The 117,456-nt window shown below is 38.3% G+C and overlaps 1 protein-coding gene and 1 non-coding gene across 6 annotated transcripts; one reads left to right on the top strand and one right to left on the bottom strand.

Annotated features, from left to right (window-relative positions):
* The first annotated feature begins 617 nt into the window (after positions 1-617).
* Positions 618-114,412, top strand: PPA2 (inorganic pyrophosphatase 2). Of its 5 annotated transcripts, none has more exons than XM_054484613.2 (12): positions 618-913; positions 18,112-18,176; positions 21,183-21,227; positions 25,374-25,427; positions 27,935-28,054; positions 41,794-41,880; positions 55,437-55,563; positions 80,769-80,896; positions 83,610-83,695; positions 93,256-93,325; positions 96,855-96,974; positions 113,092-113,110. In XM_054484613.2, the coding sequence occupies exons 1-11, from the start codon at positions 757-759 to the stop codon at positions 96,924-96,926; spliced, it is 1,011 nt and encodes a 336-aa protein (XP_054340588.1). In that variant the 5' UTR covers positions 618-756; the 3' UTR covers positions 96,927-96,974; positions 113,092-113,110. The 5 variants fall into 5 exon arrangements, with proteins under 5 accessions (XP_054340588.1, XP_054340589.1, XP_054340591.1 ...); XM_054484614.2 differs by lacking the exon at positions 96,855-96,974 and adding an exon at positions 114,205-114,412 and having other exon boundaries at positions 676-913; positions 113,092-113,128; XM_054484616.2 differs by lacking the exon at positions 41,794-41,880 and having other exon boundaries at positions 703-913; positions 113,092-113,119.
* Positions 72,796-72,903, bottom strand: LOC129035870 (U6 spliceosomal RNA). The gene has a single exon (XR_008502365.1). It is a non-coding gene; the product is annotated as a U6 spliceosomal RNA (small nuclear RNA).
* Positions 114,413-117,456: the final 3,044 nt, after the last annotated feature.

Below are 117,456 nucleotides of genomic sequence, written 5' to 3'. Positions count from 1 at the left end.
ACCCCGTCTCTACTAAAAATACAAAAATTAGCTGGGCGTCGTAACGCATGCCTGTAATCCCAATTACTCAGGAGGCTAAGGCAGGAGAATCGCTTGAACCCAGGAGGCGGAGGTTGCAGTGAGCCGAGATTGTGCCATTGCATTCCAGCCCAGGCAACCACTGTGAGACTCCGTCTCAAAAACAAAACAACAACAACAAAAAATAAAATAAAAGAAAGAATAAATAATCTCTACTGGGTTAGGAAATGGCCTCATGGAGAAGATTGCATTTGAGTAAGCTACTTAGGGTTTTTTGCTCTATAAGTCGGTGTCAACGTCACGTTTTCACCTGGTGGCCTGATCATTTTGTCTTATAGTGATGTCTTTGCGTGCATGTGCGCTCATCTCCTATATTGGACAGGGTCTAGAGCAGTTCCTGGCACAGAGTAATCACTCAATATTACATCACTATAATAAAAAATCATGATAGTAAATCTTGACGGGATAAACGAAGGCATGAATAAATGTATGAATTAACGAGTAGCAGTGAGCTCTTCAGGGGTGGTGGGTCTTGTCTCACTCGTCTTTGAGCTGCGGCCTCCCTGAGGGCATAGTGCGCACAACTGGCTGGTGGCCCAGATTCCACTGGCAGGGACCAGGATCGCAGCCCAAGCGTCGGGGCGGGAGGGATGACTCCGGACGGTAGGGGGCACCGGCGTGCGGCCCGGCCGAGCCCCCAGGTAGCTCCGCGCGCACAGCCGGACCGTCATTGACGCCATGAGCGCGCTGCTGCGGCTACTGCGCACGGGTGCCCCAGCTGCTGCGTGCCTGCGGTTGGGGACCAGTGCAGGGACCGGGTCGCGCCGTGCTATGGCCCTGTACCACACTGAGGAGCGCGGCCAGCCCTGCTCGCAGAATTACCGCCTCTTCTTTAGTAAGTAGCTCCCGGAGGTTCGCCGAGCGGCGCACCGGAGAAACCTGGGTGGGGGATGGAATGGGGGACACTTGGGACGCCCCGCGCGGTCTCCCCTCTCTCTTTTTGGGGCCCTCAGCGGTAGCCGCGCTGTCCAGGCCACCTTCCTTCCCGCGGGAGCGCGCACCGAGTCACGAGAACTGCCAGCGAGGAGGCGGCGGATCAAGACCCCAAAGCGGAGCGCAGAGGCGCAGGGCTGCCGGCTGGGGGGTAGATAGCGCCCTGTGCCCTGCCAGCCGCCCTCCCCCAGGGGTAGGCAGAGTGCAAGCGGCCACCCCGCGGCGGCCCGCAGCCATTAGCCGGCCCGGCCGCAGTTTCCGGTTCACACAACTCAGTGAGGAAGGGAAGGCAGAGCCCGCCCACACGCCGGCCTTCCTAGAGGCGTAAGAAACCTCCTACTGCGGGAGCTCCATGACGTCGGAGAGGCACGCGGAACTTTGCGGATGCTTAATCCAGCGCGTCTTCTTTTTTTGGAGGGACTCTGATGAAGGTTCTTTCCCAGAAGCTTGACTTGGCTACGCACAAGTTTACCCCCTGAGTGTGATCCACCATCCAAACCCTCGTTGGCTCCGGAGCAGCCCCTTTTCCTCCGCAAGCTGAACAAGCCCAGAGGGCTAAGCGACTTCGGGGGGGTCCCTGAGTTGCCCAGCTCAGAGAAAGGACCCAGGTCTTCGTGACTCATTGTTCCGTGTACCCCATTGTTTCACTGTGCACGTTAACCGTAACTGAAAATAGCGATCTTGGTCGCTTGCCTTCACGCCCCACTGACTGCAGAGCCTTGGAGTGGTGGTATCAAAGTGGGCCTTGCATTATCGCTCCCCTTTTCGGAGCACTGGCTCGGAGGCTTTCAGTTCTAAGCAGGCCCTCGAGTTCTTCACGTCTTAACTCTGTGACCCCCGAACGAGTTTAAGTTGCTAAGCCTTGTTTTTTCTCATCCGTAAAATAGGGCTGCAAGAATTACTTGACATTATATATGTAAAGTGATTAGTCACAGGGCTTAAAATATAAATTACCATTATTAATACCTATAATCATTATAGATGTTTGTAATTTATGAGAGATTTGCAGTTATGCTACATGAATTTAGGGTCGAGGATTATTTTGTGGGAAAGAAGAGTTTGCCTAAAGTCGTCTGATTATAATGCAACTAGTACTAGAATTTTTATTTTCTTCAAAATTGGTTGCAGTTTTCACCCTATGCCACATATATTCTTCTATCTTTGGTTAAGACTAATCAGGTGAACAGGAAGTCTCAAATTTCTGAATGGATTGTGTTCTAAAAGGTTACCATATGATGATTAATGGGAATAGTCATAGAAAAAATTATAAAGTGGCAATTCGCTTTTTAAGCCGATTAAAAAAAAGGCCTGTCTACTGCAAGTATTCTAGATTTGCAATAAGTACAGTAATTAATAGATACCCAAATAATCAATAAATATTTATGAAGTGTGCTAGACACTGTTAGGCATAGTACAGAGATTCACAATATTACTATAATTAATTATGGAAAAAGTAAATACGCTGGTTGAGCAAAAACAGGCTTGAGAAACCTGGAGCAAACAGAGTAGTTGACTCAGTACCGGATTTGGAATGGGGAGTCCTAGGCCATAATCTTGGCTCTGCCATTAACTCGCTGTGTGCTGTTGGGTGGGTGGTTACTTCAGTTCTTTCTCACAGAGCCAGTTTCTTCAGCTGTAAAATGAAGCATTTGACCTTGAAGTGATGATCCTCAAGGTCCTCAGCACTGGTATTCCCTGAAGGCATTGGATGAATAAGGGAGATTCTAACAGTCTCTATTAAGACAGGATGTCAAATGGGGGCATTTTTGGGAGTATGTTGGCCTCTTATTGTTGGTTTGTTTCTTTAGCTGCAAATGTACTTAGGACTCATGATTTTTCTGTAACTAGAGTGCCACAAATAAAATATATTTTTCATTCAGTTGGATAAACAGGGCAAGAAAGAAGAAAAACCGATTTTACTAAGGTAAATGGGCAAAACTTGGAAGAAAGGGGAGTGTGGTTTTGGAGAGGGTCCCGATGGTAAGATCCTGATTGGAAGGTGTGTTGGTTAAACAATTTCTGAACTAACCGCCAGATGGCATCACTGGCCAGGACTGTTTACTACGTGCTCGAAGGGGTAGGGCAAAGTGAAAGGAAGCCACTCTAGGGCGAATGGGGTAAGGGGAAAGCAACGGATAAATTGCCCTTTATAAAGGTGATCACAGATTGGATATTTTTTACTCAGTGTGTCTGTATGCAGTACTAGGGTGGACTAATGTCTCACTTCAAAGAAAAATATGAGTGTAGTACTACTTGGTCTAAAATTGTTACCAGTGTTACTAAAGTGTAATCATTTTCCACATTTCCAAATATATTCCAAGTCTCTGAAATACTAGTGCATTGGGAGGTAGAACATTTTCGAGCTTCATGTCTGTAAATGGTTTCTCTTTACTGTCATTCAGTAAAATCAGAATTAATGATTGATGTAATACTTAAAGAAAAAATTGGTGTTAAACTTTGTAGAAAGAGTGAGACAGGATGATTAGGGGAAAGAGTATCCTGGTGGGAATCATCAGGTCTCCTTGGTGCCAGCCCTGACCCTGTTAGTATCTTGCTGTCACTTCACCTCCCTGTATCTCATTTTTTCAAACCATGGAATGAGGAGATTGGACCAGATGATCATTTTCTGGACTGCTTAGTTGAACACAAGCATCCCATGGTGTATTATTAGGTTTTCTTTAAAACAGAGGGTTTCATGGTTTAATAAATTAGAACACTTCCCATTTTATTGCTTTTTTGAAGAGTAATTTGCCTATTTAAGTTCTGGAAAATTTGGATATAACTTCTCCGAAACCTGAACCACAGAGTATTTATTTCTCAGAACATTTGTTAACATCTTAGTGACATCAGGGTTATGATTTCTGCAACTTACAGAAGAAACTGTGCTATAACAGTTCTAAACTAATAGTCAAACCACTTAAGTTGTAGTCTTGACTTTACCATCTTGGACAAGTCACTCGACTGAATTAACCAGAGGCATCCCTTACCTTCAGATGACATCCGGTAGCTCAGTTTCAGTTTCTCCATAAATAAAATGGGGATAGCACTAGTAATTTTATAGATTTGCTGTGGCAGTTAATGAGACTATGTGTGTAATTATCAGTGTCTCACACATGATAGGTATTTAATACATGTTATTTATTTTTCCCTTTTGACTTTAAGACACTAGACTAAAATCATTATTACATTCTGTGAAGGGAGAAAATAAGGTGATGTGGATACAGTTGATTATTTTGAAGTGTTCCTGCTAATTTATAGGTTTCAGAAGGTTTTTTGTTGTTGTTGTTTATTCTTTTTATTTTATTTTTTTGGTTTGTTTGTTTAGAGATGGGGTCTCACGCTTTTGCCCAAGCTGGAGCACAGTGTGCAGTCACGACTCACAGCAGCCTTGACCTCCCCAGCTCAAGCGATCCTCTCACCTCTGTCTCCTGGGTACCTGGGACTATAGGCATGCACCACTGTGCCCGGCTTCCTATGTCTTAAAGTTTTAGTGGGTACTTGCAGTCTTTTAAATTAGCTGTGAAATCATAATGAAGTTAGACTCAATTATATTGAGCCAAAGACCTAATGCTGCATGCCAGTATTCCTTTGATATCTTGCATGTTTTTGTTTGTTTTGTTAATAACTTGAAATTTTATTTTAGATTTCATACTTTTCTCAAAGGATAGGGAAAAGCTATGCTTTCCATAATTAGGAATTTTGTTATTATGGGATAGGCAACTGGTTACTTAGAGAAAGAGTGCTGTGGATAATTCAAGTTGCTTTTATTTAGTCTGGAAATGAACCAAGCAGTTCTTTAAAATTAATTTGCTTTGTCACTTATAGTAAGCATGTGCTTGTGTTGAAATTGCTGTAGGTTTTCTTTACGTCATTTGAGTAGTAGGGGTAATCTGCCATTGAAAGTGCTGTATCTTTGGACTTAAAAGAGAACTTCCCGTGAATAATCCACAAAATATGTTTGAGTCTTAAATATGAGTTTCTGTAACTTTTTAAAGTTGGCCTATATCATAGAACTTCAGCTGATATAATGGAACACAATGGGTTTTGTGTGAATATAGAAAAAGTATTTTATTTGATTTTTCAGTCCTTAAAACCTTAAACGTTTTCTGTATCAATGCTGTGAAATAGGAATTGTGTGATCTATATGGAACAGAGGAAGCGTTTTTATTGAAGTTTTTAGGCTTCTTTACATTTCTTAATCTTTTTATCAGAAAATAAAGCTAGCTTTAGTCATTGCTGAAGCTTCCAGTAAGAATCTCTATAAGTGGTTTTGTAGTAGTGTGTAATCATATGTTGGTATATGGCATACATTTAGCTGTCTGGTATAGATACATAAAATTAGGTATGGTTTTCACATTCCATTCAATTTTCTCACTTGCTCTAGTGTAAGTAATAAACTTTCATCCTGATACAACTTGCTCTTGTGAGAGAAAGAATCACATAGATAACTTAGAAAATGCTAGAATAAAATCTAATTTCAGACCAGTTGAAGGGAAAATTTTGACCACTGTTTGGCAATATCATGTAGGTTGATGGGCCTGATAGAGGTTAGCAATTAATGCCTAAGGACACAATCTGATTTTTGATGACAGTGAAATACCAAGGCAAAAATGACACAGTGACTACGATCATTTATCTCTTTCCCCCTATAATAAATATCCTATTAAAGTGATAGTAAGTGAGGGTAAGAAAGGGTAACCCTAAAACAACAGATAAGAAGGAGCCACCAAAGCTTGAGATTTTGAAATATATATAAAAGATTAAAAAACCAATGGAGATATGGTTATCAATGAAGCAGTGTGGAAGAAGTCCCAGCTTAAGTATATGTGTTCAGGGGAGGTAGTTTAGGGAAAAGCCGAGCTGCTGCAGAACCTCAGAGAGGTTGTGGGTGTGTTGATATAAGATAGGATAGAGAGTTAGATGGATGTAGAACTTAACACGGGGGGATTAGTTTAAGTTGTATTACAAATAATACACAAATGTTTCCCATGCAGGTCTAATGCATGAGGGTTGTGCTAGTTCCAACTGTAAAAGTTGAATGAAGAGCTGAGAGGGAAGTAGGACCCCTGATGGTGTTGGTGCCCCAGCAGTACTCTGCATGCTGGTATTTGGGGACCCCAGCATAACAGCCAGCCTCCTACCCATTCATCTCTGTGGGAACACAGAGTTCCCAGTCATTTTTTTCTAGTCTTTTTAATATAAACCAAATAGCCAAGGATCACCTAACTTTGGCTTTCATCACTACTATTCTACCAAACTGCTTTTTGTCAGGGCTACCTGTCACCTCCATGCTGCGACCTTAATGGTCAGTTTGAAGTCCTCATGTGACCGATCAGCAGTACTTTTTACAGTTGATCACTTTCTCTTTGAAACACTTTTTTTTTTTGTCTTTCGCAGAGGAAACTGCATTCCTCTGGGAAGGCACTTTGTCTTAGTTTTGATGCTTCTCCTTCACATTCTCCCTTGCTGAACTTTTGTCATATTTCTGAACTCTAGCCTTTGAAATGCCCAGGGCTCAATCCTCAGCCCACTTCTCTATCTATACTGCCTCTCTAGGGCAGGGGTTGGCAAAGTTTTCTGTAAAGGGCCGGATAAGGAATACTTTAGGTTTTGCAAACCATCCAGTCTCTGTCACAACTACTCAGCTCTGCCATTGTAACATACAGCTATGGACAGTAAAAGTATGGCTGTGGTTATGTTCCAATAAAACTGTATTTACAAAAATAAAACCAGGCCATGTGACAGATTTGGCCCATAAGCCAGAGTTTGCTGACCATTGCTGTTGCTCTGGGCGATCCCATCAGGTCCCATAGTGTTAGACGCTTTTTAGGATTCCCCGATTTATAACATTAGCACTAGTCTCTTCTTGAACTCAGAATTTACACATCCAGCTTTCTACTCTGTATTTCTACCTAAATGTTTAAGATACAACTCAAGATTAACAGTACAAAACCGAACTCCTGACCCCCCACCCCCCCCAAACTTGTTTCTTTCTCTCTTTAGTTGCTAACCCATAACCTGGGAATCATTCTTCTCACCTTTTACTCTTATCCCACAGCTAACTCATTAGCATAATTTTTTGAAATGTACCAAAAGACAATTCCTTCTCTCCACTTCCACCCTTCTCACTTTCTCTGTTTCACCATCATCTTTCCCTTGATAAGTTGTAGTAACCTCCTGATTCTTCACCCTGCTTCTACCCTTAGCCCCATATAGTCTACTTTCCATACAGCAATCACCTTCATCCTTTTAAAATGTAAGTCAGATAATGTCCAAGCTCTGCTGAAAATGCCAGTGGCTTTCCATTTCACTCAAAAAATTTTTTGAAATATGTACCATAGCATGTAAGGTCCTACTGGATCTAATACTGGGCTCCTCTCTGAATTCATTGCTTGCCACTTTTCCTTTTGATCAGTGTCCTCCTGCCATCCTGGCCTCCTTGCTGTTTCTCAGACATGCCATGTATGTTCTTTCCTCTGCACACCTGTGCTTTTTATGCCTTCAGTGCTCCTCCCTAGAGGTCCACTTGATCTCTTCCCTCACTTCATTCAGATTTGTGCTGAACTGTTACCCACCAGAGAGATCTTCCCTGACCATTCAATGTCAAATATTACTCCTTCTGTTACAGTAGGTAGCTAGTCAGGCATGAGCAGGGCAGAGGAAGGCTCCCCTCCCTCAACACACACCAGGAATGACAGGCAAACATCAGGTGATGGTCAGGCAGTTGTTAACTGTTTCTCTAAAATATTAATTGGTTGCAGCCTGCACCAGGGAAAGGCAATCTCCAAATAAACAGAAGCACCCGAAGCTGGTGATCAGCAGCTTCCCATGAGATCTCAGGAACTGGGTGAGTGGGCTCAAGCATTTGCACTAAGAGGCAAAATGGCAGAGTTTGGTATGTGACCTCTTAGGGACATTCGACTGGTAAGGGAAGAACACCTCAAGTGAACATGTGTACAACTCCAGTAAACACGTTGCACATGGTCCCCTTCCCAAGTGCTAGGAGGCTACTGTGTGTGCAGACAGCCTGCCCCAGGGGAAGAATCAGGGGAGATGGGACACAAGATCCTGAAAGTATGCCAACATATAAAACCCCAAGTTGAAAGGTCAAACCGTGCATTTGTCTTTTCAAGTTGCTCACTTTGCCCTCTTCCAAGTGTACCTTCCTTCCCTTTGTTCCTGCTCTAAAGCCTTTTATTATAATAAACTCATTCCATCTCTAAAATTGCCTTGGCCTCTCCTTCTGCCTTCTGCCCCTCAGTTGAATTCTTTCTTCTGAGGAGGCAAGAATTGAGATTGTTGCAGAGCCATAGGGATTTGCCATTGGTAATGCTTCCATTATTCATTCTTCACTTTCCCTAATTTGTTTATCTTTATAGTGCTTATGATATGTGATAGAATAAACACATAATCATTGCTTCTGCACCCCAACTAGAATGTGATTTCCATAAGAACGGGGAATTGGGGTTTGTATCTAGTATCTAGAACCATGCTTAGTACAGTGCATATGTTCAAGAAATATTTACTGAATGAATTTAAGGAAAACTTAAAAATTAAATGGGAAAAACAAGAAACTTGAATTTTAGAAGGTCAAATGGGTGTTCTCTATTACATCTGTTATAAAAGAAAGGAAGAGTGGGCTGTGAAGAAATGGCAATCAAAACCAAGACCTCTTTAACAAATAAGTTGTTAAAACAAGTAACTCAGTAGAAGGTGTAGTGGGTTGAATGATGTTCTGTTTTAAGACACGAAGTTTGTGGTAGTTTGTTACAGCAGTCCTAAAAAAATGAATATAGATGAATTAGAAGATAAGGTAAAGAAATCTATCAGAAAGTAGAACAAAATGTCAGAGATAGAAAAAGGAGGCAAGAAGAAGTGACACAGAGATTGAATCCAGAAAGACCAACATTTGACTCATATGGGTTTCAGAAAGAAAGAACAGACAAAATGGAGAAGAAATTGTAAAAGGGATAATAGAAAAAAATCTAAGAATTGAAGGACCCAAGTATTCTGACCCCCCCAGTCACATTATTATACAGCTATTGAGAGGATCCCACATGTCTTGCTGGGGGCGGGGGCTGGGGGGTGGTCAGATAACAGGCCTTCAACACTGAATGCTCAAAGACTGGAGTAATGCCTTTGAAATTCTGAGAGAAAAGAGTTTTCCTCCTAGAATTCTCTACCCAGCCAGCTGTCAATCTGGAGTGAGAACTGAGTAAAGACATTTTAGACATTTAACAACTTGAAAAATTGGCCTCACATGCAATCCTTCTTACAGAACACTTATTAGGGATATGCTTCTGCAAGACGAGTAAACCAAAAAACATGAATGCATGGGATCCAGAAAATGATAGATCTACACTGGAGAGCAAAGAAGCAGTCTTAGGATGCCCAGAAAGCATCCAGTTCATATTGCAGCCTGAGGATAGAGGGTTCCTGAAGGAGCTGTTTGGGTAAAGAGAGGATTCCATAATTTTGATGATATCCATGAGGCATTGGAATAATTTATAGATGTGATTATGACAATGTAAGAAAGATAATTAGAAGCATGAAGAAAAATAGAAGCTGAACCAAAAAAGGAAATTTAATTATAGCATCCTCCTCACCAAAAATAAACACATAGACAGCGCTTCTCACACACCTGAGTGTAAGAATTATTTGGGATGTTTGCTAAAAATACAGATATTCATTTCTTCCTCCTTGAGATTTTGATTCACTAGATGTAGGATGGTGGTTCAGGGATCTGCATTTTAATGAGCATTCCAGGTTTTTCTTGTCTAAGAGAAATTTTTGATATATATAATAGGAAATGCATAGAAAATTCAGTATGATTACAGAACATTCTATGAGCCTTGATATGGAAAAATAAATATGCAGAAGACAAAAATTAGAAGAATGAGGAAAGGGAGGTAAAAGGCAGGTTATTGATGTTAAGAAATATTATATATTTGTATTAGTTTGTTTTCACGCAGCTGATAAAGACATACCTGAGACTGGGCGATTTACAAAAGAAAGAGGTTTATTGGACTTACAGTTCCACATGGCTGGGGAGGCCTTACAGTCATGGCAGAAGGTGAAAGGCATGTATCATGTGGTGGCAGACAAGAGATCTAGTGCAGGGAAACTCCCCTTTATATAATCATCAGATCTCGTGAGATTTACTCACTGTCACAAGAACAAGACTTGCCCCCATGATTCAATTATCTCCCACCAGGATCCCTCCCACAACATGTGGGAATTCAAGATGAGATTTGAGTGGGGACACAGCCAAACCATATCATTCTGCCCCTGGGCCCTCTCAAATCTCATGTCCTCACATTCAAAACCAACATGCCTTCCCAACAGTCCCCCAAAGTCTTAACTCATTTCAACATTAACTCAGAAGTCTGCAGTCCACAGTCTCATCTGAGACAAGGCAAGTCCCTTCTACCTATGAGCCTGTAAAATCAAAAGCAATTTAGTTACTTCCTAGATACAATGGGGGCACAGGTATTGGGTAAATAAAACATTCCAAATGGGAGAAATTGGCCAAAACAAAGGGGCTACAGGCCCCATACAAGTCCAAAATCCAGCAGAGCAGTCCAATATTAAAGCTCCAAATGATCTCCTTTGATTCCATGTCTCACATCCAGGTCATGCCGATGCAAGAGGTGGGTTCCTGTGGTCTTGGGCAGCTCCGTCCCTGTGGCTTTGCAGGGTATAGTCCCCCTCCTTGCTGCTTTCATGGGCTGGATTGAATGTCTGCGGCTTTTCTGGGTGCATGGTAGAAGCTATTGGTGGACCTACCATTTTGGGGTCTGGAGGACAGTGGCCCTCTTCTCACAGCTCCACTAGGCAGTGCCCCAGTAGGGACTCTGTATGGGGGCTCCAACCTCATATTTCCCTTCCACAGTGCTCTAGCAGAGGTTCTCCATGAGGGCCTTGCCACTGCAGCAAACTTTTGCCTGGGCATCCAGGCGTTTTCATACACCTTCTGAAATCTAGGCAGAGGTCCCAAACCTCGGTTCTTGACTTCCGTGCACCCGCAGGCTCAACACCACTTGGAAGCTGCCAAGGCTTGGGGCTTCCACCCCCTGAAGCAAAAACCTGAGCTGTACCTTGGCCTCTTTTAGCCATGGCTGGACCACCTGGGACGCAAGGCACCAACTCCCTAGGCTGCACACAGCAGAGGGACCCTGAGCCTGGCGAAACCACCTTTTCCTCCTAGGCCTCAGGGCCTGTGGTGGGAAGGGCTGCTGTGAAGACCTCTGACATGCGCTGGAGACATTTTCATCATTGTCTTGGGGATGAACATTTGGCTCCTTGTTACTTACGCAAATTTCTGCAGCTGGCTTGAATTTCTTCTCAAAAAATGGGATTTTCTTTTCTATCACATTGTCAGGCCACAAATTTTCCAAACTTTTATGCTCTGGATGCTTTTAACAGCACCCAAGTCACCTATTGAATGCTTTGCTTCTTAGAAATTTCTTCCTCCACTAGATACCCTAAATCATCTCTCTCAAGTTCAAAGTTCCACAGATCTCTAGGGCAGGGGCATAATGCCACCAGTCTCTTTGCTAAAACTGTCAAGAATCACCTTTGCTCCAGTTTCCAACAATTTCCTCATCTCCATCTGAGACCACCTCAGCCTGGATTTCATTGTCAATATCATTATCAACATTTGGGTCAAAGCCACTTATCAAGTCTCTTGGGAGTTCCAGACTTTCCCACATTTTTCTGTCTTCTTCAGAGCCCTTCAGACTGTTCCAAACTCTGCCTGTTACCCAGTTCCAAAGTTGCTTCCACGTTTTCAATTATCTTTTCAGCAGCACTGCACCCTACTGGTACCAATTTACTGTATTAGTTTATTTTCATTCTGCTGATAAAGGCAAACCCAAGACTGCGGAATTTACAAATGAAACAGATTTATTGGACTTACAGTTTTACATGGCTGGGGAGGCCTCACAATCATGGCAGAAGGTGAAAGGCACGTCTCATATGGTGGCAGACAAGAGAAGAGAGCTTGTGCAGGAACACTGCCACTTCTGTAGTCATCAGATCTTGTGAGATTTACTATCATGAGAACAGCACAGGAAAGACTTACCCCTATGATTCAGTTACCTCCCACTGAGTCCCACCCACAACATGTGGGAATTCAAGATGAGATTTGGGTGGGGACCCAGCCAAACCATATCAATATATTTGGTGGAATAAAAAGGTGTAAAGTATTAACATTAGCCAATTAAGAACTTACGTGGAATAGATTGAACTAAACTATCTCTCAGAATTGGAATCAGTAGGTAATTTCTACAATTGATAAACAAAAACTACTAAATATACTATTTAGAAAGATGAAGGTAACCACTAGGCCTAATTCAAAGAGTTGAAAATGGGTTGCTCCCAGGAGTGGAACTAGACTGGGGAGAGGTAGAAACTATTATTTTTTCAGTCATGGACCTGCATTGCTCTGGCTTAACAACAGCAAAATAGGTGTTTTAAAAAGCAAATTGGCAATAGCTTGTTTTCAATTGTTAAGAAACAAGCAGCCTGAGCTTCAGATAAGAAAGTTCTAACCTAAGATGTATCACTAATGTATTCTGTGGTTCTGAGGAAGGGCTGTCTGATGTGTGCTTCAGTTCTACCACCTTTTTTTTTTTTTTAACCTAGTGCTAGATAAGTTCTACTATCTTTTTAAAAATAACGGCATGTGTTGCCACAGTGCTTGTTCCATATACCATATCCCTCTGTCTGTAGCGCATATGTACCATATAGATTATCTCATTCATTTTGTAGAGGATCAGGATAGATACTACATATCTTTAAGTCCACCTTTAGAGAATTTTAATACCCTTTAAATGGAACATAATAGCATACCAACATGATTGGCCCTGGAAAACTTTTAATGAGTTCTTATCCTTTTGCACGTTAGGAAAATGTTTAGTTTTCTAATAGTGCTGAGAGGATGCCTTTGTGTTTAAACTTACTAGGTGATGATGATGATGACAGTGATGTAACGTGTCTTGTCTTAGCTATGGGCATGGATCACTGTCTAGCACTTGTGTATTCCAAAATCTAGTACATGTCCTTTTCATATGAAACACTCTGTAAATACATATTGCTTAATGCAAATCAAGCTTCAGAGAAATTGAGTGACTGTTGAGAAATAAACTAAAATTCTGAGCCCCTCAGTTGACTGAATGGGTCTCCTTTTGGCCAAGAGGACCCTAGAGAAACCTTGAAAACTGAGTTCTTGGCCACGACTGGAATGGGGAGGTCAACTATGCCTGCTTATACCCTTTCCCTCACTAACTGCTAATAAGTTTTCTTCCCTAAGGGCTAAATAGAAACCAGCCCTTTCGAAAGACTCCACAGATGGTGATACCAACCAAAAGTCTGACTGCTGCCCCTCCCTTTTGTGGTTTCCACAAAACAACTCACCAGCATTCCCTCCTGATAAAAGTGGTTCTGGCAAATCTATGGAGAATGTGCAGTGAGGGTTTTCATGTTTTCCACTTCACCTTTTGACATCAGAGAGCTGAAAACTCCACCCTCAGATCATGCTAACACCACCGTTTTTTGAACATGGGTCTTGTGGAGAAGCATGAAGCTCAATTGAGCATGCTTGCAGGTTGCAGCCCTTTATGAGAAATAAAGCTCTGCTTTCCAAATTTATGAACCTCATCATTCTTCAATTGCCACTTTTATGAAGCTGAGTAACTAGAAGTCAGGTTTTTGGCCTTTCTAGTCGTTGCTCCTGTGCAAATTTATAGATATATTGCCCATTAAAGCATTATCATTACCTGAGATCTAAGGCCATATTTGTTTTCTAGAAATAGTTATATTTTTACTCTTTTTCTTCATTATTACATTTTTATTTATTAATACTATTTCATGAAATAGCTTCTAGTAGGTATGGTTATGTAAGTCAGTAAATACAGACCATTCACTCATTTGTAATCTTTTTACCTTCCAAATGACAATTAGAAAACTATACATATATATATGATCTTACATCTTAATAAGTATTGGGCTTGTCCACAGTTAACAAGAGCATTGGATCTTTAGGGAAATTTAACACCAAATCAGTGTCCTAGACTTATTTACTCTTAATTACAAAGGCAGCCTAGCTTTTCTGTCAAGTTTCTTTTACCCCCATGATAACAAACTTCCCTTGTTTGTGTAACTTCCTGGATTCTTAGAGCTGAAATTATTGTTCATTTCTATCACAATGATAGGTCCCAAATGAACAATTGAAGTAATCTGTTAAAGGATTGTATTTTTTTCTTTTCAGAATTCTACCTTTTTTACTTTAGTGACTTGAAGAGAGGACAATCACAGATTGATGATTGTTCTTGGAATAAGAGCTTCCATTTATACATTACAGTTGTCCCTCTGTATTTGCAGGGGATTGGTTCCAGAACCCCTTGGATACCAAAATTTGCAGATGTTCCAGTCCCTGATGTAAAATGGCGTAGTATTTACATATGACCTATGCACTCCTCCTATTTTTTCTTTCCTTATGGGTGGGGGAGGATGGAAAGAAACCAAGAGAAAGGAACCCTCTTGTCTACTTTTAATCCTCTTTGAATTACTTACAATATCTGATGCCTTGTAATGCTATGTAAATAGTCGTTATATTGTATTGTTTTATTTGTATTGTTTATTGTTGTATTTTTATTTTTTAAAAATTTGCAGAATATTTTCGATCTGCGATTGTTTGAATCTGCAGATGCAGAGGGCTTACTGTGTATGTCTTAACCTCCTAGTTGTCTTTCAGCTCCATATTTACTTATTTTTAAAATTACGTACAGTAAAATTTACTTTTTTTGTGGACACTTCTGAGTTTTAACAGAACATAGATTTGTGTAAACAGCATCACAAAGTACAGAACAGGTCTGTCCCTCCCCAAAAAATTTTTTGTGGCCCCCTTTAGAGTCAACCCTACTCTCTTACCATCAGCCCCTGGCAACCAACCAATGATCTGCACTTTATCCTATAGTTTTGCCTTTTCCAAAATGTTATGTAAATGGAATTGAGTTGAGCTTCTTTCACTTGATACAATGTATTTAGATGCATCCATTTTATTGTGTGTATCAATAGTGCATTCCTTTTTATTGTGGAATAATTAATAAACCATTGATTAAAAGACCACTATATGAGTGTAACATAGTTTTTCTTCATTTACCAGTTGTACATTTGCGTTGTTTACAGTTTTTGGTGATTCCAAATAAAGCTGCTATAAACATATAGAGATTTTTTGGGTGAACATGTTTTTATTTCTCAGTTAAATACTTAGTGGGATTTCTGGGTCACATGCTAATTGTATGTTTAACTTTACAAGAAACAGCCAAACTGTTTTCCAGAGCAAGTGCACCATTTTCAGTTCCCATCACCATATTTTATTTTAATTGAAAACATGTAAATGTGGCCCACTTTAGTATCTATTACATTTAGAAAAGTAAGTAATCATGTAGAAAATTGGTAATTTTGTTTTTTGTGTTCTTGTGTTACTCATAGATAACTTTGAAAATCAGGCAGAGAATTTGAAATCTGATGTAATATATGAAAGAGAAGTTTTTTTTAAGTACGTCCCTTTACTGATGAAAAGAGCTTTATAGACCATAGCCAAAGTTTTATGTACTTGCCATTTGTATGCTCTTTCTCATTTTTACCCCTACCTTGTGCACACATCCTTCAGGAATTACCTTGTTGCTAAGGTAGGGAAATAAATATTATGTTAACAGTTTAAAGGGAAAAATAAAATAGTAATAGAGACATTTATCTAACAGATATTTGCTCAGCAAGTATATATTGGATGCCTATTAAGTGCTAGAGTACTTTCCCAAATGCTAGAGATCCAGTAGAAAGCGTAACAGAACAAACAAAAATGAACAACTACAAAAACTCCAGAACTTAATTCTAGTGATAAGTGCTAAGGTAAAGCACAAAGCATGGTAGGGGGAAATAAAATATTGGTGGGAATTAACTGCATTGGTAAGTTATATGACTTTTTTTTTTTTTTTTTTTTTTTTTTTGAGAGGGAGTCTTGCTCTGTCGCCAGGCTGGAGTGCAGTGGTGCGATCTCGGCTCACTGCAACCTCCGCCTCCTGGGTTGAAGCGATTCTCCTGCCTCAACTTCCTGAGTAGCCGAGATAACAGGCATGCACCACCACGCCCAGCTAATTTTTGTATTTTTAGTACAGACGGGGTTTCGCCATGTTGGTCAGGCTGATCTCAAACTCCTGACCTCAGGTGATCCTTCTGCCTCAGCCTCCCAAAGTGCTGGAATTAGCGTGAGCCACCGTGCCTGGCCATGCCTCTGTTTTTATTGGGCAGAATCCAGGGCTTATTTGTTGTTGTTGTTGTTTAATAAGCTTCATTTTGGAATAATTTTAGATTGGGTTAAGCTGCAAGGTTAGTACAGGATTCCAGCATACCCCGCACCCCAGTTTTTCCCTAATATTATCATCTTAACATCATTTACCATTGTCATTGTACATTTTTCAAAACGAAGAAACTAACATTGGCACATGCCGTTAACTAAACTCCAGATTTTATTTGGATTTCACTAGTTTTTCCACTAATGTCATTCTTCTGTTCCAGGATCTAGTTCAGCATACCAGACTGCATTTAGTCATTGTATTTCGTTACTGTCTAACAATCTGTTACAGTTTCTCAGTCTTGGATTTGTTTCTTCTCATTTATCATTTGTTTGTATTAGTGTGGATTCATGTATATTTGTTTTATATTTTGTTGCTCAAATTGTTCCAGCTTTGGCCTTTGGGAACTCTTTCAGATTGGTTCACATTTCCCTTTACCATACCTCTAGTCTTTTGATTTTTGAGCACTTGGTTGACTTCTGACCCTACAAGATGCTCCAAGCTCATCTTGGGTATTCTTTGCTCCAGCATTAGAATCAAGCCTTTCTCCAAGGAGGCCTAGTTCCTTTTATTGGAGAATGGCATTTCAAAACCAAAATCTGGGCCAGGTGCAGTGGCTCACACCTGTAATCCCTATACTTCGGGAGGCCCAAAGTAGGTGGATTGCTTGAGCTCAGGAGTTCAAGACAAGCCTGGGCAACATAGCAAGACCCTGTCTGTACAAAAAACTTTAAACTTAGCTGGGTGTGGTGGTGCATGCCTGTAGTCCCAGCTGCTCTGGAGGCTTGAGGTGAGAGGCTGGTTTGAGACCAGGAGTTTGAGGCTGCAGTGAGCCGTGATCATGCCACTGCATTCCAGACCGTGTCTCAAAAACAAAGAAGAAAGAAACCAAGATGTAGTTGCTGGTGTGCTCGTTGCTATTGAGATTTAGCCAGTCTTTGTTTTATTTTGTTAAATATTATTGAAATCTAAATTTGAAAATTATGCCAAACAGGTAGCAGGTCAGAAGTAAAACAGCCTGATTTTGGAAATTACAAAGTGAAAATTTTGTAGGGCTCTATTAAGCTTAGCTTTTGGAGACAGATGTATTCCAGTAAAAGTGCATTGTATTTATTTAAAAGGCATTGTGTTTATTTAAATAATACATACTTTTGAAAGTATTTAAAATACACATTTTAGTATACAACTTTTAAGGTAAGATAGTTTCTGTTATTGAAGTTTGTTTTTGTTCTGAGCTTACCTTAGTATTAGCATCCTTACCACATTGAATGGAAACAATATTTCTTTTCTTTTAATTGAATAGGAACTTTGGACTTTTTTTCCTATGGATAGTAGGTAGAAATTGGGAATACTATTGTTAGGTTTCCCCAAGGGAAATTGACATCAGTTTTAATAGAATTCACTGGTAATGAGTCTCTTTTTCAAAAGTGATGTTTTTTTTTTGAATATATATTTTGGGTTTTAGTCTATTGTAGATATTTTCTGCTTTGGATATTTTAAGCCACAGGGATAAGTAAATTATTTCAGCAACCCAAATATGGTTTAGCTGGTATATATTTCTTTTCGGTCCTTAGATTGTGGCAAGTTTTAAAAGTTGAATTAACTTTAAGTTGGGAGTTAAAGTTAGCTTTGAAAAAAATGGGTAAGTTTAAAAGTGGATAAGGATATTTATTATTGCTGTATAGAACAATGTGTCTGTTGCTTTAATTCTGTTTTGTTTTGTTTGTTTGTTTCTTTGCAGAGAATGTAACTGGTCACTACATTTCCCCCTTTCATGATATTCCTCTGAAGGTGAACTCTAAAGAGGTATTGTTTTGACTTGTTTTGGGAATGAAAACGTGTACTGCCAGTATCACCATAAGATGCTTTTTGGAAGCACCTTGAAAGGAAAAAGTGTTGTTGGAAGTCAGGAGGACAAACAGGAGTTACTATAACCGGGTCATAAGCCTCCTATATGAATTAAAATTTGTATGAGAATAGGATTCTTCCATGAGGAATTGGGAGAAAGGGGTGTTACTGGTCCATAAAACTTAGAATTCGGTAGGAAATAAAGATTTAAGGATAGTAATTTAGGAAATTAACAAGAGGTTTATTTACAATGATCAGCTAACGTTTGTGGATTATTTTTTATTTGCTGGCCATTATGTGAACATAATGTTATTTAATTGTTATGAGTTGCTATTGTTCTTTCCAAGGACACTGAGGCTCAAGGCATTTTTATTGACTTGTCTAAGATCTGGTAAGTGCCAGAGCTAGTTTTGGAATTAGCATTTCTGACCACAAAGCTCATGCTCTTTAACCACTCTATGAAACAGGTGCTAGAGAAATAAAGCAGGGGTAAAATTGATGGTGTTTGAATAGCTGTTCTCTTAGAACTGAAAATCACTTGACAGTTGTCAGGGTGTGAAAGATGCCAGGAGAACTGATGCTATCAAATAAAAATTGTTGGGGTATTTTGAGATCTCTCATGATTAGTTGGTAATATGGCATATTTGGTAATATTCATGATCATCATTAAGTTGTAAGTTATTTCCTTAAAATCCAAGTAGTGAATTACCAAATTTTTTAAGGGGGTACAACTATTAAGTAAATAACCAGGACCACATTCCAGGTTGAAATTATATGGAACCGGTTAATTTGGGGTTGGGTTTTCTAGGATGTGGGGTGATCAATATAGGGGCAGAGGCCAGTGAAGAAGTGAGGAGGCTGCTTCAGATGCAAGGGTTGTTTGACCCCGGTGTTACCTCAGAGGCTGAATATTATACATCATAGTGAGGTTATGGGATGTGAAGTAGGATTTGTGCTGCTTCCCAGCTCTTCAGAATAAGGAACTGGCAGTAGAATAATATCAATAATTTATCAAGTGCTTGTGGTACTTAGCCAGCACTGTGTTCCCTGCTTGACATGGATTATCTCAATCCTTCTGGCTCTACATTTATTACCCTTATTTTGTTAACGAGGCTAAGTACCTTGTCCATCATCACAAATCTCGTGTGTTTTGGAGGTGGGATTGGATTTAGGTGCTCTAACTCCAGAGTTTATACTCCTCACTTCTCTTGTGTAATGCCTTCAGCTCATTACTTTTAAGTGTGCAGCTCCAGGACAATAGAAGGAAACCAGAGGCAAAAGGAACTCTATGTTACTGTGTGTGTCCATGCGAGTGTGTGAGAGTGTGTGTGTATATGTGTTCCTGTGTTTTGTTTTGGCCACTGAACTTTCAAACCTAAATATCTCATGTCTCCCAACACCTTTCTTTGCTTTTGGCCAAAAGTGCATGCATTCACTTATTCATTAATTTATTCATTCAATCAGTAGTCATTGAATGCTTATTATGAGCCAGGCACTGTTCTAGGCACTGTGGGTGTAGTAGTGAATAAGATAGGTATAATTTCCACTCAGTTGGAGGAGTCAAACATAAAACAAGTCAGTCAGATAATGTTAAGTGCTATAAAAATACAACAAGGAAATTAAAGATAAAATGTGACTGGTGGGTAGTGTTGTCAGGGGTATGCTATAGCAAAATCTGTATACCTCATAACAACAATAATAATAAAGCTGTATTTTTGAGAATCGTATAGTAGATAGAGGTGGAGGTAGAAAAGAGAGTAAGCTAGAAACATGTCAGTGAGAATAACGTTTTATCTAAGGAGGATGGGTTTTGGGAAATATGAAATTAGGGATTAGGCAAAATTGATAATAGGGCCAGCAAATACAACAGGATATGCCAATGAATTCTGGAGATACGGAAATGGCTATGCACAGTGGTTGTATAAATAGGTTTCCCTAGATCTCAGCCAGTAATGATTAAAACTCTTGCTTTGTACTTTGGGATGTGGTATATTAAGAACAAAAATAATGGCTGGGTGCAGTGGCTCTCGTCTGTAATCCCAGCACTTTGGGAGGCCAAGGCGGGTGGATCACGAGGTCAGGAGATCAAGACCATCCTGGCTAACACGGTGAAACCCTGTCTCTACTAAAAATACAAAAAAAATTAGCCAGGCCTGGTGGCGGGCGCCTGTAGTCCCAGCTACTCGGGAGGCTGAGGCAGGAGAATGGCGTGAACCCAGGAGGCGGAGCTTGCAGTGAGCCAAGATTGCGCCACTGCACTCCACCAGCCTGGGCAACAGAGCGAGACTCCGTCTCACAACAACAACAGCAAAAACAAAAATAATGTTTCAGAGCTGATTTGGAAAAATGATTTTCTGTTTGTTTTGTTTTCTTCATTAGTAGTCATTTTGGTGTATAAACGTTACATATGCTGGTTGAGCATTTGTGAATGGCATAATTTTTCTTCCCAACCCACCACGAAGTCAGTTTTAATTTAAAAGTGCTTGGTTTAATGGGAAAAGAAAAAAGAAAAAAAGTGCTTGGTGGAGGCGTAGTATTCACACCTTGGTAGAATTCACAGGCAGGAGGTGCAGCTGAGTGCTTTCACGGCTTGTTAGTCATGCTCCCTGGAGCTTCATTTCAATAATGAAATGACTGTTTTAAGCATAATCACTGGAAACTCCAGTCTTTTCTTAAAGACTGAACAGAGCCTTTGCTTATTTTATAAAAACTGGGAAAATATACTTGAAAGAGATTTGGCTTTTCTGATCATTTCTTTTATGAAACACTTCGATGCTCTGTTCTGGAGATACAAATGCTCAGGGGACAACGAAGTAGGCATTTGGTAGGTTCTCTGTTGACTCAGATTTCTGGACAGTCTTTTTGTAGAATGTCTATACAATAGTCATATTTTTATTGCTATGCAGTGCCACTGTATACTTTCATGAAATATTGCAGTCATAAACACCGTCTTTTCTTTTATAGGAAAATGGCATTCCTATGAAGAAAGCACGAAATGATGAATATGAGGTATATCCAAAGGTTTTTATTTTTGTGAATCACTTTTATATTGTCTGTTAAATACCTTGATGATAGTTTGCATTTGTAAAATGATTCTAAGGTTTTTACCCCTGCAAGACTTTCATGTGCATTCTGATGTTTTTCTTTAAGGCAGCTAGGGCAACTATTGCCATTTAACTTTTTTTATTGTGGTAAAATATTAATAACATAAGGTTTACCATTTTAACTTTTTTAAAGTACAATTTAGTGGCATTAAGTTATTTCACATTGTTGTGGAATCCTCATCACCATCCATCTCCAGAGCTTTTTCATCATCCCAAGCTGAAACTCTACATGTTGAGCAACTTCTCATTTCCTCCCTCCCCCGAGGCCCTGGGAAGCACTATTCTACTTTCTGTCTTACGAATTTGACTGTTGTAGGTATTTCATTTCCACTTCATTTTACAACGGGAAAACCTGAGAGAATTAGCACAGGAACCCAGATTTTAATAGTAAGTTAATTATCCTGGTAGATGGTCTAAAGTAAATGTACTTCATTATAAATGAAATATTTCACTTTAAATTATAAGAGAGAAGATGGTTTGAGAGGCTGTTTTAGAACCCAGGAACAATAATCTTTTGGGAGTAGAGGAGAAGAAAAACACTTATACCAACTGTATGCTAATATAAATATATTCTAAGTATGTATATTCTAAATATATCTAAATAAATATATGTGGCTGTCAAACCTTTAATAGTTCCTGACTTAGGACCAGAACATTTGATTGATGTCTGTCATTCCATCTCCTGCTACAAGTGTCCTTTTATCCCTCTGATTCTGATGCCAGGCAGCTTTTCCTGCTGCCTTCCTGTCTTCTTTTACCTTTCCAGCTTTATTTCCATTTATTCTCTACCCCAACTGAAACTTACAGCTCCAGCATTTGAATATACTTCCAAACATACCTATGGGGGCCTTTAAATTCCTACAACCTTTGCCTGCTATCTATCTTCTATATTTCTAAACTGGTGTGGTTCTTGAACCATCTACACTGGAACCACTTAGAGTGCTTGTTAAAAATTCAGATTCCGTGCCCCATCTCCTATTTACTAAGTCAGATTCTCTGCTTGATAGGGCCTGGTTAATCTAGGTATTTCACAAGTGTTCTAGGTGCATCCTAAACATGAAGTTTGAGAACCACTGCCCTAGATGTTGAGTGAACAAGGGTTTCTAGATCCCTAGGGACTTAGTGTATTAACCTGAAACAGTTATTTCAGGTTAATGAAATACATTAGTGGGAAAAACATATTCTGAGCCCAGACGTTCAAATTAAAATTTAATTCTTAGAACACAGTTTTTATGTTAGAGACTGTCTGATTTGAGTTTATTTGAAATTTTCAGGATTAGAGAGGAAAGAAGAGTGATTTCTTCCTGTCTTTTCCCCATGTATATAAAATGTACTGACTGCTTTTTCATACATCTGATTAGTTTTTCTGTTTTGACTTCTGCAACAAAAATACAAGGAAAAAAATGGAGAGAAAGAAAAGGATCGAAGGAGTAGTTCACAGTCCTTGCCACATGCACAACTTTCTGATTTGACTTGTGCTCCTTTTATCTTTTTTATTTTCATATAAAATTTGGCAGACCATTGTTGGTTTATAATTAACATTAATCTTAGGAAAACCAGGCTAGCATTGGCTTTAAAAAATTAATTACAGGACAAATACATTTCAGCTGGAGAGAAGAAAGGCAGGTTGGAAATAAGCTCTTAGTGATTAGGAGCAAATGAAGAGGGAGAATGTGGTTTGCAGGCTTAAAATTCAAACCTCATTTATTGTTCATTTGGCCTAATTCAAGTATCTGTGAGTGGTTTTGGTAGGTGTCATTGTGTAAAACGATTGTCACCAGCTTGGTCTTCTTGGTCACCTCTGAGTATTCATCTGCAAGCATTTGTTCTCCTATAGCCAGGCTTTCAGGGATGAATAAATTATGTGAACATCTGCCATTTACTTTGGTTTTTCTTTTTAACAGCTACTTCAGACATATTTAAACAGGTGCAGGGGTACCTCATGAAAGAGCATAGAAAATGAAACGTAACAGCAGGACTGTATGTAAGGTTGCTAAGATAGGTATGAGACATACTTCTAAGGAGCAGTTATTGAGAATTTATTCTCAGCTCTGTTGTTTATCTCATTATGGGCTTGCAGCTTTGCCATTTGTAACCTTTAGTCTTATGTAGAAAAACTTAATATAAATCATCATTACTTTTATGGCTCAATATATATCTACATTTAATTGTGTAAATAGCATTCTTTGAAATAACAGCATTCCATGTTACACTAGAAAACCTCCGTGATACTGTTCAGCAATGCTTTAGTCCAGCTTTGGCTGCATATTAAAATTGCTTGGAGAGCCTATATAAATAAGCAGTGCCCTGGCTCCACCCAGAGCAATTTAATTCAGATAGATGAGAGACGGGGCTCTGGGAAACTTTTTTTTTTTTTTAATTGGTTGAAGCTGGTGAGGTGGTATTGATGTATGGCATGATCGAAAATAAGTATGTTAAATCACTTCTTCTCAAATGATTTGGGATGGAGGACTAGTTTTTTGGCTAGTTTATTTCTAATTGGTTGTAAATGGATACTTTAAAAAAATGCAATCAAAATGAATCGTTAGAAAAGTGTTGGCAGGGCACGGTGGCTCACGCCTGTAATCCCAGCACTTTGAGAGGCCGAGGCAGGTGGATCACGAGGTCAGCAGATCGAGACCATCCTGGCTAACACAGTGAAACCCCGTCTCTACTAAAAATACAAAAAATTAGCTGGGCATGGTGGCGGGTGCCTGTAGTCCCAGCTACTCGGGAGGCTGAGGCAGGAGAATGGCGTGAACCCGGAAGGTGGAGCTTGCAGTGAGCCGAGATTGCGCCACTGCACTCCAGCCTGGGCGACAAAGCGAGACTCTGTCTCAAAAAAAAAAAAAAAAAAAGAGTTCCAGACCAGCCTGGCCAGCATAGTGAAACCCTGTCTCTACTAAGAATACAAAAATTAGCAGGCATGCTGGTGGGCACCTGCAATCCCAGCTACTTGGGATGCTGAGGCAGGAGAATTGCTTGAACCCGGGAGGTGGAGGTTGCAGTGAGCCGAGATTGTGCTGCTGCACTTCAGCCTGGGTGACAGAGCAAGACTCCATCTTGGGAGAAAAAAAAAAAAGGAAAGTGTAATTCAGGTTCCAATTTTTTATTATTAGATTCAACAGCTATAAAAATTGCTCTTTTAAATTGCTACAAATGTTTGTAAATGAGCCAGTAACAATCAGTTTGCAGACTGGCCCTGGTACTTGGCTGTGCTTGGAGTACAGTGTTTTAAACCATCGTTGTTTCCCTGATAAATTGTTAGTTATTGATGTCAAAATGTGTGCAAATCAACTTTAACCTTAAGACTTTCTCTTTGTAAGGCAAACTGTAGGGAATTATTTTTACTCATCATTGACCTAGGGTCTCCTTTGGTTTATGCATTCTACAAAGTTCAGAAATTAAAAAAAGTGAAGCCATAGTCAGTTTGTAATTTTAGGGAGTCTGAACTCACTAGATAGGCAAGCTAAGTCTAGAATATTTAGTGTAGCTCTTGGTGAACTCTGTTTAATAGCTGTACTTTTGTCCTTAATTTTACACTGTGATTGTAACTTGGATTTAATTATTGTTTTATCATTTTAAAATATATTTGACTTCATAATTTTCTGTATATTGTCATTGATCTTCGTAACAACCTTGTGTGGTGAGTGGGACAGAGATTATCACACTTACTTTACAGATTGGAAAAGTGAGACTGAATCCTTACATGAGGGACTGGTTCTCTCACTTCTATTTTAGTTGGAAAATAAAAATTGAAACACATTTCTTGACTCCATTCTAGTTTTGTCACTACACATCAAAGATATTCTCAGACTTGTAACCTCTGACACTGTGTATAAGTGCTCAAGTGACATGGTGGCCTAAATTCGGCTGTGTTTTAGACAACTCTAATTTCTAGGAAAAATTTAAGGCATAGGTAGATGTATGATGGAGACTCTAAACATTTTTTTTGTGGGGGAAAACATCTAAACCATTTTTATAAGGGAGGTAACAAAAAATAAAAGGTAAAATTTTTAATGTTCTCTCTTTGTTTTGTTTTTAACTGCAGAATCTGTTTAATATGATTGTAGAAATACCTCGGTGGACAAATGCTAAAATGGAGGTACCGATATACTTTATTAATATAAAACCAAAATGATTGTAATGATATAAAACTTTGTTGCAAGTTGTTTGGCATAATATTTTGAATTTGGGATAGTTGAGAAAAATACTCAAAGCTAAGTATATACTTTATGGTTTTATAGAGTTTTTTTTTTCAATTTTGCCTCTCAGTTTGTTATATACATATTAATTTTCTTTTTTTCTCCTTTGAAAATGGCAAATCCTTTTAAAAGTTATTTAAGTAGATTCTGAGATATATTTGGTTCATAGATGGAACTGAAACTTTTATTTGGGGCTGATGGCAATTTTAATTTCTTAGGACTCAATTCTCCTTTAGATTTTATTCTACCAGGAAATAAATAATTTCCTGGTTAACTCAATTTATGGCTATCACAGAGCATCTGCTATTTTTCTGGTTAGTTTTTTTTTTTTTAAATTATTCCGGGAGATGAACCTATAAGAACTTCCCTTTTGCTTTTCAGAATTTTCTTGTTCTTTCTTCAGTTAGCTATAGAAGCTTATATATAAGCTTCCTTATAGTTCTAAGTGAAATTTAATTTATGTAACTTTGTTTAGTTATATAAACCTTCTATAACTTTAGGTGTGATAGCAAATATTATTTTAAGTATTTAAATTAGGCATTATTATGTAGGTGTATGTTTTTCAGAATTTATATTTGGAAGAGAATTGTCAGTACTATCACCAGGTCCTGGCAGTATTTTTTGTTAACACTTTACTAGGAAAAGGTAAAGATATTAGATTATTCTTTTGGTGTTGTTTCATGTATAATGTTTCATCATTCTTGCTGCTCTACCTCAGTTAGGTGTAGGATCCAAGGATCTGTGAGAATTTACCTAACTTAAGCAGTGTTTCTTCATTCAACATGGCTTATTTTTTTGTTTCCTATGTACATAGGTTTTAAAGATAGCAATGTGAATATACTTGATAGAAAACTAACTTTGAGGCCGAGTGCAGTGGCTCACACCTGTAATCCCAGCCCTTTGGGAAGCCGAGGCGGGCAGATCACTTGAGGCCAGGAGTTTGATTGAGACCAGCCTGGCCAACATGGCAAAACCCCATCTCTACTAAATATACAAAAATTAGCTGGGCACAAATTTTTGCATGGTGGTGCATGTCTGTAATCCCATCTACTCAGGAGACTGAGGCATGAGATTTGCTTGAACCCAGGAGGCAGAGGTTGCACTGAGCTGAGATCGCACCACTGCACTACAGCCTGGGTGACAGAATGAAACTCTGTCTCAAAAAAAAAAAAAAGAAAAAAGAAAACTAACTTTGAAATAAGATCAGTTTGTGAGAGTCTCTTTTTTGGTGATTTTTTAACTTTATTGTATATTGACAATTTTTAATCATATATATTTATAGGGTACAAAGTGACATTATGACTTATGAATACAGTACGGAATAACTAAATCAAGCTAAATAATATATCTGTCACATCAAATACTTACCATTTTTTGTGGTGAGAACATATGAAATTTATTCATAGCGATTTTGAAATGTACATTATTAACTATACTCATCAAGTTGTGTTGTTGTCTCAACAACAAAAAATCTCATTCTTCCTGTCTGAGATTTTGTATCCTTTGACTATCATTTCCGTATTCCCCCTACCCTTACCCTCTGTAACCATAATTCTACTCTCTGCTTTTATGAGTTCAATTTTTTAGATTCCACATATAGGTGAGAACATGAGATATTTGTCTTTCTGTGCCTGGGTTATTTCACTTGCCATAATGTTCTCCAGTTTCATCCATGTTGCCACAAATGACAGAATGTTCTGCTTTTTTTAAGGCCAAGTGCTATTTTATTATGTATATATACCACATTTTCTTTATCCATTCATCTGTTGATGGACACTTAGGTTGATTATATATTATTTCCAATGTTTTTTGATGGAGTCTCTAGAGTTGTCTTTATATAAGATCGTATCATCAGCAAACAGTGACAGTTTCACTTTCTTTCCTACTTTGGATGCCTTTTATTGTTTTGTCTTGCCTAATTGCTCTGGCTAGGATGTCCAATACTATGTTGAATAAAAGTGGCAAAAGTGGGCATCCTTTTCTTTTTCCAAATCTTAGAGGAAAGGCTTTCAGCATTTCACTATTGAATATAGGCTAGGAATCTTTGAGTTAGCTTTATTATCATAATATTGATGGTAATAAAGCCTGAGATTAGTAACAAAAGGCAAGTTGATTAATCTTTATCCTCTTGCCATCTCAATCATTTTATTATTTGTGTTAGAAATAATGGAGTACATAAATAATAGAGTGACTAAATATATAATCTGATGTTTCCTTTCCAGTTTTTCTCATATAGTGCTATAAATTAGTAATAAGAGCTGGCTTAATTTCTTTTAAAGCACCTTTGATCATTAAGTTGGAATATGAATGTTTAGTCTGAAAATAGCAGATTTTTAAAAGTACTATTTGGACATAGAATTAATTATTTCTTATCCCGTCCCTTTTTTTCCTTCTGTGATTTGCTTAGATTGCCACCAAGGAGCCAATGAATCCCATTAAACAATATGTAAAGGATGGAAAGCTACGCTATGTGGCAAATATCTTCCCTTACAAGGGTTATATATGGAATTATGGTACCCTCCCTCAGGTAACATTTTTGTTACAATGGTAAAACGTTTCTGTCTTCTGAAAAAATTGCCTTATAAATCCTGTGAACTACTTGAATTTACATTGGTTCTGAGGACATGTCATTTGGAGAGGTTTGTAAATTTGGAATTTATTAATGTGGATGGAGTTTTAGCATATCAATAAATTTTTGTTTTAAACCATATATATGTCTATACTCAAGTTCTTGGAGTCAGGCATATGGAATGTTCACATTTGACATTTTGAATACATTTTTTTTTCTGGCCTTGGCTATTAAGTGTCAGTGAAAAACTTTTAAGCGAGGCTTTATCTACAGTCATTCCTTTTAACATGACAAGTTATGCTTTTATACACATTCATATATGATAGCAAGAATTTTACATTTTAAACTTTAACAGATGAATGTGTTAAATTATTAACTTTTTTCCTGGAACTCATTGTAAATTGAATTGCACAACTTATATTATTTACTGTTATGAGTTAATAATTTTTAAGTAGAAAGCAGAGAAAACAAGAGCTAAATAATGACAAGGTAGCATTCCTGTTGGAGAATAACAACTATTTGCTTTTTTCCTTTCTTTACCTCTTTTGGTTTTCTCTCATGTTTCCTCATTCCCAGGAAGAGGTGTAACTCTTCCAGATTATTTAGTGAGTAAAACTCAGAATATGCTGAATCAAAATTCTAGGTTTTGGGGACACAGAGAACCATCTGCCTTTATGTTTATAAAAACCATAGACCATCTGTCTGGAAATTTAATTTTTATATTTTTATTTATTTTAATATTTTGCATGAAATTTCAAGATGGTATTGGGGAAATATCTGAGAAGAGAGTTCTTGTTTTATCCAACATGAAAAAGCAACTGCCTGTGTAGAATAAACATTCACAGGAAAAAAAAAAAATTGTTTTCTGAAGAGTCAGGCTGTCTCTGATTCAGTTAGACCACCCAAATGGATACATTCTTGGTTAAAATGGGCACTTCTAAAGTGATGTGCTAAGAATGAGAATGCCTGTGGAAACCATGAAAGCAGGTTTTCTAACTCTCCAGGTACCTAAATAGATATGCTGTTTGACCCAACAGCAAAAGGGTGAAAAAGTTCTATAAAGCTTAGGGGATGCAGCCTGTAGGAAATGTGTGGATGAGGGGAATGCTGAAGAAGCCAATGAATTAGAGACAGACAAAAACAGAGAAGTAAGTAGAGGAGCTAGAGAATAAACTAAAGTGCATGTATTTATTTCTTTAAACATTTATTAAGGATTTATGTGCTAGGCAGGATATTAGGTGTTGGGTATATAAAGACAGATGAAATTGAGATGTAACATCAAGGCCTTATAATAAGTGACTGGAAAATGTGGGTTTGGGAGTGAGATTGTCACTTTCTAGTAATGTGGCCTTGGAAAAGATACTTTTCCTCATTTTCTTCATCTGTAAAATGGAGAACATAAAATATCTACTTCTTATCTTTGTATTGAGATTAAATGAGTTACTGCATTTGAATAGTGTGTAACATGTAGTAATCAATTATTGTTATAATTAAGACTGGTACTTTTATTATCGTATGGTTCTTTCCCTAAAGTTATTTATAGTCTGATTGGGGCAATCCACAACTAAACCGCTGGTTATGATCTGGTATAATAGGCACTACTAATTCATCTACTAATTTAAAATTATGAAAAAAATTAAAAAGCAAACCTATTGACAGGAAGGAGAGAAGGGGAGGAATGGAGGTAAAAACAAAAGAAGCTTCTGTAGTTTTCTATTTAAAGTCCTGCCAAATTTCTGTGCTCCTCTGGATGTGTTTGGATTTCAAGATGTTCTGCAGTGGTATTAATCTGGCAGGTCGTTCTTCTACTAAGAAAACATAATTAGACTGTGGTAGTCCCTTAATTCATTATTCACCCTGCATTCACCATTGCCTACCTAAGTTTCATACTCCATCCAACATCCAAATTGATATTTTTAAAACACAAATTTGCAGATGCTTTTCTTGTACAAGAACGCTTTAATGGTCTCCTGTTGCTTAAAAGATAAAATACAAAATTCTTAACACTGCTACTCAACTCTGTGTGATCTGGCCTCCGCTTACTTCTCTATCCTCATTTTGCAGCATTCCTCCTTTCTCACGTCTATCCATCACAAAGTCTTCTTCAGTGTTTCTAACTTAACCTCAATGTATCCTCACCAGGCCTTCACCAAACTGTTCATTCATTCAATACATATTTATTAAAGGCCTGTATATTTGCAAGGTGTTCTTGTAAGTACTGCAGGTAAAGCAGTGATAAAAAGTGACAAATATTTCTCTGGAGCTTTTATTTTAGTCAGATAAACAGACAATAAACAAAATAAACCCCAAGTAAAATGTCAGGTGGTGGTAAGTATGTCATAGAAAAGTTAAGCAGGGAATGGGGCTAGGGGATGTTAGGATTGTTGCAATTTAGACAGGGAGATGATCTCAGTGAGAAGGTGTTATTTGAGTAAAGATCTAAAGGAAGTGAGGGAACAAGTAGTGTGGACATCTAGAGGAAGAGCAGTCCAACCAGAAACAGCAAGTATAAAGGTCCTGAGGTGGAAAGAGGCCTAGCATGTGTGAGTATCAAAAAGGAAGCCAGTGTGGCTAGAATGGAAGTGAAAGAAGAAATAGACCTGCATTCTCTCTGCCATTTTCAACTAGAGATCTGTACTACTTTTTTAAACCTGACTGATCTTAGAGAGAGAGAGAGAGAGAGAGAGTGTGTGTGTAGGTGTGTGTGTGTGTGAATACACCATAAATTTCATATAAGTTAGTTAGTTATCAAAGAAAATAACTAAATTGAATGATGTTTTTAAGAATGCTGAAATCATGCCAGTTGCTTATGGGATAGCTTATGGAATAGCTCTACCTGATTTTTTTTTTTTTTTTCCTGCTTGATTGTTGATGTTCAGACATGACCCTGTTAAAATGAGAGCCAGCCTGTGGTCCCATTTACCTTTTTAATCTCATCTCCAACTCTCCTTCTGCCTTTTGCTTCTTCACTTCCACACTGGCACTCTGGTGCTCAGAGCACACTCATGTCTCAAGCCCTCACCTTCACTGTGTCCTCTCCCTGGAACACTCCTTTCCAGGCATGCACATGGCTTCCTTAAATTGCCCTTAAGTCATCTTCTTCATAGTATCTGCCAACCATCCTTTAAAACTTCTAACCCTACTCCCATTCCCCCTCTCATACTTTATTTCCCTTTTCTATAACACCTGCCAAATTGTAACCTGCTGTATAATTCATTTATTATGTTTATTGTTAATTTCTCCCAGCTAGAATTCAGACTTCATGAGGGCAGGAATTCTGTCTCTTTTGTTCACTGATACATTCTGACTACCCAGCTTAGTGCCTGCCATGGAGTCAATAACTGTGAAATGAATAAATTAATGCATTGTGTATGTGTGTCACATTTGTCTCATAGGCGTGTGTGGGTACTTTTGCTGTTCTATGATTCGTCTTGTAACAGCAAGAAACTTGTTCAAAGCAGTTACCGAGCCAACTGTGTGCTTAGAAGAACGTTTAAGCAGCAGAATACTGTTTAAGTAGTAGTCTGTCCACTTAGCTTGTGATTCATCAGTATGCCATCGTTATTTAGACCTTCAGCTGTCTAGACCATTAGCCTGAATAGCATCTCCCACACTCCTAATAATGCCTTCCTCAAAGTTTGAGCTTCCCCGGGCAAAAATTCATCTTCGTCTTCCCACCAGTTTATTCATATTGCCCACATGTAATGGGTTATTTCAGTGTTATATCTCATTGAGTGAATATTTAGAATACCTGTCTGGAAAATATTAAAAGACTAGATTCAGTTTAAATTCAAAATTTCTTCAGTCTTAATGTAGTATTGATATGTTTATTTTGTGCTTAATTATAAATTTGGTTCATTGACCTCCCCAATCAAATATATAGTACTACTTATTAGCTTTATAACCTGAGACAAGTGACTAAATCTCTCTAGGCCTGTTTGTTTATCTGGATGATCATACTACCTACCCCACAAGGTTATTGTGAGTATTGAATGAGTTGATCAGAGATGTTTGGCCCCATAGTGAGTTCTTAATAATATTAACTCAATGATGATGATTAGCTACTAGTAGTAAAAACACTGGTAGAGGCTTTTGCTCCAAATTAAAGCTGGGAAAGCATAGGTAATGGCTCATCCCTGTAATTCCAGTTCTTTGGGAGGCCAAGACAAGAGGATCAGTTGAGGCCAGGAGTTTAAGGTTGCAGTGAGCCATGGTCATACCACTGTTCTTCAGCCTGGGTGGCAGAGTGAAACCCTCTCTTAAAAAAAAAAAAAAAAAAAAAAAGACGACGGTAGTGGGAAAGTCAAAGGTCTTCCTTCGACTTGTGATAGGAATGCTGGTTAATCAGGAAGATATTCTTAAGAACCACCTGTATATATGGCTTTGTATGATTCAGGGATTTTTTAAGAGACCTAAGGCCCCTCCCCCTCCCCCTCCCCTCCCCCTCCCATCCCCCTCCCCTCCCCCTCCCCTCCCCCTCCCCATCCCCTCCCCCTCCCCCTCCCCTCCCCTCCCCTCCCCCTCCCCTCCCCCTCCCCCTCCCCTCCCCCTCCTGCTCCCCCTCCCCCTCCCGCTCCCTCCTTCCATCTCCCTCTCCTTCTTTTTTCGGTCTCTCTCTGTTGCCGAAGCTGGACTGTACTGCGGTGATCTCGGCTCACTGCAACCTCCCTGCCTCGGGCTCCTGTGATTCTCCTGCCTCGGCCTGCCGAGTGCCTGGTATTGCAGGCGCACACCACCACGCCTGACTGGTTTTTGTGTTTTTGGTGGAGACAGGGTTTCGCCCTGTTGACCGCGCTGGTCTCCAGCTCCTGGCCTCGAGTGATCTGCCCGCCTCGGCCTCCTGAGGTGCTGGGATTGCAGATGGAGTCTCGCTCACTCAGTGCTCAATGTTGCTCAGGCTGGAGTGCAGTGGCGTGATCTCAGCTCGCTACAACCTCCACCTCCCAACCGCCTGCCTTGGCCTCCTAAAGTGCTAAGATTACAGCCTCTGCCCTGCCACCACCCCGTCTAGGAAGTGAGGAGCGTCTCTGCCTGGCCGTCCATCATCTGGGATGTGAGGAGCCCCTCTGCCCGGCTGCCCTGTCTGGGAAGTGAGGAGCGCCTCTGCCCGGCCGCCATCGCGTATAGGAAGTGAGGAGCGTCTCTGCCCGGCCGCCCATCGTCTGGGAAGTGAGGAGCGCCTCTGCCCAGTCGCCCCATCTGGGAGGTGAGGAGCACCTCTGCCCGGCCGCCACCCCGTCTGGGAGGAAGTGAGGAGCGCCTCTGCCCGGCCGCCCCGTCTGGGAAGTGAGGAGCGCCTCTACCTGGCCGCCCCGTCTGGAAAGTGAGGAGCGCCTCTGCCCAGCTGCCCAACGTCTGGGAAGTGAGGAGCGCTTCTGCCCGGCCACCCTGTCTGGGAGATGAGGAGCGCCTCTGCCCGGCCGCCCAACGTCTGGGAAGTGAGGAGCGCCTCTGCCCGGCCGCCCCATCTGGGAGGTGAGGAGTGCCTCTGCCCGGCCGCCACCCCGTCTGGGAGGAAGTGAGGAGCACCTCTGTCTGGCCGCTCCGTCTGGGAGATGAGGAGCACCTCTGCCCAGCCGCCCCGTCTGGGAGGTGAGGAGCGCCTCTGCCTGGCTGCCACCCCGTCTGAGAGGAAGTGAGGAGCGCCTCTGCCCGGCGCCCCATCTGGGAAGTGAGGAGCGCCTCTGCCCGGCCGCCAGCCCGTCTGGGAGGTGAGAAGCGCCTCTGCCCGGCCGCCACCCCGTCTGGGAAGCGAGGAGCACCTCTGCCTGGCCGCCCCATCTGGGAGGTGAGGAGCGCCTCTGCCTGGCCACCCATCGTCTGGGAGGTGAGGAGCGCCTCTGCCCGGCCGCCCCGTCTGGGAAGTGAGCGCCTCTGCCCAGCCGCCCGGTCTGGGAAGTGAGGAGCGCCTCTGCCCGGCCGCCCCCTCTGGGAAGTGAGGAGCGCCTCTGCCCGGCCGCCACCCCGTCTGGGAGGAAGTGAGGAGTGCCTCTGCCCGGCCGCCACCCCGTCTGGGAAGTGAGGAGCGCCTCTGCCCGGCCGCCACCCCGTCTGGGAAGTGAGGAGCGCCTCTGCCCGGCCGCCCCGTCTGGGAAGTGAGGAGCGCCTCTGCCCGGCCGCCCCGTCTGGGAGGTGAGGAGCGCCTCTGCCCGGCCGCTCCGTCTGGGAGGTGAGGAGCGCTTCTGCCCGGCCGCCACCCCATCTGGGAAGCGAGGAGCGCCTCTGCCCGGGCGCCCCGTCTGGGAAGTGAGGAGCGCCTCTGCCCGGCCGCCACCCCGTCTAGGAAGCGAGGAGCGCCTCTGCCCGGCCGCCCCATCTGGGAAGTGAGGAGCGCCTCTGCCCGGCCGCCACCCCGTCTGGGAAGTGAGGAGCGCCTCTGCCCGGCCACCCTGTCTGGGTGGTGAGGAGCGCCTCTGCCTGGCTGCCACCCCGTCTGGGAGGAAGTGAGGAGCGCCTCTGCCCGGCCGCCACCCCGTCTGGGAGGAAGTGAGGAGCACCTCTGTCTGGCCGCTCCGTCTGGGAGATGAGGAGCACCTCTGCCCAGCCGCCCCGTCTGGGAGGTGAGGAGCGCCTCTGCCTGGCTGCCACCCCGTCTGAGAGGAAGTGAGGAGCGCCTCTGCCCGGCGCCCCATCTGGGAAGTGAGGAGTGCCTCTGCCCGGCCGCCACCCCGTCTGGGAGGTGAGAAGCGCCTCTGCCCGGCCGCCACCCCGTCTGGGAAGCGAGGAGCACCTCTGCCTGGCCGCCCCATCTGGGAGGTGAGGAGCGCCTCTGCCTGGCCACCCATCGTCTGGGAGGTGAGGAGCGCCTCTGCCCGGCCGCCCCGTCTGGGAAGTGAGCGCCTCTGCCCAGCCGCCCGGTCTGGGAAGTGAGGAGCGCCTCTGCCCGGCTGCCCCCTCTGGGAAGTGAGGAGCGCCTCTGCCCGGCCGCCACCCCGTCTGGGAGGAAGTGAGGAGTGCCTCTGCCCGGCCGCCACCCCATCTGGGAAGTGAGGAGCGCCTCTGCCCGGCCGCCACCCCGTCTGGGAAGTGAGGAGCGCCTCTGCCCGGCCGCCCCGTCTGGGAAGTGAGGAGCGCCTCTGCCCGGCCGCCCCGTCTGGGAGGTGAGGAGCGCCTCTGCCCGGCCGCTCCGTCTGGGAGGTGAGGAGCGCCTCTGCCCGGCCGCCACCCCATCTGGGAAGCGAGGAGCGCCTCTGCCCGGGCGCCCCGTCTGGGAAGTGAGGAGCGCCTCTGCCCGGCCGCCACCCCGTCTAGGAAGCGAGGAGCGCCTCTGCCTGGCCGCCCCGTCTGGGAAGTGAGGAGCGCCTCTGCCCGGCCACCACCCCGTCTGGGAAGCGAGGAGCGCCTCTGCCCGGCTGCCCCGTCTGGGAAGTGAGGAGCGCCTCTGCCCGGCCGCCCCGTCTTGGAGGTGAGGAGCGCCTCTGCCCGGCTGCCACCCCGTCTGGGAGGAAGTGAGGAGCGCCTCTGCCCGGCCGCCCCGTCTGGGAGGTGAGGAGCGCCTCTGCCCGGCCGCCCCCTCTGGGAAGTGAGGAGCACCTTTGCCCGGCCGCCCATCGTCTGGGAGATGAGGAGCGCCTCTGCCCGGCCACCCCGTCTGGGAGGTGAGGAGGGCCTCTGCCCGGCTGCCCCGTCTGGGATGTGAGGAGCGCCTCTGCCTGGCCGCCCCATCTGGAAAGTGAGGAGCGCCTCTGCCCGGCCACCCTGTCTGAGAGGTGAGGAGCGCCTCTGCCTGGCTGCCACCCCGTCTGGGAGGAAGTGAGGAGCGCCTCTGCCTGGCTGCCCCATCTGGGAGGAAGTGAGGAGCACCTCTGTCTGGCTGCTCCATCTGGGAGATGAGGAGCACCTCTGCCCAGCCGCCCCGTCTGGGAGGTGAGGAGCGCCTCTGCCTGGCTGCCACCCCGTCTGGGAGGAAGTGAGGAGCGCCTCTGCCTGGCGCCCCATCTGGGAAGTGAGGAGTGCCTCTGCCCGGCCGCCACCCCGTCTGGGAGGTGAGAAGCGCCTCTGCCCGGCCGCCACCCCGTCTGGGAAGCGAGGAGCGCCTCTGCCTGGCCGCCCCATCTGGGAGGTGAGGAGCGCCTCTGCCTGGCCACCCATTGTCTGGGAGGTGAGGAGCGCCTCTGCCCGGCCGCCCCGTCTGGGAAGTGAGCGCCTCTGCCCAGCCGCCCGGTCTGGGAAGTGAGGAGCGCCTCTGCCCGGCCGCCCCCTCTGGGAAGTGAGGAGCGCCTCTGCCCGGCCGCCACCCCGTCTGGGAGGAAGTGAGGAGTGCCTCTGCCCGGCCGCCACCCCATCTGGGAAGCGAGGAGCGCCTCTGCCCGGCCGCCCCGTCTGGGAAGTGAGGAGCGCCTCTGCCCGGCCGCCACCCCATCTGGGAAGCGAGGAGTGCCTCTGCCCGGCCGCCCCGTCTGGGAAGTGAGGAGCGCCTCTGCCCGGCCGCCCTGTCTGGGAGGTGAGGAGCGCCTCTGCCCGGCTGCCACCCCGTCTGGGAGGAAGTGAGGAGCGCCTCTGCCCGGCCGCCCCGTCTGGGAGGTGAGGAGCGCCTCTGCCCGGCCGCCCCCTCTGGGAAGTGAGGAGCACCTTTGCCCGGCCGCCCATCGTCTGGGAGGTGAGGAGCGCCTCTGCCCGGCCACCCCGTCTGGGAGGTGAGGAGGGCCTCTGCCCGGCCGCCCCGTCTGGGATGTGAGGAGTGCCTCTGCCTGGCCGCCCCATCTGGGAAGTGAGGAGCGCCTCTGCCCGGCCACCCTGTCTGAGAGGTGAGGAGCGCCTCTGCCTGGCTGCCACCCCTTCTGGGAGGAAGTGAGGAGCCCCTCTGCCTGGCTGCCACCCCTTCTGGGAGGAAGTGAGGAGCCCCTCTGCCCGGCCGCCCCGTCTGGGAGGTGAGGAGCGCCTCTGCCCGGCCGCCCCGTCTGGGAGGTGAGGAGCGCCTCTGCCCGGCCGCCGCGTCTGGGAGGTGAGGAGCGCCTCTGCCCGGCCGCCCCGTCTGGGAGGTGAGGAGCGCCTCTGCCCGGCCGCCCCGTCTGGGAGGTGAGGAGCGCCTCTGCCCGGCCGCCCCGTCTGGGAGGTGAGGAGCGCCTCTGCCCGGCCGCCCCGTCTGGGAGGTGAGGAGCGCCTCTGCCCGGCCGCCCCGTCTGGGAGGTGAGGAGCGCCTCTGCCCGGCCGCCCCGTCTGGGAGGTGAGGAGCGCCTCTGCCCGGCCGCCCCGTCTGGGAGGTGAGGAGCGCCTCTGCCCGGCCGCCCCGTCTGGGAGGTGAGGAGCGCCTCTGCCCGGCCGCCCTGTCTGGGAGGTGAGGAGCGCCTCTGCCTGGCTGCCACCCCGTCTGGGAGGAAGTGAGGAGCGCCTCTGCCTGGCCGCCCTGTCTGGGAGGTGAGGAGCGCCTCTGCCCGGCCACCCTGTCTGGGAGGTGTACCCAACAGCTCTGAAGAGACAGCGATGATCGGGAGTGGGCCATGAGGACGATGGCGGTTTTGTTGAAAAGAAGCGGGGGAAGTGTGGGAAAAAGAAAGGAGAGATCAGATTGTTGCTGTGTCTGTGTAGAAAGAGGTGGGCATAGGAGACTCCATTTTGTTCGGACTAGGAGAAATTCTGCCTTGGGATGCTGTTGATCTATGGCCTTTCCCCCAGCCCCGTGCTCTCTAAAACATGTGCTGTGTCAACTCAGGGTTAAATGGATTAAGGGCGGTGCAAGATGTGCTTTGTTAAACAGATGCTTGAAGGCAGCATGCTCTTTAAGAGTCATCACCACTCCCTAATCTCAAGTACCCAGGGACACAAACACTGCAGAAAGCCGCAGGGACCTCTGCCTAGGAAAACCAGAGACCTTTGTTCATGTGTTTATCTCCTGACCTTCTCTCCACTATCATCCTATGACCCTGCCATATCCCCCTCTCCGAGAAACACCCAAGAATGATCAATAAATACTTCATAAAAAAAAAAAAAAAAGAAAACTAGTAAAGAGGAAAAGGTCCAATATTTGGAAAAACAGCAGGTTTAGAGGAAGTACATAGAATCTAAGAACAAATGATGTTTATTTTGTTAAACTCGCATGTAATTATTTTGTACTTCCCTGATTTTGCTTTATCTTTGTTAATGCTATAATTAAAAACACATTTGGGTAAAAAAAAAAAAAAAAAAAGTGAATTTTTTTCACTCAGAGATCCATACCAAAAAAAAAAAAAAAAAAAAAAAGAGACCTAAGGACCAGAATGTGGTGATTAGAAATGTATTGGCCAGTACTTACAGATTGTAAGGTAATAATCACAAACACCTGCATGAAAATGAGAAGGATTTGTTTTAGGGTATAACAATAATGTGTGTATTCTGATTTATTCATTTTTATAACTTTGTAATCATCTTTTCTATAATACTGTTTTCCTGTTGATAGGTTGTTTGTAGCTTTCTTGGGTCCATGCTGAAGTTTTCCTGTATAGATAGTATATATACTTATATACCTGTTAGTCAAATTTGAGTTGTATAACTATTCTATAGATAGTATATATACTTATATACCTGTTAGTCAAATTATGAGTTGTATAACTATTTTACTTTACTAAGTATTTCCAGATTGTTTATAAAAGAAGTTGTGACAATTTATACTCCTGCCAGCAGTATATAGGGTTCCAGTACCCTGCATCCTTACTAATATTTTAGATTATAAGATTTTTAGGTTTTTGAAATAGTATCTTATTGTGATTTTAACTAGTATTTCTCTGATCAGACTAGGTGTCTTTTCTTAATTTATAAGTCATTCATGTTTCCCCTTCTTTTAATTACCTGTTCATATCTTCAGCCCATTTTAGTTGGGTTGCCCTTTTTCTTATTTAGTTGCCAAAACTATTTCTAAAGTCTGGAAGCTAATCTTTTTTCATTTTTGTGAAACCAATATTAAGATTTTGAACTTCTGCTTCTTGATAGTTCTTCTCCAGTGTTTGTTCTTCTCTAGTTGTCTGTTAATAGTTAAACACATAAGACTCCACAAGAGGGCATACCCAAAGCTTAAATTTGTCAAGATTTCCTTTCTTGTTGAAGTTATACTGTATTTTCAAGTTAAATTAGAGGTGACATAGTGTGTATCTCTTTTTGTAGTAAAAACTAAGGCCTGTAGGTGCAGAGTATTAAAGGTTGGAAATAAAGAGAACCAGTCTGGTATTTTTGCTGGTAAGGAAAATCATGAAGAATTGGCCCTAAACATAACAATATTGTAGAGTTTAAGAATTTTCCACTTGGGTACTTAATTTCTCAACGTGTGGAACCATATTGCTAGGTAATGTTGAAATTGGAGTTCTGAGGACCAGCCAACCAACAGAAATATTCACCACAACCAAGTTAATGTCAAGACAGTCTTTGTCTCTGTGTGAGGAAGGACTTAAAAAAAAATTAATGCTCATCAAAATTGTGATAAGTAGGTCATAAGTATGTGGGCTTCCTGTTCACTGGTAGCATTCATGCAGATTGTAAATGAGCGCTAACAATCTCAGCATTTTAGGGCTAGGATGTGTCTAAAGATCCTCTTATTGGCTGGCACAGTGGCTCACGCCTGTAATCCCAGCACTGTGGGAGGCTGAGGCAGGTGGATCACAAGGTCAGGAGATCGAGACCATCCTGGTTAACACAGTGAAACCCCATCTACACTAAAAATACCAAAACATTAGCCAGGCGTGGTGGTGGGCGCCTGTAGCCTGTAGTTACAGCCACTTGGGAGGCTGAGGCAGGAGAATCGCTTGAACCCAGGAGGAGCTTGCAGTGAGCCCAGATCGTGCCAGTGCACTCCAGCCTGGGAGACAGAGGGAGGCTCTGTCTGCAAAAAAAAAAAAAAAAAAAAAAAAAGATCCTTTTATTTAAGCCTTTCTTAGTGGCTGAAGAAACAGATCTGGATGGTTTAGTCAAGATAGTTTGTGGTAGAATCTAGATGTTTTCCTTTAGGCCAATGGGACTTCTAGCTTGTCGCATTTGTTCTCTTGGGAGTGGGAGTAGGGATAAGCAGAATTATGAGACGGGATTTCTGCATTAGCAAGGAGGAACCTCTCAGGTATTTTCTGATTCTGCAGTAGGTTGTTTGATTCTGATTATACCTGGGTGTCCCATCCTGGTTTCCCAGCACTTTAAGATTACCTTTATTGCATTTGTCTCAAATGCCATACCATTTATTAACATGACACTCTCCACTGTATTGACTGTTTCCTATACATCTCTGTTACTGGCCCAAAGTAGGTACTCAATAAATATTTTACTGTATGAATGAATGCCTGTTAATAGAAAAAAAGAAGCAGTAACGGGAAGACTGGGAAAGAACAGAACCTCTATAGGAAAGTTACTTAGGAGATTCTCAGAGTAAGAGAAGGTATTTGAAAGAAGAGAACCGTGAAGTAGATGGAGTTATATTTGAAAATAAATGCCATTCAATTGTTATCATAATTTGCACATAAAAAATAATTGATTAGTAGCATGAGTTCTAAAACAATCTTTACCATATAGAAACCATGAGTTTGTGCAAGTTTAAACTCTGTGTTTCAATTTACTTATCTATAAAATGGAATTTGTTATGGTACATTATTCATGCGGTATGTATGTATATATGTATATGTTGTGTGTGTATATATTAGCTAGAAAGTGTTTGTCACCTATGACCAGTATGTAAGATTAACTATTGTGGTTATTCTTACATTTTCTTAGTAGTATTAGTATTTGGGGCAGTGAAATGTTGTTGGACTTCATTTATTGATTTTTTTTTTAAGATAAAGTTAGGCCAGGTTATTTCTGAATAAACTAATTAGTACTAGAAGGAAAATACTGGAATTTCTCTAATGCTTAGCTGTAAATAAGTTTATTTGTAATTATCTATATAAAATTAAAGGAAATAAGCTTAGATAACCTGAAATCTTAGATAATAATGACAATCTGATTCTTGGGATGACAGTCTCTATATCCCTTTTAGTTTAAATTTAAAGCAAATAATTTTAGGGAACTTCTACAGTTCCATTTAGAATCAGGCAATTCTGAGGCTTTTTGGGAGAGCTAGTGCCTAAGGGATCTTTAACCTTCTAGCAAATTTCTATTACGGTCTTCATTTATAAAAATTCCTATGTGTATATTTTGTAACCAACAGGGTATAATCTTGCCAGTAAACTAAAAAATTGATGTCTTTTCATGTTTTTATCAAGGTCCTTGAGATTTGACAGGTAGAGGATTTTTTAATGGAATGAATAAGACAAAATAGGTTTTTATTTTCTTTAGTAGTGTTTTGTCCTTTCATTTATAAAGGGAAAACTAGGTTCCTTTCAGTAATTTAGATCCGTGTGCTGTTACCATGTCAAAGGAAGCAGTGAATGACGGAAGCCACAGTTGAGGCAGTCAGTGGAAACACAGAAACAAGGGTGCAGACAGTGGGAACATCCCCTGAAACTCTAAAAGTGAATGTGAATTTATTCCCTGACTGAACTTGGAAGACGAGTATGTCCGGATATACCACCCACTTGCAGATGCAATTATACCAGCAATTGAGAGACAGAGGGAGGAAATACTATAAATCTCTTTTAAATATTATGATCCTTAGGGACATACTTGCCTGTTGACCTTGGGCCTATGTAATTTCTGATAATGTTTTCTTTGGATTATTGTTATCTATAAAAGTTTGTGATTATGTGGAAAGATTAAAGTACATTATAGTATTAACTTACATTTCTGCTTTTTTTTAAAAAAAATTTTAGACTTGGGAAGATCCCCATGAAAAAGATAAGAGCACGAACTGCTTTGGAGATAATGATCCTATTGATGTTTGCGAAATAGGCTCAAAGGTTTGTTTTATAGACTGTATTAATTCTAACATGAGTTTTGGTTTATTCATGCCATAAAATTTCATTTTAGCCTCTAGTTCTTCAGTTCTTCAGAGTTCAAGCCTGTTGATTTCTCTGTTATCAGCCCCTCCTTTTATCTTCACTTTCTTGTCTTAAACCAGGGGTTGGTAAATTTTAGCCCTGTAACAAGTCAAAGCCAGCCTAACACCTGTTTTTATAAATAACGCAGGTATGCCCATTCATGTACATACTGTCTATGACTGCTTTTACACTACGACGGTAGAGTTGAGGACTTGTAGCAGAGATAATGTAGTCTACAAAGCCTTTTGTTATTATTTTATTATTTTATATCTACCATCTGACCCTTTATGGAAAAATTTGCCAAGTCCTGTCTTCACCTTCCTTGCCTATTATTTAGATAAAAACTTCAATTCTCATGAAAGTCATCTGATACTTTTTCATTTTTTGTGTGCCTGCTTCCAGGTTGCCACATCCTACTGAATAAAAACAAAATCCACAATTTCAGAGATTGATGCTACCCATCAATTCTTCTATATGTCTTTGGTCAGTTCTTTCTTCTATTTTCTACTACGTTTATTGTTACTATTTCTTGTTCTCTGCAGACATTCAACTCTTCTCCCTTTTTTCTCACTCCTAGAAGAATGTCTTACCTTTAATTGTGTAGAGCTCAGAAACCAGCACATAAAAACTCTCAATGTGGTTTAAATTTGTATTTCTCTGATGATTAGTGATGTAGAGCATTTTTCATGTGTTTCTTGGCCACTTATATTTCTTTTTTTGAGAAATGTCGGTTCATGTCCTTTGCCCACTTTTTAATGTTTTTCTTGTTGAGTTGTTTGAGTTGTCTTAGTCCTTTGTTGGAGGCATAATTTGCAGATTTTTTTCTCCCATTCTGTAGGCTGTTTATTTTGTTGATTATTTCTTCTGCTATGCAGAAGCTTTTTAGTTTAATTAAGTCCCATTTGTCTATTTTTGTTTTCATTGCATTTGCTTTTGGGGTCTTCATCATAAATTCTTTGCCTAGGCGATATCCAGAGAGTTTTTCCTAGATTTTCTTTGGCAATTTTTATAGTTTCAGATCTTAACATTTAGGTCTTTAATCCATCTTGAGTTAATTTTTGTATGTGGTGAGAGATTGGGGTCCAGTTTCATTCTTCAGCCTATGGCTAGCCAGTTTTCCCAGTACCATTTATTGAATAGAGTCTCCTTTCCCCATTATTTTTTTGTTATTTGTTGAAGATCAGTTGGTTATAGGTATGTGACTTCGTTTGTTCTCTATTTTGTTCCATTGATCTATGTGTTTATTTTTGTACCAGTACCATGTTTATTTTTATACCAGTAGTACAGCTATGTGGTATAATTTGTTGCTGGGTAATGTGATGCCTCCAGATTTGTTCTTTTTTGCTTAGGATTGCTTTGACTATTTTGGCTTTTGTTTGGTTCCATATAAACATTAGGATTGTTTTTTCCTAATGCTGTGAAAAAATGACATTGGTAATTTGATAGGAATTACACTGAATCTCCAGATTGCTTTGAGCAATATTGGCATTTTAATTATTGATTCTTCCAATCCATGAGCATGGGATGTTTTTCTCTCTGATTGTGTCATCTGTGATTCCTTTCATCAGCGTTTTGTAGTTCTTGCAGAGATCTTTTACCCACTTGATTAAATGTATTCCTGCGGGGTGTGTGTGTGTGTGTGTGTGTGTGGCTGTTGCAAATGAGATTTTTTTATTTGGTTCTCAGCTTGAACATTATTGGTATGTAGAAATACTATTAATTTTTATACATAGATTTTGTATCCTTAAACTTTATTGAAGTTGTTTATCAAGTCTAGGAGTCTTTTGGAGGAGCCTTTAGGGTTTCCTAGGTACATTATCATGTCATTAGTGAACAGAGATAATTTGACTTCCTCTTTTCCAATTTAGATACCTTTTATTTTCTTCTCTTGTGTGATTGGTCTGGCTAGGACTTCCAGTACTATGTTGGATGGGAGTGGTGAGACTGGACATCCTTGTCTTATTCTGGTGCTTACAGGAAATGCTTTCAACTTTTTCACATTTGGTATGATGTTGGTTATGGGTTTGTCATAGATGGCTCTTATTATTTTGAGGTATGTTCCTTCAGTGCCTAGTTTGTCGAAGGTTTTTGTCGTGAAGGGATGTTGGATTTTATCATGTGCTTTTTCTGTATCTATTGAGAGGATCGTATGGTTTTTAGTCTTACTTTTCTTTATGTGGTGAATCCCATTTATTGATTTGTATATGTTCAACCATCCTTGCATTCCTGGAATAAACCCTACTTGATCATGATGAATTATCTTTTTAATGTGCTTTTAAAGGACACAAGAACACCAGTGGAATGTTGAAGCCTCCCACTATTGTATTGCTCAGGTTCTTAGGTTTAGTAGTAGTTGTTTTATGAATCTGGGTGCTCTGATGTTGCCTGCATGTATATTTAGGATAGAACTTGATGACTGTGCCTTGGTGATATTCATCTTGCATAGTATCTCTCAAGTGTTCTCTGAATTTCTTGTATCTGGGTGAAAAATATGGAACACTTCATGAATTTGCGTGTCATCCTTGCATCTTATAGCCAGAGCAGTTTATTCCTTTAGTTAATAAGACTTGAAATAATACTTACTAAATATGAAATAAATATATGATTACCATCTAAAAAATAGTTCTCGGTTAGGGGTGTGCTCCTTTCTTTCATGCTTGGCTATGAGATGAGTGGTTGAATCAGCTGTAAGAAACATAGTGGTACGAAGTCACTTTTAACACCACATTGTTAATAGGCAGAGGGAAAGAAGCAGAGTCCTAGAAGTTGGTAACAGACTTAGAACCACAGATATAGAAAACTTTAATGTTCTAAGTCCCTTGAGGGATTTTGTATTGTCATTCGGTGTCTAAGAAAACTAAATGTTATACTTTCAGCATAGATTTGTTGAATTGATTTAGATTGAATTGAAGTGTGGTGGTTTTGTAACAATTCTACCATTTATTCCTAAGCATCTAGTTTTTGGTTTGATTGAGTTTTCCTTTCCACTTTTTAACAGTGTTACAGCAAAACACTGCTTTGTTTGAAATAAAACTGTGCCTTTCTGTTACATGTGAAGTCAAAGGGTGTGTCTCATTCTGAGGCAACTTGGTAATCTGCTGGGCATGCTTCCTTGCTTGGTTTATAACCCATACATGTCTTATCTGTTCTTATGGTGTTTGAAATTTTAAAATAAATTTTGTGAATAAAAGTAGATAAAACAATTTAGAATGTGCTTTTTAAAAGCTATATATGATTTCCAGGAATTCTGATACCCTGCTGCCAAAGTCATCTACAGGATTTCTCAACTTTGACACTATTGATATTACAGATGGATAATTCTTTATGAGAGAGGACTGTCTTCTGCAGCATCCCTTGCCTTTTCCTACAAGATGCTAGTAATACCTCCTCCCCAGTTGTGACAACCCAAAATGTCTTAGGATATTGCCAAATATCCCCTAGAGGGCAAAATTGCCTTTGGTTGAGAAACTCTCATTTAGTGTATCTAGTGTGAGTTAACCAGTATAACCAACTTTAAACTGGCAATTATGTGATAACTTCAAATTTGAACATTTTTGTTTTATAAAGGATCTTACACATCTTTTGGTCCCATGTACCATACCCTCCTGAAGACTTCTGTTCTCAAGGCTTTTTATTCTAGTTGTTCCTTATCTGACAGAGTTTCTAGATTATTTTCCACTCTGGTTCCTTTTCACTAGATCATCTCTGTTAATGCCCTGTTAGAATGGAGCAGTCTGGGCGCAGTGGCTCATGCCTGTAATCCCAGCACTTTGGGAGGTGAGCTAAGAGGATCTCCTGAACCCAAGAGTTCAAGACCAGCCTGGGCAGCATGGTAAGACTGAGTCTCAAAAAAATAATAATAAATAAATAGAATGGCATACTACCACAGCTAAACACCCTTCTTTAAATATGATACAGCCTGTATAAGTTAGCAATTACATATGCAGTTGTATAATTTTTCTATGGAGTACTTAGTTTTGATGTATATTCAGAGCTGCAAATATCATCCATATCTTTATAATCACTTGTCATATGTTCCTTTTGGACTTGAGAATCTAGAATTTAAGCAACCAGGGTCCAAACTTGAGGACATGTATCAGAAATACTTTGTGATTGCGGTTGGTAAGAAGCATGCCAGAGGGCAGGGACTGGGAAAGGAACAGACAGTATTTCAGACAATTGAGACCTCAACTGTAGAGGGAAATTCTTTGTTTATAATGTCTCTTCCTGTGGAGAGTGTTGTCATTACATTTCCTTCATAGATGTAACTTTAGCTATTAACCCCTGGAGGCATGCAAAAAGAGCAGCTGAGCTAACCACACAGCGGCTTCTGTGAGTTGGTGCCAGTATCAGTTCAGAGGATCCCATATAAATCTGCACATCTCCCGTTTTCCATCTCCAGAGCCATCTTTCCGTAATTTTTCAAATGGGAGTCTAATTTTGGAGTGGAAGCAGCTTAGCTGTTTACCTGTAATTTGCAGACTAAGGAAGATGAAACTTCTTTTTCTATTAAGAAACAGAAAAGCAGGTTAAGAAATCAGAGGTTTGGTGTTTTTTTAAGAATGCTGTAAACAAAGGTTACATGCCCTTTTATAGAATTAGATCACTGTAGGAAATAACATATAAAGTGTCCCTCGGAAAATCTGATTCCTTGTCTTTGATCCTTTAGAATATACTTCATGAGGCATATACGTTTCAAAAAAAATTTCTCCTAGTCTTTTTGTTTACTGAGAATGGTAAGGGGAAAAATGAATGATTTCTTTTAGGTACCCAAACCTTAATACTGATGCTTAAAGTACTAGTCTATAAACCATTATTTGAGGTGCTCTATATGAATTATCTCATTTATTCTTAAAACTGCTACTCTGTGAAACAGGTACTGTTATTTTCAATTTTTACATAAAATCATATTCCAAGGAAGTTAAGTAATTTCCCCAAACTTACATTGCTAGTAAATTGGCAGAATTGGAATTGAATCCCAGGTGTCTTGTTCTGGAGCCTGTGTTCCTAGTCTTTACACTAGGGATGTCCAATCTTTTGGCTTCCCTGGGCCACATTGGAAAAATAATTGTCTTGGGCCACACATAAAATACACCAACACTAGCAATAATTGATGAGCTAAAAAATAAATAAATAAAATCTCATAATATTTTACAAAAGTTTATGAATCTGTGTTGGGCCACATTGAAAGCCATCCTGGGCTACATGCTGCCCGTAGGCCGCGTGGGTTGGACAAGCTTGCTCTATCCCCTTCTGCCTCTACTGCTAATACTTGTGAGAATTGATCCACATATTTATATCCATCCTATTTTTATTCTTTACAATTTGCAGGTTATAGCCATATGATTTCAACTTTTATTATTTAAAATGACAGAATTCTAATTTTTGAGATTTACTTTATTAAGATACATTTGATTGAAGTCTTGATTTAAATCAGCTGCATTGCAACAAGTTTTTCTGCAAAAAGTTTGTGTTCTTTTGCTTTAATTTGATAAATGTATTTTTTTGATTGACATTTTTAAGAAATTATCTGATCAATTTTGTAGTTAAACACAAAAAAGTAAGTATTTTTTTCATTATAGAATAAACTTGAAGGTAGGTATTGGAAAGAAGTGAACCACTCACTTAATGATAACAGAGTTTCCGGAGAGAAAACTTAAGGGATAGGAGCTGTTTTATTATGGTTCATTTTGACATGCATATAACAACCTCGACCATCATCAAAAATAATTTGTGATTAATTTTTTAAATTGAGGTACAATTCACATAAAATTAACCATTTAAAAATATACATTAAAATTAGTGGCAGTTAATACATTCACAGTGTTGTACAACCATCACCTATATCTATCTAGTCCCAAACATTTCATGACCTCAAAAGGAAACCCCATCCCCATTAGCAGTTACTCCCCATTTCATTCTCTAACTGGCCCCTGGCAACCACTAATTTACTGTCTCTATACTATAGGTTTACCTATTCTGGATATTTCATGTAAATGGTCTCACATAATATGTAACCTTTTGTGTTTGGCCCCTTTCATTTAGTGTGCTTTTGAGATTCATCCATGTTGTAGTATGTATCGGTACTTCATTCCTTTTTATGGCTGAATAATATTCCACTGATGGATAATATTACCTTTTACTTATCCATTCATTAGTTGATGGGCATTTGGCTTGTTTCTACCATTTGGCTATTATGAATAGTGCTGCTATGAACATTCATATACGAGTTTTTGTTTGAATACTCTTATCCATTTTTTTTCACCTAGGAGTGGAATTGCTGGGTCATATGGTCATTCTGAATTTAACTCTTTGAGGAACCACCAAACTGTTTTCCCCAGCATGTTAACTCCCACGAATAATATTCAAGGATTCCAGTTTCTCCAGATCCTCACCAAAACTCATTATTTTCCCTTTTTGTTTTTTAACAATCATCCTAGTGGTTGTGAAATGGTATTGTGATTTTTTTAATTAAAACAAACTTATGTCTGATTTCATCTTAAACAAATGTGGATAATTATTTTATCCAAGAAAGTAATGCATTTAAAAAAATAGTTTTAGCCATAAATGTGAAGTAGATTTTTTTCTAGCTTTATTGAGTTATAAGTGACATATAATAAACTGTACATATTTAAAGTGTACACAAATTGATGATTTTTGATATAATTACATGCAAATTATTATCAAAAATAAGAAAATGAACATATTTATCACCCCCAAATGTTTTCTTACACTTCTTTGTAATCTCTTCCTTTGACACTCCCAACCCTCTGTCCTCAGGCAAGGACTGATCTGCTTTCTTAGTACAGTTTGGCAAGAGAAGAAGCTTCGGCTCAGTTTGGGGTATGAATCCCAGGTCTTCCATTCACTAGTTCTGTGATCTCAGGCAAAAATTATTTAACTGTTGTGAATCCCAGTATCTTTATTTCCAAGACAGGGATAATATCTACACTATACACTAGTTTTTGTAAGTGAAGAATAAAATGAAACCCATAGAAGACATACTCTAGTGCCCATCACACAGTGTGTGTTTGGTAAATCATTTTCTTTTCTCCTTGTGCACTATTTGTTTTTCCTTTTAAATATTTCACTACCCTTCTCTAGACTATCCACTGTCATGTCCCTAATCTAGATCCAAATTACCTCATATCTATAGTGTTATAGTCTTCTGATTTGTTAGCCTCTATCTTGTCCTTTTATCATATTAGAGAACCTACCGTTACACTCTGTTGCCTAGATCAGGGCAGTGGCATTGGAAATGAAGAAGGCACAGCTATGAGAAATGATGCACATAGTGTTGATATTACATGTTTAAACTCACATGTGTTCGGTCTTATATGCTGTTCTGCCCTGGGGTGTCTAAGTCACCCAAATAAGATTGTAAATCCTTGAGAACAATTCATTCTTTCTTTTAATACACAGTGCCTAATATAGAGCCAAGTACTTAATAGAGGCTAAACATGTGAGTGTCTAATATAATTGTGTATATTTCTTTGGAATTCAGATTTCAGTTTAGTTTATACAATCACGTTAGTCAGTTGTGTTAACTAATTACAATTCCATGCAGATTTATGTTAAGATTTTAGAATCAACTTCCAAATATTCTGACAGGATTTATTTGACTTTATGACTTAAAATTCTGGTATTTTTTCCCTCAAAATAAATAATTTCAGGACACAGAAGTGACTTTTTTCTACATACCTTGTTTTCTAAATGTAAAACTGCATTTTGAATTATGAGAAATTTGTTCTGAAGCATGTGTTCAAATTCCAGTTTTACAGTGAAAATCTATAGCAAACTAAATCTTTAAAAATAAAAGGATATATAGAAAGAATGCATGCATATAAACTTGATGTTGGCAGCTTGAGAGAACCTCACTGAAATAACTTTCTTAAGCACATGGAACATCTGCTTAAGTCGCGCTATTTCTGGGTTTCTCTTAAAATATTTTTGAAATATTTTATGAAACCTGTTTTGTCAATATCATTTATTATTTTCTTAAGGCTTTACTCTCTATTAAGTTTTACTTTTCACTAGTAACCGATAAATGTGGTTTGTTAAAAAGGTACTATGAAGCAATGTAAAAGGATTCTCAGGTATCTTTTCCCCTCAAGCAGCAGGAATCAAGTTTATATTATGTAATGGTACATACAGGTTTATTTTCTATTTAGTGTGAGTGTCTAAGCCTAGTGGATATCTTAAATTTCAAGATATGTGAATAACTTCAGTTTCAGCACAAATTGCAATAGGTTGAAACTGTAAACAGGTCCACTTTCTTGGTGCCTAATTTTTTAAATATATGGATTGCTTTTACTTACATAATGTGATGAGATTTTGATTTGTTAATTAAAAAATTGTCCTTAGACCTTAAGATGACTTTTTTCTTAACTTTTTAATTTTGGAATATTGACCATTATGTGAAACTTTGCAGGTAGGCATAAGGGAATAAGTTATACTCGTACTGAAAATCTCAGACTCATTGATGATAGCTGCCAGTGACAGGAGTAGTATTGCCACTGTAAGATGCGCCAGCTTAGTTAGTTACTCTCATCTACTCATTTCTTGTATTCTGCCTCTTGGTCATCTTTGATTCTCATTTATCTGTAAATTTTCTTGGTAATAAAATAATGCACTACACTTGCCCATGCTCTCTTATGTCCATAATTTTGGGGCTTGTTTTGGCAGTAGAATGAAATTAAAGGTTTTGCTTCAACTTCTGATTCCTCCAGATAGAAGAAGAAAAATGATCCCCTTTGTAGATTTAGAGCAGCCAGAGAAATTCCCTCCAGAATAGAGAAAGGAAAATATAGAGGAGAAGGTCAAGATGACAGGCAACTACCTATTGTGTGAGAATTCTGCAAACACTAAGCAGGGATATTAATTTAAACCACAAGGTAGTTATATTATGAATGAGCTTGAACATCTTTTTATACCCCTGAAGGCTGTTTTCATTTCTTCTGTGAATTGCCTGTTCTTCATGGTTTCTTCCATTTCAATTGAGTTTTTTCAGTTTATTTATTTATTTATTATTATACTTTAAGTTCTGGGTTACATGTGCAGAATGTACAGTTTTGTTACATAGGTATATATGTGCCATGGTGGTTTGCTGCACTCATCAACCCGTCACCTACATTAGGTATTTCTCCTAATGCTATCCCTCCCCTAGCCCCCCAGCCCCAACAGGCCTTGGTGTATGATGTTCCCCTCCCTGTGTCCATGTGTTCTCATTGTTCAACAACCACTTATGAGGGAGAACGTGAGTTCTGGTTAAAGTCTGTTTTATCAGAAACCAGGATTGAAACCCCTGCTTTTTTTTTGCTTTCCATTTGCTTGGTAGATCTTCCTCCATCCCTTTATTTTAAGCCTATGTGTGTCTCTGCACGTGAGATGGGTCTTCTGAATACAGCACACTGATGGGTCTTGACTCTTGATCCAATTTGCCACTCTGTGTCTTTTAATTGGGGCATTTAGCCCATTTACATTTAAGATTAATATTGTTATGTATGAATTTGATCCTGTCATTAGGATGCTAGCTGGTTATTTTGCACATTAATTGATGCAGTTTCTTCATAGCGTTGATCATCTTTACAATTTGACGTGTTTTTGCAGTGGCTGGTACCGGTTGTTCCTTTCCATGTTTAGTGCTTCCTTCAGGAGCTCCTGTAAGGCTGGCCTGGTGGTGACAAAATCTCTCAGCATTTGCTTGTCTATAAAGAATTTTATCTCTCCTTCACTTATGAAACTTAGTTTGGCTGGATATGAAATTCTGGGTTGAAAATTCTTTTCTTTAAGAATGTTGAATATTGGCCCCCACTCTCTTCTGGCTTGTAGGGTTTCTGCCAAGAGATCTGCTGTTAGTCTAATGGGCTTCCCTTTGTGGGTAACCTGACCTTTCTCTCTGGCTGCCCTTAACATTTTTTCCTTCATTTCAACCTTGGTGAATCTGACAATTATGTGTGTTGGGGTTGCTCTTCTCGAGGAGTATCTTTGTGGTGTTCTCTGTATTTCCTGAATTTGAATGTTGGCCTGCCTTGCTAGGTTGGGGAAGTTCTCCTGGATAATTTCCTGAAGAGTGATTTCTAACTTGGTTCCATTCTCCCCATCACTTTCAGGTACACCAGTCAAACGTAGTTTTGGTCTTTTCACATAGTCCCATATTTCTTGGAAGCTTTGTTCCTCTCTTTTCACTCTTTTTTCTCTAATCTTTCATTAATTTGATCTTCAGTCACTGATATCCTGTATTCCGCTTGATTGAATTGGCTATTGAAGCTTGTGTATGCTTCATGGAGTTCTCGTGCTGGGTTTTTCAGCTCCATCAGGTCATTTAAGCTCTTCTCTACACTGTTGATTGTAGTTAGCCATTCATCTAACTTTTTTTCAAAGTTTTTAGCTTCCTTGTGAAGGGTTAGAACATGCTCCTTTAGCTTGGAGAAGTTTGTTATTATCGACCTTCTGAAGCCTACTTCTGTCAACTCATCAAAGTCATTCTTCTTGCAGTTTTGTTCTGTTGCTGGCGAGGAGCTGCAATCCTTTGAGGAGCAGAGGCATTGTGGTTTTTGGAATTTTCAGCCTTTCTGCTCTGGTTTCTCCCCATTTTGTGGTTTTATCTACCTTTGGTCTTTGATGTTGGTGACCTACGGATGGGGTTTTGGCATGGATGTCCTTTTTGTTGATGTTGGTGCTATTTCTTTCTGTTTGTTAGTTTTCCTTCTAACAGACAGGCCCCTCAGCTGCAGGTCTGTTGGAGTTTGCTGGAGGTCCACTCCAGACCCTGTTTGCCTGGGTATCACCAGCAGAGGCTGCAGAACAGCAAATATTGCTGCCTGAAGCTTCATCCCAGAGGGGCACCCACCTATATGAGGTGTCTGTCGGCCTCTACTGGGAGGTGTCTCGCAGTCAGGCTACACGGGAGTCAGGGATCCACTTGAGGAGGCAGTCTGTCTATTATCGGAGCTCAAATGCCGTGCTGGAAGAACTACTGCTCTCTTCAGAGCTGTCAGGCAGGGACATTTAAGTCTGGAGAAGCTGTCTGCTCCATTTTGTTCAGATATGCTCTGCCCCCAGAGGTGGAATCTAGAGAGGGAATAGGCCTGCTGAGCCGTGGTGGGCTCCGCCCAGTTCACGCTTCCCTGCGGCTTTGTTTACACTGTAAGCATAGAACCACCTACTCAAGTCTCAGTAATGGCGGACAACTCTCCCCCTACCAAGCTCCCACGTCCCAGGTCAATCTCAGACTGCTGCGCTAGCAGCGAGCAAGGCTCCGTGGGCATGGGACCCGCTGAGCCAGGCACGGGAGGGGATCTCCTGGTCTGTCGGTTGTGAAGACTGTGAGAAAAGCACAATATTTTGGGCAGGTGTGCACCATTCCTCCACGTACAGTCACTCATGGCTTCCCTTGGCTAGAAAAGGGAATTCCCCCGACCCCTGGCACTTCCCGGGTGAGGCAACATCCTGCCCTTCTTTGGCGTGCCCTCCTAGGGCTGCACCCACTGTCCAACCAGTCCCAATGAGATGAACCAGGTACCTCAGTTGGAAATACAGAAATCACCCGTCTTCTGCGTCGATCTTGCTGGGAACTGTAGATAGGAGCTCTTCCTATTCAGCCATCTTGAAGGCAAGCTGCTATTTTTTTAACTATTAAAATAAACTTTAAGTCATTATGTGTATATATAAAACATATATTACAATAGAATATACTCATTTTAAGTATATAGTGAGTTTTGACATACGTATACACACACATAACCTCCTTCAATTAAAATATGAAGCATTTCCATCATCCCAGAAAGTTCCCCCTTTCCCCTTTGCAAAGTATTTCTGACTCCCAGCATTCTAGGTTGGTAGTGTTTTTAAGAATTTTAAAGATTTCATTTCTTTGTCTTTTGGCTTACATTGCTTCTAAAGAGAAATCAGCTGTCATTCTTATCATCGTACCCTTATGTAATCTTTTTTTCCCCTCTATCTGCTTTTAAGATTTACTCTCTGTCACTATCACTGGTTTTCAGCACTTTATGATGTGCTTCACTTTGGATTTTGTTTGTTTATTCTGATGGGTGTGTGTGTGTGTGTGTGCACGTGTGCTTTCTCAATTGTGGGGTTTATACTTTTCATCAAATTTGGAAATTTTTTGGATGTTATTTATTCAAATATTTTTCTGCCTTCTCTTTCCCATTCTGGAATTCCATTTATACATGAGATAGAATGCTGGATGTTGTCCCAGAGGATACTGGGATTGTTAATTTTTTCTTATCCTTTTTGTTTCTGTGCTTCACTTTGGAAAGTTTCTGTTACAGTGTCTTCAGTTTCACTAATTTTCTCTTTGGCAATGTCTATTTTGTTGTTAAGCTCATTGAGAGAATTTTTCTTTTCAGATCATATATGTCTTAGCTCTTAAAGTTCTATTTGGTTCTCTTTATGTTTTCTATTTCTCTCTTCCATATTGTCATGTTTTTCTTTACATCTTTGAGCATATTTACAGTAGTTGTTTTGAGGTTCCTATCTGTTAATTCTATCATCTAACATTTCTGGAAATGTTTCTGTTGAATGATTTTTAATTTTTTTCCCCATTTAGGGCTTACATTTTCTTGCGTATTGACAGGATCTTGGATGTTGTGTTATGTTGAGTGCCTGGATGTTGTTGTCTTCCTTTAAAGAATATTTGTTTTTGCAGGTAGTCACTTGTGAGTCAGTTTGGTTGTATCCAGGCACTTTTAAAACTTTGTTAGGACAGGTCTAGAGTAACCTTTATTTGAGAGCCAGTTTAGTCCTACCATTAAGGCATGCCTATTATAGGCTCACTAATGAATGCCCCTTGTGGTAAATGAGGTTTTCTTTGGGTGGTTGGAACTCATTTTATAGGTCTCTGGCCGTTATTCTTTGCCTTGACTTATAGTCTCATCCCCTGCATGCACAGGTTAGTGTTTAATCCGTGTCTCAAAGGAACCCCTATGTATATTGCTGTAGTTATTTCTTATTTCTAGTACCATGCCCTACAAATTCCAGCTGCCTCATCCTCCATTTTTTTTTAACCTCAGTGAGATCCCTGTCCTCTTACTGGGTTCCTTTCTCTCTGCCATGGTTTGGAATGTGTATTGAGCAGAAAGGCAGGGCAATCACATGTCTCTTCTCATTTGTTTACTTCTCTCTGGGATCACAGTCCTGTACTGCCTGTTGTTTAATGTCTGAAACGAGTGATTTCATATATTTTGTCCAGTTTTTTAGTTGTTTGCAATGGGAGGGCAAGTTGTTTGTTTATCTGTAAAATAATTCAATCATTGGTGAAAGTGGAAATTTTGAGAAAGTTAACTCTAAAGGGACATTGCAAGGCAGACTTTGGCTATTTTCATATTATTTTTAATTATTGAGGCTTTATTACATTTCAGTCTGTAGTTCTTTTAATCTTTTATATGGATTTTGTGACATGTGAGTAAACTCTCCAAAGCCTTGCAAATAGTGAATTTCTTTTCTCTTTAAAGATTCTTTCTTGTGGCGAAGTTATTCATGTGAAGATCCTTGGAATTTTGGCTCTTATTGATGAAGGTGAAACAGATTGGAAATTAATTGCTATCAATGTGAATGATCCTGAAGCCTCAAAGTTTCATGGTAAGGCTGTTACTTTCCAGAAAGTGAAAGCAAATTAGTGTGTCATTGGAATTCTTAGAACTTAAAAGAAGTTCACATAGGGGAGTTAAATGTACTTTTTAAAAAAGAGAGAGGAAAAGATGTAGATAGACAAATTATATTTTAAGTGAAGAAAGTACATTCTACTGGTTTCCCTCTATTCCCTTTTTCTTCCCTCTCCTGTCACCTCTCTTTCACTCTCTTCCTCTCCCTTTCACTCCTTCCTTCCCTCCTTTCTTCTTTACTTACTTCCGTGATTTTCATGGCCCAACTGCTGTTGGGAATTGTTTTGAAAGCATCCTTTGACTAGGAATAAAAACATACGATACTGACGTTTTTACCCTGAAATCTCTTTTGTTCATATGACTAACAAGAAGAAACTAAGGAAGGAGTGTTCATTGATGACAAAAGCTATTTCTGCACCTAGTTTTTTCTCTTCTTGTACAAATGAAGGGAAAAGTAACTGCCCTCTAACGAAATTTTGATGTCCTAGAAATTTTAAGTTCTGGAAATAGCTTGGCATGATTTAATTTTGTTTGGAGTCAGACAGACTTCGGTTTAATTTCTGGCTGTGCTACTTCCTGGCTGAGTGACTTTGGGTAGATCATTCCTGAATTTCAGTTGCTCATCTCTAAAGGGAGATGATTATACCTACTTGTAAAGTTGTTGGCAATATAAGAAATGATTTATTTAAAGCATCTGACTTTCACATACCAGTGTTGAATATATGACAACTATTATTATTCTTTGGCCAATTTTTCCTCCATTTTTCTTTCCTGTTTTATTCTTGCTCAGGATCCTCTTTCCTTGTAAACCTCAATTCTAAACTGGAAGATATTACCATTTCTAAGATGACTGAACCTCATTAACAATATATTAATCTTAGGTTATGTACCTTTTCTTGCACTTGAAACCGGAAGAGATTTCTTTTTTGTCATTCTTGTATATAATTGAGAAAGGAAGAGGTCTGATAGGGTGAAGTGCATGTAACCTCAGGATCAAAAGTAAAATGTGAAAACTACAATTAAAATATGAGCCTCAAGTCTATAAATCATATATATTCCTTATCTCATTATTTTACCCGGATTTTTTCTATTTTTATACTTTTCATATACATATATATGAGAATAGTAAATAAATTTTATTTAGTTAAAAACATTTTTTAGCACCTTAACTGCTCCTCAAATGAGAATTGATAAGGTAATAGTGCCACAGGCAGCCGAAACAAATCGTACACCTAATTCATTTGTGATCTGCCACACTAAAGTCATGAAACTGTACTAAGGGATGCCCCTTTAAACTGAAAAAGCTGAGCACCTGAATGAAAATGAAAATATTATTTAGAGAGTAGTAGTTCAATACTGTTGGAGATGTGATTTAACATTTTAAACTGTCTACCATGTAACAAGCACTGGTGCCTGTTATAGTAGATACTATTGTTCTTAACTCAGAAGATGCTCAGAGAATGTAAGTGACTTGCCCACGTTTGCAAACATGTAAATAGTATACAGTTTGAACTCATTTCTGTCTGATTCTAAAGTGTGAATTGCTCAGTACTGTATTGAGCAATATATAGCCCATCTATAGTATTATACCAAGCAATTCATCCTTGATTCTAATAATTTATATATTTGTAACTAGAGGTATTGAAACTAGATCACATAAGCCTAGCATGACTCCTTGAGTTTCCTAAGTGTTAGAATAAAAAGTTTTAACTCTCTTCATTTTATTTCTGTTGTGTACTCAGAATGGAGATGACTTTGCACTTTGGACATCTTTCTAAATTCCTTTCATACTTGCTTTTATGAAGAGATATGCAGAAACACTAAAGCCAGTTGCTGATTTGGGTTGAGAAGAAATTATTGAACTTGAATAGTTAAAACAAGATGTTTTTGTTTTAGAAAACCAGTAAATTTATCATTGATTATATTAAAAGTGAACACATGTATTATTTTCATCATGAAAAATATAACAATTCTTATTCATAATATGTTTTTGAACTAAAAGAATGAGTAAAGTATATGGGGAAAATGAAAATTGTTTATTTTAAGGATATTTGTATATTGTTCACATTAGTTAGTACTTAAAGTACTCTTCTCCTATATCTAGATTTTATAAAATAAGTTTGGTAGTTTTTTTTTGAGACAGAGTCTCTCTCTGCCTTCCATGATGGAGTGCAGTGGCACTATCTCAGTTCACTGCAACCACCGCCTCCTAGATTCAAGTGATTCTTGTGCCTCAGCCTCCTGACTAGCTGGGAGTACAGACGTGTGCCACCACACTTGGCTAATTTTTTGTATTTTAGAAGAGATGAGGTTTCACCGTGTTGACCAGGCTGGTCTTGGACTCCTGGCCTAAAGGGACCTACCCGCCTCAGCCTCCCAAAGTGCTGGGATTACAGGTTTGAGCCACCATGCCCAGCAAGTTTGGTAGTTTTAAGAATTACACATTTTTTTCTCATTCCTTTTACCTTCACATTATCGTTAATATATTCTGCATACCTTTGTTGAATTTTCTTCTTTACTTTACAGAGACCCAGGAAAAAAATTGATGTAGGCACAAATTGAAAGGAAGAAGAGATTGTAGTATAAGTGTTTTTTATTTTTGAAAAATTATTTTTAGTCAACAGTATTTAATCCTAAATCAAGCAACTTTTAAAATGTTTTGGTATTTATGTCTTTCATATTTACCATCTAAAATCACAAACACAGGATTTTAGATGGCATTTTAAAAATTATAAAATTAATTTTATACATGGAAATAAAAACTCAGAAGTATAAAAAAAGTATATGAAATAAAAGTAAAGTTTTTCTTCCTACCTCCCACCTCATCTTCTCATATCTTATCACAGATGTTTTTTGTTCTTTTGAATGGTTGCTTCCTTCTGTAAATGATGTGCTTATATTTCTTAATTTATGCATTTTCCCTGTTGACTCAAATTATTACTTTGGAAGGCAAGGAACTTAAATTCTTAAACATTTATCAACTGTGTTACCATATTTCTACTATTATCCTAATAACTCTAAGTTGTATATTTGGAGCTGGATTTATTGCTTCATTGACTTTGAACAATAACTCTTAACTGCCCAGTGTAGAACTTAGAGCATTTGGTTTCTATATTTTTATCCTTTTCTGTCCCTTACAACCTAACTTCTCTCAGCTATACTATCAGTTCTACAGTGTCAAAATTTATAATGTTTAAATTATGTTAAGTATAATTGTTTTTCCTATTTTGCTTCATGGTTGAATCTGAAAATTAAAAACTAAGTAGCATTTACAGTATTATTATGTAAATATTATTCATTTAGTTTCTCATACTATTTATTAAGTGATCATCTTTGGACAGACTGTTCTCTGAACCTCCTGCATAGCTATCACCTGTGGGTTTCTTTTCAATGCTTGGTTAGTTCTACTTACTTAAATTTTACCATTCCCTCTTTAGTTTTCCCTTTTCATTGTTGGCTTGTGTCCATTTTCCAAAAATATCTAATGCAATAACTTTAAATATAAATTACTGTGTATAAATTGAAATTTCTATTACAAAGGAATAAGTGATTTTATATTTTATGACTGTTTAAACATTTGTCATCTATACTTCTTGCCATATTTGTCAGTCAGATAAACGAGAAAAATTTAAAAACACTTAGGGGTGGGCAGCTATCAAGAATTTTCTTTTTAATTGTGTAGTTTTCTGGGTATGTGTGTAATATAGGAGTATATAGAGATTTTTTTAATTTCCTATACGTTTTTATTGTTATTAGGCATTTAAAAAGTAAATCCTTGGCTGGCATGGGATCACACCAGTAATCCCAGCACTTTGGGAAGCTGAGACAGGAAGGTCACTTGAGTGCAGGAGGTGAGACCAGCCTGAGCAACATAGTGTGACTTCATTTCTCTAAATAAATAAATAATAAAAATTATATCCATCGTATTAGTTTCTACTATCTTTAGAAAAAGAGGCCAAGGCAGGCGGATCACCTGAAGTCAGAAGTTCGAGACCAGCCTGACCCACGTAGAGAAACCCCATCTCTTCTAAAAATACAAAATTAGCTGGGTGTGGTGGCACATGCCTGTAATCCCAGCTATATGGGAGGCTGAGGCAAGAGAATCCCTTGAACCCAGGAGGCGGAGGTTGTGGTGAGCCAAGAACATGCCATTGCACTCCAGCCTAGGCAACAAGAGCAAAACTCCATCTCAAAAAACAAAAAACAAACAAACAAAAAACAGGAAAGAAAAAGAAGCTGTTATTTGGCATGGTTTGTCAAAGTTTTTCTTTTTTGAAAATGAAGCTTGTTTTAGTTCATAGTGTGTCCTTATGTATGTGTATTTTCTTTTTACTCTATTCATATAGACACATTTAAGTTGTGATTCTTCAAAGACATTTTGGGGTTGTTTTAATTTGTGAACAAATACAGTAACTTTTTTTTGTGATATAAATGAAATGAAATAACTTTTTTGATCCTAATTAACATATGTACAGACTTTGGTAGACTATATATCCCTGTTTTAATACTTACAGTTTTTACCTATGATGACAACTTAAACCAGCCATTGCATCAGAGAACATTTTTCAATTAGTAAAAAAAGTTTTTCTTGTTATAGTTCTGTAATTTTAACATTACTGTTTTAAGTCTTCTAGTTTCACCTTCTAAAAATGGAGTAGCCACTGTAAAAGTCTAAAAAATGTCCAAATAACATTTGAAATGAAACTCCTTGTATTCCCTGATACAAAATTGGTCACTTCAGCAGGCTCATTAACAAAAAGCCAAACACCGCATGTTCTCACTCATAGGTGGGAGTTGAACAATGAGAACACATGGACACAGGATGAGGAACATCACACACCAGGGCCTGTTGTGGGGTGGAGGGAGTGGGGAGGGATAGCATTAGGAGATATACCTAATGTTAAATGACGAGTTAATGGGTGCAGCACACCATCATGGCACATGTATACATATGTAACAAACATGCACATTGTGCATATGTACCCTAAAACTTAAAGTATACATAAAAAAAAAAAAAAACAACAGAGTACTAAGACCATTTTATGCCCTGTAATTAGGTTTCAGGCCCTAATGCTCTTATTGGTATCCTAATGGCCTGAGAGAGTTAATAAGACTCCCAGGACACCTAAATTGTTACTAGAAAATACCTTGGCCAGTGCAAATAATAGCTTTGGTTATGAAATAACCAAGTTTAGAGCTTTTTAAGAAGATTGAAATGCTAGGGCATGTGTAATTTTTCTCGTGGTTAAATTAACCACCTTCTATAATGTACAGCTTCAGATACTCACCAAACAGATGTTTGTGCCTTTTCAGAACTGCCACTGATGCCTAAGGACCTTATGTCAGGAGAACTAATGTCACAAGGAGCTAATTTAGGCCTAGATGCTATTTCAACTTGCAGAGCAATGAAGATTTCTTTTGTTTGGTCTTTAAATAAATGAAAACTATTGTCTGTTATGCTGCAATAACTGTTTACCTGTGCAGTGATTTTATAGTTTTAAAAAATGAAAGATTTAAAACAATTGAAATCAGAATAGTTATATTGATATAGATACATTGTGGATGAATAAATTATATGAACAATTATTTAAAATGAGACAGTTCTGACATTTTCATAGGCCGGCATCACACTTGTCCTAAAATTATTAAGGTATGTCTTTTATATATGTAGAATTTCAGCTTATATTTAGAGAAATTTAAAAATAAAAACGACTACTCTCTTTCAAGGCAAAAATAAATATGTTGAGACACAATCTATTTGGCTTAAATGTTCATTTGCTAAGTAAACACTTCCAGTGCTTCTGTAATTATTATTTAAAAATAAGCAAATTAATGTAGTGTTTGATTTCCTTTCTTCCTAAAACACAACTTAATACTGTCATTTAGGGGAATAGAAAGAATAGCATAGTGATCTTAAGGGAAAATATTCATGTTTTGTAACCAGAAAGAATAGAGTTCAATTTGTGTGTGTTAGAAGATAGCAGAATGTACTGGCTTGGAAAGGGGCTTGCATATCAGCATCATCAACCTAAGAGCTCTAACATTTGTCAAACAATTGCAGTATGCCTAAGAAGAAACTATGCTAAGTGCTTTTTTTGGAATATGTTTAATCTTCACACAATTTCAATGAAGATAAGTTATTCTTTTTTTTTTAAGGATAGAGAAACTGAGGCACCGGGTAGAAGAGGCATGGGGCATGGTTAGTAACTAGCCTAAATCATATGGCCAGTCATTCCACTCCAGTCTGGCTCCAGAGTCCATGTTCTTCATTGCTGCATTACATCGCTCTTCTGAAAAATAGTGGGTTAGTCAGCTGTATTTGTGGCCTTGGATCTTGTTGCTTTCTAAGAGTGCTGACCATTTGCTCTTAAGTAATTTAGGCATCAGTGGGACAATGATAGAGATTCCAGTGAAAAGTTAGCTCTTTTGATCATATTCCTCTTATTTCATTAATAGGTGTAGATATGTAGGGATGGGTTGTAGGAGGAGGCAGTTGAGGAACAAGGACAAATCGAGTTAAAAAATTATAATTAAGGTGGAATTAAATTACCGAGAACCTGCTGTCTCTTTTTTGAACTTTGACCTCTTACAGTTTTTTTTTTTTTTAGGTTTCAGTCATTCCCATGATGTAGTGAAGTATGGGGGAGACCTAAATTCTAAAATCCTCTTTTTGTTTATTAATTATCTGTTTATTAATAATTTGTTTATTAATTATCTGACCTCGGAAAAGTCATAACCTCTCAAAGCCTTTGTTTCTTTATTTCTTAAAATTGTAGAGTGGATCTTCTGATCAGTAAAAGATCCCTAGGGTTTTTCCCATCTCTAAATTTTTGTTATAGGAAATATTTTTAATCTATTATTTTTAGCTTGTTGTCTTCTGTTAGTAGAAAGACCTAAATTATCTTCAAAGTTAGTGCTGTGGGAAACCTAGTTTAAATTAAAGGATTAGACGATTTCTTGGGGACATTGGCACATTTTTAAGTGCTTTAGGGTAACTGTTAAGTGATGAAGCTGGAAGTTCAATGGAGGTCAGTCTGACCCGAGACCTGTGCATTTAGCCACTTTGTTATATGCTTCAAATCAAAATTAGATTAGAAATATTTGAATTCCTTCCATATACAAGGCAGCTGTATGGTTTTCATTTTACTGGTTATGTGAAATTACTTGTAAATTGGTAATGAATGTTTATATTTTGAGAAAAATCTAAGTCTTTTCTGAGAGGTTTTTCTGCTACAGTGCATATAGTCTCCATGTAGAATTACCTTGTTTGGTAATACTCACTTTGACATGTGTTAATTCCATTATTTTTTCATGATGTTAATACACATTTTTAGTACAGGTTTTGTCTTGGTAAGAGTACAATTTATGAAAAGGAGAATGGAGAAGGAAAGGGCAAGAACAATGAAAGATACTCTTCATTAGCCCATGAATGTTAAACATAGATATGCAGAACAGTTTGGAAAACATGAAAATCTTTTAGAGATTCCGAGTAAGCATAAATTATTAAGAAAATCAGTTCTCTTTGCAGGGACCTCTATTTGTGATACAGAAACTACAATGAATGTTATTAAATGAAACTTGTTTCTTGTGAATGTTTATAAGTCATTAAAAGCACATGTTCTTGCTTCCCACAGAGTTTGTTTAGAGGGTGCTAGTTGTGCACATGTTTAGTTCTGTGGGAGCAACATTTATAGTACTGGGATGAGAATGTTGTGCAAATGAATCAACATCACTTCCTTTAGTAAAATAGAAACTCCTTTTTCATTTTTCTTTTTTCCTCCCCTTTGGACAAGATTTTAGCATAAGGCCATATCCTGGTGTCTTTTTTCCCTTTTATATAATAAGGGCAAAGAGAGAGGGTATTACTTTTATGTCACTGGTTTTTATCTAAAAATAAAAAATTCTCAGCTGATTGTATGCTTTCTTCACTTTGTATTATGGTTTGGTGGAGATAATCCAGGTAAAGCAGCATTTTAATGTTTTTTCCTCCTAATATTTGTGGAAGTATATGTAGCCCTCTATTTGTGAAAGCGGATAGAAAGGTTAGAAATGTGAATTTATATAGTTTGATAAAGCTCCCTGGGTGATTCTGATAGATTTCCTTCAAATTGAGAACCATTCCGTTAATCAATTCTTTTCTGCTGGTTGGACATTCTAGTCCTGGATATAGAATAATTGGTAACAATTTTGATATTTATTCAGTTAGAAGAAGGTCTTAAGATGTAATTACCTAATTAAATTTGATATTTGCCTCACACACACCTGTCACTCCATTTTTAAAGCTAATATATTGATTCCCTTTGAGATCTTGAGCAAATTACTTAACCTTTTAGAGTCCCAGTTTACTAATTTGCAATAAAGAGATAAATAATACCTCATTTACAAGTTGTGAAGTTTAAATGACATACTATTGTTGGCAGCGGCGGCCCGTCTGGAGCAGCTGCTGCAAAGACTCTGGCTGCAGCCGGGGAGGCACAGCCAGGGCTGCGTACTCCACTGAGCTACGGGAGCCAGGAATAGGTGGGAGCCCTACCCCCTTCCGAGTTGGCAGGGTGGGATCACCACCCTCCGGGACACAGCTGCAGCCACCCAGCCACAGCTGTGGACCTGGGCATCCCTGCACTCTCCGGGGCCTGAGAAGCCCCCACCCACCTCTGCAGGCTCGGAAGTGCCTGCTACTGCTGCCTTGCCTCTCCCCACTCTGATTTTGGAGTGAAGTCGAGGCCAAGGTGTGCCCTCACTCATAGTGGCGCTGACACACCAGCCCCCTGCCACCTCGGCCCCTTCTGGACTTTTGGCGCTGATGAGCATGGGAGGGAGGCCAGAGGGGTGCTGAGGGTGGCTTGGTGCAGGCCTGTAGGTGCCCCTTGGCACAAACAGCCTGGGTACAGTGGATGATGTATAGATAGCGGGAGGCAGACAGGCTCCTGGGCGGAAAGAGGTGGGTTCACAGTGAAGCCCCACCTTAAAGCCAGGGATGGCCTGAAGCCTGGGGACCAGGCTGTCTGTTCTGGGTGAAATCTGTGGCCTGGAGTGAGAACCTATGGTGCGTTTTCTGGGCCTAACCATGGCTGCCCATGGGCCAATCAGCACACACTTCCTCCCTCCTGAGTCCTTAAAAACCTTGGATTTAACCAGACTCAGGAAGACGGGACAACCTGCCTGCGATAGGAGCTACCCACTCTGGGTCTCCTCTCTGCTGAGGGCTGCAGTCTCAGTGGGCTTCAGGCTCAATGGGATGACCTACCAGTGGATAGGAGCTACCCACTTCTGATCTTCTGAGAGCTGTACTGTCAGTAAAGCACCTTGCCTTGCTCACCCTCCATTTGCCCAGGTACCTCATTCTTCCCCTGTACGGGAGAAGCACTCGGGAACTCCCAAATGGCGAAATTGAAAGAACCCTAAGGCAAACAAGGCTGAAACATGCCGCCTCCTGATCCTGCTCGCCACATTGCAGGCAACAAGGAGAAGAGAAGAGCTGGGCCCCTTCAGGGATCCCAGACCTAATGGCTCCCTGAGCCAGGGCTGTGACACCTCTTTGGGGCTCTGCACTTCTTGGTGCCTACAAGCTTCTAAGTGCCACCATGTTTCCCAGAGCCTCCAGTGGAAGCCACTTGCAGGGTTTGCCTGGTCCAGCTGCAGCCTCGCAGGGAGCCGGTGCCTGTGCTGGTGCCCGGAGTTGCCTGCCCTTTCCCACTGCGTGCCTGGCTTGCCCTTGGCATGCGTGGGATCCAGACTTAGCACGAGCGGAGCGCAGCCTGCCAGGCCAAGTGGGTGGAAGGAGCCCAGCGGGCCGAGCAAAACTCGGGAAAAGGCGCCACTGGCCACAGAGGTTTCCAGCTGGAAAAGCGACAGCTGAAGAATCCTGTGGCACTATTACTGAGCCATAGGTTTAAAGTATTTCAAAATTTTACTAGATATTATCAAATTGCCTTTTGCAGTGATTGTATCATCAGCGTATGAAAGTAAATGCTTCCTAAATAATAGTTTATTATTTTTTTGCCAATCTGATACATGAAAGATGATTATCTTGTTTTAATTCTTTATTTTTGCACTTACTACTGGGTTGGAGCATCTTTCTTGTATTTCTATTGGCTTATTTGTATCTTCCCTTCTGTGAATTGAGTATGTAAATTGTTTGCCCTTTTTCTATTGGGGTTGACATTCTTTTGGTATACCAGAGTTTTTGGATATCAATCCTTTATTATTTAGGTTGCAAATATTCTCTATTTGCAGAGACGCTATATTGACTTTTGGCTTACAGAGGTTTTAAATTTTGATGTATTCCATTTATCAGTCTTTTTTGTACATCACTTTAGTGTTTTGATTCTTGTTTAAAGATTTCTTACCTCTTGGTCAGAAAGATGTTTTTATTTTCTTTTCACTCTTTTGTATTTTATTATCTTTACAATCGAGCCTTGAATTTATGTGGAATTTATTTTGTCTACATATACAATTTTTCTAACACTGCTGAACAGAAAAAGTCATTTTCTTCCTCCTGTTTTGGAATGTCTTTCTTACACATTTCATTACACAGGAGTCTGTTTCTGGATTCTATATGGTGTCAGTGATAGAATCCTGTGCCAGAGTCATGTTATGTTAATTATGAAGCCTTGTAATAAGGCATATATGAGACTAATCTTCCACCTTTTGTTCTACTTTTTCAAGCTTGATGTTTCTTATGCCTTTATTCTTTTTTTTTTTTTTTATACTTTAAGTTCTAGGGTACATGTGCACAATGTGCAGGTTTGTTACATAGGTATACAAGTGCCATGTTGGTTTGCTGCACCCATCAACTCGTCATTTACATTAGGTATTTCTCCTAACACTATCCCTCCCCCAGCCCCCCACCCCCCCAACAGGCCCTGGTGTGTGATACTCCCCACCCTGTGTCCATGTGTTCTCATTGTTCAACTCCCACCTATGAGTGGTGTTTGGTTTTCTGTCCTTGTGATAGTTTGCTCAGAATGATGGTTTCCAGCTTCATCCATGACCTTGCAAAGGACATGAACTCACCCTTTTTTATGGCTGCATGGTATTCCATGGTGTATATGTGCCACATTTTCTTAATCCAGTCTATCATTGATGGACATTTGGGTTAGTTCCAAGTCTTTGCTATTGTGAATAGTACCACAATAAACATATGTGTGCATGTGTCTTTATAGTAGCATGATTTATAATCCTTTGGGTATATACCCAGTAATGGGATCACTGGGTCAAATGGTATTTCTGGTTCTAGATCCTTGAGGAATCGCCACACTGTCTTCTACAATGGTTGAACTAATTTACGCTCCCACCAACAGAGTAAAAGCGTTCCTGTTTCTCCACATCCTCTCCAGCATCTGTTGTTTCCTGACTTTTTAATGATTGCCATTCTAACTGGTGTGAGATGATATCTCATTGTGGTTTTGAATTGCATTTCTCTGATGACCATTGATGATGAGCATGTTTTTATGTGTCTGTTGGCTGCATATATGTCTTTTTTTGAGAAGTGTCTGTTCATATCCTTTGCCTACTTTTTGATTGGGTTGTTTTTTTCTAGTAAATTTATTTAAGTTCTTTGTAGATTCTGGATATTAGCCCTTTGTCAGATGAGTAGATTGCAAAAATTTTCTCCCATTCTGTAGGTTGCCTGTTCACTCTGATGATAGTTTCTTTTGCTGTGCAGAAGCTCTTTAGCTTAATTAGATCCCATTTGTCAATTTTGGCTTTTGTTGCCATTGCTTTTGGTGTTTTAGTCATGAAGTCTTTGCCCATGCCTGTGTCCTGAATGATATTGCCTAGGTTTTCTTCTAGGGTTTTTATGGCTTTAGGTCTTACATTTAAGTCTTTAATCCATCTTGAATTAATTTTTGTATAAGGTGTAAGGAAGGGTCCAGTTTCAGCTTTCTACATATGGCTAGCCAGTTTTCCCAGCACCATTTATTAAATAGGGGATCCTTTCCTCATTTCTTGTTTTTGTCAGGTTTGTCAAAGATCAGATGGTTGTAGATGTGTGGTGTTATTTCTGAGGCCTCTGTTCTGTTCCATTGGTCTATATCTCTGTTTTGGTACCAGTACCATGCTGTTTTGGTTACTGTAGCCTTGTAGTATAGTTTGAAGTCAGTTAGCATGATGCTTCCAGTTTTGTTCTTTTTGCTTAGGATTGTCTTGGCTATGCGGGCTCTTTTTTGGTTCCATATGAACTTTAAAGTAGTTTTTTTCCAATTCTGTGAAGGAAGTCATTCGTAGCTTGATCAGCATGTCACTCAATCTATAAATTACCTTGGGCAGTATGGCCATTTTCACAATACTCATTCTTCCTATCCATGAGCATGGAATGTTTTTCCATTTGTTTGTGGCTTCTTTTATTTTGTTGAGCAGTGGTTTATAGTTCTCCTTGAAGAGGTCCTTCACATCCCTTGTAAGTTGGATTCCTAGGTATTTTATTCTCTTTGTAGCAATTGTGAATGGGAGTTCACTCATGATTTGGCTCTCTGTTTGTCTGTTATTGGTGTATAGGAATGCTTATGATTTCTGCACATTGATTTTGTATCCTGAGGTTTTGCTTAAGTTGCTTATCAGCTTAAGGAGATTTTGGGCTGAGACGATGGGGTTTTCTAAATATACAATCATGTCATCTGCAAACAGGGACAATTTGACTTCCTTTTTTCCTTATCGAATACCCTTTATTTCATTCTCTTGCCTGATTATCCTGGCCGGAACTTCCAACACTATGTTGAATAGGAGTGGTGAGAGAGGACATCCTTGTCTTGTGCTGATTTTCAAGGGGAATGCTTCCAGTTTTTGCCCATTCAGTATGATATTGGCTGTGAGTTTGTCATAAATAGCTCTTATTATTTTGAGTCCTCTTTGTAGGTCTCTAAGTACTTGCTTTGTGAATCTGGGTGATCCTGTACTGGGTGCATATATATTTAGGATAGTTAGCTCTTCTTGTTGAATTGATTCCTTTACCGTTATGTAATGGCCTTCTTTGTCTCTTTTGATCTGTGTTGGTTTAAGGCCTGTTTTATCAGAGACTAGGATTGCAAACCTTGCTTTTTTTTGCTTTCTATTTGCTTGATAGATCTTCCCTCCATCCTTTATTTTGAGCAAAGTGTGTCTCTGCACATGAGATGTGTCTTCTGAATACAGCACACTGATGGGTCTTGACTCTTTATCCAATTTGCCAGTCTGTGTCTTTTAATTGGGGCATTTAACCCATTTACATTTAAGGTTAATATTGTTATGTGTGAATTTACTCCTGTCATTATGATGTTAGCTGGTTATTTTGCCCGTTAATTTATGCAGTTTCTTCATAGTGTTGATGGTCTTTACCATTTGGCATGGTTTTGCAATGGCTGGTACTGGTTGTTCCTTTCTATGTTTAGTGCTTCCTTCAGGAACTCTTGTAAGGCGGGCCTGGTGGTGTCAAAATCTCTCAGCATTTGCTTGTCTGTAAAAGATTTTGTTTCTCCTTCACTTATGAAGCTTAGTTTGGCTAGATATGAAATTCTGGGTTGAAAATTCTTTTCTTTAAGAATGTTGAATATTGGCCCCCACTCTCTTCTGGCTTGTAGGGTTTCTGCGGAGTGATCAGCTGTTAGTCTGATGGGCTTCCCTTTGTGGGTAACCTGACCTTTCTCTCTGGCTGCCCTTAACATTTTTTCCTTCATTTCAACCTTGGTGAATCTGACAATTATGTGTGTTGGGGTTACTCTTCTGAAGGAGCATCTTTGTGGTGTTCTCTGTATTTCCTGAATTTGAATATTGGCTTGCCTTGCTAGGTTGGGGAAGTTCTTCTGGATAATATCCTGTACAGTGTTTTCTAATTTGGTTCCATTCTCCCCATCACTTTCAGGTACACCTATCAAATGTAGATTTGGTCTTTTCACATAGTCCCATATTTCTTGGAGGCTTTGTTCATTTCTTTTCACCCTTTTTTCTCTAATCTTGTCTTCTCGCTTTATTTCATTAATTTGATCTTCAGTCACTGATATCCTTTCTTCCACCTCATCAAATCGGCTGTCGAAGCTTGTGCATGCGTCATGAAGTTCTTGTGCTGTGGTTTTCAGCTCCATCAGGTCATTTAAGGTGTTCTCTACACTGTTTATTCTAGTTAGCCATTTGTCTAACCTTTTTCAAGGTTTTTAGCTTCTTTGTGATGGGTTAGAACATGTTCCTTAAGCTCGGAGAAGTTTGTTATTACCGACCTTCCGAAGCCTACTTCTGTCCATTCATCAAACTCATTCTCCATCCAGCTTTGTTCCATTGCTGGCGAGGAGCTGCGATTCTTTGGAGGAGAAGAGGCGCTCAGGTTTTTTGATTTTTCAGCTTTTCTGTTCTGGTTTCTCCCCATCTTTGTGGTTTTATCTGCCTTTGGTCTTTGATGTTGGTGAGCTACAGATGCGGTTTTGGTGTGGATGTCCTTTTTTGTTGATGTTGATGCTATTCCTTTCTGTTAGTTTTCCTTCTAACAGGCCCCTCAGCTGCATGTTTTTTGGAATTTGCTGGAGGTCCACTCCAGACGCTGTTTGCCTGGGTATCACCAGCAGAGGCTGCAGAACAGCAAATATTGCAGAACAGCAAATATTGCTGCCTGATCCTTCCTCTGGAAGCTTTGTCCCAGAGGGGCACCTGCCTGTATGAGGTGTCTATCGGCCCCTATTGGGAGGTGTCTCCCAGTCCGGCTACATGGGGGTCAGGGACCCACTTGAGAAGGCAGTCTGTCTGTTCTCAGAGCTCGAACGCCATGCTGGGAGAACCACTGCCTTCTTCAGAGCTATCAGACAGGGACGTTTAAGTCTGCACAAGTTTCTGCTGCCTTTTGTTCAGCTGTGCCCTGCCCACAGAGGTGAAGTCTATAGAGGCTGTGGGCCTTGCAGAGCTGCACTGAGGTTCACCCAGTTCGAGCTTCCCAGCTGCTTTGTTTACCTACTCAAGCCTCAGCAATGGTGGATGCCCCTCCCTCCACCAGGCTGCAGTCTCGCAGGCCAATCTCAGACTGCTGCGCTAGCAGTGAACAAGGCTCTGTGGGCGTGGGACCCACTGAGCCAGACACAGGAGGGAATCCCCTGGTCTGCTGGTTGTGAAGACTGTGGGAAAAGCGCAGTATTTGGGCGGTAGTGTACAGTTCCTCCAGGTACAGTCTGTCACGGCTTCCCTTGCCTAGGAAAGGGAAATCCCCGACCCCTTCTGCTTCCCGGGTGAGGCGATGCCCCGCCCTGCTTCTACTCGCCCTCCATGGGCTGTACCCACTGTCCAACCAGTCCCAGTGAGATGAACCACGTACCTCAGTTTGAAATGCAGATATCATCACCTGTCTTCTGCATCAATCTCTCCGGGAGCTGCAGACCAGAGTTGTTCCTATTTGGCCATTTTGGAAGTGACTGCCTTTATTCTTGTGTACGGATTTTAGAATCCTAATTGTCAAGGATTTTTGGTATCTTTAAAACATTAATTTTTACATCAGTTGTTGATATGATATATGTTTCCCATTTATTCAGGTATTCTTGTTTATCTTTTATATCTTGTATATCTTTTAGCACAGTCTGAAAATATCTTAAATAGGTGTGTTTTAACTTATTTTAAAGGGAGAAAGCATTCATTTGTACTTGGAATTTTGCCATTTTTAACTATTGCAGTTGTGTTTTAGTCATATACACATTCTAAACTTTGTCATCTTGTTCTTCAGTGATCTTTCTTATTAAGTTGGTACCAGTTTGTCACCAGATTCCCTCAATTTGACCTCAAATATCTTTCAGTCCATTCCCTCCTTCTTCCTATTGTGTTAAACTGTCATATCTTATTTTTCCATTGAATCAGTGTTAACATTTCTCTAGTTAGCCTCCTGACACAAAAATTTATCTCCCACACTGTTTACCAGACTTACTTTATTTTAAAGAAAACATATTTTAAGAAAGGTTTTGACTCCTCAGAGCTTACAGAAAAATCCAGATTCTCTAACTTAGTAAAATGCTTTTTTTTCCTAGCCATTCACACTGTTTATCCAAAGTTCTTAACACACTGAGCTTTTCACCCTTTCTTATATATTCCAGGTAGTTTTGCACCTTAGTGGTTTTATCTTTTGAGAACCAGATTAAATATCATCTCTCAGTGAATTCTCTTTGACTCTGCAAGGCAAAGGCAGTTGGTTAATTGCCACTTTTTTCACTCCCACACTATTTTGTTTGATTCTGTGAAATGTCTTTGATTTCACAGATTCATAATTTGTTTGTTTCCTTATCTACCCGCCTATCTAGATTATGAAATCTTGCAGGGCTGGGACTCTCTCTCTCTTTTATATTTTTTAGCCCACTTTGAGGTATAAGTGACATCCAGTCAAATTCACCCCATTTTAAGTATCCAATTCAGTGAGTTTTGATAACTATATAGTCTTCTAGCAACTATCACATTCATAACACAAAACATTTCCATCACCCCCAAATTCCCGCATATCCCTGTGCAGTCAATCCCTTCCTCCTACCATAGGCCATTAGCAAACACTGATTTACTTTCTGTCACAATAGTTTGCCTTTTCTAGAAATACCTATCAATGGACTGTGGCATCAATTATTATTCACATGGCTGGATATATGACTTCTTTCTCTTGCCTAATGTTTTGGAGATTCATGCATATTGTTGCATGTATCAGGTTAGTTCTTCCTAATTTATTACTGAACGGTCTTCCATTTTTTAGATTATACCACAGTTTATCCATTCACATGCTGTTGGAAATTTGGGTTTCCAGTTTTGGGCTAATGTGAATAAAGTTGCTCTGAACAGTGAATTACAAGTCTTCATGTGAACATGTTTTAATTTCCAGTGGGGAACTCAGGAATAGTTTTGCTGAGTAAGATGGTAATTATATGTTTAACATTGTAAGAAACTGTCAAATTGTTTACCAGAGTGGCTCTACCATTTTGTATTTCTACTAGCAATGTATCCAGTTGCTGTCAGAACATGTATTCATTCTTTATACTTTGTTACAGATTGTCTTAAATAACAAAATGTTTTTTAAAGAAAGTAAGAGAAATACATTTGCCTGTGTACATGTGTCTTTTACTTTTGCCCATATATTTGCCATTTTCATACCCATGTATTTTGTTTCTTCCTGAAGATCTGTGTAGATCTCAGTTTCCACCTGGTGTCATTCTCTTTCAGTTCAAGGACTTTCACATATGCTTCTAGTGCAGTCCTGCTGGTGGCGAATTTTCTTTCTTTTTTTTTTTTAAATATGGAACACTTCACGAATTTGCGTGTCATCCTTGCGCAGGGGCCATGCTAATCTTCTCTGTATTGTTCCAATTTTAGTATATGTGCTATTTATCTAAAATAATCTTTTTTTGCCTTTGTTATAGAAATACAATTTTGCTTGATGTCAAATTTAAAGTTACAGGGTTTTTTAAGCTTTATATTGATGTTCCATTTTCTATCAGCCCCCATTGCTTCTAATGAAAGGTGAACAGCCATTTGTATTGTTACCTCACATACAGTTGACCCCTAAACAACATGGGTTTGAACTGTACAGGTCCACTTATACATGGATTTCTTTCAACCAAATGAGGATTGAAAATAACAATATTCTCAGGGTGCAACACCCAGTATAATGAGGGTCTACTTTTCATATAGCTGGTTTCTGCAGGACTACTGTGAGACTTTCGTATGCATGGATTTTGGGGGGAGCAGGTGGTGGTCCTGGAACTAATCCTTCATGTAAACCTTGTTACTAGTGTATAATGTGTTATTTTTTCTCAGACTGCTTTAAAGATTTTCTCCTTATCTTTGGATTTCAGAAACTTTTTTTTTCTTTGATGAGCTAAGGTTTTCTTTTGTTTGTATTTATTCTGCTTAGGATATACTGAGCTTTGTGGATCTGTAAGTTCATTTTTTTTCATCATAATTGGGAAATTGTTTGCCATAATTATTTCACTTTTGAGGGGGCTCTGTTTTCTCACCTGCATTCTGAGACTAAATACACATATTTTGGACTACTTTTTATTGTCTTACAAATCACTAATATGCTTCCTGTTTCATCTTTTTCTCCTTACTGTTATTTAGACTGGATAATTTCTGTTAATCTATCTTCCACTTCCCTTTTTTTTTGTTTTTTTTCCTGCCATATCCACGTTCTGCTGTTAAACCTACCTGACTTTTCTTTTCAGATCCTCCTTTTGCTCTTTTTTTTTTTTTTTAAGTTTTATAGTTTCTGTTCCTCATCTTGGATTTCCATATGTTCGTGCATTGTGACCATGTTTCCTGAAAGTCCTGAACATGTTCATAATAACTACTTTAAAATTCTTGTTTGCATAGGTCACATAAGGATTGATTGCTGTTAACTGCTTTTTCTCTTGATACAGGTCTCAGAAATATTACAGTATATACAATAAATCGCATAGTCATCCTGCCTTCACTTGACAGGAGCCAGGCTTCCAGCCTGTCCTACCTGCCTGCACATCAGGATTCCTATGTGCCCCTGGATGCAGCCCTACATGTTGTTTTGTATTTTTGTTCCCTTTTGGGTCTACAAAGTTACTTATCTTGTTTTTGAGTCTTTTTGATGTTAATCTTTTTATAAGGTATCTATTTTAGGTAGGTTAGCCTGAGGGAGTACATTGAAACACGAATTTAGTGCCCCTCCTGTCAAAAGGTCTCTGTTTTTTCCAAAGCAGAATGCTTTGGAAACTTGAGGAGTCTTTTTATTTGCTGATAATTTGGTTAATATACTTGAACTCAGTGAAAGCCTCATTTCAGAAATAAATATTTATAGGTACTTCACTCAAGTAATTCTATTTATATATTCCCTCTCCATTCCAAATGTTTAAAAAAGGGGTTAATTTAACTTCAACACAGTGGAAAAAAATAAATTTATAAGAACTAAATTGTAATAATATTAGAGATAAAAGTAAACGTGTCTGTTGTTAAATAAGAAATTAATTACAAATTCATTTAGGGTCTTTACTATAAGTGAAAAACTATATGTGTACAGCAAAAAGTTATTAATAAGTATGCATGTGTATGTGTATATATATATGCCTAGATACTTTTTATATATGTTATTTTTAGTCTTTGTGTTTGTTTATAACTATGCCTACCTACATTGATTTTTCAGGAGCATTATACAAATTAAAGTAACAGTCAATATTAATGAAAATCTGTTTAGTATTTTTCTAAAAAAATTAACTCATGTTTGTGTATTTATTTGTTTATTTATTCATTCATTTATTTTTGAGGCGGAGTCTCACTCTGTCACCCAGGCTGGAGTGCAGTGGCACGATCTCGGCTCACTGCAAGCTCCACCTCCCAGGTTCATGCCATTCTCCTGCCTCAGCCTCCCGAGTAGCTGGGACCACAGGTGCCCACCACCATGCCCAGCTAATTTTTTGTATTTCTTTAGTAGAGACGGGGTTTCAACATGTTAGTCAGGATGGTCTCGATCTCCTGACCTGGTGATCTGCCCACCTCGGCCTCCCAAAGTGCTGGGATTACAGGCGCGAGCCACCGCGGCTGGCCTGTGTATTTATTTTTGAAAGATAAAAGCTTGTAAAGCTATTAATTTGCCTGTAAGTATAACTTTGGCTGCATTCATGGACAAAGTTTTGAGGAATTGGAGAGATAATGATTGATATTTGTTAAGAATTATTCCCTTTTATTAGGTGATTTTCACCCATTATTTAATCCCCATGACAACCTTGATTTCTTCTTCCCTATTCCGGATTTGAAGAAACAAGGTAGTACATTTTTCCCAAGGTGATACAATATGTAAGTACCAGAAATGGAATTTAAACTTAGTGCTGTCTGATTCCAAACATGTTTTTCTTTAGTTCTTCTTAGAAACTTCCTGAGTGTTCTCATTGTCATTATTTTCTGAATATTTTTAGAGTTTTGATTTTCTTTTGGACCCAAAAGTTATTTATTTAGTAAGACTTTTTCTTCTTTGTTTATTTGCTTTTAATATTTATCTTTTAACTATATTTAAAAAATCAGGGGATTGGGGGTGGTTCTTTTTCAGTAGGCAAGAGTTTTTAAATGTATTTATTGTTGATCTTTAAATTTATTATATTGTACTTATAGAATGTGTTGTATTAATTTCCTTATGTTTAAAATTTCTTAACATTTTCTTTGTTTTTGGTATATAATTATTTTTAAAGGTTATTGTTTTAATATGTCTCTAGACTAAATAGGTCTCATACTTTCTCTAAATTCCTTTCTCATATATACTGTTCATGGTCTTTGTATATAAAATATACCTTATCAATTTGGCTTTTGAAGTCATATCATTACTATTAACTTACTTCCAAAGTATGTTTAATTCTGAAGTGTGGGTAATATTGAAGTCTTGGCAAAACGCATGTGATTAGAAACCCCCCTGGTGCAACAGAGTGTGTTTTTGGATTCAAAAAAAAAAAAAAGAGTAGAAAGAATTTTCTAACTAGATTTTAGAAACAAGTGAATTGGTTTATATGGAAAGGAAATTTGGTTATATGAAAGATATACAGTATCCCCAGTGAAGGAAAAAAATAAGTCATAAACGTTTCTCTTAGAAAGTATTGTGTTAGATTTATCTCATGTCTGCAGAGATAAAATGGTAGGTTTTTGTGAAGTTATTATAGGTTTTCTTTTATAGAAACATAAACCAAAGTTAGTTAAGAAAAACTAAATTAAAATGAGAGCTCTGGACTTGGAAAAACCCAATGGAACCTTAAGATTTGTCAGTTACATTGCTTCATTATTACCTGTTTTTCAACTGGAATTTTAGAGAGAAATTTATGATATTTTCAATGTATTTATATAGAACTGTGATTATTTATAAAACATATTTTTATAGTTTTAATATAAAAATTCCCTTAAGGAGATTCTATATAATCTTTGTTAATTAAACTTTCAAATTTGAAAGTAAATCATGGCTGCATACTATTTGTCAGAAGTTATGATACTCTTTATAAAGCCTTTTTTAAAAATCTGGGGTGATAGGCTGGGCACGGTGGCTCACACTTGTAATCCCAACACTTTGGGAGGCCAAGGCAGGAGGAACACTGGAGCCCAGGAGTTCAAGACCAGCCTGGGCAACAAAGCAACTAAAACAAAACAAAGCAACTCTACTGGGGGGGAAAAAAAAAAGATTAGCCAAGCATGGTGGTGCACACTTGTAGTCCTAGCTTCTTGGAAATCAAAAGTGGATGAATTGATTGAGCCCTGGAAGTCAAGGTTGCAGTGAGCCGTGATTGCACAGTGCACTCCAGCCTATGTGACAGAGCAAGACACTGTGTCAAAAAAGAAAGAGAGAGAGAGAGAGAGAAAGAGAGAGAAAGAAAGAAAGAGGAAAGAAAAAAAGAGAAAGAATTTTGAGGACTGCTTTCAGTTTTACTGTAATTTAGGTTATTAATGTTAACAGGCTTATCCTTTTCTGCTCTTTGAATCTCATGTAAGTCTCATCTTTATTGGTTTATTATTGTTAATTTTTTTTCCATTGGTAATTCCTCTCAGTTTTACTTTCTAAAAAATACCCAAAATCTTACCATTCATTACTACCTCCATACAACTACGTTTGTCTAGGCCCTCATCACAGTTCATCTAAGTAGACTCTCTTAGCAGCTCCTTATTGGACTTCCAGCTTCCATTTTTTCCTCTATGTAGTCTTTTCTTTACATAGAAGATAGAAAGATCTTAAAACATTTTCTCCTCTGCCCAAAACCATCCCAAAGTTAATGCTATAATCCTTAGTATGGCCCTTAGAGTCCTCTGTGACTGGCCTGTGACTGCTTCTCTAATCTTAATCTTATCTCCTAACACTTTCTGTTTTTTCACTGTGCTCTAGCCATAGGACTTTCTTACTCTCTCCCTGAAATGTTAAAAGCACACCCTTACTTCAGAATATTTGCATTTACTGTCTTCCTCCCAGATTGCACTCCTTTCAGATACCTGAATGAGTTGCTCCCACAGTTCATCCAAGACTCTACTAAAGTGATTTCACCAGAGGATATCCCTGACCTCTCATATCTAAAATTCTCTTCTTACCTTACTTGCAAAGCAGCCTATATGCATAACTGTAGATTTTTATGGTTTTTTTCCTCCTAATGTTTAACTGTTTTCTTAGCCAGGCCTAATTTTTTTGTTTTTCTTTTTTGTTTTTCTTTTTAGATGGGGTCTCACTATGTTGCCCAGAATGGTCTCAAACTCCTAGGCTCAAGCAATCCTGCCACCTCAGCTTCTCAAGTAGCTGGGGTTAGGGGCATGCCATGGCACCTAGCTCCAGGCTTAATTTGGCAACAGATATTTTAGCAATGTTTTATTGAATTCTTTCAGAACATTCAAATTAACTTCATAAAGACAAACACTTTTTTGTACTCATAAATTCACTGGTGTATGTAATATTTAATTACATCTCATAATTATAATAAAAGATACAGTTAGCATAAATGGTTTGGGAATAAACACACCTGATGCTTGGTAAAGCTAAAATTTAACAGATGGAAATAGAAGTGTGGGCTTCATTCTAGAGTACTCTGCCAGAGTCAGCATACATAATATGTGAACATTAATCAGAATGTTCTACAAAAGTAGAGTCTTTACTAATCAGTCCAGTAAGTTGATCAAGTAGAGTTCAATTAAAAGAGCTTAATTTCTAACCAAAATTAGAAACTGAAATAGATTTAGCTTAATTACATATATAGCTTTTCCAGATTATCCTAACTTTATTGGATTAGTTCATCTCTAAAATTCATATAAAATTAATTCCACAAGTGGGAATAAATGACTACTAGAGAACTGCCACTTTTCTTAAAATAACAGATTGTAAAAAATATATCTAATCAAAGATGTCCTACAAATGGATAGTGTTGATGGTTGCACAAAATTGTAGACATACTTCATGTCACTGAATTATACACTTAAAAATGCTTAACATGGCAAATTTTATATTATGGATATTTTATCACGATAAAATAAAACTGAAAAAATACATCTTTACTTACATTTTTTAAATGTAAATAAAACTTTTGGGCAATGTTACTATGCAATATGGAAGAAAAAGCAGAAGTCATGGAATTAGAAGTCTTGTATTTATATAATACAAGTTCTATCATGAGTGAGTTGGATAGATTTTGGCAAACCTTTTAAACTATCTTAGCTGTAGTTTTCTGATGTTGAATATAAACATACTTGTTCTTAACTCTTAGGAATTTCATGAGGAACAAGTTTAAGTTTTATATATATCTATATATGCTTTTCATAAACCACAAATAAGTTTATACACTTTAGCTGGAACTTTTTATAATTTCAGAGGGGTTATTGAACTGACTGTTGGCATTGGATATAAGAATTTGGCTTCAGGCATTTGCTTTTGAGGTTTTAAAAATGTTTAAATATCTTACTGTAATTTTTTTGTTTTGCTATTTGGGACAATGCAGCTGTTTTCTCCTAGGGTATAATTAGTTGAGAATGGAAAAGTTTAGCTTATATTTGGAGAGTTATACTTCCTATTTCCATTATAAAATTTTCAGTTTTTTTCCTAATTTGTGTCTTTGCTTATTGGGTCCTCTTTATGACCTTTGAAGAGAAAGCCTCCTAGACTGAGGCAGATATTAGATAATTAGCTTTCTCTTTCTCCTTGGAAGTCAGTGAGCTAAGTCACAAAAATCATATAAAAGTTATATGATTTGTATAAGATATACAGTGGAACAGAAAATGATAGTTTGAGAAAGGTACAATGATGAAGTCATAAATCAGATTTAAGCAATAGAAAATTATTTATTGCTTTGTTGCCCAGGCTGGAGTGCAGTGGCATGGTCTTGGCTGACTACAGCCTCCACCTCCTGGACTAAAGCATTTCTCCTGCCTCAGCCTCCTGAGTAGCTTGGACTATAGGCAATCACCACCATGCCCGGCTAATTTTTTTTGTATTTTTAGTAGATATGGGGTTTCACCATGTTGGCCAGACTGGTCTCGAACTCCTGACCTCAGGTGATCCCAAAGTGCTGGGATTACAGGCATGAGCCACCACACCTGGCCTAGAAAATTATTTATCTTGGGCATTGATTAAATTGCATTTCTAGATACTCACCGTCGGTAGAGTAAAAGATTTTTTTCCCCTCTGAATAAGAAAACCGTTCATTCAAGGAACTCAATATTAATTAATTTTTGCAAAACATCCCTGTTTTGTTAATAACAAAACAGTATAATTTTAATATGCTCTAATAAATATATTGTATACAATACAATATGCTGTGACAATATACTGTAATAAAATTACCAGCACCACTACTCTCATGCTTTGTGGCCATTCTGAAGCAAAATAAGGGTTAATTGAACACGAGCACTGCCATATCAAGACAGTGGATCTGCTAACTGAGAAGGCTGCTAAGTGACTAATGGTGGGTAGTATATAGAATGTGGCCACACTGGGCAAAGGGATGATTCATGTCTTGGACAGGATGGAGCAGGACAGTGCAGGATTTCATCAGGCTACTCAGAATGGTATGCAATTTAAAACTTATGAATTGTTTATTTCTGGAATTTTCCATTTAATATTTTTGGATTCAGTTGACTGTAGGTAACTGAAACTGCAGAAAACAAAACCGTGGACAAAGGGAGATTACTGTGTATATGATCCTCAGTGACTGGCTTTTCCTAGGTGTCTCCTCCCTCTCCCTGCCTCCTAACAGTGATGTTCTAGCCATGCAGAACCATCTTTGTATATTCTAAAATATAGTCCCTTGCTTTTATGTGTGCTGTTCCTTCTGCCTTTTCCCCTCTTGTCCAGTTAGTGATGTACTTCTCACTTTTATAATGCGTTCTTTTACTCCCTCTTCTATGACATTACCGTTGCTTGTGTTTATCTCTGTTAAAACCTCATTGCATTTTAATTGCAGTTTATCTCTTTGTCTCTTTCCCTGGGTTAAAAACTGAGTATCTTGATGAAAAGAACTTTGTTGTATCCATCCATTTATTCCCCATACATAGCACATTGTCTGAAGATGCTTTGTAAATGTTTGTAGAGTGCAGGAATAGTATTATACATATGAAAATACAAAAGTCTGAAGGTGATATACATATCAATGGTGATGCTGCTCTAGGTATCATAATCAATTGTGCTGCTTGTTAGACTGGGCCCCATGTTTCCTGGCTCCTTCGGTCCAATGCTCTGCCACTAAATGGAATTAATTTGGGTTCTTAACAAAACATCTTTTTGTTTTTTCTTTACAGATATTGATGATGTTAAGAAGTTCAAACCGGGTTACCTGGAAGCTACTCTTAATTGGTTTAGATTATATAAGGTACCAGATGGAAAACCAGAAAACCAGTTTGCTTTTAATGGAGAATTCAAAAACAAGGTGAAGATGAGAATCTTTATTTTAAAATGTACCTCCTGATACCTGTACAATATTCGTTTCACTTGGGAAGTTTCTTATGTGAATATGTATATATAGCATGGTAAAAAAAGTGCTTTTTACTAACTTACATATTTAAAAACATTATTTTATTATTTAAATTTTGTTTCAGAAGATCTCTCTAAGTGAATCAACAAGGCTGAAAAATATATATTTCCATCTATGTGTCTATAGCTCCTACATCTTGGAAAATGAAGGAATTTCATGATCAGACTAATTTTGCAAATTGTGTACATAGAAAAACTTTCTATTTACTGTTTTGTGGAGGAGAAAGTTACTCATCCTTAATGTAAATCCATAGGGGCCTCCCTCCTAAGTGTTCATTCTACCACAACGGAACTAAGCTGCTTAACAGTTGAAAGGACACCTGAATTATCTTACTGTCATAGGATTTTTCTATTAGAATACTCCAGAGTTACCACAAAGTAACTCTAATATGACACAAATGGAGAGAATAGGCCAAAGAGTTAAAGTCTAAAACATGGAATATTTTTTTAAAGTTATTACCACTAGGTAAATTGAATATTTGAAACCAACTTTTAAGTGGATACTAGTGTGTATGTTTTATAAGTGAAATAAGGCATGTTAATGAAAACTTAAAATTTATAATGGGTATTTTGCTGTAAAAGAATTGATTGCTGGACTTAGTGTTTTTCTGAAAGCACATTAAAAGAATCCTTCGAATCTTGAGGGCTTTGTGTGGGATTATTAAATGTAAATATAAAATTATTATTTTAGATTAAATTATCTTAAAGGATTGAAAATTTATACATTATTTTTCTTTTAAAAATTTGCATTTTATTATTGAGATAATTGAAATTTTAAACCTATATGGTATTTTTGCCTCAGGGTAAGTCTGCCAAGTCACAAATTTGTAAAGAATGAGGTAGTTTTTGGTTTTTGTTTGTTTTTGACAAATAGTAATTCTTTTCGATATAAAGATGAGGTCATTTATACAACTTCTCCAGAAAATAATTGTTTTATGCATTGCTTTTTACTACTGCTATTTAAAATAATAGAGCCTTAGTGCCCTTAGTATTGCTATGAAAGAACTGCTGAGGTTGGGTAATTTATAAAGAAAAGGTTTATTTAGCTCACAGTCCTACAGGCTATACCAGAAGCATGGTGCTGGCATCTGCTTCTGGTAAGGACCTCAGAAAGCTTCCAATCATGCCAAAAGACAAAGGGGGAGCAGGCATGCCACAGGGTGAGAGAGGAAGCAAGTGAGAGAGGTGGAAGGTGCCCAGGGTCTTTTTAACAATCAGTTCTTGTGGGAACTAACAGAGCAAGAACTCACTCATTACTCTGAGGAGGCACCAGGCCATTCATGAGGGATCCACCCCCATGATCCATACACCTCCCATTAGGCCTCACTTCCAACATTGGGGATCAAATTTGAACATGAGATTTGAGAGGACAAATCCCCTCAAACCATAGCAGGGCATAACTCAAGAATTGATTTGTGCCTCTTTAACATGGTTGGGAAGATGGCTCCTTTCTTTTATTCTGGGTTTTTCTTGCCACTCCTTTAAACAAGTATTGAAATTGGTTCTAAATAATCACACTTATCCAAATAATTTGATTAAAAATCTATCCTTACATAATCAGATAATGTATTAGATATCTTGTCCTGTATCTGAAGTGGGATTCCTGCCCAACACTATCTCATTAAGATATAAGTCATCCTCCATCGCAGGTAATAGTAGACCTGAGAGAAATTCTCTTTTCAGAGGATAAATTTCCCATTATTACTGTATCTCAGTTCCCAAGATTCTTTAGTTTCTTTATTATCATAATGAGTTTAGTTATCATTGAAGAAGAAAGGAACTAGTTTGAACTAACCAGTAAGGACTCTCCTTAAGGAAAGCAAACAACATTTTTTGGGAAAAAACTCTAAAGAACTTTCTGCTTTGGAATTATAAAGCAAGTTTTCCTTAGATGTTCTTACTGGATATATATCCAACAAGAGGTATAGCTATTGCTGCTTATGCATTTTTAGACAATGTCATAAATGTCAAGGAGATGTACTACTTTCAGACAGTAGATAGTCTAAAATTACTTCGATTGAAAAAACTACATTTAGACTTCTGCAGTTTTGATGATGCTGAAATTAATGGGTGCATGCTTACTGACAAGCCGGGTACTGGGTTAAGCACTTTACATATGTCATCTTACTTACTCTTTCAACAACTCTGTGACTTGGATCGGGGTTGGTAAACTTTTTTCTGTAATGGGTCATATAGAAAATATTTTAGGCTTTGCAGATCGTATGATTTCTGTCACAGCTGCTCAACTCTGCTATTATAGCACTAGAGCAGCCATAGGCCAAACACAAACAAATGTGACTGTTCAGTAAAACTTTACAGGAGGTAGGCTGGATTTTACCCATAGTTCCTAGTTTGCCAACCCCTGATATAGATTATCACTATTATATTCCACTTCATAGGTGAAGAAATTGAGGCTTAGCGAGCTTAAGTAACCTCCCCAAAGTCACACAGCTGACAAATAAGGAAGCCAGAATTTATACCAAGCTTTGCTTGACTCTGGAGCTCATGCTCTTAACAATTAGCTGTCATCACAAGATTAGTTTTGTGTTAGTGTAACAATGTGACTGATATTAAATACGTCTTTTTTTTATTTGTTTGTTTGGAGCTAGGCTTTTGCTCTTGAAGTTATTAAATCCACTCATCAATGTTGGAAAGCATTGCTTATGAAGAAGTGTAATGGAGGAGCTATAAATTGGTAAGAATTTGTCTTTTCTATGTAAGTAATGTTATTTTATTATTAATTGGTATTAAACAGCCACATAATAATCAGATTTCAGATTTTTGCATTTTTTTTAAATTTAAACAATACAGATTATCTACCTATTCATTGGGCATTACTAAGTGTTGGGCACTATTAAACTAGGAATTGACGTGATCTTTTTTCTCAAGGAATTTATAATTTAGTGGGAATACTGACAAATAAATGGACATTTAATTGAAATACATTGTGCAAAGATGAAAAACGCAATTTTTCAGCATGTAAATCTATGCGGTTTCTTTAAAATCTAATAACTACCATATAATTTCTTAGAAAGTAAAAGCCTTCTTACTCATCATGATCACTAGTTGATTGATTAAGAGGAATTAAGTAATAGTAACATATACATTTAATTTAAAACATTTAAATGTATATTCACCCCTTTTTGGATGTAGGGCTGAGCCCCTTTTAATATAGATTCCATATAGATTTTATATATATTCTAACATCACATAGGATAGAAAGCAAAGATTCTGTAATCCTTAAGCTCTTTATAACTTAAAATTCCTGACAGATTTTTAGGGTTCTTTTAAAAAAATCATTTAAATTATATTATCTACACCAAATTTGACACCAAATTTTTGTAGTGATTCACCTTTATTGAGGCTTTTTAGGGCCTCAGTATTGTTTAAAGCCTCGTTAGTTTTATAACCTACTAAATGTTCATAGAAACAGTTCTTCCACACTCTTTCACAGTTCATCTGTGAACATAATTAATACTTAAATTTTGAAATTATAGTAACAAGTACAATTGACAAACATTTAAGAACTAAAACAACTGACTCTTGGTAAGTCTTAAGTATAGGAGGCAAAAGCAGGCTTGTGGGGGTACTAATGATAACACTATGAATACGATAGAGTCCCTGTTCTCTCTGGGAATCAAGAGGGTCATTAAAGCAATTATTAGACTAAGGTAATCGGATGGAGTAAAGAATTATTTAATATCAAGGAATGTTTTACCTAAGTTATCAAGAAGGCCCATTTTGCCTACAACACAAATGCTTGGCATTGAAGATATTGACTTTGTTTCACTTGCTTACTAAAGAAACACTGTCAACTCCTTGGCCTTCTCCCTTTTTTCTTACCTCGTATGCAGAGCACTCTTGTTTTTAAGCATAATCTTAAAATGTAGGTAATTGTTTCTAATATAGATAATATAATTTATTAACAGCAAAGCTGGATATGATTGAATGTCCTCTAGTCTTGTCCATCCTAGTAAATGGTAGAGTGAGCTATTCTTTGTGGTCTAAAATTAAGACTCCAGTGTAATGAGTCCCTCCAGTATGAAGGGGGGTGTCTGTGATTGTCTGAGGAAATATTTGCTTGCTCTTTGCTGTCTTATCTCCTTCCTAATCACTTTCTAAAAAGCTTATGCAGTCTTTGATGAGACTTGAGTGTTTCCCCAGGTTTCCTCAGTTACACAGCCAGGGACCCTTTGTTTGGTTAGTATATCTATAGCTTGAATTCATTCCTTCTGTGCTGAGTCTAATTATCCTTACTGTGAAGGTAACTTTATTTCTAAGCTCTGGAATCATTTTGCTGTAGCCTCCGGAGTAATGAGAAGGATTACATTAACAGTAAGAGTAAACATTTATTAACTCTGTACTATGTTCCATGTTCTGAGATAATTATATATGTTATGTAATTAATACTCAAGAATCCTATAAAATATGTATTGTTATCTCCATTTTACACATGAAGAAATTGAGTCCACATAAAGATTTAGGTAACTTACCTAAGGTCACACAATGCATTGTGGAGCCAGGATTTAAACCTTACTCTCTTTTTCTTTCTTTTTTTTTTTTTTTTTTTCAGATGGAATCTTGCTCTATTGCCCAAGTTGGAGTGCAGTGGTGCGATCTCGGCCCACTGCAACCTCCACCTCCCAGGTTCAAGTAATTTGCAATTCTCCTGCCTCAGCCTCTCAAGTAGCTGGGATTACATAAGCCTGAAACCACGCCTGGCTAATTTTTGTATTTTAATAGAGACTGAGTTTCTCCTTGTTGGTCAGGGTGGTCTCGAATTCCTGGCCTCAAGTGATCCGCCCACCTTGGCCTCCCAAAGTGCTGGAATTACAGGCATGAGCCACCACACCTGGCCTAAACCTTACTCTGTTAATAGCTGTGTTCTTTTACCTCCTCTACATTTTTTATAACAAAATAACTTTTTTTAGTTTAAGAATTTTCAGAATATAAGTTTCAGTGTATGTATCATATGCATCTAGAAAATTTAAAGTCAAGATCTTCAGAATTTTAACTCATTTTAATCCACTTTTCTCTTTTTTTAATCATAACTTAATTTGGAAATATATTCAGAGTTGTTAGTTTTTATTTCTTTTGCCTTTCTGTAGTGAATTGCCTATCTTTCTTAATTCCTTAAACTGTACCATTATAGATTGGCAAGCTTCCTCTGCCTTCCCTTTTGAAACCCATTTTTCTCACTCAGTTCAGTTTAGGTCCATACTATCATAGACATTCTCTCAATGTGTATGTAATACACAGCATTAACTAGGGAAATTGTTAGAGAACTCAGATACATTGTCCCCTTCTTTAAACCTAGTGTATTAGTATCTTTAGGAAGTAAAGTCTAAACGTGTATGTTTTTAAAGCCCCCTATGTAATTCTGATGAGCCTCTCTGCGTAAGAACCATATTATTATTATTATTATCATTATTATTATTATTATTATTTTGAGACAGTGTCTTGCTCTGTTGCCCAGGCTGGAGTGCAGGGGCACGAACATGACTCATTGCAGGCTCCACCTCCCAGAGTTCAGTGATTCTCCCACCTCAGCCTCCCAAGTACAGGCATGCACCACCACACCTGGCTACTTTTTAAATTTTTTGTATGGACAGGGTCTCGCTATGTTGCTAGGGATAGTCATGAACTCCTGGGCTCAAGCAATCCACCCACCTCAGCCTCCCAAAGTGCTGGGATTACAGGTGCGAGCCACTGCGCTTGGCCTTAAGAATCATAAAATCCAAACTTGTTCTCGTGGAAAAACAAGGCCTTCCAAGATTTAGATAACCTTTCTTGCCTCATTTTCCATCACTTCTTGTCTCCTATTTCATGTTACAACAACTGAAAGCCACTTGTCACTGTGCTTGTAGTAATCTCTAGACCTTTACTCATTTTGTTTCCTTTGCCATGACTGTCTTCTCATTTCTTGAACTGGCCATGTTACTCATCTTTTAAGATTTAATTTTTACTTTGTCTTCTCTAGGAAACATTCCCTCATATGCTAGTTGAAATGCTAGTACTCTCTGTATTCCTTGTCTTCTGTGGATTTTTGTCATTACATCTGTCACAGTTATTAAATACTTGGTTCATGAATTTATCTTCTCTAGAATATAAGTTCCTCAAGAGCAGATGAATAAAGATGCCTTATTCATCTTTATATTCCTAATGCCTGGCATGTAGTAGCCACTCAATAAATATCTGTTGGAGTAAATTGTTGAATAATATTTTAAAGCCAACAATTTTTTTTTTTTTTTGAGACGAAGTCTCACTCTGTCACCCAGGCTGGAGTATAGTGGTGCAATCTCGGCTCACTGCAACCTCCGCCTCCCGGGCTCAAGCAATTCTCCTGCCTCAGCCTCCCAAGTAGCTGGGATTACAGGCACCCGCCACCATGCCTGGCCAATTTTTGTATTTTTAGTAGAGACGAGGTTTCACCATGTTGGCCAGGCTGGTCTCAAACTCCTGACCACAGGTGATCCACGTGCCTCAGCCTCCCAAAGTGCTGGGATTACAGGCGTAAGCCACCACTCCCAGCCTTGTTTTTGTTTTGTTTTTTTTAATCCAGTTAGTGACTCTTCTCTTTTCAGAAGCACTGCATTTATTAATTTATTTTCATTGATACCTTGAAAATTCTTTCTCCGAATAAGTTTTTTTGTTGTTGTTTATTCTTTTTTTCCACTGCTGGATGTTTACTCTGAAAGCTAAATATTATTTTAACAGAGAGAATTTTATTTCTAGTCTTACCTAAGAAAACTTTAAACTTGATTCTGGGAGAAATCATTTTTTGACATTTGAGTGTACTCTCCCACTTTCTCTTCAACCAGTTGATATACCTTATTAAGAAATCAGAAATGTACTATTCTGTTTACTACTTTATTTTATTAACCATTATTTATTTTGATTCATCTGTCTTATATATTTTTCAAGTTTTGATTGATTCTTGAGTGTCTTCTAGTTATAAAACTGCACTAATTCAGTTACCTAGCATTTCTTTACTCATAATGCTTTATTTCTTTACTCACACTCTTTTTTATTAACAATCATTCTCCTGTTTAATATATTCTATACAGTACTACCAGAATTATCTTTCAAAAGTATGAATATAACTCATTTTTATGCCTAAAAACGTCTTATGATTCCCTTCAAAAATGGGATTTCATCCAACCCTTCTATTCTTAAACAATGTGTCCAAACCTGCCTTTCCAGCCTCATGGGCTCTTCCTTCCTATCCCCTTGTCTTTCTTTGGTGGACATCTTCATTTTTTCAAGAAGCAGTTTAGATGTCACCTCTGCACAGTTTCATTTCTGTTGGGCTGTTGTATCCCTACTGTACATACCTCTGTGTAGAACTGGAGGTGGATTTTTTTTTAATACTTTGTATTGAGTTTTTACCTCAGCACTCAACAGCAGGACTTGACACAGTAGGTAGTCTAAATATGCTTACTGAATAAATAAATATATTCAATTCATCTAAATTCTTTAGGTCTTGAAGTTGTTTCTTTTTACATTCCTAGAGAAAGGTATGTTTAATCTGGTACTTCTTTTTTTTTTTACTTTAAGTTCTGGGATACATGTGCAGAACATGCAGGTTTGTTACATAGGTGTACATGTGCCATGGTGGTTTGCTGCACCCATCAACCCATCACCTAGGTATTAAGCCCCTCATGCATTAGCCATTTGTCCTGATAATCTCCCTCCCCTCCCCCCACCAACAGGCCCCAGTGTGTGTTGTTCCCTTCCCTGTGTCCATGTGTTCTGATTGTTCAGCCCCCACTTGTAAGTGAGAACATGTGGTGTTTGGTTTTCTGCTCCTGCATTAGTTTGCTGAGGATGATGGCTTCCAGCTTCATCCATGTCCCTGCAAAGGACATGATCTCATTCTTTTTTATGGCTGCATAGTATCCTTTGATGTATATGTACCATATCTTCTTTATCCAGTCCATCACTGATGGGCATTTGGGTTGGTTCTGTGTCTTTGCTATTGTGAATAGTGCTGCAATAAACGTACGTGTGCATGAGTCTTAATAGTAGAATGATTTATATTTCTTTGGGTATATACCCAGTAATGAGATTGCTGGGTCAAATGGTATTTCTGGTTCTAGGTCCTTGAGGAATCACCACACTGTCTTCCACAATGGTTGAACTAATTTACATTCCCACCAACAGTGTAAAAGCATTCCTATTTCTCCACAGCCTGAGCATCATCTATTGTTTCTTGACTTTTTATAATTGCCATTCTGATAATAACTGCCATTTTAATAATTGCCATTCATGGTGCAAGATGGTATCTCATTGTGGTTTTGATTTGCATTTCTCTAATGATCGTGATGATAAGCTTTTTTTCATGTTTGTTGGCTGCATAAATGTCTTTCAAGAAATGTCTGTTCATATCCTTTGCCCACTTTTTGATGGTTTTTTTTTTTCTTGTAAATTTGTTTAAGTTCTTTGTAGATTCTGGATACTAGACCTTTGTCAGGTGAGTAGATTGCAAAAATTTTCTCCCATTTTGTAGGTTGTCTGTTCACTCTGTTGCTAATTTCTTTTGCTGTGCAGAAGCTCTTTAGTTTGATTAGATCCCACTTGCCAATTTTGGCTTTTGTTACAATTGTTTTTGGTGTTTTAGTCATTAAGTCTTTGCCCATGCCTATGTCCTGAATGGTATTGTCTAGGTTTTCTTCTAGGGTTTGTATGGTTTGGGGTTTTACATTTAAGTCTTTAATCCATCGTGAGCTAGTTTTTTGTATAAGGTGTAAGGAAGGGGTCCAGTTTCACTTTTCTGCATATGGATAGCCAGTTTTCCCAGCACCATTTATAAAATAGAGAATCATTTCCCCATTGCTTGTTTTCATCAGGTTTGTTGAAGCTCAGATGGTTGTAGATGTGTGGTGTTATTTCTGGCATTCCATTGGTCTATGTGTCTGTTTTGGCACCAGTAATCTGGTACTTTTTTATGTATTGATAGCCTCAGCTGTTTTGGCTTTGTGTACATTTATTCCAAGGTCACTTCCTTCTATAAACTCTGGAGGTTATGGTCTAAAGTTATTGTCATTCTGATCTCTTTAAATTTTCTCTCTGCCTTTTTCTTGACTACTTTGCTTTAGAATGAAAAGCCTTGACAAATCTTTATCCTGGATACTGTCTTTGAGGATTCTCATAAGTGTGGGCCATTGTTTGATTTGAAATTTACTTGAAGAAAATGGTTTTCCCTTCACTAAAGCACTATTATCTGTCTACTAATATACTTTATTATTTTTATATGTAATTTGGGTTTGTTGTACACAGCATTTTTGGTTTTACTGATTTTTTGCTCAAATGTCATCTGCTTGTTTTGGTCAACAAGGTTGTATATAGGTCATGTAACATTTATACATTTAGAATATAATATTTAGTATCTTAGTATAAAAAGGAAAGCAGTGCATTCTTTTTAGTTTTAGTTTTTTTTTTTTTTTAAGTTTCATGTATAGTGGACACTAACAGCTTAGTCATCCCTCTTTTCAATGATTATACTGCTTTTCCCCTGGCAGGTCGTAGTCATAGTTTGAGAACTAAAAAGAATCTTAAAGATTAAAAGCTCCTTGGGGGCTCCATGATTCAATATTGTGTCTCCAGTATCTAGAAAAGTCCCTGACACATAGTGTGATTTTTTGATTTGGCAGATAAATATGAATCAATGTTAAACAACTATTTTTACATGAAGGCCAGTTCAGAAAAAATAAAAATATTTCTTGGTATCATGCCTTTTATTACACTTTGAAACATTCAAAGTACAAATATCTTTATTAAATCCAAGAGGGGATAAAGTACATTTAGGTGTGTACACACACATATTTACATACATATATGTTCTTACAACCTAGATTACATATATTATTGACTAAAAGGACATCAGTGAGGATGTTGGCACTGTTTTTAGCTGATAGAAGAGCCTATTTGATAAATAGAAGGAACTTTGTAATCTTTCATCCTATGTATCGGTTTATCTTACAAGAATCTCCTAAGTTCATTTGTATATGCTTGCCATTTCATTCTTAAAACGGCTAATTTTTTTTTTTTTTTTTTTTTTTTTTTTTTTTTGAGACTTTGCCTCGTTCTGTCACCCAAGCTGCAGTGCAGTGGTGCCATCTCGGCTCACTGCAACCTCCACCACCCAGGTTCAAGTGATTCCCCTGCCTTGGCCTCCCAAGGAGCTGGGATTACGAGTGTGTGCCACCATGCCCAGCTAATTTTTGTATTTATAATAGAGATGGGGTTTCACCATGCTAGCCAGGCTGGTCTCAAACTCCTGACCTCAGGTAATCCGCCGACCTTGGCCTCCCAAAGTGCTGGGATTACTGGCGTGAGCCACTGCACCCAACCACTCATACATTTTTTAAGGTGAAAAATAGCAGAGTCAGTTTACTTTCCCAAGATATCCACTACTGGTTACTTGTCAAGACATTTTATCAGAGATATTTTTTAAATTTTTTAATTTTTAAAATTAAAATAAAATTTTAAATATTTTTAAATTTTACCGTGCTGGCTTAAATGTTGTCATTCTTTTCTAATATTCCTATTCATAGTTTCATTTTGTTGTAAGAGTAGAGGATGACTTTAGAAGTAGGGTTATCAGATTTAACAGATTAGAAATACAAGACACCAGTTAAATCACTTTTTCTTCTATTTAAATATTTCAGAATAACAAATATTCCATGTAAGTGTGTGTGTCTCTTTCAATATTTGAGACATACTAACAGATAGTTTGTTGCTTATTTGAAATTCAAATGTAATTGGTTGTTCTATATTTTATATGGCAACTATATCTAGAAAAGACGTCCCCCCCCCTTGCCCTACTCTCTCACCATCATTTTCCCAGAATTTCCAAGGAATGTTTTACTTTGGTTTAGTTATAATGTTAAAAGCATTGTATGTATTGTAGTTAGTACTTTGTATATCATACTTTCTTCACAGGACCAGCACTTTTTTGCAGTGTCTAATTTTTTGCCTGGTTCTTTTTAAATTCATTTTTGACAGTCATCAAGGAAACATCTGACTTACAGGGCTCTGCCTTTTTCAATTTTCAGCTTGTTTAAACGTGAGCTGTAGAAAAGAGAACACAAAAAACTTTGTCTTTTTTTTCCCCCTCAAATTTTATTTTAAGTTCTGGGGTACATGTGCAGGATGTAGAGTTTTGTTACATAGGTAAACGTGTGCTATGGTGGCAAAAAAACCTAGTCTTAAAGATGTTACTGCTAACTTTCATCAAATTCTATTCATGCCAAGAATGAAAATGAATCCCACATTATGAGTCTGGATAGAAACCAAAATGACCACTTATTATAATCACTGTATATTCAGTGTCATCAATTACAGACAGATATAGACAGATGTTTTTATCACCGATATCTCGACATATTTCACAAAGCTGTTGTGAAAATTGATAATGTATATCCTTAGGTCCACTTGAGGGGGAATATGTTTTTGTGTGTTTTATCTATTATTTTATCTTTTAGGGATCTGCTAATCACTTTTTCTTCTATTTAAAAAAGTTAATTTGGCTTTAACTCCCTTCTCTACCACCTCTTTCTTTATCCATTTTAATCTGCCTGTTCCTTAGATGAAATTTTTAAAAATCAGCCTTAATATGTTTCAGAGGAATGATGCTTTTGCTTTCGTCTAGAGAGTGGCAATATGTAATGAGTAGCATGCTTTTAGAGGTATAGGAAAGGCTTTTGACTCTATGGAGCCTTCCCTAGTCAGGGAAGGAGCTGCTATTCCTATGCCTGGCCGAACTTCCCTACATATAAGAAAACAAACTTTACATTCGTATAGTTTCCTCTTTAATCTCCTTATCTGTGAAAGAGATTCCGCAAAAGCTTTCAGTAGCTAATTACAATGTTTGTCACCTCACTTAGAGGAAAATTTATGCTAGGTCCCATTCTGTGGGTCAAATTTGCTTCCTCTTTTCTTCAATAAAGGTGAAGTGCAATTGTGGTGTAGCTTTTTATATATACCTGGAAATTATTAGGATTTGTGTAATATAATTTTTAAAAATCTTTTATCATTCTGGAGAGTGCTTTGCTGTGGACTACTCTATACTTAGAACCTTGCCTGAAAGAATATACAATAATTTTCATTGTCTTAATTTTTATTCTTTCAGTTTCTATTCATTGGTTGAAAGTATACAACAGATGTGGAGTATTTGGAGTTAGTTTTTGGGGTTTTTTTGGTAATTGTTTCTTTTTATCCTGTTTAATAATAACATTTTCTTTTCCTCTCCAGCACAAACGTGCAGATATCTGATAGCCCTTTCCGTTGCACTCAAGAGGAAGCAAGATCATTAGTTGAATTGGTAAGGGGCAAACATCCAAGACATACTTTAATCTTATAAATGTCATAGGAAGTCTAGTAGAAATTCTGAAATCTCTAGCAATGAAATGTGTCAAGTCCTTTTGAGAAGCATAAAGTTTACAAATCACCTTGAAATCTATTTCTGTAATTCAAGGAGTTTAAATGAAAAATTTTAAAACCTTTTAGTTGAGTTTTTAAATTTTGTATTTGAAAGTACATTAACCATTTAGCTAACTTCATATGATGCTGTTTTTCTTATCATCAGTTTATTATTGTTTATATAAATATGCTCTCCTCTGTACTGTTGTATCTCCATGAATTATCCCCTGTCCAGTGTCTACATTGGAACTGGCTATTGGCACAGTTCAAGAAAAAAAAAATTGGCCCAGCATGGGAGCTCCTTCCCATAATTCCAGCACTTTGGGAGGCCAAGGCGAGTGGATTACTTAAGGCCAGGAGTTTCAGACCAGCCTGGCCAACATAAGGAAACCCCATCTCTAGTAAAAATACAAAAAATTAGCTGAGCCTGGTGGTGCATGCTTGTAATCCCAGCTACTCCACGGGCTGAGGCACAAGAATCACTTGAACCTGGGAGGCAAAGGTTGCAGTGAACTAAGATTATGCTACTGCACTCCAGCCTGGGCGACAGAGTGAGACTCTGTCTCAAAAAAAAAAAAAAAAAAATTGAAAATAAAATAAAATTATGTTTTTCAGCTTAAGAAAAATAAAATTGGTAAGACCCTTTGCTTTTTTATTTCCCTTTAGTTTGGCTGTCTCACATGCTTTCCTTCTGTAAGCTGAGATGATATCCTTGGATTTTTATATGTCTTAGTGATAATGCTGCATAGAGGCAACGGAATTTATTAGTAAATTAATGACTGATTTGGAGATCACTAAATTGGAAAATTTATATTCAGATAATCAAGTAATATTACTTGTATAAAGTGTATTTAGGAGTGATCTTAGGCTAGAAATCTCATTTATAAATTAAGGGTTTTTAAGAACGATGAGATTTAAAAGCTAGTGAATTTAGATCTTTACACTAAGAACAACTAAAATGTTCCTAAATGTTAGTTGATCACTGTGGCTGCTTTTAATTTATTGGGTTTTTTTTTCACTAATGTATTGGCTATCTAATTAATGCCTGTTATGTGGTAAGATATAGGTTCTGGGAATGCAGTATTAAAGAAAAGACACAAAAACCTCTGCCCTTGTGTAGCTCGCATTTTATCTGGAGAGATGGATAAGAAGGAAATATGCAAGTAAAATAACGTTTCAGAGAGCAATAAATGCCTTCTGAAAAAATGACAAAAATGAGCAAGGACAAGGGGATAAAATGCCAGAAGTGGGATGGGAGTTATAGTTATTAAAAAGGCAGTCAGCCACAGCCTCACTAGGAAGAGGGCTGACATATGTGCCAAGAATTGTAGAAGGTAAGGTCAAGTGAAGGAAGAGCATTCAAGGCCACACTCCCAAAGGCCCTGAGGCAAGAGGATGTCTGAGGTATTCAAGAAACACCCAAAGTGACCATAGTGACTAGTAGAGTAGAGAAGATATGGGGGAGAAAGGAGGAGATGAGATTGGAAATGTTTGGATCTGGGTTTGAAAATGGGGGTCAATTATGAAAGACTCTGTGCAGGCTATTTAAGGATTGCATTTTTTATTCTGAATGCGGTAGGGAACCATTAAAATATTTTCAGCAAAGGAGTGGTCTAATCTGACTTTGATTTTAACAAGATCATCTGGCTGCATTGGTGAGAATGGGCTGTAGGCCATAATTAGATTAGAGAAAATACAAGGAAGCTGCCACAATAATGCAGGCCACATTATTCTCCAAGTTATCAGTTTTGTATCTATGTAGATTATATTCAGAATTTGGTTTTCATTACTTCTTTAAGGATAAAAATGAAGGAAAACAAAAACTTTTCATCTTTGTACAAGCAATCTGTCTCACTAATCTCAGATTAAGTCTATTCCATGTATTTCAGTTTTAGATTCATAAATAATATAGTAGATACTTGTCTTAAAATTAGTCACAGGCTCAAAGTTTCTATATTAGATCCTGTTTTTTCATTGCTTTCTGTCACATTAGTGGCAAAACAAAAAAATAATTGTTAGGACATATATATGATCTAGTTAGATTAGAAGAATAAGATTAGAATTCAGAAAGGTTAACATACAGCTTTAATTACCTGGCTTGGTAACTTGGTTGAGCTTTATAATAATGAAGAAGATACTCTACTGAATAATTTTTCACCGAGAATACTGTATCAGAAATTCACAAATTAGAGAAACCAGTGCCTCTTCACTAGCTCAGTGGAACGTCATGTATGCCAGTTTTCATCATTCAATATTTGTAAGTCAAAGAATTACCCCATTAGCACCCTCATGAATGATTTGGGATTCTTAGAGCCCAGATTAGTTAACACACTTCTCATACAGAGTTTAATTTGTAATAACGAAATTCTTTGTCATAAAAGCATTTTGTCTCATTTCCTCTCTTCAGAATCAGAATTATTTAGGTGTATATTTCCATGTCTCTTCATTTTGCTGTATACTGTATATTGTACAGTCTTCAAAGTGCTGTCAGTTTTTTGTGTTTTTTTTTTGTCCTTTAATTGCTTAGAATAATTGAAGACACAGAAGTCATTCATCATACTTGATCAGATTCAGACCGTATCAAGTCCTGGGTTTGTATGAAACAAATTAGAAGACGCAAAATTTGTTAGTAGCTTAGAATGAGCGAATTAACAACTCTAATATGTACCTAAGTAATATTATCTTGAGACTTGTCTGTAGATGTTAAATGAGTCCAAAGTATGGTCATTACAAGGCCAGACAGTAATGGAAGTTTTCACTTTTGAGATGCATATTGCTAGAATACTCAGGGTGTGTTGATTGAGATTTTAGGATATGGTTAACTGCTTTGTGCTTTTAAAATAGACAAGGAAAAGAAAAGAAATGGACTAAACTTTTGAGTGGTTAATAGAACTATTGTAGGAAGTATATGCTGGTTGAACATTTATTGATCAAAACACAATTAAGTGTAACATAGAGACGAAACAAATTGTTAGTCATCCAACAATATGTACACATCAGTTAGGAAAAATATTGTCAGAATATCCAAGAAAAATAAAATATAAACTAACAAATTGATGACTATTATTAAGAACCATCTTAGAAACAAAATAGAAAATATCTACAGAAGTAATTTATCATACTTAGGTTAGAGATCTTTAGAAGGATAGATCTGAAAGATCTGAAAAGATTTCAGAAGGAGAATTTAAATGATCAAAATGATTATTGGGCTTTGTTTAGAAATAGAGATGTTTGAACTATACATGATCACAGAAAGCATGACTGTATCGTAAACAAGTTTTGTTCATTTGATCCCAACACACTAGGGAACCATAAAAGGCAGAGAGAGTGCTCTGAGTGGGCTACAGCATGTGGACCCTGGCAACAGGACCCTGTATGTAATAGTTCAACTTCAGGACCACTCAATTATTATTATTTTTTTTGAGACACAGGGTCTTGCTCTGCTGCCCAGGCTAGAGTGCAGTAGCATGATCATACAGTTCACAGCAGCCTTGACTTCCTGAGCTCAACTGATCCTCCCACCTCATCCTCCCAAGCTGCTGGGACTACAGGTGTGTGCCACCACACCTGGCGAAATTTTTCTGGTTTTTGGTAGAGTGGGGGTCTCGCTATATTGCCCAGGCTGGCCTCAGACTTCTGGCCTCAAGCAGTCCTCCCACCTCAGCCTCCCAAAGCACCGAGATTACAGGTGTAAGGCATCGCACCCAGCCTACATTTCTTCTTCTTGTTTCCGATTTTTTTAACCTTCACCTGATTTTATAGCTAAAAGATATGAGATTCTTCCCCAATACTTGAGAATTTTGTGACTAACAGTTGGATCTTTATTTCAGGGAGCAAGGCTTAGAGCATTTATAGAGAACAAAGAATGTGTGTTTGTGTATGCATGTGTGTATGTGTATGCAAAGACATGATTTGCCTTTCAGATAATATTAGTTGATAGTCTTTAAAGATTTGATTTGACTATTGGGGATTAAGATGCTACTTTTAGGACCATTTAGTTAAATATTATTTTGAGAATGTTGAGAAGATTCAAACAAAATGTACAAGATTAATCTAATGCACATACATAATTAGTGAATACATAATTTTTTCAAGTATATGTACACATTTCCAAAAATTGAGTAGATATTAGGCCACAAATAGAGTTGCAAAAGACTTGCTGTCATGCAGACCACATTCTCTGTCTACAATATAATCAATTATGAAAATATTAAAAGAAAAAAACACAAGTTCATGTGTTTGGAAATTTAAAAGTACTTATAAATAAATCAGGCCTCAAAAAATATAAATAATTTATATTTTAAACTAAAATATTTAAAATTGGAAGACAATTGAGTCAGTGTATGTTAAAACTTATGTAATGCAGCAAAAATAGTTCTTGAGAAATTAAATGTATACAATATAGCAGAAATGAAAGAAAATTATAGAAGTTCAACTTAACAATTACTTGTACATTTTGTTTGAATCTTCTCAACAACTTCACAAATTGTAACTTAACAATTACTTTGTTCGTTTTTCTGACTTTTTATATTAGAAGAAAATTATAAAGAGTAAATATTTAATGAAACAGAAAACAAATAATGACAGGATCAACTAAAACAAAAGCTGGGTTTTCTTTCTTTTAAGACTAATTATACAGACCTGTGGCAAGAAAGATGATGAAATAGAATAGGCACAAATAAAAATAGCAAGAATTAAAATGAAGACATAACTATAGGCATAAGACATATTTAAATAATCAGAAGAGAATACTGAGAAGCTTTTTGCAACAACTTTCTAAACACAGATGAATTGATAATTTTGTTTAAAATATAAATTGCCAATATTAAATCAAGAATAAATAGAAAACCCAAATAAACTTGTAAAACAATACTTAATCATGAAGATGGCAATTTTTCCCATGTTAATTAATGAAGTCAGTCTATTTTTTTCATCAGAATCCCAATGAGGTTTTTACTGAACCTCACAGGGTGATTCTAAAATGTATATGAAATAGTAAAGGACCAAGAATAACCTAGAAAGGATTAATAAATTTAAGTAAAGGGGAAAAAAAAACTAAACAACGGAAGAAACCTTAAAATAAGTTACAAGATAAGCCATTGACTGGAAGGAGATATTTTCATGTAAATGATAAAAGGACTGGCATCTAAAATAATAACTTATTCAAACTCACAAGAAAAAGATAACCCAGTAGAAAAAAATTGTGTAAACAACATGAATAGACAGCTCACAAATAGGAAACATACAATGACCACTAAACATCATAATTTGCTTTATCTTACTTGCAATCAGTGGGATCAAAATAAAACACAATACAATTTTACAGTTGTAGATTACCAAAAGTTTAAAAGTCTGTTAATACCAAGAGTTTTTAGGCAAGTGAAGAAAGGGAAGCTTTCATGCTTGATGATATGATAGGAGTATAGATGGCTACAACTACTTTGAAGAACATTAAGTAATTTCTAGTAAACTTGATGCCTATAATTCACTACTCAGAAATTACCCTTCTAGGTACACATCTTACAGAGACACTATACACGTGTTTATGATCAGAAATGGAAAAATTAGAAACTGAATTACATGTCTATTGATAAGAGACTGGGTGAAAAAAGCAGGACACATATAGTATGTACCATTTGTGTATTTTTTTAAAAGCAATAGCACTTTTTTTATTAATGCAAACATATATGGTATTACATTTTAGAAACATAAATAGGAAAAGTAAACATCAATTTCAGCACAGTGGCCAGAAGTTACCTCTGAGAAGGGAGGGGAGTAAATATGATTTTTATTTTTAATAAATAGGGGGAAAGACTTCAGTTATAAAGATCTGAAATAACAATATTAACTCTTCTAAATCTAGAGAGTAGGTATGTGTTATAATGGTCTCTGCATACAGAATATGTTTGAAGTATTTCGTGATTTAAAAAATTTATATGCCCAGAAAAACAATTTAAAAAAATTAATGAAGCCAAAAGCTGGTTCTTTGAGAAGATGGTGAAACTGATAAGCCTTTAGGCAGAGTGATCAGGAAAGAAAAGAAGACACATTTTCAAAGTAAGGCATGAAACAAGTAATATCACTGCTAATTCTACAGATGTTAAGAGAAAAATAAGACAATGTGAACATATTTTATATCAATAAATTTGACAGCTTGCATGAAATTGACAGATGCCTTGAAATATATAAACTACCAAAGCTCACTGAAGAAGAAATAGGCATAAACAAATTCAATTTGTACTTAAAAACCTTTCTATAAACACGACTCTAAGCCCATTTGGCTTCTACTACTATTGTTCAGCATTGTACTGAAGGTTCTAGCCAGTGCAATAAGGCAATAAAAAGAAGCAAAAGGCATTCAGATTGTGAGGGAAGGGGCTTGAATGTCTCCATAGCAAGTTCAACAAATTCTACCTAAAAATGACTGGAATAAGTGAGCTTAGCAAGATTGTAGGACATGAGATTAATATAGCAAACAATTGCAGACCGGGCACAGTAGCTCACGCCTGTTATCCCAGCACTTTGGGAGGCCAAGACAGGTGGATTGCCTGAGGTCAGGAGTTCAAGACCAGCCTGGCCAACATGGTGAAACCCCATCTTTACTAAATATACAAAAATAAGGCGGGCATGGTGATGCACACCTGTAATCCCAGCTACTCAGGAGGCCGAAGCAGGATAATCGCTTGAACCCAGGAGGCGAAGGTTGCAGTGAGCCGAGATCGCGCCACTGCACTCCAGCCTGGGCGACAGAGCGAGACTCTATCTCAAAAAAAAAAAAAAAAAAAAAAAAAAAAATTAGCCAGGCATGGTGGCGGGTGCCTGAAATCCCAGCTACTGGGGAGGCTGAGGCAGGAGAATCGCTTGCACCTGAGAGGCAGAAGTTGCAGTGAGTCAGGATCATGCCAGTTGCACTCCAGCCTGGGCAACAAGAGCCAGTATACAAAAATAGTTGCTTGAGATATCTATCTATCTGTCTGTCTATCTATCTATCTATCTATCTATCTATCTATCTATCTACACATATAGATAGATAGATAGATACACACATATAGATATATATATACACACACACATCTATATATATAGATATATATATACATCTGTATACAGAGAGAGATATATATATCTCAAGCAACTGTTTTTGTGTACTGGCTACAATTAGAAAATAATATTAAGAATACATTATTTATAATGGTATCAAAAATACAAAAGAAACACTTAGGAATAACTCTGGCAAAAGTATGCAAAGAACCTGCACCCTGAAAAGTATAAAATATTGCCAACAGAAATCAGAGAACTAAGTAAATGAAGAGATATATAATGTTCATGCCTTCAATATTGCATGTAATATAGTATTTCAGTATTTTGATATCTGTTCTGCTAAAGTTGATATATAGATTCAGTCCAATATCCATCAAATTACAATATACTTTTTTGTAGAAATTAACAAGCTGATATAAATAAATACTAAGGACCTAGAATAGTCTAACCTTGGTAAAGGACAAAGTTAGAATCATAACTTTTCCTGATTTCAAGGCTTTTTAAAAAAACACTGCAATAATCAAGAGAATATAGTAATGGCATAAAGATAGATTAGTGTAACCAAGTCAAGACACAGACCTGCATATATATGGACAACTGATTTTCAAAATGATATTTTTTTCAACGAATAGTGCTTAAATAATTGGTTATTCATATTTTTAAAAACACATTTCAGTTTTGCACTGTATATAATTGTCTACAATGGATCCTAGACCTAAATTTAAGGCACAAAACTTAAACCTATTTTGACTTTGGGTTAGACAGTATTTCTTAGCTATGACACCAAAGGCACAATCTGTTCTTTAAAATGATAAATAGGACTTCATCAAAATAAAAAATTTTTGTTCTACAAAAGACATTCTTAGGAGAATGAAAAGAAGCTACATACTACAAGAAAATATTTGAAAATTATATATCTGATAAAGGGACTTGTATTCAGAATATATAAAGAACTTTCACAACTCAAGAAAACAAAACATTCAGTTTTTAAAAATGTACAAAATATGGCTCTGTAAATGGATGGATGACCCAAAAATAGAATTTTTTTAAAAAGTACAAAATATATGAATGAGCACATCACCAAATCTATAAAGAAGGAAAAGAAATACATGAAGTGATGCTCAACTTTAGTTATTAAATGCAGATTTAAAACCACAGTACATGCTAATACACACTTTTAGGATGTCTAAAAGTAAAAGGACCAGGCATACCAACTGTTAGCAAGGATGTGGAGGAACTACAATTCTTATTTACTGCTGGTTACAATGCAAAATGGTACAACCATCTGGAAAACGTTTTGGTATTTTCTTGTAAAGTTAAACATATACCATGTGATCCACGTGATCAAGTCATTCCACTCATATGTATTTACCCAAGACAAAAGGAAGTGTATGTCCATACAAAGACTTGTACACAAATGCTTGCAGCAGCTTTCTTTGTGATAGACAGAAACTGAAAACAACCCAAATGTTCATCACTAGATGAATGGATAAACAACTTGTAGTATATTTTTGAGGAATACTACTCAGTAATAAAAAGGAATAGATTATTGACACATGCCACAACCTGGCTGAATCTTAAAAAAAAATATATTGAGTGAAAACACATATATCATACACATTTTATCATACCATTTATATAAAATTTTAGGAAATGCAAGCTAATGTATAATGATGCAAACTAGATCAGAGAGAGCCAGGAAGGAGGACTGTACAGTCTCTTTTATAAGAGCATGGAGAAACTTTTAGGAATAGTGGTGAATATGTTTATTATCTTGATTATATTGATGGCTTCATGTGTGTATATATGTCAAACTTATCAAATTACAGACTTTACATGTAGTTTATTTCAGGTCAATGTTAGTCTAATGACACATCTTTTGAAAAAAAAATTTTTTTTCTGAAGTCAGATTATCTGGGTCCAAATCTCAGTTCTTTATAACCTGAGACAAATTTTAATTTATTTACATCTTTGACTTCTTATTTATAAAATGGGGCTTATAATAATAGTGTCTTATCAGGCTGTTGTGGAGAATTGAATGAACTAATCCAGGTAAAAATGTCCAGCAGATAAGGTATTCAATAAATGTTGTGTTTTGTTGTCATTACTGCTATAAGTGTAGTTGAGTTAAATTGATCAAAGAGAGAGAAATCCCTTCTATTGCAGCCTCTTCTTTCCAATACTTCTAATGATGAGGATATCACTCCTTTATGAGTTGACCCATTCCATTGTTGGGTATTGGAAAAGTCAGCCTTACTAATTTTTCTAGACATATGAGAATTAGTCCTACTTTCAGGGACTTTAATAGGAAGAAAGGGAGGAAGAAGAGGTGGAACAAGTGGAGGGGAAAAGTAGTTGGTTTAACCACTCTTCCTATCTGGGAATTCTTTTCCCCAAAATTCTCCCATGTGCTTTGTTTAAGCACTTTCCTCTTTGAGGAAATAGAACACTCTAGGCATTATGCAAAGTTGGGGAAATATGAATTAAACAATGTATGAGGTTCTCTAATACTTGGTACTGTAGTCATTTTACTGGAAAAATGATTGAACTTTATGAGGCTCCACACACAAACTGGTGGCATATAGAACTGAGGAGAGAGCCATATTCAGTGCTAAAGGATTCCCGGACTTGCCTCAGACATGTGCACAGCCTAACTCCAGGGATTTAAAACTCTTACAATCTAGAATTCAGGCCAAGAAGAGTAAGTAGCTATACACTTGCTCAGTTCTAGGGAACCAGACCCATGCCACTGTGAACCTCTAGCTCATAGTAGTGATGGAAGAAGTTCAAAAGGTTAAAGACTTCTAAAACTGGGCAGATAGAATGCCTCCCAGAGAGGTCTCAGCACCCTCAGTCTGACTTTGTTTTTGCCTATTCATGGACAGATTTCCACTCAAACTAGTCTCGGATAAACCTGGAGCACACAAGACTCAGAGATGATAGTGATGATGGTACATAGGATGCTAAATGGATAGTGTTTTGAAGTAAAAAAGTCAAGGGGGAATTGGAACTTCAATGTAAATGTATTATTTCTTGCTACATTTGGTAGATTTTATTTCTTCAGTAAAGCAACAATATCCATAGTGTTGTATAAAATTTGGATGGTTGTCTTATAGTTGATGCAAGACTTCTTAGCTGAATTGTAAAAAGCAGTGCATTCAGGAGGCCAAGGCCATAAGGTGAATCCCAGTGGCAGTTAACATCAGCAGGTAGCGTGGCCATGTATTTCATCCCAAAACATTATCAGTCGTCCCATAAATGCATATTGGCATTGATGTAGAGACTCAAAGATGAATTTGGGTGAAGGACTTTAGCTGAATCCATCAATATAAGCATTTCATGTGAGTCTGAGGCATTGTTATCATTTGGAATAATAGCACTTAAAAAAAAATCACACACCAAAGCCATGTTTTATTTTTCCTAAGGATCACAACAAGATGGATTAATAAAGCAGTCAGCTTAGAACCACACTTTTAGGGGTTCTGCATTCTAATAAGAAAATAACCAATTAATTAATATTTTAAATAGTTATAAGTAGGAGAAGTAATGACCAGCAGAAGAATGGTGAAGTTCATTATCGAGTTCTTGGATAGGACTTGTAACAGCCATGTTCCTCAAATGGTTCCTTTGGGCATATCCTTTATCTCTATTTAGGGCTTGCCTGATAACATGACAGTAACAGCTTCCTTGCATGGTCCACAAGGAGAAGGCATTCCCTGGCATCTGGTTATTGAAACTGAGCCAGCTCAGAACTAATCTCTGAGGTTAATCTGGCTGGGATACCCTCTTATCACCAGGGTTGCTTTGACCCCTCAGACTACCTACGCAAGAAATACTTCCCTCTGTGGGCGCGCACTTTAATCAAAGCTGTATCTCCGTCAAAGAGGACTGTATTTTCTTTTACAGTAGAACTGATCTTAGGATGTAATTTCTAGTAAGATCACACTACAACATTTATGTCATACAGATTTGTTTTGTTTATGACCCTGAGAATGAACATCCTTATGGGAATTCATTTAAAAATGTTTTAAATAATGCCTTTTCTTCATTAATCAGGGTCTGATTAGAACCAGACCCTGATTTATGAAGAAAAGACATCATTTTAGTCTTATTTCTCCCTCTTCTTTCTCTTTTTGCCCCTTAACAGCTTTGCTGTGCATTACCACCGGATGGTAGACAAAGTTAGTGAAAGTAAAACCAATCATTTACTTAGCTACTAGCCATTTAAATGCATTCTTGAAGAGGAAGTATTAATAGATTAAACTTACATGAACTTAAAATATTTTTATGTCTTCTTTATGGGTAAGAATTGGACCTAATTTGTTGATTCTAAAGCGAAAAATCAGAAAAGGATTGTGTGAAAAGTAAAATGAATGTAGCATAACTGCCTTATGAAGTATGGAAATACAATGCAGAAAGACAATGTCTGGCTGGGCACAGTGGCTCACACCTGTAATCCCAGCACTTAAGGAGACAGAAGCAGGTAGATCACTTGAGTTCAGGAGTTCCAGACCAGCCTGGCCAACATGGTAAAACCCCGTCTCTAAAAAAAAAAAAAAAGAAAAAAGAAAAAGAAAGACAATGTCCAAGGCACTTTAATTCAACTAAAACCTTGCATCACCTGAATGAAAAACTGGGAACCTATTTTTTTTCCTTTAATTTTGAACTTTTTTAGTAAAATGACATAATGTCAATCTCTTTGTTATATATAGTAAAGCAGGATACTTTATATTGGTTCAGTGTGTCATGTTTGTTCATTTGAACAAATGTAACTTGCAGGTGAAAATGCTTATAGGGACCCGGTAGAGTTATTTGAGAGAGAGACACTTAAGTACAGAGCAGTTGTATTAACAGTTTATATTCATTTAAAATACAGTTTATATATAAACAGAAAAGAAAGGAATACTTTGGCAATGAAATCGTTAGATTTGTTTGAAAGCAATTAAAGATATAAAGATAATGAGAAGGATTTTTGGGATGAGGAAGAGGAGTAGATAGCATTTTAATTAATTAATTAATTATTTATTTAATAAAAGACACGGTCTCACTATGTTGCCCGGGGTTGGTCTCAAACTCCCGAGCTCAAGTGGATCTACCTGCCTTGGCTTCCCAAAGTGCTCAGATTACAGGCGTAAGCCACCATACCCAGCCATGGAAGTAGCATTTTTAGAATGAGACTATAAAACAATACTCATTGTTGGTGGAGAATTTATCTTGGGTGAGTAGAGGATGTCCACATTCTTTTCCTACTAAGAAATTAGATGAGGTAAGTAATTACATTAAAAGAAATTTAGAAGTAAGTAACTAAAAGTTATTTTTTTAGTTTCTTACAATGAAAATGTAATCATAGTATCCCCTGAGAGTGAAGAGTGGGGATTAGTAATCTTTTGGGTACTGCTCCATACATCTCTTTGTTCCATTTTCTGTAAGTAAATGTTATATTTGTCATTATGTTTAAGCACCAGGAAATCATTGACTGTAGATAAAGAGTCAAATAGCTGATATTTATCATGAATCCATTATTATTGGTGTTTTCAAATTTAAATGATAGTTTCTCTTTTAATATGGTATTATTTTAAATTACCTTCAAACTTTATCATTATCTCTTAGTGTCAGACTTACCTATGATGGGGTGTGTGTGTGCGTGCGTGTGTGTGTGTATATTTAAATATATATCATATGGCTTTGTATATTCTGAATATATTCTATCAATTGAGAAATGTATTTTAAGAATGAAGAAATAAAACCATTCTGGAAATTATTTTAAAATAAAATGTAATGATAAACGTTTTAGAGTAGCTTGCCCATTTCTTTTCTGTAATACTTTTTAGGTTAATGAGAAGCTGCTCAATTATTCTATTTTTATACACTATACATTTTATTCCTCTGAAATGTTTGGCAGCTCCAACAAGAAGCAGCTGCTAATTTTAAGCAGGAAATCTAAACAGCTAATTTAAGAAAAAAATTTTGTATTGTTATACTCTCCTTAAATTGTGCAGGACACATATAGGCATCCTGCACAATTTAAGGAGTATATAGCAATTCCATAGAATAAGCAGATTACCCCGTTTTATGGTCTGTTTAGAAAAATAGAGCTGTCCATATGAACTTTAAAGTAGTTTTGTCCAATTCTGTGAAGAAAGTCATTGGTAACTTGATGGGGATGGCATTGAATCTGTAAATTACCTTGGGAAGGATGGCCATTTTCATGATATTGATTCTTCCTACCCATGAGCATGGAATGTTCTTCCATTTGTTTGTATCCTCTTTTATTTCCTTGAGCAGTGGTTTGTAGTTCTCCTTGAAGAGGTCCTTCACATCCCTTGTAAGTTGGATTCCTAGGTATTTTATTCTCTTTGAAGCAATTGTGAATGGGAGTTCACTCATGATTTGGCTCTCCGTTTGTCTGTTATTGATGTATAAGAATGCTTGTGATTTTTGTACATTGATTTTGTATCCTGAGACTTTGCTGAAGTTGCTTATCAGCTTAAGGAGATTTTGGGCTGAGACAATGGGGTTTTCTAGATATACTATCATGTCAACTGCAAACTGGGACAATTTGACTTCCTCTTTTCCTAATTGAATACCCTTGATTTCCTTCTCTTGCCTAATTGCCCTGGCCAGAACTTCCAACACTATGTTGAATAGAAGTGGTGAGAGAGGGCATCCCTGTCTTGTGCCAGTTTTCAAAGGGAATGCTTCCAGTTTTTGCCCATTCAGTATGATATTGGCTGTGGGTTTGTCATAAATAGCTCTTATTATTTTGAGATACGACCCATCAATACCTAATGTATTGAGAGTTTTTAGCATGAAGGTTTGTTGAATTTTGTCAAAGGCCTTTTCTGCATCTATTGAGATAATCATGTGGTTTTTGACTTTGGTTCTGTTTATATGCTGGATTACATTTATTGATTTGCGTATATTGAACCAGCCTTGCATCCCAGGGATGAAGCCCACTTGATCATGGTGGATAAGCTTTTTGATGTGCTGCTGGATTCTGTTTGCCAGTATTTTATTGAGGATTTTTGCATCAATGTTCATCAAGGATATTGGTCTAAAATTCTCTTTTTTTGTTGTGTCTCTACCAGGCTTTGGTATCAGGATGATGCTGGCCTCATAAAATGAGTTAGGGAGCCCGCATCGCCAAGTCAATCCTAAGCCAAAAGAACAAAGCTGGAGGCATCACGCTACCTGACTTCAAACTATACTACAAGGCTACAGTAACCAAAACAGCATGGTACTGGTACCAAAACAGAGATATAGATCAATGGAACAGAACAGAGCCGTCAGAAATAATGTCACATATCTACAACTATCTGATCTTTGACAAACCTGACAAAAACAAGAAATGGGGAAGGGATTCCCTATTTAATAAATGGTGCTGGGAAAAACTGGCTAGCCATATGTAGAAAGCTGAAACTGGATCCCTTCCTTACACCTTATACAAAAATCAATTCAAGATGGATTAAAGACTTAAATGTTAGACCTAAAACCATAAAAACCCTAGAAGAAAACCTAGGCAATACCATTCAGGACATAGGCATGGGCAAGGACTTCATGTCTAAAACACCAAAAGCAATGGCAACAAAAGCCAAAATTGACAAATGGGATCTAATTAAACTAAAGAGCTTCTGCACAGCAAAGGAAACTACCATCAGAGTGAACAGGCAGCCTACAAAATGGGAGAAAATTTTCGCAATCTACTAATCTGACAAAGGGCTAATATCCAGAATCTACAATGAACTCCAACAGATTTACAAGAAAAAAACAAACAACCCCATCAAAAAGTGGGCAAAGGACATGAACAGACACTTCTCAAAAGAAGACATTTATGCAGCCAAAAAACACATGAAAAAATGCTCATCATCACTGGCCATCAGAGAAATGCAAATCAAAACCACAATGAGATACCATCTCACACCAGTTAGAATGGTAATCATTAAAAAGTCAGGAAACAACAGGTGCTGGAGAGGATGTGGAGAAATAGGAACACTTTTACACTGTTGGTGGGACTGTAAACTAGTTCAACCATTGTGGAAGTCAGTGTGGTGATTCCTCAGGGATCTAGAACTAGAAATTCCATTTGACCCAGCCATCCCATTACTGGGTATATACCCAAAGGACTATAAATCATGCTGCTATAAAGACACATGCACACGTATGTTTATTGCGGCATGATTCACAATAGCAAAGACTTGGAACCAACCCAAATGTCCAACAGTGATAGACTGGATTAAGAAAGTGTGGCACATATACACCATGGAATACTATGCAGCCATAAAAAATGATGAGTTCACGTCCTTTGTAGGGACATGGATGAAATTGGAAATCATCATTCTCAGTAAACTATCGCAAGAACAAAAAACCAAACACCGCATATTCTCACTCATAGGTGGGAATTGAACAATGAGAACACATGGACACAGGAAGGGGAACATCACACTTCGGGGACTGTTGTGGGGTGGGGGGAGGGGGGAGGGATAGCATTGGGAGATATACCTAATGCTAGATGACGAGTTAGTGGGTGCAGCGCACCAGCATGGCACATGTATACATATGTAACTTACCTGCACGTTGCGCACATGTACCATAGAGCCTAAAGTGTAATAATAATAATAATAATAAAAAGAAAAAAAAAAAAAAAAGAAAAATAGAGCTGTCAAATCCCAAATGCCTAATCTCAAGGAGTACAATTTTTATGTTGTGTTACTGTCATACCCAGATTTAAATCCTACCATCCTCAAAACTAACGATGGTTAAGGATTTTTCTTTGTGGACAAGCTGAGTAGAGATTTTATTCTTTTTGAAGTACTTGGAATAACTAAAGGATGTTCTTAGAACCTGTGATTTTAGGCCAGGCACGGTGGCTCATGCCTGTAATCCTAGCACTTTGGGAGACCAAGGTGGGAGGAAAGTTTGAGCCCAGAAGTTCAAGACCAGCCTGGGCAACTTAGCGAGACTCCATCTCTAAAACAAACAAACAAAAAGATAAAAATTGTAATTTAAAAAATCAAACGAAGTCTGTTTGTTCAGCTTTTTTCCTAAAACAGAATAGAAAGAGTAATAACTTTGAACTATTTATGATTTGGGGGAATTTATTAGGATTCTCCACAGAGTCAGAACCAATTGGATGTGCATATATACAGAAAGAGATTTATTATAAGGAATTGGCTTACATGATTATAGTGGCTTGGCAAGTCCAAAATCTGCAGTTGGGCTGGCGGGCTGGAGACTCAGGAGAGCAGATGATGCAGTTCCAGTGTGAAGGCCAGCAGCCTGGAGACCCAGGAGAGCCAGTTGAGCAGATGAAATCTGATGGCTCTCTGCTGGAGAATTCCCTTTTGCTTGGGACAGACTGGTCTTTTTGTTCAATTAAAGCCTTCAACTGATCAGATGGGGCCTACCAACATTAGGGAGGGCAGTCTGCATTATTCAGAGTTCACTGGTTTAAATGTTAATCTCATCTGAAAACACCCTCCAAGTTGACACATAAAATTAGCTATCATAGGGAATATTTTAATATTGCTGAGATATAAATCTTTCTTCTGGTGGAGTGGTGGCTATTCAGTACTGCCCTTAGATTTAAGCACGGAGAGCCTTCCTCAGATCCTGCTTTTTGGAGGGTCATACTTGGCCGTTATTAAGTCACATATCTCACCATAGGGCAAGAAGACCAAGAGGCCAAAGTTACAGACTCACCAGGAGGCATGCCCCCATTCTAGACCACATCCCCACAAGGGGCCAAAGTTAGACTCACTAGGAGGCATGCCCCCATTCTAGACCACATCCTGGCAACCCAGGACCCTGGAATCCTCTGCCCAGACAGGTTTAAGCCTGTTTCCGGGGCCTGTGTAGAAACCAGGCTACACATCTCCCCAGGTCCACGCTCCTGACTCTATGGACTTTGTACCCACCGTTACTTCTGCAGGGGCTGGTGGGTGGCTGTTTGGAGGTAAAAGGTGCCTAGATATGTGGGCTACTAAATTTCTACCCATGTGCAGATGAGGCCCTTGAAATACAGAAAGGAGCCTGGAATAGGGAAAGAAGTGGAGAAGGATGAGGGCCTCTTTTCCTTCCTCTGCCAAATCCAGGCACATGTCTCTAAGGTGTCTGGAACCCTAAATGAGAGCTTATAGGTCATTACAAAGGTATTTGTATCAAGATAGTGAGATGGAACACATTTCATATATATATTCATCAGTTGTTAGCCTGAGTTATTGTAACTTTTAAATATTTAGATGTATATTTGTTTTTTTGTTTTTTTTTTTTTACTTTTAACATGTTTTTCATTATTTGGGTTTTTTTTTTGGTATTGTCGTTGCTTTCTTTTTTTTAATATATATTATTATTGTTATTACACTTTAAGTTTTAGGGTACATGTGCACAATGTGCTGGTTAGTTACATATGTATACATGTGTCATGCTGGTGCGCTGCACCCACTAACTCGTCATCTAGCATTAGGTATATCTCCCAATGCTATCCCTCCCCCCTCCCCCCACCCCACAACAGTCCCCAGAGTGTGATGTTCCCCTTCCTGTGTCCATGTGTTCTCATTGTTCAATTCCCACCTATGAGTGAGAATATGCGGTGTTTGGTTTTTTGTTGCGATAGTTTACTGAGAATGATGATTTCCAGTTTCATCCGTGTCCCTACAAAGGACGTGAACTCATCATTTTTTATGGCTGCATAGTATTCCGTGGTGTATATGTGCCACATTTTCTTAATCCAGTCTATCATTGTTGGACATTTGGGTTGGTTCCAAGTCTTTGCTATTGTGAATAGTGCTGCAATAAACATAAGTGTGCATGTGTCTTTATAGCAGCATGATTTATAGTCCTTTGGGTATATACCCAGTAATGGGATGGCTGGATCAAATGGTATTTCTAGTTCTAGATCCCTGAGGAATTGCCACACTGACTTCCACAATGGTTGAACTAGTTTACAGTCCCACCAACAGTGTAAAAGTGTTCCTATTTGTCCACATCCTCTCCAGCACCTGTTGTTTCCTGACTTTTTAATGATTGCCATTCTAACTGGTGTAAGATGGTATCTCATTGTGGTTTTGATTTGCATTTCTCTGATGGCCAGTGATGGTGAGCATTTTTTCATGTGTTTTTTGGCTGCATAAATGTCTTCTTTTGAGAAGTGTCTGTTCATGTCCTTCGCCTACTTTTTGATGGGGTTGTTTGTTTTTTTCTCGTAGATTTGTTGAAGTTCATTGTAGATTCTGGATATTAGCCCTTTGTCAGATGAGTAGGTTGCGAAAATTTTCTCCCATTTTGTAGGTAGTTTCTTTTGCTGTGCAGAAGCTCTTGAGTTTAATTAGATCCCATTTGTCAATTTTGGCTTTTGTTGCCATTGCTTTTGGTGTTCTAGACATGAAGTCCTTGCCCATGCCTATGTCCTGAATGGTAATGCCTAGGTTTTCTTCTAGGGTTTTTATGGTTTTAGGTCTAACATTTAAGTCTTTAATCCATCTTGAATTGATTTTTGTATAAGGTGTAAGGAAGGGATCCAGTTTCAGCTTTCTACATATGGCTAGCCAGTTTTCCCAGCACCATTTATTAAATAGCAAATCCTTTCCCCATTTCTTGTTTTTGTCAGGTTTGTCAAAGATCAGATAGTTGTAGATATGTGGCATTATTTCTGAGGGCTCTGTTCTGTTCCATTGATCTATATCTCTGTTTTGGTACCAGTACCATGCTGTTTTGGTTACTGTAGCCTTGTAGTATAGTTTGAAGTCAGGTAGTGTGATGCCTCCAGCTCTGTTCTTTTAAATGTATATTTGTACATTTGGACCTCTGCCTCAGACTTAACAAATGCTAGAGGCAGGTATTTCCTATCTATTGAAGGTCAGCAAATTCAGAGAATTAGAAGTTAATTATTAAATTTGAAATCTGAAAAGTGTGTTACAAAATCAAGGTAGGGTAGGGTTATTGCTAGGAAGGAAGGGGTCATAGTTGTGGAGGGGCCTGGCATGTTTCATTTCTGTACTTAGATGGTGGTCACATAGATGTAAATTCTAATGATTCTTTAAACTAAATCTTTGTGGCTTCTTCTTTATGGAAAATAGATCTTCCAGTGGAGTGTTAAAAAGTATTAATCTTAATTATGGGAAAAAAAACTATTGCATAAAAATGTTTCTTCAAACTTGTCTGTTCTGAGAATCTTGGCCCAGCCATCAGAATAAATAGAAACAATAATTTAAAGTTCTAGAAGACAGATAAATTTTATAGCAAGTGTGTGTTTTATAGCAAGCATGAACAAACATATATTTAAATATGTGTGTGTGTGCTTGATTTTAACTTTCAAGACATTAGCTGTGGAAGCAATTGAAAGAAAACCTCTCTTTTCATTCCTAGCTGCAAGACCTTCAGTGGATTCCATGGGTTAAGATAAAAAATATTTTCAAGTATTTTTATTTTACTCTAAGTCTGTTGTTTGTTTATCTGAAAGAATGAACAATCATAATGAAAAGCAAAGGGGAATATTTACCTTTTTCAGGTTAAAGATCCATTGTGTGTGTAAACTTTGTTCTATAATTTCATGAAAAAACTTTTCTGGATGCGCTTTCCACGTATAAGTATTTATTGTAACAGAGATTCTTTCTCTGTTTTTATTTTCAGGTATCATATTCACCGAATAAAGAAAGTAATGAAGAAGGTATAGTATATTTTGATTCATTAAGAGTAACTTGTATAAATTTATTTGTTTATAGTAGTGGAAGCCTAAAAATAAAAATAAAATAGATAAATTGGAAAGCTGTATAAGCTAAGTGAAATATTTTTAAAATAGTCGCTAAAATTTCAGATGAAATATTTTCTAATTCAGAAAATAAGGAGAATGCCTTTAACTACTTTTCTAGGTTAGAAAATGATTTGATTGTACAGTGACTTTTTTTGGTGAACTACTGAGATATTCCAGCCAGTTCTGATACATCTAATTTTAAAAGATTTAATTTAAAAAAAAAACTTACATTCAGATATTTATCTTATTTTAATGAATCACTTATTTTAGCTGAAGATCTTAAAACCTATACTGTTACAGAATTAAAAATAAATACAATATTTTTATTACCATTATTTGAAGTGTTTTAATAAACAAGTAAAAATGCTCTGTAGTGAATTTTCAGAATTTAAGCATGTGCACACATCATTTGTCTTTCAAAATATTGCAAGGCTTTTGGCTTTTTGTTTTAATATAAAATATTAGAAGAATATTCAACTTGCAGATTTGGAAGAAATATGAGAACTATTTACTGTGAGTCAAGTATGACATGTTTAGAAAGGAGTAAATCCATAGACATGATTTCATGGGAAAGCAAACTGTATTCCTTATATGGTAAGCTAACAAATTGTTTCTTTGTGATACTATCCCATTTGGGGCATTTTTTGTGTAGTCAAATTTTACAATACAAGCTTTATCTAAACTTTTCATGTTGTAGCACTTCTATGTTGTCTGCTAGAGACTAAAATGACCCAGAAAGATACAAGAAATAAAGTAGGAAGGCTCTAGAATTTTTAATGTAGCTTTATATAAGGCTTGGGCCAAATGAGAGAACTTGGGACAAAAGTTTGAACGGAAATAGCTTTAAATAGAGAAATGCAACTTTAGATAGCTTATGACTGTTTGTATCTGCCTAAATACTTCCTAAAAGTCTAAATTAAATTTGATTAATCATTCCCTTTTCCCTCCTCTTATCCCTTCCCTAATACCCTCTTTCCCCATTTTAAATGCAGAGCAAGTATGGCACTTCCTTGGCAAGTGATTGAAACATCTGAAATTCTGCTGTCAAGATTCCCGTCTCTAAGGACTCCAAGACTCTTTTTCCCTAAGTGCTAGAGACAAGGGGGTCTATGAGCATTTACTGACTTCCTGTTAAAACTTCATTTTTTCAAACTTTTCGAGCTATGTAATATACAAATAAACAGTAAGAATTATAAATTACTCTCCTTTGGACATTTATTGATATAAAAAGAAGATTTTGGCCAGGCACGGTGTCTCATGCCTGTAATTTCAGCACTTTGGGAGGCCGAGGTGGGCAGATCACGAGGTCAGGAGTTCAAGACCAGCCTGGCCAATATGTTGAAACCCCATCTCTATTAAAAATACAAAAATTAGCCAGGCGTGGGGGTGCATGCCTGTAGTCCCAGCTACTCAGGAGGCTGAGGCAGAAGAATTGCTTGAGCCTAGGAAGCAGAGGTTGCAGTGAGCAGAGATTGCACCACTGCACTCCAGCCTGGGCGACAGAGAGAGACTCTGTCTCAGAAAAAAAAAAAAAAGATTTTGTTTCATTTCATAGCACAAATTTAGAGGCATTGAGTTGACCAATTCTAGTTTCTATACTTAAAGGAACCCATTGATTTTACTAGTTTTTATTTCTGTAGATTGGATGTAAAAATCACAGATTCAATAAATTAATAAACGTTGTGTAGACAACTGTTACTGTATTATTCCTTTTCAAGTCCATTGCTGGTACTGGTAGAGGCTTTAAATATTTGGCCAACCTCTACTCTCTTAGTAGTGCCTGTGTAAATGTGTTACATTTATTAAGGCTCCTTCCTGTAATTTATTGTTTTGGAAATCCTAATCTCTTTTTGATTCTCATTCATTCCCGTTATGATGATGACTCTGGGGATGACTCTCATCATCTCTACAGGATGACACTCTGTAGTGACGACTCCCTCTATGATGGTGACCTCTATAGCGATGACTCTCAAATCTCCATAAGAAGCCCAGGTCTCTTTCTGGTGTCTGCCTATTGGTCATCAGTTTAAATGCCTTTGACTTCTCTTGTCCAAACCTGAATTCATCTTCACTTACACATATGCTCCTTTCTCCTTATTCTTGAACAATGGAATTGACTTTCTCTAAATCTTCCACTTGAAGCCTTGAAATCTTATGAAACTTCTCTTTATTCATGAAGATGATCTAAATGGTTATTTGTTGTCCTCATTTGTTGACACCCCTACTCTGTTGATTTTTCCCTTACTTCACTAGACTCTTGTTAACAGGCTCCTATCTCTTCTCCATGACTCTGAGATCCAGCCCCTCTGCCTCATCCCCATGATCAGTATCATGCACTCTTATGTCCTAACCAAGTGGTTGTCTTGCCTCCAGTTTTTCTCCCTTCATACCATCTTCCACATTTCTAAACAGTGATTTTCTTACAGCATAGATCCTATTTTGTTATATTTTTCTCAAAATGTGCTCTATCCATAGTTTTCTATATTCTTGACAATAAAAATAAGACTCTCTCCTTTTGTCAGGAAACCCATCCTATAGCCATGCAATGCTACTCACTCCTCAAACATATGTTATACTCACACTCCGAATACTGCACTTCTCTCTTACCAGTTTTGTTCACTGCTTTTTCTCCCTTTTTCTATATATCATCATTAACAAATTGCATTTAAAGTGCTTTGTGGTTTACAAAAGACTGTTATAAAAGTTATGATTTATTGAGCACCTATTGTATATCAAGCGCTGTTTTGGATACTATGTGTACATATACCCTATATGCCTCTACTTGAGAAGTTCTATAACTTGCCCAAGGTCACACAGCTAGTTCAGTTTCAGAGCCAGGATTAGATAGAGCCCATTACTCTGTGGCTGTAAATCCTACAGTTTTTCCATCCTTCTATGCATTCAGTTTCTTGCATACAACCACCTTGTAATGTAGGCAAAGCTCAGAGCACTCCTCTATTTTATAGACAAGAAAATGCACAGAGAGTTTAAATGATTATTCCAGGAGTAAATATTCTCTTGAAGTGTCTTTGGTCATGTATGAACCTCTTTGAGGGACAACAAAGAGTGTAAGAGGAGAATGAATTCTTTTTACTTTTGTTGATATACTGAGTGTTTAAATTGTGAAAATAAAACTTGTAGAAAGGTAGAAAATAGAGTACTATTATTGCAATAGTTGTAACAAGTTAGCTGGAATTATCAAGAGATAGTGGATTTATGGCATGTGACATGTTAGTCTCTTGAAAGTTGGAAGAGGTAAGCTGTGTCTGGTGGTCCTTTTGTGGGGCAAGGCACACCTAATATTTTTCCCCCTCTTCTTCTAGCAGTCAGTAGTACTCAGATGCTACCTAGTGAGCCTTGCTAGGGGAGGTAAATCCATTTGATATGGTTTAGATGTTTTGTCCGCTCCAAATCTCATGGTGAAATGTAATCTCTTTGGTAATGAGTAAGTTCTCACTGTATTAGTCCATTTTCATGCTGCTATAAAGAACTGCCTGATACTGGGTAATTTATAAAGGAAAGGGGTTTAATTGACTTCCTCATGGCTGGGGAGACCTCAGGAAACTTACAGTTACGGAGGAAAGGGAAACAAACATGTCCTTCACATGGTGGCAAGAGAGACAAGTGCAGAGCAAAGTGGGGAAATCCCCGTATAAAAATCATCAGCTCTCATGAGAACTTGCTCACTATCACAAGAACAGCATAGGGGAACTGCCGCCATGATCTAATCACCTACCATGAGGTCCTTTCTCCAACACTTGGATTACAATTCAGGTTACAGTTCAAGATGAGATTTAGGTGGGGACTCAGAGCCATACCATATCATTCTGTCCCTTATTCCTCCCAAATCTCATCCTTCTCACATTTCAAACATAATTATGCCTTCCCAACAGTCCCCCAAAGTCTTAACTCATTCCAGCATTAACCCAAAAGTCCAAGTCCAGAGTCTTATCTGAGATAAGGCAAGTCCCTTCTGCCTATGAGCCTGTAAAATCAAAAGCAAGTTAGTTACTTCCTAGATACAATGGGGGTACAGGCATTGGGTAAATACAGCGATTTCAAGTGGGAGGAATTGTCCAAAATAAAGGTACTACAGACCCCATACAAGTCCGAAATCCAATAGGGCAGTCATTGAGCCTTAAAGTTTCAAAATGATCTCCTTAGACCTGATGTCCCACATCCAGACCATGCTGATGGAAGAGGTGGGCTCCCACGGCCTTGGGCAGTTCCACCCCTGTGGCTTT

Source organism: Pongo pygmaeus, chromosome 3 (assembly GCF_028885625.2).
Source record: "Pongo pygmaeus isolate AG05252 chromosome 3, NHGRI_mPonPyg2-v2.0_pri, whole genome shotgun sequence".
In the NCBI taxonomy this organism is placed as follows: domain Eukaryota; kingdom Metazoa; phylum Chordata; class Mammalia; order Primates; family Hominidae; genus Pongo; species Pongo pygmaeus.
This window is presented reverse-complemented; position numbering and strand designations above follow the sequence as displayed.

Coding starts and splice junctions, on each gene's coding strand:
- PPA2 (XM_054484613.2), top strand. CDS start 757: ATGAGCGCGCTGCTGCGGCTACTGCGCACGGGTGCCCCAGCTGCTGCG. Junction 55,564..80,768: donor TGAAGCCTCAAAGTTTCATG/GTAAGGCTGTTA, acceptor TTTTCTTTACAG/ATATTGATGATGTTAAGAAG. Junction 80,897..83,609: donor ATGGAGAATTCAAAAACAAG/GTGAAGATGAGA, acceptor GTTTGGAGCTAG/GCTTTTGCTCTTGAAGTTAT.